The sequence below is a fragment of the Lygodium microphyllum genome, chromosome 29 (assembly GCF_053477565.2).
Source record: "Lygodium microphyllum isolate KBCC chromosome 29, Lygodium_microphyllum_v1.1.10, whole genome shotgun sequence".
In the NCBI taxonomy this organism is placed as follows: Eukaryota; Viridiplantae; Streptophyta; class Polypodiopsida; order Schizaeales; family Lygodiaceae; genus Lygodium; species Lygodium microphyllum.
Window position 1 is genome coordinate 55,709,808 of NC_141163.1, and position 144,179 is coordinate 55,853,986.

A 144,179-nucleotide genomic window follows, 5' to 3' on the forward strand; every position below is an offset into this window, starting at 1 on the left:
TGAAGTGGAAGCACAGAGGAGGAGCAAGAGCTATAGTGGAAGGAGAGAGAGAGAGAGAGAGAGAGAGAGAGAGAGAGAGAGAGAGAGAGAGAGAGAGAGAGAGAGAGAGAGAGAGAGAGAGAGAAGATGTGGGAACTCCAATAATCACAAGGTGTGACCAGCCTTATTCAGATGTCACTAAAAGAATAAAGAATGAAGTGACAATGATGGGCACCCACCACCTGTAGTGTACAGGTGTGTGGGTACTGTTAGTGTAACTAACAGACAAACGGCTAAGCACAGGTGCCTTTACCCCCAACACCAACATCCACAATGATGACAACAATAGGGAGAGGGGGAAAATGCACAACTTGGAGTGGGCACATGACTTGCCTAGAAAATTTTGTAAGCTATAAATTAGTTATATTGACTTCTTTAATTATGTATTGCTCATAGTAACAACCTAATACTAGTAATACTCATTTGTCTTTTTTGCTATAACACTCCATTACAATTTGTGATCTTATAAGGCTTGGAGACACAATACGTAGAAAGACATGGTCTAACAACACTTATTAACGAGCTATATATGCACGGCAGGTCGGTATGTCATGTCTCTCTAGTGTAGTGAATTTTTAATTATTATGATGCATTGTCTACTATGGATTGATCTTTGGCTATGTTGTAGACTCCTTTCAATGATTTGTTGTGTTGAGGTGAGCTATTGATTGGCGACCAACTTGTTTTTGTTGGGGGCTAAAAGGGACACTACATTAATGAATGTAAATGCATCTTTATGTGGTGTCAAGTCACAAAATTGGGCTATAAATATGTAAGCAAGGGAAGAGGTTATGCACATGAATAAAAGACGGTTGCATTATCTCTATCATGTCCATTCTATCTCTCATTCTCTAAATTTAGTTTCTTCTTCATTCTCTCTCGCGTCTCTTGCTCTTTCTCTTTCGGTGTATCAGTTTGAGGGTCATGAGGGAGACAAGACTGGGCCACAAGGCCCAACAATCACTTAGCGATCCTACATTCATCAATCTTCGTGAGTCTTCAGTTGCAGATTGTGAAAGTGCCATAGTGATCAACGTCATCTTCATGCTTCTTCTTTGAGCTCACCAATCCGTCGGCAACACCTTATTGGCTCCATTAGGACCATCATCCCAATGGCTTCATACCTCGTCAATTGCATCACCAGCCCATGTTTGTCCCATCAATGTCTACGCTAGCAGCCCATGTCAACCACCATTGCCCATCGAGCATCATCCATAACTTGTACATCTGTCTCACCATCCTGTCAACCAGTCATACATGTACGTTTGCCTCACTGTCCTATCAACTAATCACACCTATACATCCACCAACAATTCATTATCATCAATGTTTACATGCCCTGGTTCATCACCATCAACAACATTCAGTTGCCGGCCTCGTCAGCCACCTAACCATGTCATCGATTGTACCACTAGCAACCAATTTTCATGGAGTACCCTCCCTTTTTTGGCCTTGTGCTCCATACATACATTTTGTGTTTGATTGTATCTAGCTCTCTGTATGCACATATTTTTCATTTGTTATATGTGACTTGCATTAAGTGACTTTTATTGACAGTTTTCCCTATTATTATTATTCTTCCCTATCATATGATGTAGTACTTTGGATGTGATGTTATCATTGTCCTTATTCATACATCCAATCAATGGATTACTTATGTTTGGGGGAATCATGATTTACAATTTTTGAAACTTAGTTGTATGTTAGATTGTAAATGGAATTATGGAAGAAAATTGAGCCTTTCTGGTAGGGCACCTTTTTGTGGGGGGTTTGGGACCATCACTATTTACGTCACAATTTTACTTGCAATCGTAATTATATACATTGATATATGCATCACTATATGTATCGCTATTTGCATCACTATATAAGGATGCTATTACCGACACATATAACAATGAAAATAGTGATGATGGAGGCAGATTTTTCCATTACTAATTTCGTTGCTTTAAATGTCTGTATTGGTCTATATGCTGTAGCAGTAGTTGGTTAATTATAATCATTAATAAGTATATAAATTAATACATTTAAAACTATTAACAAGTAGAGTCATTAATAAATGGTTAGTAATAATCTTTTTTCAACTTTGTTAATTCAAAAGTTGAGTTTAGTTATGACAATCTCTCTCTCTCTCTCTCTCTCTCTCTCTCTCTCTCTCTCTTATACACGTGGAAGCAAACATAGAAAAGGTACTTTAACCTTGAGCTTGCATGGAAGCAAGAGTGAGAGAAGGAAAAGGAGAAAGAAGGAGAGAAGCCAAAGGGAAAGAAGAGGAGAGCACACTTTATTAGGTGTTTAAACAAATAAAGTTTGTTCTCATGTTGCTTGTTTAAAAAGCTAGTAAGAGGCATCTTTAATAGCCCTGCTAATTTAAATGCTAATAGTGATATCCATGCGAAGCATTGTATCATTTGGAATTGTTTTGAATTTCACAAGAAAAAACATATCACTATGTGTAGTTTACATTGCTCATTTGAACTCAATATAGAAATGCTAGTGCCCTCTTATTTTTAAAATTTTAAATCATTACATGCTTTTCATAGATGTTAGGAGAAACTTCAAAATTTTCTTGTTATATCTCTCCATCTCTAGTAATGCTAATGGTGTTTTTGATACATGATGGATCCATCAAGTAGTAGGTGTGGTGGAATGATCCATTTGTGATGTTAAATATGTGTGTAGTGTGTCTTACACTTACTAGTGCCTAGTACACATCTAAAATGTTATTCCCCATGCCCATGTACATCCAATTAGTAATGCATCAAGTTGTGAGCCCAAATGGGTAAGCTTAGGGCCAAATTTGGTGTCTTATGCATGATCATCAATTGGAAAATTATCCATTTTCCCATAACCTTAATACATTTTGTGACCAAGTTTTACCTATATACCCTAATGCCATTGATCCTTCCATATTGTCTATATCAAATATTTTGTGACTAAGTTATGCCTATAGACCTCTAGAAAAGCATCTCTAGGGAAACAATAGAATTAGCACATACCCATGGTCAAAACATAGATGAAAGCCCATGCACACCACCACACAGACTATTATTATGTCAATTCTCTCTTTTTATCCCATAATATAACATTAAAATTTCAAAGGGTAGCTTGCAAGGAAGGATTTGCACTCTACATTGCAAGATACGCCCCATAAACCATATTTATATTGGGAACCAAAAGATAGTCATTTGAATACTTTGCTCAACATTCAATGACTTGAGTTCTAAACTTCATGACTTTATTTAAATAAACTCTCCCACTTGAAGATGATGAATACATGCCTTAAGGATATCTAATTATAGAGTATGAAAGTCATTGCAGATAATAACCAAGGAAGCCAAAGTAAGCCTACAAAACAATATGAGCTAGCATTGGATGGTTGAATGAACATGACTACTTTTGAAGGATCCTAGTGTAGGATGGACAAAAGACAGGGAGTCCAATCCAAGTAGGACTTGAAGCACACGATTCTTTGCTAGATCAAACACTTTTGGTATTTGATGCAATTGGTCCCTTTCTACTTGAAATACATATTCCTTCTTGCTTTGAAGTTGGTTTTACTAGCACTAGGATGAATGATATGGAAAGTGAAAAAGTGTGAGTGACTTAGGAAGACAGGTCTAGACAAGGTGAGTCAAGACTCCCTAATGTTGTCGTAACCTTGATGTGTCCTAAGTAAATATGTGGGATGCTGGGTAAAGGGATATGGGGTTAGAGATAGAGTTGATTGACTAGGTTATTAGATGCTTGTGACTTGAGGACCCCTGGCCTTGGTGCAATGGGTGAGAGTATATATTCCTTGTTATTCTATTTTCTTTTGCATTTTTCTTTTCTTTTATATATATATATATATATATATTTCTATACATATATATATATCTCTCTCTTTCTACTTTGAAAATTTTCTTTTGTGTTTCCTTCTTTTTTCTCTCTTTTTAATTTCCTCTTATTATTAGATAATCACATTACTGTACAAATAGGCATGTTTTACAAATATAAATGGATCTATGAAAGATTTGAAGGCAAACTACAACTAGAAAGTTTGAGTCAAAGAGTGAAGTTGTGCACAAAAGTATGCATATTGAAGATTGAATAATTTAGCTTGAACATTAAAAGCACAAAACCTTTTGTTGTTGAAGTTATTGTGGAAGAAGAACATTAGATTAAAGGAGTTAAATACAAAGGCAAGCTACTACTTGGGCAAGGGTTCACAAATGACATTCTAAATTATGGTTGAGGCCAACAAGAATAAGGTTGAAAAGGCAATGCATGCACTAAGTATTGTACGAAAGGGCAGTTGCTTTTGCAATAACCTTACAAAAATAATAGATGACCACCTAATGGATTTAGGGTGGTCAAGCAAAATTATTCATAGGGGGAAAATTTGTAAATACCTTGGTTTCCTAACAAGGATAAGGGTGAATGAAAGCTTAAGGATCAACTAGGGAATGGAGAAACTAAGAAAATAAACTAAAAAGCTAAAACTTGATCTTGTAGCCCTTACATGTAAGATTGAAGATTTTGAAGGTCTTCATATTCCCGATGTTAAATTGTATATGTCAATGTTGCGATGGAGCAAAGCAAATTTGTATGTGGAAAGCTGGGCAATATCAGATACATGGACCAAATTAGTCTGGAGTGTTTGAAGAATAGCTTGAAGAATGGTGGGCTATAATTAATGAGAATTGATTTGGAAACTAATGCTTTGAGAGCTAACTTCTATAGAGGTGTTGAGGACAAGACACTCCATGAGCAGTCATGTTGGTAGGCGTTTTAAAAGTAGACAATAGCAAGTTATCCAAGAAATGGCGGCTCACAAGTAGTGAACTAATAACCACTCAAACTATTTTTGTAGTTAAAACTAGAGGCATGTTGGCCAAACTCATCACTAGATGAAGGAGAATTCGACTTAAAGTAGAAAGGGACTTCAGTTTGAGGAATTGATGGTAAGACTAGTGTCTATTGGTCACATGATTTCTAACCAACCTTAGTAAATGGGGTTGGGTAGAAGAGCTAGGATCCTTGTTAATAGAGATTGGCTAGATGGAAATGGTGTGATCATGCAAGAAGAACAAATGGCATCAAAGATGGATACTATAGAGGTGTGCTAGAATAATCTAGCTGTACATAGTAGAGAAAATAAACCGAGTTCGTAGTTTAGGAAGAGTTGATGTAGTTGAAAAGCATCCACTTGTGGTAATAGAAGGAAGGCATGTATATGGTATCTCGAGGACAATCCTCAAGGCCAAGAATAGGAGACCAATAGAATCCTCTAGTGTTAGGGAGTGATATTAGTACTAGCAAGCTGGAGAGTATCTTGAAAGGCTTATGGGAATAAAAAAATCCCCTATAAGATCGTGTTTTTGCATGGTAGACTAACATGGGTATGGTGATTATAGCCAACAAAATTCAAGAGAGAGTGTCGGGGGGTGGTACCGTGGAAAGGAGAAAACAATGCAACAAGTTTATTGGGATGGATGCATCTCAGCTTAAGCATGGAGAAAAATATTATATCATATTAGATTTGCAATTCACTAAGGAGAAGATCTAGATGCTTGGATCTTTGGTGAATGTAGACAACTTCCAAAAGAGGAGAGGATGACGTTTCACATATAGTGATAATAGCCAACAAAATTCAAGAGAGAGGGTTGGGGGTGGTGATTGCTATTGTGGAAATGAGATAACACTACAACAAGTTTTTCAGGATGGGTGCATCTCAGCTTAAGCATGGAGAAAAATATTACCTCGTATTAGATTAGTGATTCAACAAGAAGAAGATCTACATGCTTGCATCTTTGATGAATGTAGACAACTTCGAAAAGAGGAGATGATGATGTTTTACATAATCAAAATCATGACCGTGAAATAAATCCAAATATTTAGAAACAAAGCCAAATTTGGAGGTGTGACTAAAGAAGTCAAGTGGGTAAAGGCTACTGCCAAAGTTTGGTGGTTCTTTGGTATATCTAGTCTCTTTAGGAAAATATTTAAAGAATACTCGGTTAAGTTCACCGATCTACTCAAGTAGTCAACTTAAGGAATGTAATTGCACTATTTCTTCTCAAGGCTAGCCCCACTCATCCTAAGGAGTGAGTGAGTGGGGTTAACTCCCAAAAGAAATTGTAGACAAATTCCACAATAATTCCCACATTGTGGATTATGACAACGTCATAAGCTTTCATGAGGGAGGAGCCACATACTTTAAGCCGATAGCAACCTGGCGCCCAACCACACTTAGCTAGGTATGTGATGCCTCCTGATGAGCAGAAGCTCATGATGTTGAGGGGTATAAGGAGAAAACAAGGATAAAGAGCCCCTTTCCCACATAAGAAAATGCCAAAAGCTTATTGTGTGAGTGGGGTTAATTGAAGGGCCTCTTGGAGCCTTGCATATTCTATGAAATGAATTAATAGTGTAATTTGTGACATCTATTTTCCAATGCACAGTATTTTGGTGGCATTTATCATTTTGTGTGTGGGAAGTATGGCGACCAATTGGGTGCTTCACCAAGCTGTGCTACCTCCGACGGGCCATCTGATCACCTCCACCAGGGTGAGTTTCTGCACCAGATAGCCTAATTAATCATAATTAACGGCATCAAATGCGTGTTATTCATTAGCCTATTTCACATAGTGATTAATCATTACATTAGATGCTTATTATCGATCGCCTGTTTCTTGTTGCTTCTGCAAGTGCAAAAGCGTGTCAACAGCTCAAGCCCTACCACTGACCAGCAAAGAAGCTATGGCGACCAAGTGGGCTCAGCGAACAGTGGTTCTGCCTCCCAAGAGTCGGGGCTGTCATCTGATGACTTCCAAGGTCAGTTAATCTAATCCAACCTCGCATCTGACATCTGCATCATTGTTACCTTCCAGCTCGCAATGGATGTGCATGAAAACACGTTATAGCACACCAGATTGGTTGTTCGCACAACCGTTGTATTTATGATGTACTCCGATAAAATACCCTTGACAGACTTCCTTGTACTTGTAATGTACTTAGATACTCTTTACTAAGTTCCTTGTACTTTGTATTTTACCTGAGAGAGATTTTCTGCCAGGCGCTATTCGAAAAATTTTTCTTTCTCGAAAAGAAAAAGTGCATGAATGCGCGGCATGTTGCAAAGTTGTTGTAATAAGAATGGATGTATTCAAAAAGCTCACCACATCTTCACTTGTGATCAAAGATTTTCTCTGAGGTGTTATTGAAAAAAATTCATTTCCCTGAAAGAAAGAGTGCATGAACAAAATTGTTGTTCCAAAGAGTTTACTAGATTTGTACTTGTGCTTGTGAATGCCATATCTGCACTGTGGAACTGATGGTATAAGAAAACTCATCAAACATTAAGATCATCTAAATACAATTAAAGTAGATACTCCCAAATGTCATAGTGACCTTTTGACTTATCCTCATGCCTCATAGGCATGCCTCAAGTGGCGAATATTGTGTTAAATAGGGATTTAAGTTGTCTAAAGATAGCATAATGATGACAATACAGCTAGAGTGCTCCTTGCCACCATCACCCAACATCAGAATTGGAATCCCTCCCTCCCTCATCGTGGCTCGGTGGATTGATTTTGTGGGGATAGATAATACGCGACAAGGCTCTAACAAAATTGTCACGAACTATGGTGGATCATAGAATGCTCCATAGATCTTTGAGAAGTGTGCAGTTTGAGGAAAAAGACTGAAGAATTGCCACAGCTTAGGTCCAGTTTAAGAACACAATGTGAAAGCTAGAATCACATTGATACCCTTCTCTTGTCCAATTAGAAACATTGATCCTATTACTATTATAGGCAACAACTGTCACAAAATGGGGGCCCATGATTTAATTGGCTCCCTTACCCCAGCCCTTGGCCTAAATCTCAGCAATAGAAGAATTATCATCATTGTTATCATTATCAATATAAACATCACCATCATCAGCATAATCATTCTCATAAGATTACTTTCCTTCACAAGTGCACATGTTGTGCAAAACTGATCAAACTTTGAGATGGCTGATGCAGGCTCTCAGGTGTTCATAGCATTACTTGCTTTGTTCATGGCAGCTTTTGGCTTTTTTTTTTGGGCGAGAGGCTTCAAAAACAGCATGCAGGTGTTTCATTGGATGATCACATGTAAAATGTCAAATTGCAAAACATGTGTGGGGTCAAATTTGTCATTTTTTCCATATATTCTTTTTTCAAATGTTTGCTTCTTGAACCATGCACATGTGGAAAAAGCTATGAACACCACAAATGTGGTGTATTATGTAAGTGCCTTGTACAACATGGTATGCTTTACCACTTCAGACATTCGCTCATTTCTAAAATCAAAGCATTTCGAGGAAAGGTTAAACTCTCGAGGCCTAAGCTACAATTCTTGAACCATGATTACACCCATAGACACATGAAATAGATGGTGAAAAACTTAGGGTTAAGGGCTGTAATTTTGCTCAACCCAAGTCCCTCAAGGTTGAGCTCAACTACAACCCATTGATAGTGAGGAGTACTGTGCACTCTCACAAATCATGCAAAGATGTACAATTCACACATGCTCACATGCATATTATAATTGTGACAAATGACTTGATTCCGCTACAAATTAAAAAGTAGGAGATAGGTGAAATCAAACTTTCTTTATGGTTATGGATGCTTGTAGATTAGTCAGTTCATGAGTGAGTCTATGCATGTGGATTGGGCACAGTAGAGTATTTAAGGTATTTTTTTGTTGCTTATTATTTTGGTTTTTGGCATTTATTGGCTGGCCAATTGCATTTTTAGGCCATGATTATATTGGCCGACTTGATACATTATTGGCATTATTGTATGTCTATTTATGCAGGCTCCCTTTGTGAAGAAAACTGCTAGGGTATGCACTGAGGACACAGAGTGTACGACCACGAAAGAAACACAAAGAGACAGACATAGACACAGAGGGCAAAACTCAAACCCTAAATGCAAAACGCAAAACTCAAATCCTAAACGCAAAACTCAAAACTCAAACACAGAAACTCAAACACAAACAGAAGAAGGGAGAGAGAGAACACAACTCTGAAGTGAATGGATGCTGTAAATGAATGTAAGAGTGTACAGTGTGCTCAAAGGCAGAGCAATGTCGGAGTGTGACATCCACTAGAGACGGGTCCCAAGTCTGTGACCACCAGTCGGAGTGTAGGAGTGCTGAATAGTGAATGGTAGCAGGTTGCTCACTAAAACTCAGCAGTCTGGAGGTTGGAAACTGGTAAACGCAGTAGTGTACCACCGATCAAAGGTTGGAAACTGTGCACAGTCTACTGTAAATAGCAGGCTGAAACAGTGGCTGGCAATGACTGGATGATCATATCGCAGTAGATAATGATGTCGTCGGTAGCTGACGTTAGCATGGATGAAGGCGCTAGCAGCAGGAGCAAATACAGAAGGAGTGGCAGCAGTCTCAAGGGCTGGACAACCACGTGGGAGGAGGCTGATGGTTGAAATTTGCGCATGGAGTGAGAAACCTGCATAGACAGAATAAGGTTGAATGGGAGCAACCTATCTATTTATAGATGTGGAAGGGTGTCTCAAAAATTAGAGTTTCCATCATTGAACTCTCTCGAACCGCTCCTTGGTTGAGAGTTTCCACTGAACTCTCTCGAACCGCTCCCCGTTTTAGGGTTTTACTCTAAAATAGCATTTTTAGTGTGTTTTGGGGCTGTTTAAGAGGCTAATCAGCAAGTAATGCATATTTTAGCTCAACACCCTCTCTCAAGCCTAAAATTGAGCTGAAAGGTTAGGCCAATCACTGTGATGTTTATTGACCCTAAGGTATCCTATCCCAAAGCAGCCAGGGCATCGGACAAAGGGCGTTCTTTGGCTGCCCAGTGGTCTACCAAGACTAGAGAGGCGATGGTTATCTTACCAAGTGAATCTAAGTAGTCAACCCGGAGAGGACAGGGCGTTGGACAAAGGATGCACGTCAGCTGCCCAGTGGCCTACCAAGCCCTACAAAGGCAGATGGAACTACATGGAACTTTTTTTTTTGAATAAGTGAGGTAAATTTTATGGGATGCGGCCGATTGAGTAAAAGTGACCTAGAAGACGCGAGTAGGGAGGGTACACCCAACACATCACAAAACAAAACAAGCTAACTCATCCACTCAAGGTGTTGATGACGAGGAAAAATAGGTGATGAGGTATCCATGTGATGGAGGAGGATGGTGGTGTGGTAACATCTGCCGCCGGTGGAAACAGCTTAGGATCCGCTCAAGTGGTGCTCTACACAATGGGACGCAAAGTATGCTACATGTTGAAGAATGCTCATGCAGCAGGTGCCACTTGGACAGTGTCCCTTATGGGGAAATTTTCACTTGCCCAAGCGCCCTAGTACAAAGATGATGAAAGCATGCAATGCAAAGGGTAAGGTACAATAGGGGGGAGAAGCCGATGTTGAAGACAAAGTGCTGGAGCCTGTAGAATACCAAGAAGGGTAGGAATCTCCCTCTCAACCTGGATGTAGATGCCGAAGAAGAAAGAGGAGCTTGATGTCGGTCTTCATATGGTGTCGAGAACCATAAGGAATGAAAGAAGATGAAGCAGATGAAGCACCCTGCTAGAAGAGCAAGGTAGAAGTCACCACCATGATAGCATCGAGAGAGATGCTGCACAATCTGTCTCAGGAGGGGAAACCGCCATGCTGAAAGAAGAGCAAGCACTCCTAGCATGATGAAACCATGAAAGGAACGGTACGCATCCCCACGTCTCTAGCCCAGGTAGGACCAAAGCAATCTGCAAGTTAGCCCTATATTGAAAGACAAAACCCTACAAAAGAGATGAGAATCTGCAAACATAGAGGTTAATGGTGAGATGCTCCAAAGCAAAACATAACAGAAAGAAGATCTAGCTCAAAATAAATGCAATGAATGTGCATGTGTGTGATTAAATGCAACGGAAGTCAAAAGAATGGAAAAGCTAAGGACAATGAATCCTATCGGCCTGACTCTAAGTGCGAAAAATGAATACTAGACTGACCTAGGGTATCCAAAAGGACCTAGAGATGTGCTAGTCTAAGAAGGTGGCCACCATGGTGTATGTCCAGTAGCAGGGCTTTGCTAAGGGAACGCCTGACGAGGTGGGGAGGAAGGTGAGATAGATGCATGAAATGCAACGGGATCAAAATCTGTAGACCATTCAGCCAGTCCCTCAGGGGTAGTGAAAGAGATGGGTTGCTGAGGCTGTACTTGAGCCACATGTTCAACAGCAACGGGGGGTGCTGAAGGAGTAGATGAAGCAGGAGTAGAAGGTATAGCCCCACTAGACTGTGCAGTCGTAGTGGTCTGCAGAGGCTTTTTAGGTGGAAGACCTTGGGCCTTGGAGCGACACTCCTCATCCACATGGCCTACTCGCTGGCAGTGTGTGCAAAACCAGTTTAGATTCTTTGGTTCCAATCTAAGGAAGAGGAGTCACCCTTTGAGTGGCCTGCCTTCGTATCTTGCGAGTTCTTGCCACTGGTGGTTTTCCCTCCTGAAGAAGAGGCAACCAACCCCCTTTGTTCTGAATAAGGCTGTGATGAGGATTTCTTGTGGACTTGATCGTGTAGCCCTGCGTAACGCAAGAACTCGCACTCAAACTCGTAGAAGGTTGGCAATTGAGGTTGGGAGATGATGTGCTGAATGAAATTGAAGTACTTTTCGGCAACTTATTCAAGAAGAATGTAACGTGATCGTCATTTGACTTTGGAGAGCCAATAGTGGCAAACTCGATAAGTAACCGCCTATATTCAACCAGCTTGACTTTCAGATCATCCCCTTCCTTAATAGAGAACTCTTGAAGCTCAAAGTCAAGATTGATGCACTGAGTACGATCAGAGCCGTATAGCGGTCAAGAAGGTGACTCCAACGCTCTAATGCGAGCAGGAAGTGCTGCAACTGAGAGTGAAACTCAGAAAGCAACCCGTGCATGAGCTCAACATTGGCTGTAGCATTGCAGGCTCTCCATTGAGGGATGTAGTTAGGGTGAGCTAGTCGAGGGTCCGCTGGCATAGACTCTAGACCAATGACGAGGCCCCAAAGACCCTGAGACTCAAGCACTTATTGCATGAAATTAGACTAAGTGATGAAATTTGACCCGGTTAAAATGTGCCTTATCCGTGAAGGCATTCTTGGCCATTGCAACTGAAGTGGTAGTGCTCGGAGATGGATAGTGTGAAAAAGTTAGTGGGGGTAGGATGGGGGAGTGGAGTACACTTGGGAATGGGCCCAGAGTGCCCACCAGGCATGCGGGTAGTGTGTAAGGTGGATTCATAGGTAGGGATGGGTTGACTAGGCATGGGCCTGGTAGCCACATGAGGAACCTAAGGAGGTGGGATGGGAACATGGGGAATAGAAGATGGGAATCCTTGTGTAGGGGTAACCCAAGGAGAGTGTGAAGACGCATCATAAGCTGAGGATAGAAACCCTTGTGTTTGAGTGGTCATGTAAGATGTGAAGCTGGGGATAGTGAGGGGGATACCCATCACAGTCGACCCAGGAGTTATGGGTGTGTTCCTTTGCTAAAAGGTGAGAGGGACTGTGTTAAAGGGTGGCATTCCCCCTAACGAAGTACCTGGTGCGCAGATCGGACGCAGTATGCCCACGTAGTGAATCCCGGAAGGTCCCCAAGAACAATGAACTCTACCTTTTTGCACAAAAAACAATGTAAAAGCATGAACGACAAGAAGCAAGAGACCAATTGGGTTCAATCTCCCCCCATGCCTTGTGTGAGCGCTTCATAAAGCATGTATTTTATGTATATTTCCATCTTCATGCTCAATAATAGCCCAATTTACAAAAATATGACAAGCTTTTAGCTTTTGAGTTTGCTTTCTACAAAAATAAGAAAATAAAGCTAATGGACGGTGCCCATAGAGTCTGGCACGCCCAATCTCAATGTCCAAATAGAAATAACATATCCGTGCGCATAGGCGTATACAAAATAATAATCAATAATCAATGTCTCAATAGACATAACAAAATATAGGCGTAGCGCCTATCAAAATATAATCCAAAGGTCGAATACTCGCTAAACTCCAATGCTTTCCTCCGCCACTGCTGCTATCTCTACACATCAACTGAAGCATTTACAATCGTTAGTGAAATAATACAATTAAACCGACAAAAGTGAATACCTAGCAGTCTTCAGCTACATAAATAAATCAACTGGTTAGAAATAAATCCTAACCTTAATTTATTACGAGTGCGCACTCTAAACTCATAAACGTTTATCAATTTAATATGCATTTTGCGGAATCACCCGCTATGGAATCACCCATGTACACACTAAATTAATGAAACGCCCGAAAAGGACAGGCGTCCCCATCAACTTCTCGCACAAAGAATCCTCTTTGTGTATGAGCCCCGGTCATCTAAGTTTACGGAATCCATCGTAAAACCTCACGGAATCCACCGTGGAATATGCCTCCTAGCATCATACCCCGGGGTGGGATAGCAATTGACCTCAATTGCTATTAGCTCAATGTGGAGCTAACAGAGTGGGGAAAGCATTTAAGTCTCTAGCGTGCATCCATTGTGCTTCCTCTACAGGATGGTTCTTAAATTTTACTAGATATCTAGAATACCTTCGGCCAGTTTTAGTGGTCATGTAGTCAATGTCTATGATGGCTTCTGGTTCAAGTATTTCAGTCTCTTCCTCTAATAAAGGTGGGTTTTCATAAACAGGGTGGATGGGTAATTGGCCTCTAAATGGTCTCAATAAACTAATGTGAAATGTATTGTGAATTTTCCAATGAGATGGTAATTCTAACTTGAATGCATTATCATTAATCTTATGAATGATTCTAAATGGTCCATAGAATCTAGGAGCTAATTTGACAACTGGATGTCTATCTACACTTTGCAGTCTACGCTTTTCTATTCTAAGCCAAACATAATCATCAACTTTGAAATTCATGGCTTGTCTTTTCTTGTTGGCTTGTTTGGTATATGATTGTTGGGCTTTAGCAATCATATCCTTAACCTCATCAAAAATACTATTATGCATAGTAGCAATATCATCAGCACTCTGAATTCTATTAGACAAAGATGCAACAGGTGTAGATAATCTATATCCATAAATGACTTCAAAATGTGCTTTCTTTGTAGATGTGTGCGGTGTATTGTTATATGCAAACTGTAATAAATGCAAATGAGTATCCCATGTCTGAGGTTTAGAGATAGTATATGCACGTAAAAGATCTAGAATGGTGGTATTTGTGGCTTCTGTTTGTCCATTTGTTTCTGGATGAAATGCAGATGAGAAATCAATCTTTGTGCCTAGATTTGGAAACAGTGTAATCCAAAAATTGTTACATAATCTAGAATCACGATCTGAAATAATCACTTTTGGCAATCCATGGTTAGTAAAAACAGTTTTAAAAAATAACTGTGCTGCTTGTGATGCTGTTAAAGTTTTCTTACATGCAATGAAATATGCTTGCTTACTAAATCTATCTACAATTGTCCAAATCATGTCATGGTTAGATTTAGTATTTGGTAAACCAGTATTCAGGACACAGTTTGGCCATTACGAATTCTTAGTCATGCCATTCGGATTGACTAATGCACTTGCTACTTTCAGTAGAATGATGAACCGTATCTTTCTGAAATATCAGTATTGTGTGATTGTTTTCTTTGATGATATTTTGGTGTTTAGTCAAAGTGAAAAAGAGCATTATGAGCATTTATCATTAGTTTTTCAATTACTGAAAGAAAATCAATTGTTTGCAAATCCTGAAAAAAGTGAATACCTAGCAGTCTTCAGCTACATAAATAAATCAACTGGTTAGAAATAAATCCTAACCTTAATTTATTACGAGTGCGCACTCTAAACTCATAAACGTTTATTAATTTAATATGCATTTTGCGGAATCACCCGCTATGGAATTACCCATGTACACACTAAATTAATGAAACGCCCGAAAACGACAGGCGTCCCCATCAACTTCTCGCACAAAGAATCCTCTTTGTGTATGAGCCCCGGTCATCTAAGTTTACGGAATTCACCGTAAAACCTCACGGAATCCACCGTGGAATATGCCTCCTGGCATCAGTACCATGGTGCAAAGAGGTAGAGAATGGGGTGGAGAAGGAAAATGTGGTAGGAGCAGAGATGGAAGATCCAACCCCTAGGAGCAGAGATGGAAGATCCAACCCCTAGGGTGTGTGATGCAGACCTGGAGTGTAAGCCAAGGTTTTGGAAAGACAATGAGAGGTGATCAGGGTGTGATATAGAAGAGGGTGGGATGGGAGGGAAGTGAGAAGTGTGATTGATATGCTCAAATGAAACAGAAGCTGTAGATGTACGTGAATTCCGTTTGCTTTGTGAGCCCTCTCTATTGAAGTTCACATACACAAAGCCATCCGGATTGTGCACCTCAAAAGAAGAAATAGGCGAGGGTTTTGATTCACACAACACAAAAGAATTGCACAAACCTGACATTGGACCTGGGTGAGATGATGAAGATGGATCGCCAGACGTTTTGAATGCCGTATGTCCTCCATGATCGGAGAGGTGGCTAGCCTCACCAACCGGTTCCAATGTGGTAGCAAAATTGGTAGGAGGGGTGTAAACATCACGGTACTTGTTGTGATAGTACTCCTCAAAGTCCTCTGTCATGTTAGTGAAATCTAGTGAAGGTGGAGTGTCGTCCTCCTCACCGAGTCTCTAATGCCGTCTCAGGGCCTCCAATGATGGAGAAGCCTGATAAGACATCATAGGAACTGGAGAAGAAGGTGTTTGGGACATTGTGATTCGGTTATGAGTTGTATTGTGTGCCTCGCACAAAGACTAGCTCTCCACAATATCCGCAGGATACTCTTTACAAGAATACCGGCTCTGATACCATGTGAAGAAAACAGCTAGGGTTTGCACTGAGGACACACAGAGTATACGACCACAATAGAAACACAAAGAGACAGACACAGACATAGAGGGCAAAACTCAAACCCTAAACGCAAAACTCAAAACTCAAACACAGAAACTCAAACACAAACAGAAGAAGGGAGAGAGAGAACACAACTTTGAAGTGAATGAATGCTGTAAATGAATGTAAGAGTGTACAGTGTGCTCAAGGGCAGAGCGATATCGGAGTGTGACGTCCACCGGAGACGGATCCCAAGTCTGTGACCACCAGTCGGAGTGTAGGAGTGCTGAATAGTGAATGGTAGCAGGCTGGTCACCTAAACTCAGCAGTCTGGAGGCTGGCAACTAGTAAATGCAGCAGTGTACCACCGATCAAAGGTTGGAAATTGTGCACAGTCTGTTGTAAACAGCAGGCTAAAACAGTGTTGTATGTGGCTGGCGATGACTGGATGATCAGATCGCAGCAGATAATGATGTCGCCAGCAGCTGACGTCAGCATGGATGAAGGCGCTAGCAGCAGGAGCAAACATGGATGGAGTGGCAGCAGTCTCGAGGGCTGGACAGCCACGTGGGAGGAGGCTGATGGCTGAAATCTGCACATGGAGTGAGAAACTTTCACAGACGGAATAAGGCTAAATGGGGGCAGCCTGTCTATTTATAGATGTGGAAGGGCGCTCCAAAAAATAGGGTTTCCAGTGAACTCTCTCAAACCACTCCCCGTTTTAGGGTTGCCCACACAATTAGTGACTCATTGTTGTATGTGATTGTCTCATGTTTGGTATATGGATTCCATTTCCTGAGAATACCTCCGAGATCTCCCTTTTCAATGTTCTTTTGTTTCCCCTTTCTCTTGTGTTGTGCAGTCTATCATAGCAGTCTTCTACGCTTCCATTGCTGCATCCACTTCTGACATGGTATCAGATGTTCATATTTGGACCCTAGGTGCTGTTTTCTGCTGTGGACAGTCTGCCCTCACACTGTTTTACTGCTGATCTGACTTCCTCTGTTTGTTATGACAATTTTCCAGCCTGGGCGACACCTATCTGCTGCATAATGGCATGTCTTCCAGCCCCTGTTGCCTGCGTTTTGTCATCAGCTGCCTGCATTTTCATTACTTGCATTATTTTATTGCCGATTGCCTGCATGTAATGTCTGATCATTCTGCATTTTGACTTCCAGCTGCTGCATTTTCAGCATTTAATACCTTTGCAAGCTGGGCGACAATGTTCTTAGCCCTTTGCCTGTGTCTATTGGCTTTCATCAACCTGATTTTCCTTGTTTCTTAGTGATCAGCTGTCTATCCACTGTGTTTGAACTCGTTATCAGTGCAATCTATGCTGTGTCTTTGACTGCACTCTCTCTTCGTTTTCCTTATTTTCTTTATCTTTCCTCCTATCCTCTCCAAATGGCACCCTCTTGTTGTTCTATTGATGATAAGTTTCATGGCCATGACTATCTCACATGGAGTGTTGTCACGAAAGCATGGTTTGTGCAAAAGCGATTATGGTACGTGGTTTGTAGAGCTATTGAGCGACCCCAACCTCCTACTCCTATTCTAGATGATTGGGACCTTGTCAACCATGAGGAAGGTGTGCTTACATGGGATTATGACGTTGTCCATACCTATTCTGCTATTCTTTGATGTATCTTTGAGGAGGTTCTACCGGTGGTTACCTCTTGCAGGATAGCTTCAGTGGTATGGGAGAAGCTTTAGATGCTGTATGAGGCTTCCTTGACTATGTGTGTAGTGACCCTCTGTGGATAACTCTAGTAGATGAAGTTTGAGCTGAAGGATATTTTCTAGTTTTTCTTACTTCGTGTGACATAGGCTAGGATCAGCTTCGGCGCATGCAGTCCACACTTCTCGAGGCTCATCTAGTTGGGAGTGTGCTCGATAAGCACCCTTTGGATTTTGATGGAGTAGCCAATGCTTTGGCCTAGACATCATCGACACTAGTCAACTTTATACATATATCCTCGATGGTGCTTGAGCGTGAGGCATCATTGAGGTTATAGGGGAGGCTTTCATCTCGGTATGGAGGCCATGATCAGGCATTTGTAGCTTGAGAGAGGGGTGATAGGAAGGAGAAGTCAAAGGCCTAGTGCTATTATTGTGGTAAGAAGGGACATTTGTGTAATGATTGTAAGGAGTTAGTGGCTTTCAGGAAGAATGAGAAGAAGAAGAAGTGGGACACATGTCTTCTAATGAGTCATCCTCATCCTCCTTCGACTGTGACTTTGATTTGCATTCTTTGGCCAAGGTGTAGAAGGGATCATCTTCTTGAGAGAAAGGGAAGGGGCTGGCTGCCCCTCGAGTTACTGCTTTCTAGTATAACTGATGCGGTCATCCCTCGCGACTTTCCAGTGCTAAAGAGGGGGGTGCAGTGGGGCATGTGAGCCTCGTCTCTACACTTATGTAGGTGCAAAGGATCCAGAGAGGGACTTTCCTTCTGCATGGACTAAAGTTTGTTAAGTTTTGAAATCATGGACGTGAGATTTAGGTTCATGATGGGCTGTTTTTGATTGGCTCTTAGTTGGAGCTCACATGAGGGGACACTTTGTTGGTCTGGCTGAAGGTGGGGAATCCATGGTCATTTATGCACTACGGCATTGGTGACAAGATGGCCACATGTGCTATTGGGAGGCATTGTTGACAGACATAAAGAGCTGCTATGATTCTTCTCTATTTTCAAGAGTTAGTATGATCGACATTGACATCAGGTTCACTCCTAGGCACCTTGGTGGTGGCTTCATCACCCATTGCTTGGGTATCCATGGTTCTATTTTGATGGTCTTTGTTCTATGGAGTATGAGTCATTATCATCGTATCATTGTATTGTGTCAAATCAGCCATGATTTGAGAGAGGGTTTTAGTAGATTAGTTAGTTCATGAGTGAGTCTATGCATGTGGACTGGGCATAGTAGAGTATTTTAGGTATTTTTCTTGTGCTTATTGTTTTGGTCTCTAGCATTTATTGGTTGGGTGACTGCATTTTTAGGCCATTATTATGCTGGCTGACCTGATGCATTATTGCCATTATTTTATACCTATTTTTCGAGGCTTTCCTCCTCAGTCATTATCATTCACTTGTAGACTTCTAGTGTAGGTCCTGCTGGAGAGAGGGAGCTAGTGCCAGTGCCCACACAGCCAGTGATTTACTGTTGTACGCGACTTCTCATGTTTGGTATATGGATTCCATTTCTTGAGCATATCTTTGAGTTCTCCCTTTGCAATGTTATTTTGTTTCTCTTTTCTCCTGTGTTGTGTAGTCTATTGTAGCAGTCTTTTACTCTTTCATCGCTGCACCTACTTTTGACAATGAAGCCCCTTATTGCTGCCTTTTGTAGCATCCTATCCCCATGCTATTGGTGTGACAGACTTGGCATCCTCCGTCAGTCAAGAGACTTGGGGCATTTTGAGCCTACACTGATCTTTTTCAGCCTCAGGGACATCCCTTGCTCTAGAGACTGCTGTGTTCGAATATGTTTTGCTACGGTGCTGTTGCTCTAACCATTTCCTTCACCTCCAGTGTTGAGTACTTGGCTGGTTGGTTGGCTCACGATCCGTTAAGAGTATAACACACTCATTTGATATTCCTCAGTCCACTCCATTGATGGAGCATTTGTTGTATCACCCCTCATATACTTGGTTTGTTCATTGAGATTATTTATTTTTGTCCATTATTATGTTTTCCATTCTCTGAGCATTGTTTTGTTAGTCATGTTGATTTGTACACTCTGTGCACTCTAATAGCCATGGACTCCTCAAATCACACTGCTATGAGTTCCAATTCTTAGGTTTCACCACATCACCATTGTGACTGATTATAAGGTTAGTGGCTTTTTTTTTTTCCCACTACTTCTCCCCAAGCTTCTTTATTACATGGAGAACCTTGGAGGGATTCCAGGTCTCTCTAGTGAACCTAGTTAACTTCACACTTCCAAAAGTTTAGAACAACAAACTGAAAATAAAAAGAGTCTGCACTCCAGGTGACAAAATTAGTCTTGCTTCATAGTGGGCTATAATGTTGGAGCTACTAAAAGTGACAACCTCTTGATTGGCTATTGCAGACCTCCTGGTTGGCCTTTCATTGTGGCTGTGTAATAGACTTTCACTTTGTGTATTTTATTATTATTGTTATGGAAGTCCCTTACAGGGCTATTTCTGTGTTGTGCCTCGGGATACATTATCTGGAGGGGATTCATTAATAGAAAAAATAACATAGGTCCCTATCACTCGCTCATGCTGTTTGGTGGCTCATGGGCACATATGCACATAACGAGGCATACAAAAAGATGGAAGTACGCCTTCAAATCTGAAAATCTGCTCCTCTCTTGTGGGCTTTGTGCCACTGTATCCACATAACCTGATAAGTAATTCTACTTGCTGGCCATTCTCTCGGGTTAGTTGAAAAGTATCGTCTAGGAATTCATGGCCGTTCTCTTAAGCTTTTTGACCATGAAGGGTAGTAACTTCAGCTTGTTACTATGGGCTTCTATGAAGGATCAGACACTGTTCTTTCTGTTCTCTGTTTGCAAAGTCCAATCATGTTTTAGAATTCTCTTACTGACTGCTCTCTTTCAGGCTAATTGTTTCAATGGTTGATAACATTAGTGTATATAATTCTCCATTTTCTTTTCCATGTGTATGTTCAACTAATGCATCTTGCTTTTGATGTTTGCTTGCAGATAGTTCAAGGCATTGAAAATGATCTTTCGTCTTTCAAGTGTGGACTTGCTCACTTTTTCTGTGAGTAGAAATGAGCAGTTCTAGACAATTGTCTGTCTTATTGAATAGGAACTTTGAAGTTTTGTGTGGTTGTTACTTTGTTTCATGACAGAATCTTCTGACATATTGAATGGTACCATGAATGTCAGTGCAACATACGAGTGCATCTTTGACCATCAATGAGAACTATGATGCTGATGTTCAAGCTGATACTGAGACATTTTTAAACAGAATTGTGCCGGAGGTCAGTGTTTAAGTAGTTTCCTTGTTATGGGCTCTATACTAGTTTCAATAAAGTTTTTTCCATGGGACCTTTTGTGGGAGCATGTTTTCTTGCCTTTTCAGGGTAGGTCTGCTCCTTGGAGGCATACTATTGAAGGTACTCATTGCTTTCAGCTGTAAATTAGACAACGTTCTTAATTCAAAGCATAGAAGCTAGATATATTGCAGCTGTGGGGATCAGACTTTATAAGCTTGTTAAAATGACTATTCCTTTTGACAGGCCCTGATGACATGCCAGCACACATCAAGTCATCTATGTTTGGATGCTCTCTCTCGTAAGTTACCCGAATATTCTTCCTTATAAGAGGTCAAGAAGATCAATTGATCCTGTTATGTTATCGTATTTGTAGTTTTTGATTGTATGGTTTTGACAAATTACAGATTGAAATCAACTAGTCCTCCTTGTCCTTGAAGAAAAGAGAATGATAGTTTAAGGGTGCTGCGTTTTTCAAACTGGGAGCCTCTACAGTCCTGGGTAGCAGGTTTATTCAGCCAGTTGACCATTCTCTTCCAGGCTGCCCACGTGGACAGACCACTTTCTTCCTGCATTTCCAGGGCTGGGTCTATTTTGAGGCCGAAGTCATCCTTCCTGGGCAGGAACACTGCGTATTGTGAATTCTGAATGTTTTTGGGTCCCTCTGCGTCATCTACAGCCTTTTCTAGGTTGCATTTACTAACTTTCAGCTCTTCGCATCCTGCTTTGGAAGTCCAGCTTGTTCCCCTGTCATCGAGTGCTTCTTTTGCATCAGATACTCCCTGTCTACCCTGCTGACATCACCTTTTCTGCTGTACAGCAAATCGATGGCCTGATTACACGGATGACACCTCTTATTGGTGCTGACATCAGTAAAGGAAGCATTACAGCTTGATCATTGGTGAAAGGCCATGGAGTAGGAGTTGGAGTCTATTGAATGGAATGACACTTGGTATCTTGTGCCTTGGCCCACTCATCACAAGGTGATTGGAGTCAAGTGGGGTCTTTAAGACCAAGTATTTTAGTGATGGCACACTTGACAAGCACAAGGCACGGTTGGTTGCTGAGGGTTTTATGTAGAGGCTAGGTGTTGACTTCCATTGTATGTTTGCACCCATGGCTTGTATGGCCATCATTCGGACAATTTTAGCCTCTTGCCAGCCATAGGAGATGGTCAATTTACCAATTGGATGTCAAGTTTGTGTTCTTGAATGGCGACTTAAAGGAGGAGATCAATGTAGGGTAGCCTCTTGGCTTTTCTTCCTTTGATCGTAAGGTATATAGGTTAAAGCAGGCTCTCTATGGCCTCAAACAGGCTCCTTGTGCTTGGAATGAGAATATAGCCCTCGAGATAGGTTAGGGTATCAGAGATCTACATCCGATTCAAATTTGTACATCCACGTCAACCGAAGGATATGTGGTGTTTGTGCTTTATGTGGATGATCTCATCTTGATAGTTGACCATGCCTAGATGGCCAAGTAGACTAAGGAAGCACTCCATGAGAAGTTTGAGATGATGCATTTGGGGCTTCTTTATTTCTTCCTTGGTCATGAGATATGGTAGATTGAGAGGGGGATCTTTCTCTCCCAGTAGCAGTATGTGCAAGAGCTCGACTACTTTTGAGATGCAGGAGTGTCATACCATTTCTACTCGCATGGATTTGAATTGGAAGGCTATGGCTTGTGTAGATTCATAGTAGGCGGATGCTTTCCGCTCTATAGACAATTGGTTGGGTCATTAATATAGCTTTTGAATACTTGGATTGATTTGTTCTTTCGAGTTGGTTTGTATGTAGGATTTATGAGTGAACCTAAGAAGGTTCCATGACAGGCTGCATTGAGGATATTGCAATTCTTGAGGGGGACTCTTGACCTTGGCCTATTTTATCCAACAAGTGCAAATGGTTTGGCTTTGGTGTTATGAGGTTGGAATGGGGACTTAAACTAGGCTGGAGATGTTGACCACAAGAGGTTGACGACGGGTTATTGGTTCATTTTGGGTACATGTGCTATCTCGTGGAGTAGCAAGAAGCAGCCCACAATTGCCCTATTAGCTACAGGCTTGAGTATCTAGTGGCTTGTACTAGTGAGACCATTTGGCTTTGGAGGTTGTTGGAGGACCTTGGTTGTTTAAAGCCAGGAGCTACTACACGTGTGTATGACAATGAGAGTTGCATAGCTTTGGCATGGAATCCTATTTTCCATGCTTGGATGAAGCACATAGGGATACAATATCACTACGTTTGTGAGAAGCTCTTGGACGAGACCATAGATGTGGAGTATTACAAGACAGAGGATAATGTGGCAAATTTATTTACCAAAGCACTTCCTTAGGCCATTCTTCATTAGCATTCTAGAGCCAATGGATTGGGCTCTATGAAGGCCTTTATTGCAAGTACAGGAGAAGGAAACAAGAGGGGGAACGACAAGAAGCATGATAATAAGAAGGATAAGAAGAAGTCAATGCCCAAGTGTTCAACTGTGGGAAGGGCTCTTATCCAAAGGTGAAGTGTTAGCAGAAGTACGCCCATTTGAAACCAAAGGAAGATTCTAAGGATTCAAAGGCTACCCTACCTACTATAGAGTCAATCTTCGTTCATTTGTTTGAGGTCAAGGATACAGTACTCGCTTCTTTCACTAAGGAGAAGCCATGGTTTGTGAATAGTGGAGCCTCTTCATGTATGACCTGTTGATAGGATCGGCTTCACGATCTTCATTGCAAAGGAAGAACCATCACCATTGGTGGTAACTCTTCCGTTCCAGTTCTATGGTTTGGCACAACTAGGTGCACAAGTGGTCTTCACCCAAGATGCTGTGACCATTGAGAATCCTTCTACAAGTGCTATTCTTTGGACAAGTACATAGGAGGGTGGGCTCTACAAGCTCACCGCCCTTGATGCGTCAACTTCTCACACGCCTGGGCTACTTTGGCATGCCTGTTATACGTGCGTGACCTTTGACTCCATTAGTAAGCTTCTCAAAAAGAAGTGGAGGGGCTTCCAGATTTTCCACCCATCCACACATTATGCCCTAATTGCTTATAGGGCAAGCAACATATGTAGCCTCACCCACAAGTTACTTCTTGGAGGATTATCACTCCGCTAGGGTTGTTGCATATCAACTTGTGCAGATATAATGGCACAATCACCATTGGGAAAACCAAATATCTAATGCTTACTATTGACAATTTTAGCAAGGTCATGTAGCTATATTTTGGTAGAGCACAAGAGCGAGGCGTATTCCAACTTTTGTGAGGGAAAGATGTTTGCTGAAAAGCAAATTTCGTTCAAGTTTAAGGTGTGCAAGCTGGTCATGGTGGAGAGTTTTGCTCCAAGGCTTTTGACAAGTTTTGCAAGGAGCATTGCATTTGGATAGAGTATTCCCATTGGAACACACCATCTAAGAATGGTGAGCACACTAACAAGACCATGCTTGAGATAGCCCCATCAATGTTGGAGCATTGTGGTCTTCGTCATTCCCTTTGGGTGCGGCAATTGCTACAGTAGTGCATATTCGCAACAGGCCTCTTGCTTCAATATTACAGGGGCATAACTTCATGTGAGGCTTTCATTGGGAAGAAGCCTTCTGTGTCTTGCCTTTGCATATTTGGGTGCGATATTTATGTCTATGTGGACAAGAAAAAACAGGGCAAGCTCACCCAAAGTCCAAGAAGCTTATCTTTGTTGGTTATAGCATTACCACGAAGGGCTACATGCTCTATGACTAAAAGAAAAAAAAAGGATATAGGTGAGCAAGAATGTGAAATTTGATGACGACGTTGTCTCAAATGTTCCGATTGATGGTGATGCTACTACAGGTGGTTCTTCATCATCGATTAACCTCCCCCTTCCCCCTTCCCCCCAGCCATCAACCCCTCCCCTCCCTTCCAAGTTACTCATTGGCACCTCTTCTTCGTCTGCAACTCTTGCCCCTCCTCCTCCTCCTCCTACTCTTCTTCCACCCTCAATGGCTCCTCCTCCTTCCCCAAGTATTTCCACTCCTTCCCCATCCCCATAATTTTCTTCAAGGGGTATTGAGCCATCAAAGGGGGAGCCCTCATCTTCTAACGAGGGGATGCACCTTTATTGAGTGAGAGGGAGCTCCTATCCCAAACAAATGCATTTCAAGTACCAAACGCTTCTTGGTCTTCATCACAGCAAGATGAGCCCATTGCTATTTCACCATGGTATTAGCAGCTTATGTAGGATGCGGGAGTGACTCACTTTCCCCCTACACCATCCGAGTACATGCGAGGTAGGGTAGTTCACTCTATGTAAACTATGCCCTTATATCTCAAATATCTCAAATTTTACAGGATCACGAGTCTTATCAAGCATAATTAAATTTGAGAGTTGGTTCCATGTCTAAGGAAGCAGAAGATGATTGGTGTGAAGTGGGTCTATAGGACCAATTACGTGGTTGATGGCACCTTGGACAAGCACAAAGCTAGGCTTGTTGCCAAGGGTTTTGCATAGAGGGAAGGCTTGGACAACTTAGAGACATTTGAACCTACAAACCCGTATTTGGGTTGTTTTGGCTCTTGCAGCCCATCACCTAAATAGATGTAAAGTCTGCCTTCTTGAACGGCATCTTAGAGGAGGAGATTTATGTTGATTAGCCTCCTGGTTTTTGTGTGCAGGGGAAGGAGGATCATGTCTACATGTTGCAAAAGACCTCTATGACTTGAAGCTCGCTCGTAGGGCTTGGTTCCAATGGATTGATCGGTTCTTTCTACAAAGTGGCTTCTGGCAATCAGATCATGACCCCAACCTTTATTATAAGGTTGAGGAAGAGAAGTGCGCATTGGTCATCTTGATTCTTGTATGTGGATGACTTGATTATCAGAGGGAGTGACTCACAGTAGAGATATTGCGACAAGTGTTAAACATGATAGACCTTGGTATCTTTGCTTCTTCCTCGGTCTTGAGATCTATTAGTTGACATAGGGCATCTTTATATCCCAGCACGGGTATATCCCCAAGCATCTTTTAGAGTTTGTTATGGCGGAGTGTAAGCCTATTTCATGCCCCATGAACCCTAATTCCAAGTTGGTGTGACCACTAGAGATCCCCCTACCTGATGCTACATGGTTTAAGTGTCTTTTTGGCTCCTTGATCTGGCTTGTTCATACTAGGCTGAACATTTCTTTTGTGATGGCATTGTTGTCAAAGTGCATTGAATGCAGAAGCATATAACAGGACTGAAAGAAAATATGTGAACACAAGAGGGGAGGCGGGGAGAGAGAAAGAAAGAGAGAGTAGAACATTAACGACTGTAGAGTATGAATTCTGAAGACTGAAGAAGAATCTGTACAAGAAGTTGTCAGAGTATCACCAATTGAAGCTTGCTTTCTCTCACCTGCAAAAGACTGAAAACATAATATGTGCGTGATCCTTGGGCAGAGGCTAGCTACAAATAGCCTGAAATAAAATAATAAAATGCAGCAGGTCAGCCAGCTGAAAACTCTGACCGACTGCACCAAACTGATGAAATAATAATAAAATAATCATAAAATGCTATGATCACTACTTGATTATCATGTGGCACTTGTCCTTCTTGCCCTATATGCCCAAATTGCATAACAAATGCTGCTGACTGCATCAAAACTGTCCAACCTGCTCCGAACTCGGTAAATCCACCCTAAACTATCTTGACACAGCCTAAGCCCGTCCTTGGGATAACCGAATCTCTAATGCCCCCTCTCAAATCCTGGATATGACATAGAGCTCAAGGAGTAGCTTGTCATGCTCCAAGACGAGCAAATCTAGCTCTCATCAAAGAAGAGTCTCACATACCCTAAAGGTGAGTGAGTTGGTGTAGAAAACATCGCACTTTGGAGATGGCAAGTCAATAAGGAGATCATTGCCATATCCTTGGAAGATATGGTCTGCCCAAGGGATGCAAGCTCATCCCGCGTGTCCTCTAGCTTGTTGATGTGATCCTTTTTGGAAGGAGAGTCATCAATCAAGAGCATCCTAAGTTTCTTCTCTAGGGTGATGCGGTGGGCAGAGGTCTTTTGATGGGAAAGGGAAGAGAGCTTTGTCCACGTCTTTGTCGTAGTTTGCAACTTTCATACACGAACAAGAACAACATCTTGTAGACTCATAAAAAGAAAGGGACCTACCTCAAAAGTTGAGCTGGTCCCATAGAGCTGCTTGGGTCATCGTAGGGGACCAATGGCGCGATCCTCCATAGGATGAGGAATAGGGGTGGTAACAAAATCCCAAAGATCTAAGGTGTCGAGGATACACTCCATTTTGCATGACCAAAGGTAGTAGTTTGACCCGTCAAGTTGATCATCTTTGGGTAAGGAAGAAAGAACTGGCACCTATACAGAGGTTGCCATCTTTACAATGCGAGGGCCGGAAGGATGGGCCCTATGTGACACATGCAAAGAAGTGGGTGGAGGAGAATGCCGCTTTGATCTTCAAAAGACTTGTCAAAGTGATGTTCCCTTTTGGAACATGGTTGTAATCTTCCATCTTCACATTGCTCTTTGACATTTGGACCAATGAGGATGCTTGTCTTTGCAAAATAGATAGATTCCTCATTTGAGTTATCAAATGCATTGGACTGGTGGTACTCCATCACTCTTACAGACATGCAAATACACTAGAAAACTTGTGTTTTGATGTTAGGGTGCCTGAACGGAGGGAAAATCAGCTACACCGTGCAAGACAAAGTTGTAGATGTCTTGCATGTTTCGTAGAAGGCCGGAAAACAGCAGCAAGGTTGTGTTCTCATGACAAATCTGCTCCTACATATGACTATCATTTGGAGTGTCATTGCTTTGGTTGCCCATTTTGATTGGCATGTGCATCAGTTGGATGTGTAATTTTGAATGAGAATCTACATGAGGAGGTTCATGTAACTCAACCTCCTAGCTTTGTTCAGAAATGGTTGGAGGGCAAATAGTCAATTGCATAAGGCTTTGTATGGTTTGAAATAGGCACCTAGGGCATGGTATCAGAAGATATGCTCACTTAATCACCCTTGGTTTTAGTGATTCACATATTGAGAGCACCCTATATGCCCACAGCAATGGGGATAATCTCTGGATTCTCATTCTTTATGTCGATGATATGCTATTGATTGGGATCAGTGAGATGCATATTGCAACCTTGAAGGTTGGATTATATCATGCGTGCGATGTTAGAGATCTTGATAATTTGCACTATTATCTTGACATACAACTCATTATAGCTGATGGGGGTAGTGTTTTGTGACAGTCTAAATGCATTGGATAGCTTCTTGAACATTTTCAAATGTAAGAATGGAAGCCTATCTATACTCCAGCTGAGATAGGCCACAAGTTTACACTTGAGGATGCGATTTCTCATTATCATTATGTCAAGGATAGGCTCCATGTAGGGGAGATTGACTTCGTTTATGTCCCTACATAGGACAATTTGGCAAATGGATTTACTAAGGCTCTTTTGAGAGAAAAGTGTGAGGCTTTCCATAAAGCTTTAGGCTTACTACCATTTGGGGATTGATTTGCTACTCCTTGTATAGGTTCACATCATTCACTCCAAGGGGGTTGATTACACTTATCATGTTCCTTTGTTGTTTTGGTGTGAACGCTACCTTATCCATGGGTACTTTTTACCTTCTAGCTAGAGGACTTTTTTTCCCTATGTGATCACCCATCTTCGTTGTGGTAGTATATGTGGAGATATGCTAGGGTTTGCAAAAAAAAACACTAAGTTTGTGATCATGGTTGAAATATCAGAAAAATCAAACACAAACACAAAATGCAAAAACACAAAACACGAAAACACAAATACGAACATAGAAGAAAGATAACTTTGAAGTAAATGAATGAATATTGTAAATGAAGGAAAGGGGAGAGTTGTCCAACCGTTGATGACTTTGGTGGGAGTGGGTTAAGGGAGGTGGCGATGTGTGTCATCTATTGGAGATAGATCTTGAGTGCTATAACCACTAGTTAGAGTTGAGACAAGGTTGAAAGTGGAAAGGCAGGAAACTGAAAACCAAAATGTAGTAGTCTCTGGGGTTGGAATTGGTAAACCTAGGAATGTACTGCTTGAAGGAGTGCATAACCGATCACATGTAGTAAAAAGAGGCTATGCAACATCTGAAGAAGGTGAATTTGATGTAGACTGAGCTTATACTATAGTAAACGCAAGTTGTATGATGCTTAGGAAGACGTTGGAACATCAAAGTGACAGTATTGGATAGGGCGCTAGAGATTGGTGATAATGTGATAGCACAATTGGTATGCCTTGGGCAGCTAGTGGAAGGAGAGTTCATGGTTGAAAATGTGTAAGACAAGGGATGGGATTGAGTGGTGGCAGCTTGTCTATTTATAGATGAGTGGATCCTCTCAAATTAGGGTTCAGCCTATGGGATAGAGACTCTCTTTAGGACCGCACACCGTTAAATGGAACATTAGGTAATTTACATGTTTGGGGCTGTTTTAAAGAGCTAATCACTTTATAAGCAATTTGTAATGCATTTTTAAAGCTCAATACTCTCTCTTTGGCCCAAAATTGGACTAGAAAGGGACTTCAAGTGTAGCTTTAGTCCATAATCACCTCAATCGGTTGCACCGTAAAGCAGTTAGTGCGTTGGTCAAAGGGTGCATGTTTGCTGCTCAGTAGCCTACCAAAACTATAGAGGGGATGGTTATCTTACATCTTGAGCCCAAGGGTCACCCAAAGAGGCCATGCATTGAAGATTAAGAGCAGTGTTGAAGCTCTTGGATCTATGAAAGTGCATGTGGATGATGATGATATAGTGGCTGCATGTTTGGATGGTTTAGGTGAGGAGTACAAGCAGTTCCAAATCTCCATTAACACAAGGGACACCATCCTTGATTTTGCAGATCAAATATCTATGTTGATATTAGTGTTGGGTATTTCACTTACGCCTTATTAGCAGATCAGATCTTGTTCAGTCGGACTGACCAGTCGGACTGCCGCGTGGCAGGCCGACCTGGTACTGCACTAGTCGACCTGCTTGTTTTTTTGGCCAGTTTCTGGCTATTTATAGCCGAGATTTCTGCAGTCTACACATACTTTTCTGCTCGCAGATTACAGACTGGTGGCACGCGCAGATTCCGTCTCTGTTCGCAGATTTCTGACAGGAGACAGTGCAGACTGTAGCGGACTTCGAGGTGAACAGCAGGTTGCATCGTCGAGGTGGAGACACGCAGTCCAGCGCACTGCGCCCGTGTATATATCTGCATATCTTTGTATACAGCACACTTTATACAACAGATCTTCATCTTCCACTGTCTCTTTCTCTCTCTTCTCTCTCTCTGCGTTCTCTCTCTCTCAGTCCAACGCTTCTGCACCGCTGCACTCTGACATGGTATCAGGGCAATGTAGAAGGGTTGATTGAGTGCAGAACCACCTGAAGAGGAGTTTCTATCGTGACACAAGGCTGCGTTTTCAGCGTTTGAGGGCAGGCAGGAGAGCTGCGCCTCGGAACAAGGCTGAAGCGAGCGTGGGCGCGCAGGAAAGGAGTCCAGGTGGTGGATTTGTTGCTGTTTACTGCTGTTTGTCGAGGAGGAAGTTTGAGTTTTCAGCTTTCAAGTGCAGGTGTTGCTTTTTCATCGCCTTCGGCGGGTGAAGAAGTTTTGGGACGCGGAAGAGCCCTAGCAGGCCGAGTTTTCACAGTCAGAGGGGGCTGCTTTTGTGTTTGTGAAGGCATTACAGGTGAAGATGTCTACCGAGATTGACTTGGAGTTTCAGACGATTATGGACCGGAAGGTGCCTGTCTTACCGGCTCTTCCCGCAGATCAGAAGCTTGATGGCGACAACTACCGCATCTGGCGCGTCATGATGTTGGCCATCCTTGAGTCCTATGATTTGGCGGAGCTTGTACAGGAGGAAATCGACCGGCCCTCGGTGAGAGATGAGTCCAAACTCTCTTCCGATGCTCGTGCGGAATTGGCGAGGGCACATTCTCACTGGGATAAACTGAATGCCAGGATTCGTTCCTTTCTTTTTCTGTCTTGTACTACAGCCGTGATAGCTCACATCGAGCACTTGACGGTGGCTCGGGAGATATGGCTGAAGCTTGATCAGATGTATAACCAGATGACCCTTATGAAGCGGGTTTCTTTGGAGGTTCAAATGCGGACCTTGTCCGTGAACAAGTCTTCTTCGTTGCGGGAGCATATCAACAAGCTTAGACAGCTTCAGATGCAGGTTCAGAATGCGGGGAAGCCGATTTCCTCCGAAGACATGGCGATCACACTCTTGTCCCAGTTGCCGCCACGATTCGGTGCTTTCTACTCCGCCCTTATTGCTTCGGGGCGTGAGTCCACTCTTCGGTGGGAAGAGTTGGTTCCTATGGTCTTGGACTAAGAGGAACAACTAAAGGGACAGAATGCTTCCAAGTCGAAGGCACTGACAGGTCAAGTCTCTCAGAAGAAGGGGAAGGACCAAAAGAAGAAGAAGGGGGATTATAAGTCAAAGAAGGACAAGGACAAGGACAAAGAATCCACATGCCATATTTGTGGAAAGATTGGCCATTGGAAGAAGGATTGCCTTGACAAAGACAAGAAGGACACCAACAAGGACACGAAGGATTTTGGAGTGGTGGATGCACCCTCATCAGCTGCATTTCTTCATCCAGCTATCATTGAGGACTCTACACCGAATGCTTCTGATGCTGCGATGACAGCTCCCCAGGCTTGAGAGTGGATCGTTGATAGTGGTGCCTCCCGGCACATGACTCCTTCATCAGATGGTGTTGCCCAGTTGCGACCCTCGCGTGGGCAGATTCTCATTGGAGATAGCTCTTCAGTATCTATTGCAGGACAGGGTGAGATGCAGCTTATTCCAGATGAACGTGGTGGTACCCATACCTCAGAGGTCTTGCATGTACCAGGTTTAGGGTATCATCTACTGTCAATTCATAAGATTTGCTCCCTTGGACTTTTGGTGGAGTTTGACAGTGATTCGGTGCGAGTCCTTGATCGTGGGTCAAGGAAGGTTCTATCATCCGGATATGAGGAGAACGACATCTATAAATTGAAGTCTTCCACCGCCCTCTCTACTCTTCTTCTTACCTCTCAGACACAGTCAGAGTTATGGCATGCTCGGTTTGGTCACCTAAACTATGATTATCTTCGGAGGGCGTCACATGGACAGCTTGTTCGAGGGTTACCGGATATAGTGGTGAGCCAGCAGTCGTGTGTCTCCTGCATTCGTGGGAAACAACATAGGGATGCCATTCCCCACAAAGCTTCGCGGCGGTCTACTTCACCGATGGAGCTTGTATCTATGGATCTTTGTGGCCCTATGAGAAACGAGTCCTTGCGAGGGAGCTCGTACTTCATGCTGATCGTAGATGACTACAGTAGGATGACATGGGCCTATTTTTTGGCATTGAAGTCAGAAGCTTTCTCCCACTTCAAGGATTGGCTTCTCTTTGAGGAGAACCGATCAGGCCGGAGATTGAAGACCTTACGATCCGACAAGGGTGGTGAATTTGTTTCTAATGAGTTTGCTCGTTTTTGTGCAGATAAAGGTATTCACCAGGAGTTTGCTAATACCAACACTTCTCAAGAAAATGGCATTCTTGAACGGAAGAACTGAAGTGTGATCGAGATGGCGCGCACCATGATGGAGCACCGACAGATACCTTAGTTTCTGTGGGCCGAGGTTGTGGCTACTGCAGTCCACATCCTTAATCGATCCCCCACTTCGGCTGTTGATGGGATGACACCTTTTGAGGCTTACTTCGGGACTAAGCCCGATGTTTCTTATTTTAAGGTCTTTGGGTGTGATGCCTATGTTCACATTCCCAAGGCTCATCGTGATAAATTTGAAGCAGCTTTCCGAAAACAGGTATTTGTTGGCTACAGCTCCCAGTCCCAAGGCTATCGTTTGTATGATCTCGTCAAGCGGGATGTGTACACGAGTCGCGATGTGCAGTTTGTGGAGGTTCCGGCCATACCAGCGGATGAGGAGCATCCCGTTCTTGGAGATCCAGGGGAGAGTTGGGCTCCTGCTATAGTTCCTTTGGAGCTCGCGTCTTTTGATTCAGATTCTGTTTCTGATACAGAGTCTACTGTTCGACCGGTCACCCCCGAGGAGTTACCACCGGTGGATATCCTAGAGTCTTCAGCTGATGGAGAGAGACGAGGAGAGGTCCGGCCTCCTCCTCGTTGGGCCCTGACACACTCCGTGATTCAGGGATCGAGGGAGTCCTTGAGGAGTGGGGACCGCAGGATGGTCCGCGGCGGTCACGGAGGCACCAGGCACATTCTATGGAGCTTGTTTGCTCTAACTATTGTTTGATGACCCGTGTTATGCAGGATCGAGAGCCCACCTCCATGAAGGAGGCTTTACAGTCCGCACCATGGAAGAAAGCTCTGGAAGCCGAGTTGGAGGCTATTGAGAGGAATGGCACTTGGTCACTTGTGCCTCGCCTCCCGAATAAGAAAGTGATTGGCGTCAAATGGGTTTTCAAGACCAAGTACCTTAGCGATGGTTCTTTGGACAAGCACAAGGCTCGCCTTGTTGCTAGAGGTTTTGCACAACGCCCAGGGATTGATTGTCATGATACTTTTGCCCCCACTGCTCGTATGGCGACTATTCGAGCTGTTCTTGCCTTGGCTGGCCATCGGCGATGGCCTGTCTACCAGTTGGATGTGAAGTCGGCCTTCCTCAATGGTGATTTGAAGGAGGAGATCTATGTAGAGCAGCCTCTTGGCTTTGGATCTTCAGATGGGAAAGTCTACAGGTTGAAGAAGGCCTTGTATGGCCTCAAGCAGACTCCGTGTGCATGGAACGAGAAGATTGATTCATTCCTTCAGTCACAGTTGGGATATTGGCGTTCTAAGGCCGATCCGCAGCTTTATGTACACACTTCCGAGGATGGTTGTGTGCTTTTTGTGTTGTATGTTGATGATTTGATTGTCACAGGTGATCATGCACAGAAGGTCCAAGAGACGAAGGCAGCTTTACATCGGACGTTCGAGATGGCGGACTTGGGTCTACTCCATTTCTTTTTGGGCCATGAGATTTATCAGTCTCAGAGGGGAATCTTCATCTCTCAGCAGAGATATCTACAGGAGCTCTTGGTTTCTTTTGCGATGGAGGATTGTCGGACCCTTTCTACTCCTATGGATCCGAACTGGAAGGCCTCTTTCCATTCAGCTTCTCCCATGGCGGATGCTTCCCGCTATCGTCAATTGATTGGATCATTGATTTGGCTCCTCAACACTCGTGTTGATCTTTGTTTTGCTATTGGGCTCTTGGCAGGGTTCATGAGTGAACCTCAGACGGGGCATTGGCAGGCTGCTCAGAGGATACTTCGGTATTTGAGGGGGACGTCTGATTTAGGGATTCATTGCCCCGCAGGCACATGTGGTTCAGATCTTGTTCTTGCAGGTTGGAGCAACTCGGATTGGGCCGGTGATGTGGACCACAGGCGGTCTACTACAGGTTACTGTTTTACCTTGGGTGCAGGTGTTGTCTCATGGAGTAGCAAGAAGCAGCCCACGGTAGCCCTTTCGTCTACTGAGGCGAAGTATCGGGCCACGTCTTCCACCACATGTGAGGCTGTGTGGCTTCGGAGATTGTTGGAGGAGCTTGGCTGCCCCCAGACTCGTCCTACTTTGCTGCAATGCGACAATGAGAGTTGCATTGCCTTGGCACGGAATCCTGTTTTTCATGCCCGGACGAAGCACATAGAGATCCAGTACCACTTCATCAGAGAGAAGCTTCTGGATGAGACCATCACTGTGGAGTATTGCAAGACGGAGGACAATCTTGCAGATTTGTTTACGAAGGCACTTCTCGAGGCTCTACTTTGGAGACATTCCAGATCCCTCAGGCTTCTACTCCGCCCAGGCTCTGAGAGGGGGTACTGCACTAGTCGACCTGCCTGTTTTTTCGCCCAGTTTCTGGCTATTTATAGCCGAGATTCCTGCAGTCTATACATACTTTTCTGCTCGCAGATTACAGACGTGGCACGCGCAGATTCCGTCTCTGTTCGCAAATTTCTGACAGGAGACAGTGCAGACTACAGCGGACTTCGAGGTGAACAGCAGGTTGCATCGTCGAGGTGGAGACACGCAGTCCAGCGCACTGCGCCCGTGTATATATTTGCATATCTCTGTATACAGCACACTTTATACAGCAGATCTTCATCTTCCACTGTCTCTTTCTCTCTTTTCTCTCTTTCTGCGTTCTCTCTCTCTCAGTCCTACGCTTCCGCACCGCTGCACTTTGACACGCCTATGCTCACATAGGAGTGTCGGTGATCAGTAGGACACTGGGCACTTTTTACTCTCGGTAGGAGAGGTTTTTTCCCCCAGACTTATGGTATTATTTTATATGTGCTTATGACACACACTTACAGGCACTTATCGTGTTCAAGTGTGAACATCCCCTACAACCCTAAGGTTTAAGGGTTGTACCTTGTACTTTCAGCACACTCTTTAGTCTATTGCATTGGGTGTCGTGCTTCACTCTCACACTGTCTATTGTTTTTTGTGTTGAGCTTCTATCCTGTCTTCTTCTCACATTTGGTATCAGAGCAGCATTGGCTTTGTTCAGCTGAAGCTCAGGTTCTCATCAGCTCCACTCAGTCTTTGGGAGGGGGGAATACATGTCCTCTATGCTGAATTCTTTTTTGAAGCAGAAGGGCATTGTCCATCAGTACACTACTACTTATACTCCACAATAGAATGGGGTTGCAGAGAGAGGAAGAATCAGTCACTCATGGAGATGGCCAGATGCATGCTGAAAACAAAGAGCTTGCCACACAGTTTTTGGATGGAAGCTGTCATGTGTGATTGCCATGTTTTGAACAGATGCCCCACCAAAGCATTGAAGAAAATTACACCTTTTGAGGCTTGGAACAGCCGGAAACCTTTTGTTGGACACTTTCGTACCTTTAGGTGCCTTGCATATGCACACATTCCATAGGTACTCAGAAAAAAGTTGGATAACAAGGCTGCCAAACACATTTTTGTGGGATATAGCAGTGAGAGCAAAGGCTACAGACTCTATGATCCCGTTTCTAAAAAGGTGTTTGTCAGTAGGGATGTACTATTTGATGAAAAATCAGAATTGTCCATGGCTGGTTTAGACACATATCAGGCTGCCCGTGATGTATTTGAAGGGCTACTGCCCATTACATTTGGTGATTCAGTTGGAGTTTCAACAAGTGAACTCAATGTTCAGCCAGTTGCTCCTTTGGAAAATGCAGAAAATCAGCCATTGGCTTATCTGAATATTCAGCAAAGTGTTGAAACTGAAATTCAGCATGAGCTTATGCACAGTTAGGAGGCAAGAAAAATTCCTAGATGGTATTTACAGACTATGAAAGATAGTCATCTGGATGCACCCATGGCTGGTTATACTAGAAGGCAAGCTTGTATGCATGATACTGCTCATACCATGGAGTTTGTTATGGCAGCAAGCACCCTTACTAATGAGGAGCCTAAATGTTTTGAGGATGCACAACAGAGTGCATTGGATGGCAGCAATGCAAGTTGAATTGGATTCTATCGCTAAGAATCAAACATGGGATTTAGTGTCTCTGCCATTTGGAAAAAAAGCCATCGGAACAAAATGGGTCTACAAGCTGAAACGGAATGCAGATGGATCCATTGACAAATACAAGGCAAGGCTTGTAGCTAAAGGCTATGCACAAAAGAAAGGCATTGACTATGAGGAGACATTTGCATACTTCCTGCATGACGACCATTAGGTCTATGGTTGCTTTGGCTGCTCATTATGGATGGACTGTGCATCAATTGGATATTAAAATTGCATTTTTACATGGGGAACTTCATGAGGAAGTATATGTACAACAGCCCATTGGTTTTGCAGTTGAAGGATCAGAACACTTGGTTTGCAAACTGAAAAAAGCTTTATATGGTTTGAAACAAGCTCCTAGAGCTTGGTACGCAAAGATAGATGCTTTCTTGCTTAGCCAAGGGTTCATAAACAACTCATCTGAGTCTACCCTTTACGTATGTAAAGAGGGGGGATCCATATTGATCATTTGTCTATATGTTGATAATCTCTTCCTTACAGGGACACATGTTGATCAGATTTCAGTATTTAAACAAAATTTGCAGCAAACTTTTGACATGTTAGACTGGGGGTCTTTGCATTATTACTTGGGCATTTAGTTCATACATGATGCCAGAGGTATTGGGTTATCATAGTCAAGATACATTGGTAAACTTCTTGAGAAGTTTTACGTACAGGACTGCAAGCCAGTCTGTACACCGATGGAACCTGAACTAAAGATGTCATTACATGATGATAGTGATTTGTTTGATATACACGCATATGCTCTAGCAGTTGGATGTCTTATTTACCTATGAAACACTAGGCCGAACATACAGTTTGCAGTTTCAGCCTTGAGCAGATATATGCATCAGCCACGTATGTCACATTGGCAAGTTGTCAAGCATGTCTTTCGTTACTTGCAGGGTACTAGATCTCTTGGATTGCTTTATGCCAAGGGGGGACCACTGCAGCTACATGCTTACAGTGATTCTGATTGCGGTGGTGATTATGATTCACGTCACTCCACTAGTGGCAATTGTTTCTTTCTTGGCTCGTCTTGCATATCTTGGCTTAGCAAGAAACAGTCCACTGTTGCCACATCGTCATGTGAAGCTGAATACAAGGCAGCTTTCACTACCATAGTTGAATGTGTATGGATTAGACGCTTGCTAGCTGATCTGGATGTATCTGTTACAGAGCCTACTTCTTTGTTCACTGATAGTCAGAGTGCCATTGCAGTGGCACAGAACCTTGTGTTTCATGGACGTACGAAACACATTGAGATACATTATCACTTTGTTAGAGAGAGGTTACATGCAGGTGATATCAGCCTTGTCTATTGTCCTACCACCAGTAATGTGACAGTCATCTTCACCAAGGCTCTTTCTCGTGACAAATTTGAAGCATTTCGCAATGCTTTAAATTTGATCTCCTTTGGTGGCGGATGATCCTTGTACTCTTGATCTCCCTTCACTCCAAGGGGGTTTGTTGGGTATTTCACTTGCGCCTACGCTCACATAGGAGTGTCGTGATCAGTAGGACACTGGGGCACTTTTTACTCTTGGTAGGAGAGGTTGTTTTCCAAGACTTATGGTATTATTTCGTATGTGCTTATGACACACACTTACGGGCACTTGCCATGTTCGGGTGTGAATACCCCCTACAACCCTAAGGTTTAAGGGTTGTACCTTGTTCTTTCAGTATACACTCTTTAGTCTATTGCATTGGGTGTTGTGCTTCACTCTCACACTGTCTATTGTTTTGTGCTGAGCTTCGATCGTGCCTTCTTCTCACAATTAGAAGAGAGAAGCTTGGGTCTTGTTGCATCTTCATGATAAAGTAAGAACAAGGTAGCAGACAAAAGTTGCTCATTGGTTGCCCAATGGTCTACTAGGATTGGTAGAGGCGGATGGAACTGTTGAGCTAAAATATGCATTGCTTGTTGATTAGCCTCTTAAACAGCCTCAAAACACACTAAAAATGCTCTTTTAGAGTAAAACCCTAAAACGGGGAGCGGTTCGAGAGAGTTCAGTGGAAACCCTAAAACGGGGAGCAGTTCGAGAAAGTTTAGTGGAAACCCTAATTTTTGGGGCGCCCTTCCACATCTATAAATAGACAGGCTGCCCCCATTCAGCAATCATCCTTGTTTGCAAGTTACACCAGCCCACACACCCTCTGCTGCTGTTGGGGCCCAGTTTCCAGCCTAGAGCCCGCCTCCATCTGCTGTCCAGCCATCATCGACTGCAGCCACATCATCTTCAGCCTGTCCATTGCTGTAGGCGACAGCTCTTAGTTGCTGGCAACTGCTTCAAACTGTCCCAGACTGCTGTTCAGCCTGCTGTCCATCACCTCCAAGGTCAGCCAGCCTGCGTTGACACTCTTAGACACATTTTGAGCCTGCTGTTTACAGTAGACTGTGTACAGTTTCCAGCCCCCAATCGGTGGTACACTGCTATGTTTACTAGTTTCCAGCCTCCAGACTGCTGCGTTTTGGTGAAGAGCCTGCTGTCATTCACTGTTCAACACTTCTACACTCCGAATGGTGGTCATAGACTTGGGATCAGTCTTCAGTGGACGTCACACTCCAACATTGCTCTACCCTTGAGCACACTGTACACTCTTACATTCATTTAAAGCATTCATTCACTTCAGAGTTGTGTTCTCTCTCTCCCTTCTTCTGTTTGTGTTTGAGTTTTGAGTTTTGCGTTTAGGGTTTGAGTTTTGCCCTCTATGTCTGTGTCTGTGTCTTTGTGTGTTGCAGAGTAGGGTTTACAGTAGAGAAATCTGAAATTTCTTAGCCTCTGGTGATCTCAATGCTGCAATGTTTGGAGCAAGGCTGGGAGATGAGAGAGAATGCTGAGGAGAGAGAAAATTCAGACTTTCTTTGCGAATAATTGAAGAAAATCAGTCATTTACTGCTGTTGCCTTGTCTCAACAGCTTGTAGATGCAAAGAACTGAAGAAAATCAGTCATTTACTGTTGTTGCCTTGTCTCAACAGCTTGTAGATGTTGTCACTTGCTGTTGATTGGTCTTCTCTTGCCCTTGGCTGCCTCAGAAGGTCCTCCAATGGCTGCAAATTAGACTAGTAGCATTTCCTCCCCTCTCTCTTGTAGGCTGAATATACTAAAATGCCTCTCTCCAGCCTATAAAGACGTTTTTCAGTCGTGCACGGGTATTTTTGACAAGTGGCAGCCTTCCCAAATGGTTTTTCCAGCATTATCCATAATTAAATATTAATTTTCAGTTTTTAAATATTTAAAATTAATCTAATAATTATTTCGATACCTTGAAAAATAATCTGGTCGACCAATAATTAAATTGGCCAAGCAACGTCCATTCTCGAGTGTCTTTGCACCATCTTTGACCATCAGGTTGGCGTTAGGTACCATTAAACGCCACTTCTCTAGTGTCAGTAACAACTGACACTTATGGCCAAATGAATGATCTAGGCCAACAATTGGCACTAGATACCGCCAAGTACCTGTGCGGCATAACTTATAGCAACTTTTGCCTTTGATATCTTGTGATTTCCTCAAGTCGCGAGCTCGTAAATTTACTCTAATCCTAGTTACACCTCACGTGCGCAACATTTATATAACCATGCGGTTAAAAATTAGTCTACATGTTAAGTGAGGTTTCAAAAATACATGTCCTCATGACAGTACCCCAGGGGGAGAATGAAAAAGAGATGGTTAGATCCAATCACATAAAAAATAAATAAATTATCCCGACCACCCATGGTTGCCAGTGAGACGAAGGAAAAGGGTGAAGAAGTATGGAGGGGTGGTGGCAAGGTAAAAGAACCACCGGTAGTGTTGAGAAACCACTTCTTTAGTTTGCACTCTTCATTTAGGGTTTTGTATTAACAGCCTAAAAAAGGAATGGTATCCACATTTTGGTCACTTTTTTCGTGGACGCCCACACAGTGGTGCACCACCCTAGATAGCTTATGCCTATAAATAGTGAGTCCATTCATTCATTCACCACCTTCTTTGGTCACCACCATCACTCTTCAGTCATTCTTCACTCCTCTTTCTTCATCATTAAACACCCTTCCCTTCTCACTAGTTCCTTCCATTGCCCTCACACTCCTTCAGGAGGACATTGTGGTTTGTGGTTCGTGGTTGCCTTCACGCTTCCTCTTCTGCTTTAGGTGCCTTGTTCCACATTATTAGGTTTTGCGTTTTGGAGCTTTCTTCTGTTTGGTGTTAGTTCTACATAGCTTGTGACAGCATCCACCTTGCGTTTTGCATCTTCGGAGCATCTCCACCAGTAGATGTCATCTTCTTATCATCTGGCGTCACCTTGGTGTCTGCGTTTGGCAGTTTGGAGGGCTTCATACATTCTCGCATCATCATTCTCGTGCTTGGTGTCAAGTTTTTTACACATGCGTTAATCTCCACCCATTGGCACCAGCATTCATATTTGCGTCAATCTCCACTTGCTGGTGCCAGCATTCATATTTGCATTTAGCAATTAGGAGGCATTTGACATTTGTGTTTTGCATCCTGGCTCACTCCTTGGCATTCTGAGGACTGTGGTTCGCTCCCTCAAAAGGTGGTGATCGTCTTCCACATCTCTGATGGCATTAGAAGGTTGTGGTTCGCTCCCTCAACAACTATTCTTCACTTTCCAGTGATTACTTCGATATCCCACTGCCTGAAGGACTGCGTTTCACTCCCTTCACTGTGCAGGTTTCCATAGGTGCTGCCGTCTGATTCAAATAAAATAGTGTAATGATCTTCTAAGCTTCGGCTCCACTGTATCAGCTTTTCTTCTCATAGCATGATTCAATGTATCATCACCGTGGTGTTCTTGTGTTTTTGAGTTTCTCTTCTCTCTCAATGTTTGCTGTACACACTCCGGTGTTTCTCCTTGCAAACCCTACTCTCTCTCTGGTCTCTTTGTCATTTTTTTGATAGGTGGAAACAAATCGGGATCTGCTCAGGAGTGCTTTGCACAATGAGATGCAAAGAATAATGCTACATGATGAGAATGCATATACAGCAAGGTGCCACTTGGACAATCCCTCATGGAGAAAATTATTCACTTCCCCAAGTGCTCGTTTACAAAGATGATGATCATCATGCAATGCAAAGGGTAGGTTACAAGAGGGAAGGGAGGTTGATGCCATGCCGAATGCTGAAATGTATACAATACCAAGAAAGGGGTAGGAACCCCTTTCAACCATGGATGTCGATGTCGAAGAGGAAGAGGAACCTAATGCCAGTCTTCATACGGTGCTGAGAGCTAATGTTAAAGGTAGACTTGACACCTCTTAGATGGAATAGCCAAAAGGAGAATCAACCATTTGGTACATGGAACATATTGCTATCCTTCTCAATAGTTTGTTGATAAAAGCAAAATTTAGTGAAACGATAGCCCTTAATGTGGCTTGGGTGATGAAGTATGAGGAGATGGTTGCTGTCTTTTTGGTTGATGAATGACGGAGCAAAGATCAAAAGATAGCATCCACAACCTTCAACACTAAAAATCAACCATCCAAATGCCGACATTGCAAATGTGTTGGGCACGTTGTTGACCGATGCTATAAGAAAAAGGACAAAAAGTAGGACAAGCAACACACTCACTATATTGTTACTCATTTCTCATCTGAGAGTGAACTTGACAAGTCACCTACTACTTTTGATAAGGCTTTTAATGTCTTTGTACAATCATTGTCTTTAGGCAACAATGAACAAATACCATTTAGATATGCATTTGGAATTAGACACACTAGAAGAGAAGAGAATTCATAGAGAAGGATACAAGGCTACGAGCCTCATCTTTAGCTAGAAGAGCATCACGTTTATCGGTCGTTGACCCTACTGCATTTGCGACGGTATCAGCCTCTTAGGTATCTCATGCATCGTAGAGAACTGATGCTAGTCACACATCATCTATTCGATATGCATTTGGAATAGGAGCATTTGTTGGGTAAGTATCAATCGATCCTCCTAGGTGATAGTGCACTCTTGAGGTTGTTTGGGATCCACAAAAAAAAAGGGAAAGTTGATGCTACCGTTGCACGGTTCTTTTTTCACGATCACATGGCATTCAATGTTGCGAGGTTAGAATATTTTAAAGCAATGTGCAAAAAGATCGAGGAGTATGGCCCAACTTATACTCTTCCTCCATGAGGGACCTTGCATACTGCATTTCTTGAGAGGGAAAGGCAAGTGGTGGAGCAAGTAGCTAAGACAACAAGGCTTGCATGGCATTACTCATTGTAGATGGATGGAATGACTCACATAGAAGATCTATCCATGGGGTGGTTGCTTTCTCTTGAGGTGAGATGTACTTCATTTCATCTCATGATGCTTTAGGAACAGGAAAATCAGTTGATACACTTCCTATCGAGTGGGCAGATATAGTGGAGTTTATTTGCAGAGATCTTGTTGTGGGATTTGTTGTTGATGGTGAGCCCGCAAATAGGGCAACAGGTGTTGTTTTGTAGAATGTCTATTTGCATTTTACTCTCTCTTATTGCATGGCTCGCTGTTTAAACAACTTGCTAAAAGACATTGGAAGGTTGCCATGGATACAACCTATCATTGATAATGCAAATTTGATAGTGTCGTTTGTGCTGAATCATTAGTTCTTGCACCATGAGTTCAGCAAGAAGTCCAACAAAATGGTGCTAAAATATTCTAAAACTCGGTTTGCATTTAATTTTCTTATGTTGGGTCGATTGAGCACATGTAGTGGTGCTCTAAGGCAGCTCTTTATCAGTGATGAGTTTACTTCTTTGCCATTGGCTATCACTACTGCAAGGATAGAATGCAAAGTATTGGTAGAGAATCTTGTGTTTTGGGAGGATGTAAAGTGCATTGATGTTATGGTGCAGCCAATAATGCATTTGTTGAGGGTTGTGTATAGTATGCAGCCAATATGCATTTGTTGAGGATTGAAGGATTTAGAGCCTGATGTAGATAGCAGGTATGAGTCCATTCATGACTTGTGCATTGGTAGATGGAATTCCTACTATTCACCCTTACATACAATAGCGTGTGTTGGATTCAGAGTTTCAGGGTGGCAATCAGATGAAAGACGAAGAGGTGCAGGCTGGTTGGAGGACTATCCTGGAGAGAATGGTGTGTGATATTAATATGAGGGGAAAAATTAGAAATTAGCTAGTGCAGTATAGAGAGCTAGAGGGTTCTTTTGGCTGTCCAGATGCACTTGTGGACCATTTCAAGATTGGGGCAACATGATGGTGGGAGGATTTTGGTGTTGATGGGCCTGAGTTGCAGGATTTGGCCATTCACATACTTAGTCAGGCAATTTTTTCACCCAATATGTCGCCCTCAACTCCACGTTGCTTGTCGACAGCTCTTGCCAAACTTGTCACTTGCAAATGTACCTCCCTGTCCTATCAAACCTGCTGCCTATTGCCTGCTGTCAAATTGATCGCCCCCGATAGTCTAAGTTTTTTATTCCTGCTGCCCTGCCATGTCGAATTCAGCGGCCAACAATCAAACATTAAATTATTATTTCCTCCAAATGCTTATTTAACATTTAGACTTATAAATATCTTCTGTTTGTGTGCAACAGCCCTAATAAGCATTTAATTCGGGGATTTTACATCATATACAACTTTTTTCCAAATTTCTTTAAGAATTTTGGGGCTTTTGCCATAAATTCCCAAATCTCATAAACGATTTGGGGAATTTGCACACGATGCTCAGAAATTGCGTGGTTTTGTGCCAAAATTTGAGGCTTTTCACATTCAAGCTCAAATTTCACCAATTAAATTTGGGGCTTTTGTGAAATTTTCCCAAATTCATCAACGTTGAGGCCAATTACACCTTCTACATCGACATTTGCACACATAGGAGTGATTTTAGTTGTAAATTCTTCATCAACGCCATCAAAATTTCAAACTATTATGAGTTGTTGGTCTTTTCTTTGCTTCTTTTTGTGCTCCATCTACATTTGTACTTTGGATAGTAGTTGGTTACCAAAAACTAGTAATTTTAGTAAGCAATGATAGGGCAAAATGATTTGCTCAACATGCTTGGGGAGTTAGACAAATTGAATGGCACGAATTATCGCATATGAGCATACATGACGAAGCATGTTCTTGTTGCCAAGTAGCTTTGGGGTTATGTATGTGGTTTAGAAGTAAGGCCTGTAGGTTTGGCTACACAAAATGTCACAAGTTCTTCTAGGTCATCCACTATCATAGTGGATCTTCCGCTCCAGCTTCTCCTATTACTCCCATAGTAGATCAATTGAGATGGGATGAGTGTGATGCCCAAGCTCATTCTTTGATTGCACTTTCGTGCAAGAAACAGGTCACCCCACATATTTAGTTGTGTATAACGGCCAAGGATGCTTGGGATAAGCTTACTTTGTTGTATTAGGTGCGCAATGAGGCTTGTGTAGCCTATTAGGATAAGTAGTTCGAGATGGAGCACATGATAGAGGGTGATTCTATGGGTGCATACATTACACGTGTCAAAGACATTACGGAGCAGCTTGCTAATATTGATGAAATAATTCCCGATGCCTCACTTGTATCTATAGTCTTGGATGGTCTACCTGATACTTATCAAAGTTTTGTCACTACACTTTGTTTACTTGCAAAAGGAGATGCTAATACGTACACATTTGATGCGTTGGTATCACTATTGTTGCAAGAAGAGCAATCAAGGGTAAATCACTCTAATATAAGTATGGATAATCAAGCATTTGCAGCTAGCCATCGAAACAAAGGGAAGTTATGGCAGCCCTCAAGGCAAAGCAACTTCTTCTTCGGACTCTTCAAGTACCAAGAATGGCTATGCTAAGAAAAAGGGGTGCAATTATTGCAAGAAAAGGGATACTTATTGAGGAATGCAAAAAGAGGATAGTAAGTGAAAAGAAGAAGCATGAGTATTGCTGAAAATTCAGTAAATGCAAAGGATGTTGCTGCACATTTGGGAAGCTTGGACATTGGTTAGTCTTATGCTTGTGTTGTGTGTTGTTCGTATGATCCTTCTTCACATGAGTATGGTCTTTCAGTTGTTGAAAATTGCAGCACATGGTAATTGGACAACGACACTTCTAAGCACATAACGTCCTTTCGTGACTTGCTTGTATCATAGGCAAATATACAAAAGGGGGTATTTGTTATACTTGCAAACAATGCTTTGTATGTAATTCAAGGCATTGGTCAGATTCCCATTATTGTAGTGGATGGAAAAACTATCATGTTTGAAAAGGTCTTGCATATGCGAGGTATAAATAAAAATTTGCTTTTAGTTTCAGTCATTGCATGTGCTGGCTTTGTGGTTAAATTCCACATGGACCGATGTAGTGTCGATGATTGTAGAGTGATAGGGATAGTGTCCTCATTGTCATTGGTACTTTGTCCAATGGACTCTATTAGCTTGAATTATATGAGAGGAGAGCATCAAAGGATGTGTTACAGATGGATGCTTCCATTGTGAATGACAGTGAGTTATGACATGCTCAGTTTGGTCATCTTAATTATGGCAGTTTACTTTGCTAAAAAAGCAAAAATATGATGCTTGATCTCCCTCTGCTAAAAGCACATACTCACAACATATGTGAAGGTTATATGCTTGGCAAAATGCATTGTGCTTTGTTTCCCAAAGGTGGATCTATGCGTGCTGATTAGAAATTACAGCTTGTGCATAGTGATGCTTGTGGCTCCATGCGTGTCAAATCCATTGAAGGATACTTGTATGTTGTTACCTTCATTGATGATAGGACTCGTCATTGTTGGGCATATGATTTGTGCAAATCTGAAGTGTTTGCATGCTTTAGAACATTCTTGGCCTTGGCTGCAAATGGTAGTGGATGTAAGCTGATTGCACTATGTATCAATCGAGGGGGGAATATATGTCATGGGAGTTCAACTCCTTGGTTGAAAGGGGCATTATCCATTAGTGTACTACACCTTATACACCTCAACAAAATGGTGTGGCTGAAAGAAAAAATCGCACATTGATGGATATGGCATGTTATATGCTGTTGCACAATAAGATGCCCTCAAAGTTTTGGCTTGATGCTATCATGTGTGCAATGTATGTGCTGAATCGCAGCCCAACTAAAGCATTGGCTGAATATACACCTTATGAGGCTTGGAATGACTGGAAACCAGTGGTGTCACATATTTGTGTCTTTGGTTGTTTGGCATATGCTTTGGTGCCATGGCCGCAAAGGCATAAATTGGAAGACAAGCTGTCAAATGCATTTTTACTGGTTATAGTGTAAAAAGTAAAGAGCACCACTTGTACCAACCCTCCGCCAACAAGATTTTTGTTAGTAGAGATGTGGTATTAGTTGAACATGATCAATCCTTCATGGATTGCAAAAATCAGCCCATGTGGGGCCTATGGAAAAGTTTGACAGTTTGTTGCCTCTATTTCAGCAAAGTGCACCTAATTTTGGGCAATTTCAGTAACCTATTGAGGGTTTACAACAGCAAAATCAGCAGTAAACATGTGCTGAATCGCAGCTTGATTTTCAGCCCATTGATCAAGGCATTGCTGATTATGAAGTGCCTGATGAGAGGGCTGCTATTCGGGAAGCTAAAGCAGACCCTAGATGGCTGTTAGATACATTACAGGACAGCAAACAGCTTGTTCCACTTCTTGGTAGAACTAGAGTAATTGGTTGTTATGCACATGGTAACTTAGTTGCATACGCACTTGTAGCTATTGCATGCAATAAAGAACCTTTTTCTCTACAAGGTGGCACATGGGAGTTAGGTGACTTGCTTGCTGGCAAGGGTTCTATAGGCACCAAGTTGGTTTACAAATCAAAACACAGATTTGATGGTAGTATTGATCGTTACAAGGCATGTCTTGTTGCCAAAAGGTACGCCCAACAACATGGGATTGAGTATGATGTAACGTTTGCATCCACATCATGTATGACTATCATTCATAGTGCCATTGCTTTGGCTGGTCATTATGATTGGCATGTGCGTCAGTTGGATGTGAAGGTTACTTTTTTGAATGGTGATTTTCATGAGGTGGTTTATGTCACTCTTAACCTCCTAGCTTTGTTAAAAAAGGGTCAAAAAGTAAAGTGTGGCGTTTGCATAAGGTCCTCTATAGCTTAAATTAGGCACCTAGGGCATGGTATGAGAAGACACATGCATACTTGATTGCTCTTGGCTTCAGTAATTCACACACTGGAAGCACACTTTTATATTCACAAAGATGGGGATAGCCTCTTGATTCTCATTCTTTATGTGGATGACATGCTGTTGATTGGATCTCATGAGGCACATATTTCAGCCTTAAAAGCTAAATTGCAGCATGCGTTTGATTTGTTAGATCTTGATCACTTGTGCTACTATCTTGGCATATAGTTTACTGTAGTTGAGGGGGGCATTATTTTGTAGTAGTCTTACATTGGGTAGCTTCTTGAGCATTTTCAGATGCAAGACTACAAGCCTTTCTCTACTCCCGTTGAGATAGGCCACAATTTTACACTTGAGGATATAAAAGAACCTTTTGATGCTTCTCTTTATCAGCAAGCTGTTGGTTGTTTATTGTATTTGTGTAATACATGGTTGGATATTTAGTTTGGGGTTTCTCAGTTGGCACGCTTTATGCACAACCCTGCTACTACACATTGGCATGCAATTAAACATGTCTTTTGCCATTGCAAAGGCACTCGAACTCAAACATTGGGCCTTTTCTATCCTAAAGGCAGTTGTCTTTGCTAGCATGCTTTTTTAAACAGTGATTGGTTGTTTTGACACGAGTGTCCACTAGTGGTAATTGTTTCATGCTTGGTGATTCATGCATTTCTTGACTGAGCAAGAAGCAGTTTGTAGTGGCCACGTCTAGCTATGAAGCTGGATATAGGGCAGTGTTTGACGCTACATTGGAATGTGTATGTGGCTCAGACGTGTGTTGGTCGATCTTAGTGTGGGACAAAAGTCACCCACTCTTGTCTATATTGACAATTAGAGTGCCATGGTAGTTTCGAGACATCTAGTATTTCATGCTTGCACTAAGCACATTGAGGTGCATTTTCATTATGCTAGAGAGAGGCTCTATGTAGGGGAGATTGACTTCGTTTATGTCCCTACATAGGACAACTTGGGAGATGTGTTTACGAAAGCTCTCTCTAGAGAGAAGTTTGAAGCCTTTCGCAAGGCTCTAGGCTTGTTACGAGTTGGGGATTGATTTGCCTATTTCTTGAATACATTCATATCATTCACTTGAGGGGGGTTTGTTACACCTCTCATTTCTCCTACGTTCTAGTGTGAATGCTCCATTATCCACGAGCACTTTTTACCTTCTAGCTGGAGAAGGGTTTTTTTCCCCGTGTGAACATTTGTCAGTGGGTGTGGTACTTAGTACCTTAGGGATTGTACTTTCATATTCATTCTCACATAGTAGATGTGACCTTCCAACACTCTCTACTCTCTTGTTGTTCACTCGTTCACAGTGTGTGTGCGTGCGTGCACGTGTTGCTGAACCCTAACCTAACAGTGAGGCTGAGTACAGGGAAGCCTTCCACCGCAATAGTGGAATATGTATGGCTATGCACATTGTTGGCTGATCTATAGATATCTTTGGAGGGTCCTACATCCATTCTGTTTGACAGTCAGTGTGCTATTGCAATGGCATAGAATCTTGTGTTTCATGCTTGCACGAGACACATCGAGGTATATTATGTCATAGAGAGATGCTATGCAGGAGAGATCAGTTTGATGTATGTCCCTACACAAGAGAATGTTGCAGACATTTTCACCAAAGCACTTCCTCTTGAGAAGTTTGAGGCTTTTCGAAAGTCCTTGAACTTGCTACCCTTTGGTGATTGATCTCCCTATACTTCTACCACATTGGCATTGTAGGGGGGATGTTAGAATTTACCAATTCTATGGGTAGTGTCCAATGTTTTAGTTAGGTGGTTTATACTGCGAACACAACTATGTTGATAAGTTGTGTCACCATTTCTAGAGTTAACTACAATTAAGCTAGGGGTTTGGTCTACCTTACACATAAGGTTGTACTTTCACTCTTATCACTTTCAGTTCAGCAAGTACAATCTCACTTTCAGCTCACACTGTTTATTTACTGTCTACTCTCACTCTCTGTTTCTCTTTCCTCCATAGCTGGTCAGATCCAACAAGGTTGGCTAGTGGGGCTGTTGATTACTTCAGAAAACACCCTGCTTTTTGAACATTGAGAGTTGTTGATTGCCACAATGGGAATGATATGATCCCTTGGGTTTTGTTGCTCTTCCTCAGCATTTATCTCAGCATATTGTTTCTCCATTGTAGCTTGGATGGTCTTGTTTTTCTGACTCGATACACAAGTGAGCTCTGAGCACACACAACCCGTAGCAAAAAAGAGATAAGTTGGTCAAAACAGGAAAACACAAATTATTGTCCCCCAGTTGATAACCCAGATTTTGATATAGCACCTGCAGAAAAACGCACACATTGTTACACAGGAATTGCACATTGGACTGCAACAGTGTGCATGCAAAATGAGTGCAAGGGAGACAAATGCCTTGGAAAGCACACTGAGAGCTGCAGTCTGAAGAGCATATTCCTCATCCTCTTTGTAAGATAGCCACATTCCTGAAGGTCGTATAAGATCCCTGAAACAGGCCCTTGGAGGCCAAAGGGGCAATAACTGTCTCTCTCAAAGCCATTCTTTCTATATGCTTGACTGTTGTTGATAGGGCTATCCCATGATCATGGGACCCACTGTTGTCATGTGCTTGAATCCTTGAGCCTCATCTGATTTGATCTTAAAATATGAAACACAAGTGTTATTTCTGAGTTCATTCAATTTGATCTCAAATATAAACCTTGATTACCACTGGACGTTTATATATTAAGCAGAAAACAACAATTGTAATGGCTCCGATTATGCAGCAAGGCAAAAGCTGTAATAGACAGTTTTTGTTTTATTTGAAATGATTTGTAATATTAAATGATTGTGTACTTGAAGGCAATCATGCATAAGTTGATGCCTTTTCACTTCTCATGATATTCTATTAATGCAGGATTCCAATCACTAATGGGAAACTCAACCTTGGCACATGGCAGGTATGAAACTGCGATAATATGTTTTTTGAAAAGCTTTGAAAAGAAAACTAAATTCTGATGCAATCACTCACATTGTACAGTGTAGAAATTCTATTTGAAAAGTTACAAGTGGTGTGTATATGCTTGCTTAAAGTCTAAAAGTTGAACTTACAAATCAAGTAAAAGTTTTCTCTATGCTCTTCTCTGGCGTAATGTCTGTGGTTTCTCCAGTGAATGCAAGGCCTATGATAATTTTGCTACTTAAAGGTGGATATTGTAAAGACAACTATCGGGCTTAGTCATGCTTGGCTTCTATGACATTTTGTAGAACACATTCAAAGACCTATTGAGCACAGTACATTTTCCTTGGCTTCTATGGAGAAGTAATGTAATTCTCGTTATAATTGTATAATATTAAAGAAACCATTTTATAAATGCATGTGGAAACATTGGTCTGCACCATATTTTATTCCTTGTGTTACATGCACTCCTTGCAGCAGCTTTGTCACTTTTTGCCATCCATCTGAATGGATATTTAGTAGGATGTATGATTAGGCCAAATGTGTTTGATATACCAAAGAATATACTCTTAATTTCATCAACAACGAGAGTACAATTATTGATCGCAGCAGAACCTGAAAGTATTTTCATTGCTTTACATGCAGCAAAGGCACCGGATTCTCCCCTAAATATCTCCTAATTTATGGGGCACATCTAAAGATGGTGTTCTTTCCATCCACCTCCAGATTATATAATGTGCAGATCAAATGTTCTCTATGTTTCCTTGTGAGTCCTGCATCTAGCATGACTCGTTTCATTGTGCTAGTGAAGACACTTGAATTGTGGACCTTCTGAAAGCTCACATACCACAGTTGCTGAAATGAACCTGATGATTTTGAAGTGAATGAAGTGATATCTTACAGAATTGCATCATTTGTGGTGATCCCGAATATGCTCTCCATGTGTTGTGGATGTGATCTTTGTAGAATTGGAGTTTTTGGTGGTAACTTTCAAGATGCGGTTTGCATGGTGAATCTGCATAGTAAATATATGTGAATGTATTATCCTGTGGTGTTGTCCTGCTTGAATTGGAGTGGCTTGGCTGGGCTATGGTGGATAGGTGTCAAATTGTTCATCTGGTGTCCATATCTAGAGAACTGAGTAACATCCTGAACACACCATGCTTTGATATGCCCTTGGAATGCTAGGTTTCTAGAGGACTCTAGGGCCAGATGAGGACACTATGGGAGTCAAGCGTGCTGCGTGTCTAGTGTTGAAGGTAGGAATTATCAAAAGAGGGCATCAACCAAAATCAGGGCTACTACAAATTTAACATGCATGATGCATGTGGTATTGAAGGCAGGCTTCCTAACATCCTGCTGGGTAGCACTGTTATTTGGGGCTACACTTCCTTTGTGTAAGCCTTGTACTAAAAAATTAGCCCCATAGATCAAGCCTGGGGTGTTACACTATGTTTCTTTGGTTGTTCTGGTGTGGATGCTCACAATGCACACAAGCACTTTTTACTTTCTTGCTGGAGAAGGGATTTCCCCCCCTCGTGAACACTGCTTAAGGGATTAGTACTATAGTACCTTAGGATTGTACTTCCGTTCCATGATTTTCACATTGGCAGTGATGTTCCAACACACACACACACACAAACTCTCTTTTTTTTTTTCTCGTAACAGGTAATTGTATTAATTACGAAAAAGTACAAGATTACAAGATGCAGGATGGCTCTAGCCCATTGTGCAGAAACTCAGCTCTCTTTTAAGAAGGTCAGATAACTAAAAGAGTACAAAAGTCACGGCAAAGAAGCAGTAGAGATTTCCATATGCCAAGGGACCAAGTCCTCCTTGGAAAGGAGATCAATGTGCTGAGTAAGGTCCAACCACCAATGTTGGAGACCTTTCAACTTAGCAAGATGTGTCTGCATCCCAGATGTGGAATCAAAAACAAAAGCATTCCAAGGTGTCCAATTGTGCCAATAGCCCCAAAAATGGAGGAACAGAAATAGAATCTTTATATGTGGTTGTGCTGGAGTAGGGTATTTGCGCCGAGCAAAGACCCAAGCAAAGGGGTACGTCACTGCAGGGACGTGCCGACCACAGCCCACCAAATAGCAGACAACAATGACCAGATTTTCCATGCCAAAGGGCATGAAAGAAAGAGGTGGCGAGAAGATTTCGAACAAGTGAGGTAGAAACAAGGGCCATTGGAAATGCGGCGTTTTGCAAGTGCTGTAGCAAGAGCAGCCCACTGACCATGACATGCCAAGGGAAGACTTTACTTCTCTCTCACACACACACAGTGTGTGTGTGTGTTCATTGTTCACTGTTCACTATCAGTGTGTGTAGCTGAGCTGTTACCCAGCTGTGGTATTAGAGCTGGTTTGATTGGCCCTCGCTGCCATTGCTGCCATCTTCGAGTTCTCAAGCTGCCGCTGCTGCTGCCACTGTTGAGTTCTAGCTCACTTCCTCTTAGCTTGGTGGCCTTGTAGCAAAGCTGCCACTTAGCTTCAATGAGCTCAATTGGTCCCTGCGCTGGCCTCTGCTAGCCATCGTGCCACTGCTGCCCAATTAGCCACAGCTATGCCACTACCAGTCATACTTGACAGGTTGCTGCCTAGTTTGCCAGCTGTGCTAGGATTGCCGCTAGTTGGTGTTGCTCCCAGCACTAGTGCCCCCATTGAATGTGGCTCACCTTCAGCTATCATGCTGCTCCACCTCCTGTCTGTGACAGCTGCCATGTGTTGCCACTTTGATGCTGTCTTCTCAGTGCCATCCTGGCTGTTGCTCGTTGCCCAGCACTGCTTGACTTCTGTGTGCTGTCTCTGCCCAATACAGGCAACTGCCACCTCCAGCATCGTCGTTGTCTACCTCGCCAACTTCAACTGCCACGGTTGTGTATTATAGGTTGACTATCTTTTGGCTGCCACCAGCTATGGTTGCAGCTCTGCCTATCTAGCACTGCCACATGTCCTGCACCTCCCACACCATCAGGATCTGCCCAGGCCATTGCCTTTGCAACTCCATCTCCAACTGCAGACATCTGACTCCACCTCAGTCCAGTAGCTGCCATACTTCATTGCTGGCGCTCTTAGCACTGTACAGCTTTGACATTGGCAAGGTATCGCAGACAATTGGCTACATGACCAAAGAATTTGTCTTGAAATTTGGGGCTTTTCACCTTTTGCCCTCAATTTCACCACAGAAATTGGGGCTTTTTGTAGATCTATTGAAAATCACTGCATTTTAGCTTCAATTTATAAGTTTTTTAGTTTTGACAGTAGGGTTCGGGTTTCATATAACGGTTAAGCCATTTAGGGCTAGGATTTACTATAGAAAGGCACTTTGTGCAGCATTAGTACACAAGTGCAGTATTTTTCATTGTGGTCACCTTGAGTGTCATACTCTTTTTCAATCATTAAACATGGCTTCTGATTTTGTGATCGAGCTTCATTGTGCATTGATTGATTCTTGCATTGCCTTTCATTCTCTATTAATTAATGGCATAGTTACTCTCCACACCTAGGCCAACAGTTGTATTAGAGCCACTTACCTCCATCCCTATCCCTTGTGACTATCTTGCTTGTAGCCATTGCCATGGAGAGCCACACCTTGGCCAGCTGCCATATGAGCGATTGTTGCTGTGTCAGCTGAAGTCTTCTTGGCGATTGCTCTTTGTGCCACCATCTTTGTCTATACGTTGCCAATCCTCCCCAATTGCATGCCTTTAATTGTCTCTACCAACCTGCAATTGTTGCTGTTACCGATTGAAGGCTCTTGCTATAGTGCCGTTCTCTACTCAGTTTTATGCAGCCAGCAGTACCGCCCTGGTCTGTTGCTCCTGCTTCTGCAGCTACAAGTCTTGTGTGCATCGACTGTTGAGAAACATCATCAGCCTATGTAGGCCATCTAACTACTCTCCCTGTAGCACCAACGTGCATGCTGCCTCAACTCTAGTGATCTACCACACAACCTGGTTGAGACTTGCATGTTGCCCCTTGTGTGCCACGCTCATCACGCTCACAAAAAGTTTCTCTTCAAAGGTTTCAACAATCCTGTTAAAAACATTATTCTATTCCTTTTTCCTATTCTTCAAGCCCTTGGTCACATACTCTTTCCCTCCCAAGTACAAATTGAGCTAGATTTGGGGCTTTTTATAAAGTTCACCCAATCCGTTTCAGATTTCATAAAAAATTTGGGGATTTTCATCACATTTTCCGATTTCTTTATCGAATTTAAGAAATCTGACATTGCTAATCGACAAATTTGGCATTGAATTGGCCAAAATTTGCCCAAATTCATTGATAAATTTGTGGCTTTTGGAAAAATTCATCAAAATTGAGGCTTAATTCAGCTTTAGGCGTGACGTTTGGGCAAATTTCATCCAATTTCTCTTCAATTTTTGAGTAGAAATTTGGGGCTTTAGCCTCAAATCACTTTTTTTGGTTCTGATGCACAAAAAATCATCATCATGACATAGTCTAAGTATATTGGACAGCTTCTTTAGTGCTTTCAAGGATTGCAAGCTTTTATCTACTCCCTTGGAGCCTGGTTTTAGAGTCAATTTTGATGATGATAATGGATCATTTGACACTACTTAATATTAGTAGGATGTTGGATGCTTGATTTAATTATGTCACATGGGGCCTAATCTTTAGTTTGCTCTCTCCCAATTGAGTAAGTTGTGAGGTTGAGTATAGAGCAACGTTTACAGCCACAATGGAGTGTGTTTGGCTCAGTAAGTTACTTGTAGATCTTCATGTGCTCTAGATGGTGTGGATACTTATATACATTGATAGCTAGAGTTCTTTGGCCATTGTGTAGAACCCAATGTTTCATGCTTGCTCAAAGCATATAGAAGTTCATTACCATTATGTTCATTAGTAGATGTCAGTTGGAGATATACAATTGTTTTACGTATCCATTGAAGACAATTTGGTAGATCTTTTTACAATGGCTCTTCCTCGACCAAAGTTTTAGGCTTTTTAGTAAGCCTTGAGCTTGATTTCATTTGTTCCATGATCTATCATGCTTTGTATTGTCATAGGTTGCTATATCCACTTGGATGAAATTTGTGCAACCACGACCTTATATTACATTTTTAATTTCTAGGATTTTATTATAGTTCCTAGACCAGTTTGCCCATTTCATGGAGGGGGGTTTGTAGGCCATCTCATGGGCTATGCATTGATGCCCATTGATCCATGATCTGGGATTCCTGGGCGTTTAAATTGTCATTGAACACAGTTGTTGCCCATGTTGCCCTAGACCTTGAGTGGCACTAGGGTCAGGGTTTCATATAATGATTAAGCCATTTAGGGTTAGAACTAGGTGCTCCGCACCTAGTTTCCTTCAAGCGTTACGCGCCAGCTTAAATCACCAAACTTTGAAGCACCATTGTTACTATTGGTTAATACATTTCTCTTGGCACTTCGTGTTGGTGTTGTCTCAATGCTTTGCATTGAAGCTCAAACTTTGAAGCACCATTGTTACTATTGGTTAATACATTTCTCTTGGCACTTCGTGTTGGTGTTGTCTCAATGCTTTGCATTGAAGCTCAAAGCACCAATGTTTGTGTCCTAATGCATGTTTTATATACTTGTACACCATCACACACAGAGAGAGAGAGAGAGAGAGAGAGAGAGAGAGAGAGAGAGAGATTTACGAAAAAAAAAGAGAGAGAGAGAGAGAGGTGCCGTCTTTGCGTTCAGATTGTTCTTACCTATTCCATTTTCTTAGATGGACAGCCATGTGGTATATATGGCGTACTCGCAATGCCGTTATTTTTGATTCAACATCGGGCATCCATGGGCATGTGGCCCGTGTGCATGGATTAGTGTTATTGCAAATCTCTTCTATGATGTCAGCTGACTTGGTTCTTCCGGATATTGCTGCTCCTTGGCTAGCGATTGTTCGCTCTACTCCAATTGTTCCTTCTGCGTGATTTATTAGTGCTATTCATGTAATAGGTTGTTCTGAGAGCCTGTAGGCCTCATGTAAATATTAGATAAAGAGAGAATGTGAGGGACAGAGTATGTTGACCTGATGGTCTGATGTAATAGAAAGTAAGAGATACAAAGAGAATGTTGACTTGATGGTCTGATGTAAATATTTACTGCTTAATTCAATTATCTTCACGAAAAAAAAGAGAGAGAGAGGGGGGGGGGGGGGGGGTCCTATTATAAATGGATTACCCTTAGCGATGGGTTAAGAAAGAAGTTTTGTACCTTAGCTTTCTAGTATCTAAGGGATTTATCCTAAGCTCCTAAAATACTTCTAATGGGCAAAGAAGTCTATACACCTTATAGTGCATTCATCTTTAAATGAGGCTTGTCTATCACATGGAGTACATATTCCCTACTATATAAGCATATATCAATATATAATCTGTACTATATAAGCATTATTATTTCAACATATGTCGATATATAATCTCCACTATATAAGTCTTTTCTACACCATGAAGCACATTACATTTGTAAAGATTAAATAACAAACACACATGGATAAATGCCCTAGGAAAATAGCTTTATGTTGACAAATGTGCATGCTACAAAATTCATGAACCATGGTACTATCAAAATGTTGCGCTAGCATATTAGATATTTTTATATAACAACAAACATTATGTTTTACATATAATAATCAATACTTGTTTTGTTAAAATTACAATTTACTTTAACGCCATTATACATAAGGTCGGGTAGTTTTATTTTATGGCTTTCAAACTATTCTCTAACCTAGAAATATTGGAAACCCTTCATTTTGGGTTGTTTTACTATCATTAGAGTTGCTACAATTATTAAGACATAATATTAAAACCAACATAATCTTAAATTATGTTAATATAATAGTTCTACATTAACACACCTATTATATACATATTACAATATTACTCATGATGATATAATTTGTTTTATAAATATCAATAATGTAACAAAGTAACATTTATATTAATTTAATATCCTAATAAAAATTTGATGTACATTAATCCATTTTGTTATATAAAAAAACTGTTACATTTAAAAATATATGTTTAACTAACGTTTATATTAGAATGTTGTAAATGTAATAGAATAACATTTATTAATAATTAATAACATCCTTTTAATAAGAATAAACATTTAATATATTTAAATAATACATAATACAGTAAAGGTTAGTTATTAAATTGTATTGATAAAAGTTAGTAAGCATACGATAATGCATTTATCAATAATTATTATATTACATATCAATATTAATAATAATCTTTGGTAATAAAATATTAAATGGATAATATATATTTCTAATTTTGATTATGTCTTTAATCAATATATACATCGTATAATTACATTGTTGATATTTATAATCATTATTATATCACTTTTACTAAACATAGTCGTATATTTAATTGATATTCATAAAGTCTTGTTATTAAATGTTTTAACTTTATCATTAAATATGATTTGTTTTGTAATAATTATAATAAATATAATTAATAACATTTTAATTTCACCTCTCCTACCCGCCCTTGTTGCCTGGTGTGTGCCTTCTTAGCCACTCTTGCATGTTGCCTTGCCTTGCCAACTCATGAGTCATGATCACTCCACTTGCCTAAGAGCCTTAGCTACCTCGTGCATGCGTTCCTGGCCACTCTTCCCCTCCGTCTCACCTTGTCAACTCTTGACCATCCTACTTGCCTAGGAGAGCGATAGTAGTCTCATATATATAGACTCTCGCACAATGTGCTCTTCAACTTGTTGAGAAAGAAAGAATGAAAAATATATTAAAGTTTGCATAGGCGTGCACACACACACACACACACACACACACACACACACACACAGGACTATCGCACAATGTGCTGTTCAACTTGTTGAGAAAAAAAGAATGAAAAATATATTAAAGTTTGCATAGGCGTGCACACAGAGAGAGAGAGAGAGAGAGAGAGAGAGAGAGAGAGAGAGAGAGAGAGAGAGAGTGTTTTGCACCTGTTGTGGACTGGCCGCCCTGTGCCTTCTCGTCTGTCTGCCAACCCTGTTGCCTGACTGCCCTGCGTTTTATTGCTCCTGTCCATTTGTCTTCAAGCTGCTGTTGTGGATCTTGCGCCTTTTGCATGGGGTGTCACCCTGTAACCCTGCGATCTGGCAGCAGAGAGAGAAGCTGGTGGGTGCTGTTCAGGTGATGACCTGCAGATAGATTGAAGGGCAGGCCTGCACAGCTCTAAATAGGTGGATGTGACCTTGGAGCAGTCTTCTTTCATGGTGCACCTGCATTATGAGAGGACACACTCTGTGTTCTTGGCAGTAGCACTGCTATTCTCAGTTCTGGTCAGATCTGTGTGTATTACAGACTTGACCTTCAGTCCTCTGTCTGTTCTGTCCTTCAAACCCCCTGCAGTAAGATCGAAAGGCACACAGACGTGCAGGTTTCTGACACAGCAGACATAGATCTATGATACAGCAGATGTGCAACCTCAGCAGTGAGAGAGAGAAGCACACAGGTGTGCAGATTTCTAACACAGCAGACAAAGATCTGTGATACATGAGAGAGAGAGAGAGAGAGAGAGAGAGAGAGAGAGAGAGAGAGGGGGAGGGGGGGGAGGGAGGGACACAGACTGATGGAGACCTCCTGTGGCATCAATATGGATTTTCTTGATTAGCACTTGGCTAGGGTAGAAGGTAAAGAGGATTTGGATTCAGATGAGGAGTCCCAGGGTGAGGACATCCCTGAAGATGCTGAAAACGATGAAGTGGGCAAACGTTGTAAGATAGAGAATGAACCTACGAATATGATTGTTTTAGGACCCCCGCAGCAAGGCGGTTGCCCTCCTTTGCAGGAGCAAGGAGGTTGCCCTCCTTTGCAGGAGCAAGGGGACAAGTATGAGGGTGACACTTCTCAGTAGGCCGTGTGTACCTGTTCCTCGCGGACTGAGCAGACTCTTCAATATATACTTGCTAGTGCAAATAATCTCATGCATGACTATGCCCATGCAAATGATGGAAAAACAAGCTCTTTGCCAGATGGTGATCTTGTGGTAGCCGTCATGGGACAGAAATTGTATTGCAGCAGATTGCTGCCTTCCATGAGAGGGAAGCCATCTTTTATTTTACAGGAAGGGTTCCTTTGATTCCCCGCATATAGAGCGTGGCTGCAATCCATGCTTTTGACTGATGATGCAAGTCAAACTGATGCTTCGGAGCAATTGCAAGCCCCTTTTGTAGAGGAGATTTATGATGGCCTTAAGGGGTTTTTTGAGATTCTCTTTTGTTCTTCAGATACTTGAGTACACATAATGCAGGGTATCCCTCTATTTTTGGATGGTCAGTTGGTTCATGCCATCTCATGGAGTCCCATAGAGGAATTTCAGGATATCCTTAGGCAGGCATGCCCAATTTGGGTGGAAGTGTTTAATTTCCCTTCTCACCTTTGACTGCTTTTTCCTCTTGTATTGAGATCTCTAGGTCAAGTCTTAGTGGAGCCCCATTTAGCCTCCCGGAACAGAAACAAAGCTTGCTTGCTGTGGGACACATGCAAACCTTGTTGAGCTGAAACACGCTTTACAGCTGATTAGCATTTTTAAACAGCCCCAAAATATGCTTAATTAATGAAAAACACAAATATGGTGCACAGTTTGAGAGATTTTGAGTGGTCCCCCAAAACCCTAAATTTTTTGGAGCACCCTTCAGTATGTATAAATAGACAGGCTTCTCACCATTCAGCCTGATCCTTTTGTGCAGGTTTCTTACTTTGTCGTGAAAAATTCAGCCATCAGCCACCTACCATTTGCTATCCAACCATCATGGGCTGCAGCCCATCACTATCTAGCCCTAAGTGATGTGTTTTCAGCCATCGTCCTACTATTTGGAGGTCTCTATCTGTTGCATCATTAGCATCTAATTAGCCTGCGTTTTTTAGCATCTGGTACCAGGTGACATGTTGCTGCCATCTCTTCCACTGGGCGACTACTGCAGTACTGGTGTTTTTGTTGTCCAACAGGGCATCTACATCAGCAAACACCTCTCATGTTGTCTTTGCCTTGGCACTCTCTTATCTCCAACTAGTGGTTACTGCACTTGGGATATGTTCGCGATGGACGTCACTCTCGGACACTGCATTGCTCTGCCCTTGGGCATTTTGTATATTCTTACATTCATTTATAGCATTCATTCACTTCGGAGTTTCTTCTCTCTGTGTTTGTGTTTGAGTTTTGCGTTTTGCATTTAGGGTTTGAGTTTTGCTGGTCTGCGTTTGAGTCTCATGTTTTAGTCTTGGTCATACATGTTGTGTTTTCTCAGTGCAAACCCTAGCATATCTTCACATCGTATTAGAGTTGGTGCTATTCTAAAGAGTATCCCGCAATGATTATGGAAGCTAGTCTTTGTGTGAGACTCACATGCTACTCGATTCTAACTCAATAATGTCTCAGGCATCTTCTTCTTCGGATCCTATGATGCCCTATTAGGCTTCTCCATCATTGGAGGCTATAAAAAGGCATTATGGTCTTTAGGAGGAGATAGATACACCTTCATCTTTACCATCTTCTTCTTCTCGTTTTGATGATCTTACAGATGAAGAGTTTGAGGAGTACTTGTGTATCACGTACAGTTCAGTTTACACTCCTCTAATGAGTGCTACTACTCCATATGGACCGATTGGTGTGAGAATGGTCATCTCTCTGATCTTGGAGGAACTATGACATTCGACATGTTTGGCGATCCATCTCCTTTATCTCCTCTAGGCCTTGTGTGAAGTTCATATAACCCTTTTGAGTCGTATGAGCCAAAACCTTCTCTTGTTTCTTCTTTTGTTGTGCAGGATCTACATGATTTTCAGTATGCTAACTTTAATAGAGAAGGCTCTTGAAGCAGATTTCCTTCATTCGTCACGTATATTCTTACCATTTGTTTCATTTGAGCAAGTAAACTACACTTTTCAACAAACTCCCATCCCACCACTATCTTCTCCACATTCTGATCTACGCACATATTCATTTCAAAATCTTGGATTACATTTCATGTCTACTCAAAGTACACTAGGGATTGGATTTTCCATCTTAGCTCTAAGCATCTTCTCATTCAGCATCCCACTATCTACCTACCCTATATTTACTCCACCTCTTGGTACATCATTAGGGGGAATGCCACCCTTTAATACTGTATCTTCCACCTATCCCCGCTTTACCACATCCTTACACCTTGGAACGATTGTGATAGGTATCCCCCTCACTATCCCGGGATACTCACAAACCCCTTGCACGACCTTTCAGACGCAATATCTATCGTTTGCTTATGGATTGCTGTTGCACATCCCTTGGGTCACTCTTACACAGGGATTTCCATCCTTTGCTCCCTATGTTCCTATCTGTCAACCTTGGGCTTCACAGGTGGTTACCATGCCCATACCTAGTTTTCGCTTGCCCACATTTGGATCCTCTATGTACACTTCTCGTATGCATAGTGGGTACTCTGGGATTCCTTTTGAAGCGTGCTCCCCTCCCCCACCCTATCCCCCAATTTACCCTACCCCCATTACACACCTTCTCCATCTCCTAGCACTACCACTCCTATTGTAATAGCCAAAAATGCCTTCACAGATAAGACACATTTCAAGAGGTCGAATTTTACCGCTTAGTTGAACTTCATGCAACGAGTGTTTGAATCTCAAGGACTTTGGGATCTCGTCGTTGGTATTGAAGACCCTTGAGTAGCTCACCTTGATCACATCTGTTAATGGAGAGTCCACAATGCCACAGCTAATGTTGAGTTAATGTAGGGGTTGCTTCCTGAATTCCACTCTCAATTACAGCATGGGTCAACTTGTACTGTTTTGTGATATGTTTGGTGTACCATCCCTACTCCTGTCTTCTGGGTCATTGTTACTTAATTGGCCGCTACCCCTAAAATTAACTTTCCATTAAAAAGAAAGAAAGAAAGAAAAGTTCAATGTGGTTCCATCCACCTTTGTAGGGCTTGGTAGGCCATTGGGCAGCCGACGAGTACCCTTTGTTCGATGCCTTGTCCTCTCTGGGGTGATTACTTGGACTTCCTTGGTAAGATAACCATCGCGTATGTAGTCTTGGTAGGCCACATTGGGCAGCTGTTGTGCACCCTTTGTTTGATGCCTTGGTTGCTTTGGGATGGGACGCCTTGGGGTAAACATTGCAGGCTTTTCCTTTTAGGCTCAGTCTTGGGCTTGAGAGGGGAATGTTAATCTAAAACATGCTTTACAACTGATTAGCATTTTTAAACAATCCTAAAATACACTTAATTAACGAAAAACACAAAATTGGTGCGTGGTTCGAGAGAGTTTCAATGGTCCCCCAAAACCCTAATTTTTTGTGTCACCCTTCTTCAATGTCTATAAATAGGCAAGCTGCCCATCGTTTAGCTTGATCCTTTTGTGTAGGTTTCTCACTCTACTGTGCAGATTTCAACCATCAGTCACCTACCATCTATTGTCCAACCATCACCAACTGCAGCCCATCCCTATCTAGCCCTAGGCGACCTATTTTCAGCCATTCCCTTGTTGTTTGGAGGTCTCCATCTACTGTGTCGTCATCATAGCATGTGATGAGCGTGCGTTTTCAGCATCTGGTACCAAGTGACAGGTTGTTGCCATTTCTACTACCGGGCGATTGTTGCAGCACCTGTTGTTGTGGCATGACAATTCTTTGCCTCAGCACTCTCTCATCTTCGATTGGTGGTTATTGCACTTGGGATCTATCTCTAGTGGATGTCACTTGTCAACATTGCATTGCTTTGCCGTTGGGCATTCTGTACACTCTTACATTCAATTGCAGCATTCATTCACTTCAGAGTTTCTTCTCTCTATGTTTATCTCTGTGTTTGCGTTTTGCGTTTCGCGTTTAGGATCTAAGTTTTGCTTGTCTCTGTCCGAGTCTTCGTGTTTCAGTCTTTGTCGTACATGCTGTATTTCCTTAGTATAAACCCTAATATATCTTCACAAACCTCGGCCCAATAAAATTTGCATTGAGGATCCGGGATTAAATACATTGGTCTTTGAGAAAATGGGGAACTTTTGTAGGACATGGTTTTAAATGTGGCTAGTTGGGTCATATTGTCTTTGAATGTGATCATGCTCTTGAGGGTGTGCAATGTGGTTTGGATGTTGAGGTGGATATGTAGGAGTGTGAACCCCAAGTTGTGCTGCAGCACTCCACTCCTCTCCTCGCACCTTTGAGGCAACACACAAATCCTAATAGAACATGCTCAATAGGAAGCTCTTTCAGTTCCTACGCATTTGGCTTATGATAATATCACGGCTGGTAAAGGTGCTACAAACTCTACTTTGAGGTTTGATGTTCGTGAAAGGTTGTTACCCTCCCAAGATGCATTCCGTGCTCAGCAACATCAAATTTCCCCTTGTACATTGATTGCTGGATTGCAGAAGGCGGATGTTGTGTTCCATGCCTCGTCAGGGGCTTGTTATGGGTGATTTTAATGTTTATGTGGCTATGGAACAAGTGATTTCGCCTCACTCTGTTATGGATGGCCTGGAGTGTCAAGCATAGGATGCTATGGCTGCCTTGGCTTTGAAACAATATATGTGGTCGTGGTTACATCCTCACATGTCAAGTTTTACATACTGATGCCTTCAACATTCGGAGACCTGGGCCAATAGACTGGATAGAATGAACATTTGCCAGAGTGATTCCTTCCTTTCAGCAGAGATTGACATGTGGGTGGAGATGCATCACGTTCTTTCTGACCATTATACCTTGGTTTTGGACATGACTCATCGGCCGGTGCATGCCTTCAAGGCTCTTCTTGCCCGCTTGCCTTTGGAGCAGTCAAGGCTCTTCAATCAGTCTTTTCTTTTGAATGATTAGTTTTTTGAGTACATGCAGCAGTTGATTGGTGAGTTTAGCACGTAGGTTCTGTCTAGGGGCATTAATGCATGTTGTGTTTTTAGGGATAATGCACGTGCCTTGTCCAAACAATATGGTATTTAGCATGCCTTAGCTTTTCGTGCTGAATTGCAGTATTTGAACTCTTTGTTGGGACATTCGCTCAATTCGCAATAGGTTGGGAACAACTCTGATGGTTTGGCCACATTTTTCAAAGGGTTGAAAGGCAGAGTTCAAGCTCTACAAGAGGAAGAATATGCTAAGTTCAAATTGCTAGCTCGTGTGGATCCTTTGCATGATAATAATTGCCAGGCTCATCACTTTTTTGCTCTTTTGCGTTAGAAATATACCCAAGAAAATATTGTGTGATTGATAAACGAGCAAGGGGAAATGGTTGTTGAGTCCTCATCCATCATTTAGATGTGCCTTGAATACTACAAATCCTTGTTGGGTTTGTAGGAAGTTTTTTTGATTTAATTCTTTCGACTCGAAGATACATTTGTGACTTGGTTCGAAATCAAGTAAAGCTTGAATTGAGGGATTTGATGGAAGCAGATATCATATGGGAAGAAGTGGGAAAAATATTGTGCCATTTATCTCGTAGGAGAAGCCCGGGTTGGGATGGCCTCCCTAATGAGCTGTTTTCAGTTAATGTGGAACAACTTAAGGACCTGCTGACTTGTCTTTGCCAGCATGTTTGGAGATTTGGATTGATGCTTGCAAATTGGAAAATTGCAATTATTCATTTGTTGCCCAAGGTTCCTTCCCCATCCACTTTAAAGCAGTGGAGGCCTATTTCAGCAATGGGTTCATAATATAAAATCTTTTCCAAAGTCATTGCCAACAGATTGTAGAAAGTGTTTCCACAATTAATTCATCCCCATCGGTATGGGTTCATTAAAGGACAGAACATCATGCATAATATTTTGAATGTTCATATGGGGATTGATTATGCCAAAGCCTCTGGCCAATAGGTAATTATGATCTAGTTAGATATTGAAAAGTATTTCGATCATGCTAGCTAGTCCTTTGTGAGCCAAATGATGTCTACCATGGGCTTTGGTCTCTACATGAGTTCTCTTATTGACACTGTTAGTCAAGATGCAGTGGCACATGTTGCACTTAATGGGGGAGTTACATAATAGATTGCTTTATCTCGTTCTCTTTGACAAGGATGCCCTCCTAGTCCTTTATTGTTTGCATTGGTCACTTACCCCATACTTTCTTTGTTGGATCGTTCGGCCGAGGATGGGGACATTGTCGGTTTATCTCTTCCTGGTGGCTCTCAACTTTTGGGCCAATCTTTGGCAGATGATTCCTTTACGTTTCTCAAGGTTGATTGAACTAATGTCAATTGGGCAATGGTGTGAGAGTGCGCAACGGAAGAAGGAACACAAACATAGAGTTAAAGGAACAGAGAGAGACTACAAATGTGCATTGAACAAGGAAAGAATGCTAAATATAGAAGGATCGATCAGTCCTTGCATGCAGCCCACAGCGTTAGTGAGGGCACCAAATTAGGCTGATGACGATGGCAGCACCAGAGATGGAGGAAGATGATGGAGTTGGAGTGTGCACCTGTCAAGGAATGAGGAAGACGAATGAATGAATGATTTGCCAACTGAGTGGGGAGGCCATAAATAGGCAAATAGTTCAAAATTTGGTTGATCTGAAATTTGGGGCCAAAATATGGCCCTAGAGACCATTATTTAATGTTGTTAAAATGCCAGAAAACCTTAGAAAAATCTTGGAAAGGGTGGATAATGTAGGACAGATGAGGTAGATTGACGAATGCAGAAATTGCGGAGGAAATGTACACAAAATCTCGACTGGAGGAGAAAATGCACTAAAAGGCAATAAATTGAAATGCATCGTCTGACTTAGATTGAGGCTCACAGGAAGGAGATTATAAAGTATGACAATTATGATTGGTAACACCTCCTCTCAGATCCTGGATGTGGTAGAAGGCCAAGGAAGAAATGGATCCTAGGGTGGCAAGAGGAAGGCCAATGTCGATGAAGACTACCAATTAAGAAGCTCCTCACAATCCTGGGAAACCCCCTCTAAAAGACTAGGGGCTATAGAATCCACAGCTGCATCATCGAGATCGTCCCTCTCTAAAAGGGATGGGGGATACGAGGGAACCATTGGAGGAGAGGGTGGGGGATGGGAAGGAACTTGTGGAAAAGATTGTGCATAAGCGGGAATGGGTGTAGCAATAGACAAACTGCCTTTGAGGATCTTGCATAAGAGAAGGGGAATGGAGCCTATAAAGCTCGCTCTCTTTCCAACTTGTCATGATAACAACCCCTATAGAAGAATCCTCAATACAAATGGGTTGCTCGGTGAAGACAACTTGGGTACTAAGCCTAGTAAGGCAATAAGCTGAGAGGAGTGGAAAGCCCAAGTCCGGAACATAAAGGGCCTGTGAAAGGGAGTTCAAGGCACGGTTAGGAAACAAAGGCAAAGTGCCAACACCATAAAGAAGCACCGATATAATGTTACCAACAATGACAAAACCCTCAGAAGGACATAGATCTTGCAACAAATCACCTTGTGGAGTCATATGACTAGAAGCTCTGCTATCAACTAGCCAAGGCCTCTCAGAAGATGAGACACTATTGAAGAAGGCTCCTCTAAGTCAACAATATGAAGGAACATTGACTCATGGATAATTGTTGGAGTAGAGGTAGAAGGCTTGGATGATTTAGCTCCATCCTTCGCTTCTAGACGAAGGTGAGGGCACTTCTTCCAACATTTCTCTTTTGGATGCATCTCCTTCCCACAGTATGGGTATTTAGGCTTCTTGGAATTGGAGTCAAAGCTTGAAGAACTCTCCTATTGTTTAGCATGTGACTTACCTTTCTTCTTCGTCCCCCCTCCCAAACTTGCAACAAAAGCTTTGGTAGAGGTGGATCCACTTGCAACCTCTTTGGCGCGCTCGTCATACTCCAAACCAAGCGGGGCAAGCTCCTCCCATAGACACTTCCCATGGGTCCTCGATGTAAGAAGGTTGGTGTAGAAGACATCAAACCGGGGAGAGTGAGAAGAATCATAGCCATATCTTCTGAAGAGATCATCTTGCCAAGGGATGCAAGCTCATTCCTCATGTCCTCCAACTTGTTGATATGATTCTTCATGGAAGGAGAATCATCAACAACGAGCATTTGTAAGTTCTTTTCGAGAGTAATCTGGTGGGAAAATGTCTTTGATGGTACAAAGAAGCAAGCTTTGTCCACACTTTTGCTGCTTTTCGCAACCTACGCACATACACTAGAACAGAATCCTGTAAGCTCATAAAGAGGAAAGAACGGGCTCTAGAGTTGAGTCAATCCCATAAGGCCACATGATCCATCAATGATCCAACGGTGGGATCCTCAACTGGACAGGGAGTAGGGTGGGAAACAAATTGCTAAAGATCGAAGGTATCAAGGATACACTCCACTTTATATGGCCAAAGCGAGTAGTTTGAACCATCAAGCTGGTCCTCTTTGGGTAAAGAAGGGAGTATGGGTACTTGTATAGAGGGTGCCATGGATGGCATATGGAGGTCAGTAGAATGAGCCTTTTGTGAGATGTGGAGAGAACGGGGAGGAGAGGGTTCTTGAACAAATGGGCTAGGTGACCTCCGTTCTTTACGATGAGGGTGATAATCTTGCCGCCATTCAGAGAAGTGCGGAGAAGGTTCCTCATCTGTATCCTCAAGTCCACGAAACTAGTTGTAATACGTCTTCAAAATCTTGCAAGACACCCACAAGAAATTTGCGTTTTGGCGGAAGGCAGCTCCGAAACAGGATGAAATGTCTATAAGACCACAAAGAAGTCGATGTAGAGGGTTCGTTGCGCCTGGGGGACAAATACTTTCACTTGCACAAAGAAGTTGTCGCCTTTTAGAAGAAAGCTACGTTTTCAGCAAAAGGCTGATGTGGCGAGGCCGCGTGGCAATTTGAGGTGGTCTTCTCTGCAAGAAACCAACTCTCTCTCTCTTAGGCTCTGATACCGTGTGTGAGCACAACGGAAGAAGGAACATGAACACACAAACAAAGAAACATAGAGAGATTGCAAGAAGAGAAGAAAGAAATCTGCATTGAACAAGGAAAGAATGATGAATACAAAAGGAGTACTGATTAGTCCTTGCATGCAGCCCACAATGTTGGTGAGGGCACCAAATTAGGTTGATGATGACGGCAGCACCGAAGATGGAGGAAGATGACGGAGTTGGAGTGTGCATGTGCCAAGGAATGGGGAAGACGAATGCCACTGCTCTGAAATAGTTGGGCGGAGCTGCTTTATTCAATGTTAATTTTTACATGACAGTTCTGAGAATGGCATTTTTGCAAGCCCTTTGCATGTAGACTCATCAAAAGACTGAAGTTGTAAAATTTTGTATTGAGGAGACTAGTATCTCCCATGGTCGCATGGTTATTGTGAAATCTTGGTGGGACGTGTTGAATGCTGCGAGGCCTCTTAAAGTGTCACATTCTTTTCTTTTGACTCATTTGATTATCTCTTGGCAAGAGATACTTCGCCTTACAATTTGGCGTACTCCGGATCTCCAAAAGGAGGCTAATTCATTATAGGTAGAAGTGTTGGCCATATCCAGGCTGCTTCATTGGTCAGAGAAAGATTTGCATCGAGATAAATTTAATCGGAAGGCTTGACTGGAATGCAATTCAGTACAGGATCCGGTCATTCCTAGGCAGCCCCATCTTTATTCTTTCCGATGCATATGCCAGCACTTTCGGATGCCTAGAGGCTATAGCCAAATTTGGTGGACTTTGCAAGATGTGCTTTAGCAGTATATTTCATTGCCTGCTCGTCAGCTTGCTTCACTATGGTAGGATTGGTTGTTTGTGAACTAAGATGATTTTCAAAAAACATGGGCTAATCAGGTCTACCACAAGATGGTAGAGGACAAGCGATGGGTCACTGAGAAAGCAAATAAAGTTTGGCATGCCCGATAGCAGAGAAGTGGTGGGATAGACTTCTTCAATTATGGAGGTCCAAGATTCCTTATCATGAGAAGGTTTTTGTGTGGAGGTTGCTTATTGATGGTCTTTCTACTGGAAATGTCTTGTGTGCCCACAAGATCTCGCGCGGCCATTGTGTCTTTTGCACTACTTCTGATGAGACGATTCACCTCTTCATCTCTCGCCCTGTGGTGAGATAGATTTGGAGCTTTGTTTCTCGTGTGTGGACCTTAGTGACTCACCAACAGCAGATGCCCATTTGTTCTTGGGTCTTGGGCAAGATGCCTTCATTGTCTTCTTTGCATTCGGATTATGCTTGCCTTTTCCGGTTCCTTTGATGGACAGCTCTCTAGCACATCTGGCGTATTGGTAATGCCTTTATTTTCGACTCTGTCTGTGGTATTTGTGGTCATGTAGGCCATGTTTGAGGATTACTCTTATGGCAGATTTCTTCCATGATTGTAGCAAATGTTGTCCTCGATGTGGCTACTCCTTGGTTGGATATTGTTCACTCTACTCCAATTATTCCGCAACTAGCATGATATTCATGCGTGATTTTGTAGTACCCTATTGGTTTTGACTTGTGCTCGACATGATTTTCTTGGCTGGCTAGAAGGCCTGACATGTTATCACATCTTGTAGCCATCATTTTTGTTTGGATGGCATGAAGGCCTAATGTAAATATTCGAACATCAATATACACTTATTCATGAAGAGAGAGGGAGAGGGAGAGAGGTCAATTCTGCATCTTTAGATGGAGAAGAACAAGAGGTGAAGGCCCTTGCAAAAATTCAGAGAAAAGATCGATCATGTCCCAAACAAAAATGTCTCTCATTTGTCTTCCTCTTGAAGGTTTCTGGAGATTGAAAGCAAGAAGTAAACTCTCGCATGTACCACAGGCCTCTTCCACCAGTTGAGGGAGAGATTAGTTTGTTGTTGAATATGCTTCATCATTTCATAGCTTGGTATGTGAAAGAGAAAGGACCTGCATGCTAGCAATGGGATGTGTTGGCTCATTCGACAGGAAGCTTGTGGAAGGTGCACTTGCTATCATCGATTACACGCCCTCCTAGCATGTCATGAGAGAGAGAGAGAGAGAGAGAGAGAGAGAGAGAGAGAGAGAGAGAGAGAGAGAGAGAGAGAGAGAGAGAGAGAGAGAGAGTAAAGCTTTCGGTCTTCGTATCAACGCTTTGAAATCAGCCATTCTCAGCTGCACAGAGTTGGATTTGCAGTCATTGGACTGGCAGGGAATGGTTGTTCCCCGTGGCTCCATTGTCAGGCATCTTGGGTACCCTTTGGGTGTTGATGTTTCCCCAAAGCAGCTACTACAGTGGATTTCACAAAAACTGGCGGCTAAGTTTCTGTATTGGAAGTCTCAGGCCTGGCCCTTTCATGTTCGCCTCAAAGTAGCCCAGACAATTATGTTGCCAATGCTCACATATTTCTTGCCACTGCTGCCCCGGACTACTACTACATTGAATGCCCTTTCTCAGTCTATTCGTTTCATGTTATGGAAGAAGGATTCCTTGCATACAAGCATTTTCTGGATTTCTTGGTCGCATGCGTACACCCCCAAACACATGGGTGGAGGGGCTATTTTAGATACCCATACTCATATGTTGGCACTTCGTTGGTCTCTTTTTCGCGCCATGTGCTCGGATCATCATCCATGGGTCGTTATAGCCCGTTATTTTCTTGAGGATCACGGGCTTCTGCATGGTAATACTCAAATTCGGAGTTCTTGGTGGCATGTTCTTAATGCCGATTCTCGGTTCTCCAGTTCTTCTTCATCTCTGCTTGCCCATTTGGTGTGTTTCTAGAGATTGGTCCTCCGGAAGGCTCAGTGGCATCCAGCGGAGGATCGCTTAGCTACTAATTCTTTTCAATTGGAATTGTTGTCAGTCTCGCGGTTAATTTCGTGGGAAGGTAAACATGAGCTTCGACCAAAATTCAACCACATGGCATGTTTGGGCTTAACTTCGGTAGGGGATGCCACCCTTGCCGGTCACAATGTGTTGATATCGTTTCGTCTAGCCAGGAGGCTTTTCAGGATCCCTCATGGATATAGGTATTTATGGGAACAGCTTTTGATGGTGCTCCAGAGCAGACAACCCTTTCCTGCCCTTGCTACGGATTGTCCTTGGTAGGACTGGGACTTTGCAGGCCGGCTGAATTTAGAAAAGGCTTCAGCTAACCAGGTGTATCATCTTCTGATTAAAGATCATCAATGGCTGGTTACTAAAGCTAATACTCTATGGGGATTGCATAAATCCCGGTCATGGTGGAGGGTAACTGTGATGGAGGGCTGGTTGAACAAGACACCCTTCAAATATAAGGTCTTTCTTTGGAGGGTGATGATTGGTGGTCTTCCGCTTGCTTCAACTCTTTCCAAGCATCGAATCTCCAACGGCAACTGTTTCTTTTGCACCACCATTGTGGACTCCGCCCGTCATCGTTTTATTTCTTGCCCCCTCGCTTAGAAAATCTGGTCATTCTTGTCAGCCGTTTGGCGAGCGGTGGTTGGTTTCTCGCTACGCCCGTTTGATTGGGTTTTTGCGCGGCCCAAATATCCCACACCGACACAAACACATATGAAGATCTTGTTTCACTTTCTTCGATATTGGGGCTGTTGGCACAACTGGACCATTCGGAATGCTTTTCTTTTTGATTCCGCCTATAATGTTCAACGGCATATTGCTCGGCTTAAAGGTCAATTGTATTTGCAGATAGATCTTCTCCGGCACTCTGACATGCTCCCTCGGGAGGACTTACGTCCCTGGCATATGGCGATTTCAAGTGTGGCATTTTTCATTGTGCTCACCTTGAGCCTTGCATTCTCTTTTAGTCATTAATACATTGCCTCACATTTGGTTATTAAGTTCCATTGTGCATCAACTAATTCTTGCATTATCTTTTTTTCTCTATTAATTAATCCCGCAATTACTCCAAACTTGGGCCAAAAGCCATAGGACCATTGTGTCAAACCTATAAAGGGAGGGTGGGAGGGGGAAGAAGACAATGGTATTCCTTGATGCTGTAGAGGAAATAAATAATCTAGAATTTGAGAGTATTGCCACTCTCGTGACCTTTTTTTGTCTCAAGGAAAAATGAGGATCTTTAGCCCTTGGAGCACCTCTGCACTAATACCATGTCAAGAAATGGTAGGATTTGCAAGGAGAGAGACAGCTCGTGGTGTTGTAGTCAGAGAACAGAGGAATTGTAGCAGCAAACTTCATCCCATGATTCCATTCTTCAGCACATCTCCATCAGCTATGAAAAGGACACAAGCTTCAATTTGTGTTGCAGCTCTTTTTTCTCATGCTGTATTTTTTCACTCCTCTTGCATCTTCCACGTTTTTTGTCTTTTCTAAGGTTTCTCCTCCATGCCAAGTGGCAAACATGCCATTAAACCCTTGAAATTTCCACTCAGGATTCCAAATATCTCATTGGGACTGTAAATCCTGTCAGCAAAATCTTGCTGACACAATAGAGCAGAGCTCGAAGCTAACTGTACTACCTTGGCTGATCAAACGGTAGCACTTGTGAGTGGATCTTTGGTGTAAGTGGTTGTAGACACGCGATTGTTGGGCAGACCTTTGTGAAGAATAGACAAAAATCAGATATTTGGTGTAGGGTTGATAAAGAGGGCGCAACATGCGGTGGAAGACTTGAAACTGCTGCAGACACAGCCTCCATAAAGTGGATGATGGCTGGGAATTGTCTCCTGGGTGTTGGGGTGGTAGCAAGAGCTGGAAGCACACAATAATGATGAAGATGATTTGTTGTACCAATCTAAGGAGGAGTGAAACCACCAAAGACAGCAGTGGAAATGATGAAGAATAGATTGCCAGGCTGAAAACATAGGTTGGGCAGCTCTCCTTTGACAAGTCAGTAGGTGAGGTACTGAATCGAGGTGGCAGCAAATCAACTCCACGAGGCAGCACATGATCCACTCCACAGGATGCATCCACTAGGCATTGTTGAGGTGAAGGTGATTAGCACTCGGTGAAGAGGGAGTCTAATTGAAGAATGAGAGAGCGAAGGGTGGAATGATGAATGTCCATGCCCTATTTATAGGCACACGAGTCACTGAGCTGTCTAGGGTGGTGCCTTGACGCTTTTGGGTGGCATGCATACACTAATAAATGATACAAATAAAGCCATTGAGACGGTAAATGGAAATGAATGAATGATAGAGGCCCAAAGACGGTAAATGGAAATGAATGAATGATAGAGGCCCAAAGCTCCGCCAAGGTGGTATACATTGATTCAAGCATGTTCTGCTTTACCATGACAGACACATCAACTGATAAGGGAGAAAAGGTTAATATGAGTTCCAATGCAGAATTGAGTCCCTTGTGTTTGTCTCGTTTGCCAAATCACTGCACTCCAACTCTACCTTTTCACCACAAGTAGATCCAGTGTAGTGGGACTGAGTGCCTTGTCTTTATGTCTCTTTGCGAGATCACTAAGCTCCAATTCTAAGGCTGAGAAGTATAGCATGTGGTCAATCATGAGGGTTTTGCCATGCAATTGTTGGATACCATAGGTTCTTTCACTCGAGGATAGATTTGATGGTATGTTGGGTTGGCTTGACTACCCCCACCAAGAAAACCTTTGTTGCACAACCTCCACTTTTTTCACTAAGATCATGATAGTCAAGGCCATTTGCAAACTTCACAAAGAGATAGTCCTTGATCACAAGGGGCTGGTTGCACATATATCACAAGCATGTAAGTTATGTGCCCCATTGTGGCCTACTTGCTTAATTGAGCTATGAGCAAAGACTTCATATGGTGTGTTTTAAATAAAAAAGGCCTAGTTTGGTTCACTTACCAGGTTGAAATGTGGGTTAGGGACTTGGGAGTGCTTTAGGCCATTTAGCTTTTTTCATGCTCTAAGTGTAGTCACAAAACATTGTCTACCACTAGGATATGGTAGAGTGAGTGTGCATAACCCTAGCAGAGGTGAATTGGTTGGGGATGTTCTTTGATTTGTCACCATGCGTAGAAGTAATGGTGACGTGGGCCATTTGGTAAGTTGTTGTAGATTATCAGGCCACGAGCAAAACATTGTCTACCACTAGGATATGGTAGAGTGAGTGTGCATAACCCTAGCAGAGGTGAATTGGTTGGGGATGTTCTTTGATTTGTCACCATGCGTAGAAGTAATGGTGACGTGGGCCATTTGGTAAGTTGTAGATTATCAGGCCACAAGTTGTTCCAAGCTCGAAGAAGTGCCTTCTAACTTGACCATTAAGACCTTGTCACTCGATCTTGTGATACCTCAGGAGTTTGGAATTCCCTATGTTTAATATGTCCCTCTTATACTTCGATCGGGCCATATGCAGTAAGACAATGTGCTGGCTCTTTGTCCTTGCATTGATTTTTCCTAGGAGGACTTCATGGTAGTATGGGTTTATCCATATGTAGTAAGGGTGTGTGCTGACTCTATGCCCTTGTTGAGGTTCCCTAGAAGGATTACTTATCCTCTATGTGAACTTCTTGATGATCCCATATAGCTCTGTATGCTGAAATCTTGCTTATGTCTTGCTATATGGGGTAGGCCACGTTTCAAGCTTTGGTGGGTCTTGGTGAACAAGATATTCCCACTCTTTAAAGCCTCAAAATAGCCTTGGCCATAAGGTATCGTCATAGTTCTAAATTGTGACTTTTGGCTAGTTAGTCTCACACGCTTGTATTTATATTTGGCATGTGATGATGACCTTGCAAATCCCATATGTTTTGGGTTGGATATGTAGGGAGTGAGATTATTTTCAACATCAATATTAGCCAATTCTACTAGAGTTTTTCCATGGTAGAAAGGCTTATAGTCTAGGAATTTGAGAAGTAAGGATCGTTATGTTTATACGATTGCTCCTTTTTTGTACTCCATAGTGTGTTGGTTGTCATGAGGATGTGAAATTTTATTGCTTTGCTTAGCATTTGATTAAAAGTTAATCAAATGTGCTAATGTGACTTGCACATGTGAGATGCAAGTTAATTATTTCACAGTGTGGGACTTAGGACCTCAAAATATTAGTTGATGCCAAAGGTAAAAGTTGTAATAAGCCATGTTTGATAAGTACTTGGTAGTATATGATCTTAGATTTGGGTCTAGATTAATTTATTGGCCACTTATGTCAGTGGTAACATTAGAGACTAGGCATTAATTAATTAAATCATGCCGGTCTAAGGGTCAATAACTGCTTAGTGATACTTGGGAGATAGTTTGGCCTAACCAATTTAATTATTGGTTGGTGGATTTTTTTAAAAACACTAAAATAATTATTAAATTATTTTTCAAAATTAATACTATGAGAATTAATTTAATAAGTTGGATAATGTTGGAAAATGCGATTAGAAGGTTGGCACTTGGCAAAACTTATCCATGCAAATGGGAAAATCGTTTTTGGAGAATGGTGGAAGTCTATTCTAGACATTGTGAGAGAGAAGAAGGCTGTTAGAGAGCAAGCAGATGTTATTGATGTAGTTTGCAATCACCAGGGTCCAGTCCTATAGCATGCGACAGCAGTTTGGAGCCCTCTGGCTATTGCAGATGACAACCACCCAAGGTCCTTATGTAGATGACATCATATAGGAAGGGTAGCCGCCTCTTTCTAGAGGTGGTAAGTTGTAAGTGACAGCTCTCATGTTAGTTTGAGTAGGGCAACAACAGTTTTTCAGCCTTTCTTGTGGTGAAGCTCTCGAATTTCTCTCTACAACATTCTCTCTCATCCTACAGCCATCCCTCAAGTTATCTTAGCAAAATCCAACCATTTGAGTCATCAAAGGTGGAGATATTGGAAAGTCTCTATTGTAAACCTCTAATTTATTGTAGAATTTAGGGTTTTACAGCCACCTCGAGATGGTGTTAGAATTGAGGGCCTAGGACTTGAATTTTAGCAACTGAAAACAAAGAATTTCAAGGAGATTTAAGAGGCTAGCCTGCCCATATCAGATTTCATGCTTAATTTGTCTTTCAAGGAGCAGGATGAAGGGCAATCCCCAAGCAAACCAAGGGAAAATTGGTTTGAAGGCTTGTTGGTTAGTTTTGAGAGCAAGAGGTACTTGGATTAGTGGAGGAGATTAGAGAATCTTTGTTGTACTGTATCCACTTGCAATAAAAGCTAATGAAATAACACAAGGGGTGCCAATTTTGGGGCCAACAAGCTTCCATTGTGGAAGATTAAAATAGTAAAGTGTGCATTTTCAGTTTTTGTGAATTTTATGCTTGCTGTAATCGTTGATTAATTGGGTCTTATAGCAAGAGGTACTTGGATTAGCGGAGGATATTAGAGAATCTTTATTGTAATGTATCCACTTGCAATAAAAGCTAATGAAATACCGCAAGGGGTGTCAATTTTGGGGCTAACAAGCTTCCATTGTGCAAGATTAAAATAGTAAAGTGTGCATTTTCAATTTTTGTGAATTTTATGCTTGCTATAATCGTTGATTAATTGGGTCTTACCAGCTTGTCAGAGGAGGAAGGCTATATTCCTTTTTTTTTTTCCAAGAAAAGAAAATCTTGCTATTAACGTCTCAAAGAAAATCCCTAAGGTAAATACAAAGTACAGGGGACTTTGTGAAGGGTAACTTTGTACATAAAAATTACAATGATTATGTAAATAACCAATTTGGTGGATCAAAATGCGAAACCATTTGAGGGGTGGTATGAAAGAAGTCTAAATCCCAAATTTACAGGAGAGCCTCTTTTTTTTTTTCCCATCCTCTCAAAGTTGCCTTGCATTCTCTCCCATCTCCCATAGAGAGTGTGGACTATCTCTGTCCAAATCTCGATAAGGAATCCTAGTGGATAAGTCTTGAAGATCAATGACCTGGCTTCATGTTGCTGTTAGAAGTGGATGCATCAATGGAAGTGTAAACAGATGCTGTAATAAACTCCTAAATAGAAGGACAAAAGAGAAAAACACAAAGAACATTGCAAAGAAGAGAAACCAGAAGAATACTCAGGAAATGGAATCCATATACCATATAGGAGAATGACATGTACAACGAGTCATTGGCTCATAGCCACTGGCATTGGCTTTTTCTCTCCACAGAATTTGTAGGTGATGATATGATTGAATGAGGAGGGAGCTTGGTATAAATAGAAGAAAACAATGCCAAAATAACAACAGGTTGGCCGTCATTTAATGCTCATTGGCCAGCAATAAATGCCCAAATATACATCATAATGACCATAAAAAGATGCCTAAAATACCTAGCCATGTCCGGCATTGCTCAAGACTCAGACATGAGCTGTCTAGACTGCTAATAGTTGCAGTCCATATGTACCAAGCTATGATGTTGGAAATCAGCACCCATCTATGTCAATGTCCCTGACTCCATTACGTTTGCAAGTAGTCTTGGATAAGGATCCTGCTCAGATGCTGTCCAATGATGAGAAAAGAAGTGCTCCATTGAAGATCTTCATAGCTGCACGTTGGACGTGTGTTTGTGACCCAAGCTACAGCCCCCCATGTCGTCATGATGGATTCCATAGTTAATAAGTTCCTTTGTTTTCCATTTTTGAGATCTTGAAGATCAATGACCTGGCTACATCTCGCAGTCCATATGTACCAACCTATAATGCTAGAAATCAGCTCCCATCTATGGCAATGTCCTCGAGTCCACTGCATTTGTGAGTAGTCGGGGGTAAGGATCCTGCTCAGATGCCGTCTAGTGACGAGAAATGAAGTGCTCCACTGAACATCCTCATAGCCGCATGCTGGACTTATGTCTGTGATCCAAGCTACAAAGCTCCCATGTCACCACCACGGACTCTAGAGTTAATATGTCCCTTGTTTTCCTTTTTTGAGATTGGGCTCTCATGAGGTTGTGTGAAGCTCTCTTTGTATTGCATACTGCCTCCAACCCTTGCTCATCTGCATCCAATTTTACTGCATTCTACAGGTCCCTTGGATTTGCGTTTCAATGGTTTGAATATGTGTCCATTAGCTAAGTTGTCCGAGTTAACTGCTGCTGTAATTTCCTGCTTCTTGTAGTTGGTCTATTTCATTTTTGAGACCCTTGTGCATTAAAAAAAGGGGGGGCAGTTCAGCTTCTAGTTGACAATGTGCCTCTTTTGTTTGTTGTTTTTCCTTTCTTGCAAATGAATCACTTCCTGCAGGCTGGGGATCTACTTCAGCAATCTCTCTTTTTTTTCTTCCTTTTGTGAGTTTTTGTTTTTCTGTTGCTGTGGGGGGAAAGGGGGGGGGGGGATTCTTTGCTGTGGTGGTTCAGGGTTGTGTCTTCAATTTTGTTTGTTTTGTAATCTCCTTCTACTGGTTGAGGGAGCGAGGGAGGGAGGAGAAAAGGGAGGTTAACTGCTGGTATGCTATTGCAGGGTATATGGCTATGTGAACATAGGGACCATGGAGGTCCACGTACGGTGGTAGTGACCATGACTGGTGTTCAAGAGTAACTTGATATTTCCATGTAAAATATGATTCAACCGACTCCATGTAAAGTCAACAATAGAGGAGCAATTAATGATGCAAATGTACACCATCTCCAATAATGGTTTAGAACAGCTTGAAAGTTGTTATTTGACCCAGAAAACCTCATCTTAAATAAGGTTGTCTTTGGACTATGAATCAATAAAAGGTTTTAATTTGGTCCATACTGTGTTCTTGGTGCTTGTTACATGTTACTTCTGATGTATAAGATACCATAGACATACCCACACTGAATCATAAATATACCAAATATAGATGGCATATTTTCATTGACCTCTATTCCATGTTATGAATGCAGGATAATTCCTTCAAGAATTGTTTATGGCATGAGGTTTGTAGTTCACACATTTGTAAAAGTTACCTCTCAGCTTGATGCCTTCGAATTCACATCAAGACTAATGAACTAAGAGGCCATAGCATCAAATGCTTTTTCTGGAGTGTGGTGGAAGGCATTCTAGTCTGAATAGGTTTAGTATGACATACACAATTTTAACATCTCAAGAGTCTCTGCTGGAGCTTGAAATAAGTGGATCGCTTCTATATTATTATAGGCTATAAGATGTTACCCTGAGACATGTATGTAATATACCATTTTTGCATAGAAACAAGCATTGTACCAAATGTGCATGTAAGGAAGGGCTTCTCTGATCAATATAGTTGGGGCTCTATAAATATGAATCTTACCTAGTGGAAGTACTTGGTATGGAGATATAATAACATATGTAATTTCAGGTTCTTGAACATGGATCATATTCTATGATGTATAAGCATTGTATGTTAGTGTGCTACTATTATTGGTGTTTGACAGTTTAGATATTGTGATAAAAGATTATGGGTTGTTGGGTGAGTGATAACTTCTTTGACACACTAATTGTTGGGGCAGCTCATTTTGAGATGAAATTTTCCTTTTGCGTTTGTGGTTTGTGGGTCTACCACCTTTTGTGAGAACAAGGGCATGCCAAAAGCATATAGTGGCCATTGTTGTAGGGATTGGGTCAAGGTTGTCAATGTAAAGTTTTGTGTAGGTGAAGTAGCAATGATTGTGTTTGGGTTGAAAAGAATGATCTCGTCATTTTGTTGTACTCTTTCTTGATGTGCATTTTTAAGGTTATACAATAACAGGTGACTTGTTGCATTTTTGAAGTTACAAACTTGTTTTGGGTTTCTTCTTTAAAACTCCTTCACTTTATGGACTTACTCTATTCTAGTTAGATTCCCCTTATGCTGCCACTATTGTTGTCATGAGACATGCTGAATTTAGTTTGATGCTTGCAAGCATGCAGTTTGCCCATGCAAAAGTTGTAACATTTGCATGTGTTTATAGCACACACAATGGACCATTGTTTGGCATCTTCAAAATCATATACTAGTGGTGAGGCACCTTCAAAATTGTACACTAGTTGTGGCAAGGCACCTTGAGAAAACTAATGCAAAAAGTGCCTGTGTTGTTCCACTCGGTAGGTCACCAGGTGGATGTTGTTAAATAAACTATACACTCGAGTTGATTGGGGATTGATTGTTGAGGGTACTGGGTGCCTTGTGAAAACAAGTCCATTTATGAGTCCCATATGTTCTATTAATAGAATATCATGTTGCAATCTACAAATTAAACAGAATATCATTTTGTGTCTAAGAAGGATACTGAAAGCAACTAGGTATACTTTTACATGATAGGAAGGGTGATAAACGACGGGGTTATTGACAGTCTCAACCTACAAGTATACATGTTTCTCATTGTATACAATTGTTTTTGACATCAAACGATCACTTTCCTCTAATTACCATTTTATTGGCTCCTTTATCCTTTCATTTGTGGTTGGTCTTGTATCATGTATGTACTCTTCATCACATGTTCAACTTTTCTTTTGGTTGCATGTCTTTGCCATCGCTTATGGGTGGACTCGTGCCTACTGATCCTACCCCTAGCTAACACGCACTCGGTGGGTAGTCCTGAAAAGAAAGATGACGTGCTGTCTCTCTCTCCAATGTAGTGTAGACAAAGGAGGGATCAGGCAAGTACATGGTTACATGGTAGAAAACGAGTTGGGATAACATAGAATCCTTTTGGGAACTACCTTATGCCAGTTTTGGCAGACTGCCTGTACTTCTGGTGCTCCTGCATCATGGGTTACATCATTACTGGCGAGCTGCAGCACACTTTACTCCCTTACACCAGTGTGCTTGAAGACCATGCTTGCCCAGAATCCAAATAAGCCACACGTATGGTTGTTTGCAACCTGCTTGCCACAAATAGCTTGATGGACAGTGCATCAAGTGTCACGAGGACGTGAAAATTTGATGCTTTGCTTATGTTTAATTGACATTTGATTAAAGGATTAATCAAATGTGCAATTAAAAGATGCACATGTGAGGTGCAAGCTACTTTTTCACAATTGAAGGCCGAAGGACCCTGTGAAAAAGATGGGTGTCAAAGGCAAAAGTTGTAACAAGTTACACTTGTTAGATTCTAGGTGAATTTTGGTGTCAGTTTGCCCCTAGGACCATTAATTGGCCATTAAGTGTCAGTGGTGACACTAGGGACTAGGCATTAATTAATGGATTAATGCTTGTCCAAGGGTCAATTAATGCATGGGACCACTTTGGGCTGCAAATGGTCTAGCCAATCAATTTTTGGATGGTAAGGTCAATTTTTTGGGCATGGATTAAGGGCTGAATTAATTTTCAGAATTAATTAATTCTGAAAATTAATTAAATGGCTGGAAATTGCTGAAAATGGATTAAGAAAGCTGCCACTTGGCAAAACTTTTCCATGCAAGTGGGGGAAAGGTTAAATAGGGCTGAAGGGAGAGGGAAATCTCGTTTTTTCATTTTGGAGCTATTGGAAAGAGGTGTTGGATTGTTGCTGCCAGCTTTTGGGGCCATATCCCAGCCATTGGAGACCATTTTGGTGATGCACATTGCATATTCTTGACCTTGGGAAGCTGGCAATTGCTGCTAATGCACTTTCTCTTGAAGATCAGAGTCTCTGATGCTCCTATTGTTGTTGGTGCATCCGTCTGGGGCTGGTGTAGCAGGGCAGCAGCAGATTTTGATCAGTTCTTCATGACAAATCTCAGAATTTTCTCTCTTTACGGCATTCTCTCATCTCCTTCAGCCTATGCTCAGCCATTCTCAGCAATTCTCAGCCATTTGGAGGAGATTTCAGCCATTTTTGGTGGGCTGATTTGTAATTTTTGCAGTAAACCCTAAATTACAGCAGAAATTAGGGTTAAGCAGCCACCTTGGGATCGTGCCAGAGATTGAAGGCTCAACGGACTGAAATCATAGCTGATAATTGAAGATTATCAAGGGAATTCAGGAGCCAGCCTATCCCGAATTGATTTGGGGCAGCATTTGGCCAGCCAAGGGTCAAAATGAAGAAGAAGTCCTGGGTGAATCAAAGGGCAAATGACCCAAAAGGCTTGCTGGTCATTTATGACAGCAAGAGTAATTGGTTAGCAAGAGGAGATTGAAGAATCTCGAGTTGTACTCCTTCCAATTGAATGAAAGCTAAAGAAATACCGCAAGGTGCGCCAATTTTGGGGCCAACAGGGTGTCTACTGTCCAAGAATGTTATGGTAAAGTGTGTATTGCATTTTATGTGCATTTATTTATTGCTGTAATTAACTCTTAAATTAGGTTATCACCACCCATTCCAAGAAGGAAGGCTGGTTTCATCAAGTGTGGCCTTATCAGTTCTTTTTTTTTTTCACATTCATGGTTTTATTTCCTTGTCTAGGGTGTAACCTCAAGGTTGTATTTTGCAAGCAGGCATTTGCCTACTTTATGCAATCAATTTGTGCTATGCTCTGTTGTACACTGGCCTTATGTAGCAGGGAGGGAAGGCACCATATATTTGACACGTTTCCTGAGAGTCGTGTCAAGCTTGGGCTTTCTGGTGAGTTGCAGAAATGTTGCCACCAGTGGACATGTTGCTTGCATGCAGAGGCATCTGAGATGTTGGGCAGGATGCCAGAATGAGAGGTATGCTTTATTGAATACAATTTGACATGGGATGTTGCCATGGGTAGGAAGTTGTTCAGTAATTACAGAGGCCAAGTGAAATGTTAAATGTTGCAGAATTGCATGCTCACACAATGAGTCTGACAATAACTAAGAGCATGGTGGGAAATTGTTCAGCACTTACAGAAGCCAAGTGCAATGAGTATAAGGTTGCAGAATTGCATGCTCACACACATGACTCTGACAGGCAGCTGCAAGTGATTCGTGATTCTTTATCAGTTCAAGACAACACTGTACATATAAGGTTACCTTGATCATCCACGAGATAATTTGGTCACTCAGCCAGGCTATTATCTCAATTCTTTAATCCGCAGAAGCTTCCGCATCTGCATAGACTTTCTCATACAACTTCTGCTCTTCCTCCTCAACTTCCTTTTCTGTTTTCCACCCCTTTTTGGATTTGTAGTAAATGCTCATGAATGTACCCACTGCCTTGTATTTCTCCTGACATTGTGAGTATAGCCCAGCCTCAAGCATTCTCCGAAAATCCCTTTCACTGAGTTCTGTGACAGCATACAGAGCCTGGAATCCATGAATTTCAATCAACCAAGGCTCGATTCTGCGGCAAGTGTCAACTCCATCAAACTCCTCCCCGCGGAGTACAGGATTGGGTGTGTAGTACAAACCAACATCAGTATACATTTGAGCGTATGGATTATCCCCTCTGTGGCGGTGCTTCTGGAAGCCAGGCTCAGGGTATACCATTGTCTTGTATGGAAATTGATACAGCTTGTGGGGGCACAACCAAATGGGGTACAACTGTCCAAAAAATACAACAAAGGAGATCTAAGAATCAAACAGTTCCCCTGTCCAAAAAGACCCTAAATTTTCAAGAACTGCAGAGAGTATTTCGGTACAGATCAAGCATGAAATACATCGGATTCAATCAGAAATGATGTTGATTCAAAGAATGGTTCAGCACATTGAAATGAAAACTGACATTGCAGCAATCTCATCAAGCAGGTGGTTTGAAGTATAGGTGGTGAATGGAGATAAGTAAGTATCTGTCTTGTTTTACCACCACTTTCTGACAGCAGGCCCATATGCATGGTTAAACAATGTGTATACTAACTATATGGAAGCAGAGAGGGATGGCCAGAAAAGAAGTGTGGACAGAATTTATGAATTAAGCCATACATAGGATAATGAATTCAAGAGAACAAACCTGCATCTCCCTGTGAGAAAATTCTAATGCATCTGGGACCTTGTAGAGTGGAACAAGCATATCCTGAATGACATGCCTCTCATAATAATAGTTCCGAATGGCCTCTCCCTGGGTGGCTTTCAGGAATGAAACTTTAGGTGGCATCATGCAGAAATGTCAAGCTTGGGCTTTCTTGTGAGTTGCAGAAATGTTGCCACCAGTGGACATGTGGCTTGCATGCAAAGGGATGTGAGATGTTTGGCAGGATGCCAGAATGAGGGGTGATCTCATGGAATCCTTTAATTTCTGGATGTCCAGATCATGGCATCTAGTTACATCTCTTTGTAACTTGAAGGCATCCAGGACTATGGGAGCATTAGAAATATGCCATGATGTACATTCTCAGCTAGCTAAAAAGAGATTGAAAAGAGAGCTGTATGTGAGCTCTGCACCGATGGACATATATGTGAAATGCGGTTTACTCGCAGTAGTGGTGCATGCTAAATAAGCTGGCTATGCATTGTGCAATTTCATGGACTGTATTAATTGCAGGATATGCTGATTATGGGCATAACAAGGTGTCAGATTGCTTGAAAGTGGAAGGGATATGTGTGCAACTTAAAAGCTTCCTGCTTTAGAGGATCTTTACAAACTGGCCAAGAAGCACATGTTGGCATAGTAAGGAAAGGGAGAGGGCTAGAAGCGCAAAATACTCTGGTATACATGCCGAATGTGACTTTTTGGTAGAAGCATGGGATTTGTTTGACTAGTAGCCTAGTGATGAATTCCCTTAAACAGTCGCAGTGAGAAGGTTTCTCGCTTGAGGCTGACACACTGGTCTCCACCTTGAAAGATTCTGCCAGTATCAGAGATTTAGAAACAGGCTCATATATACATGCTGAAAGACATTTGCAGGCCTATTAAACGGAGCTTTATGTGGGTTACAGAATGCTAAATTTTATGTTGTGGTCCACTAGCAGAAGCATGGGGTGCTTGACTGGTTGCCAGTTAAATATTCTTAGACATGAATAGAAAGTTAAGTTCAATATTTTTAAGAGAGAAATTGAAATGCAAGAGTCACATTGTATTACCAGAAACAACCGGGATTGTGAAAATGGGTTGGCATAACTTGCTATACTCAAATATATTGAGATGCTCAAAATAATCCTACTTGAATCAACTGGTCAAATGAAGGTATCGCAATAGAGATACAGGTATGGACAAAGCATTTATGAGGATGTTTCTTCTGCAGAGATGATGAGGTGGTTGGTCATTCCTATCCGCTGGCACTTTGGTTGTCACATGATTGTGTTGTTGGAGAGTCCATTTTTTCTATCAAACAATCTTTAAGTCTCTGCTGCATTTTGTGGTAAACTTTGGCATGTTTATGCGACCTTGAGTCTGCAAGCACTTACAGGTTTGACATGTCAAGTCCTTCGGAATTTAATTATTGGGAAAGGGATTATTTTAGCTAGGCCTTCTTTCACTTATGCAATATTGGTTAGCCATACAAGGCTTCCAAAGTTCTGAAAAGGAAAACCCATCACAATGCAGTAGGAACAAAGCAATCACAAGAAAGTTGGCTGAGGAAAACCCATCACAGTGCGATAGGAATAAAGGAGTTAAGAGGGCAGTTTGACTGAGGAGTGTTACTCAGTGATCTTACCATCTGAGCATTGGTGACAGCAATATCAAGTTTTGATTTCTCAGTCAAGGTTGCTCAGGATGTGTCTGTGAGTTCCTTGTATGCATTGTGTAGTTGACTTGTGTGGTGTACTCAGCACTACGTTGGGTGGTTAGATTTATGTATTTCATGGTTGGTAATATACAAGCTTTGCTGTTTGGAAGTGCGCACAATGGTGATCTCCCCACTTGACCTCCTTCCTTGCTTTGAAAGTCTCCTTGGAGTTTGCCTCCGTTTGGTGTCACCTTGCCACAATATTGTTGGTTGGAAAATGTTGTTCATTGCATGGTCCACGAGCAAGTGGATACTATCCAATATTGGAGCCAACTGTTCGTGGTATTGGGGAGATTCAGCTCACAGCCATTGATGGCTCTATTCTCTGCCTGCAGGATGCTTTGTTTGTGCTTGGAATCAAGAAGAATTTGCTTTCTATTTTTTCTTTGGGACGTAGTGGTTTGTAGGTCACATTTGATGATGACCGTTGCATGGTTAGAGATAAAGAACGCATGACTTTGGTCTTGACAGGATCTTTGTGTCATGGTTTATATGAGTTGGATGCTCTTTCAATAGATTAGTCGGCATATTTGACATCCACTCTTACTCCTGCTATGATACAGGCGAAGTTATGGCGTGCTCGTTTGGGGCATGTAAACTTTGGCAGGTTGATGCTTTTGCAGCGTACTCAGATGTTGGATGGCTTACCTCTCTTGGAGAGACCTCCTGAGCACTTACGCGAGGGATGCTAGCAGAAGTTTTCTAAACAAGTAGCACTTGACTTATGCTTTTGGAGAGGTTGGATCAACACAGCCCTTTCCTGGACTTCAGGAAATGAAGTGCAGCAAGACCACAATTGCTTGTGACACCTGACCTCTGGAGCATGGTATTGGCTTGCCTAACATTGGGGAATCTTGCCAGAAGGTTTTATGCAACCCTCTAAATGTAGGGTTTTTTTAATAGTATACTTTCATTTTTATGTGCATATCTTGAAATGTGCCTCTTTCACATCTTTGTAAGGCTTCAAGGCTTAATACAAAACTTTGTCAAAATATTGTTTTGTTCAGCATCACTTCATGTGAGTATAACCAGTGGCATGAGATATTTGAGAGAGATTTTAAGCTATGAAGTGAAATGTAGGACCAACTGACTCGAGATTAGTTTCTGGACTTTGAATATCTTCAGACTTGTTGATGTTCAATCAATTAGGGTATGCTGTGTCACATTTTAAGGTGTAAATTGATTGGGCCCTTTAACCCAATAGGTATGTACTTTCGTATATAACTTACCACAAGGGAAAACATTTTAGGCAAGTTTTACAAAAGTCTTTTTGGTTGAGGCGATGTTCAAATTTTCTTACTAGTCAAATTTAGGTATGTAGTATAATTCTTCCACATTGGGTGGGCTTTTAAGACCCAACATGTAGTTCTACAAGTATTGATGCTTAAAAAATTAGATTGAAATGCATACTAAAAACCATTTGCTAGAGTGCATGCTCCAGGGGGGCAAAAAAGGAAAAGCTAGGGCATTTATAACTTATCTTCTTGTATGACGTTTGAACCATTTTTGTGCTTAGAACATTGCACATTAGAGAGTCCTCCAAATATGAGATACTTTGAATGCAAATTGATAATCTTCCAAAGCCATCACTTGGTCACCAAGTGATAGCTTAAGGCAGTCTTTAAAAAACCTAAAATAGCCATACCTTTTCCATTCTATGAAAAATGGATCAAATTTGTAGTTAAAATCATCAAAGTTTTGAGATAAGTCCAAATCTAAGGCAGTTGAAAGCCAACTTGATACTTCAAAAACATTGAAATTCACAATTAGTATTTTCAAAATGTATTTCTAGGAAGTGTGCTTGTAGATAGAGGTTGGTACTTTACTACATGCATTCTTGATTGTGCATGTCATATGCTCCTCTTGATACTGCTAGGTAGGAAAAGGAGCTTGCTTAATGTAGAAAAAAATATGTTTTTTTTTTTGAAGAGCTCACCCTAATTGGCACTAATTGAAAACTTGCTGAAACTTTTATCCTACAAGGTTCTCTTTGTGCTTAACTCATAATTGTGCCATGCATATCCCCAAGTGGTTGAAGATGGTGCACACATTTCAAAACAATCCTAGCAGGAAGTAACAAGTGTATGCCTTAGTGAAAAATTAAGACTACAAGAATATCATTGTGCTTCCCTTGACACAGAATTGAATACATATGCTTAAAAATGTAAATCTTAAAGCATATGATGATTTTAATCCAATACTTGTAATTATTAGCTATCTTGCTTATACATAAAGAAAACACCAATTGAAAGGACTCACAAAACCTTTGACTCCCATTTTGATTCAACAAAGAGGGCCATGATGAACCATTTAACCCTATCATAGGACAACACCATTAGAAAGTTCTTAAAAAATAGACTTTGAATTTACCTACTTTAATGATTTTGAAAATTCTATGTTCAATATAAGCCTATAGATAAAGTGGAAATGCAATTACAAAGAGGCATCTAGTTCCCACATGTTTATACATTCCAATATCATTTTCAAAATGTTGACAACACATTGATTGAGAAATCAATGATTTGATAAAAGCCTACATGGGAGAGACACATAGCAAGTGTTGGCTAATAATTCAACATATATGGCAACAAGTTCATGGAATCACAAAGACCTTCAAAAGGGGGAGTCGGCAATAGTAAGAGGAAGTTGAAGGTACAAGTAAGCTTAGGTCAAAATACAAGGCTATAATGAAGTGCTCTAACTAGGAGTAGAGATGCTATAAATGATAGCTAAATTTTGCTATTCAATGGATATGGTCAATCAGTATATTCAAGAAGATTGTGGTTTTATTGTAAATTTTAGTTACATCTATAATATATCAAGCTAGTGAAACTTGTAGTTCTTTAGAGAGGAATCTCATTGAGGCATACTTGGAATGAATTTTGGAGAAAAAGTTTGGTAAACTTGATCAATTCAATGCTTCCTTTGGTAAGTACGGGTGCGCACGCATGCGTACGCGCACACACATATGCATGCACGCACACACGCACGCACGTACACGCAAATGCACACGTGTACACGAGAGAGAGAGAGAGAGAGAGAGAGAGAGAGAGAGAGAGAGAGAGAGAGAGAGAGAGAGAGAGAGAGAGAGAGAGAGAGAGAGAGAGAGAGAGAGAGAGAGAGAGAGAGAGAGAGAGATTGTATATCTTATCTTAAAAGATAAAAGATGTGCTTAAGAGACTAGATGTTAGGTCTTTGTAAGAGTATATCAGTGGTGCAGATGTAAATGATACTACTAAGAAAGAGGAAAATAAAAAAAAAGGAAATGCTCTTTTCCTTAGTGAAGTATCTCCCTTAGGTGTAAATGTAGCTCTGTGTGCTCAAATGGAGCTACCTCAATATGTATCTTCTATGGCACTCCATGATAGCTCTAATTTGTTTATGATGAGGGTGTCTAGGCCTCCTCCTATGTGAACATTGGCATCTCGCTCGATTGAGTGCCAATGCTCTATCCAAGGAGATACCCCTTGAAGATGAAGCTCCTCTACAATGTATCCTTGTTGATTTTCTATCAATAGTGATGGATTCTACTCTGTAGATTAGTAGCTCTACACTTATGAAGCTCTAAAAGAAAAAATCCAAAACATCTCTAATCCTCAAACTACATCACCTTCTCATAGATAACCAAAACCCTCTTGGTACGCACAATGGTATCTGCCTCAAATATTGTAATATACTGTACAATGACATATGCAATGATCCTCAATCTCTGGCTCTTTGTCACAATGTTGGTACATGTGGTCCTCAGTATCCATACCCTCCCATCTACCTATCTCAATCCTTAAATGATGTGTTGAAGTTTGGATTTCCCAATAGATGCACATAACCCATGTAGCATAGTTGAGTTTCTATATAGCTTAGGTAGGTGATGATACCATCCTCAGAGAGTCGATGGAAATTGCTTTGATAGTGTGCTATACTTGTTCCCTATAGGGAAATGAGTCTAATCCAAGTTCTCTTTGTATTTAGTCTTAATATTTCTACTTTGATCACATGGTTGAGCTCTAACCAACTAAGCTCGAATCCATGCTATAATTGTGGAGGGTAATCTATCAATTTTCATGCCATGCAAACTCCTGCATGTACCCATTTGAGCATACGAGAAATCTTTGTCACCCTCTACTACTAACTATTTAGATGAAGCTAATGCTAGTTGTGGGTATCTATCTTGAGGTAGCTATGTAAGAAAGCCATTGTGCATGGAGCAAGGCCTTATCATCACGACCAATGGTCACTCCATATGCTACCATCCATCATAAAACTCCCTCTTTGGTCCATTGTAGTCTATCATTTGTTGTCTTCTCATGTGATGGAGGCTTGGGCCCCAAATGGTTACTCCATAGAGGAGTGTGGGTGTAACTAATGTATCATAGATTCACAGTTTGGTGCATGATTCTTTGATCTATATGTGTGCACATTATCTCTCAAATGCACCTAATGCTACATACACTCGTGCTAGTCAAACTTCCGACGTATCTCTTGAACAAAATTATGGTCCTTTGAAAGTCACTCTCAAGTATACGTGCTATCTAATAGACTCCATCGGTTTGCCATCAAAAGTAAATTGATGCTTAGATCTTGTCACCCAAGCAACTGAGGTCTTGAATACCATAGACTTGGTTTTCTCAATGTTCATCTTAATGTCTATGTCTCTACAAAAGACTGATAGAGCATCCAAATGTCTCTGTAGTCCCTCAAGCGAGTCAAATATAAGCACAATAATATCATTTGCATAAAAATATATTGGTACCAGCACTCTCGCTAAACTAGCTACAATGCACCTAGTGTTTCATACACTGATGCTGGTCGAGCCTCCAATGTCTCTCTCCAAAAAAATTTTGCCCTTTGAAAGTGACTCTCAAGTATATGTACTATCTAATAGACTCCATTGGCTTTCCATCAAAAGTAAATTGATGCTTAAATCTCATTACCCAAGTAGTAAATGTGTTGAATACCTTAAACTTGGTTTCCTCAATGAGCATCTTCATATCTTTATCTTTGCAAAATATCAATAGAACATCCAAATATCTTTGTAGTCCCTTGGGTGAGTGAGATAGAAGCACAATGTCATCTATGCGAGTAATATTGGTACCAACACTCCAACTAAAGTGGCTCCAACCCCTTCTTCTCTATCAATATAGTCTAAGACCTCATCTATATAGAACCCAAACAAAGTGGGTGAGAGTGGGCATCCTTGTTTCACTTTGATAGTGCTACTGACTAAATCTAAGATAGCCCCTTGTGCCTGTACCTTACCTGTCATTGTCTTGTTTAGAGAATATATACTTCATTGTATATCCTCAAGGACACCAATATCATGTTGGCACATGGCACTATATCAAATGCCTTATAAAAATCCATAAAGTACATATTTTTATTGCATGTTGGATCTTCATCAATAATATCCCTAAATAAAAATATGGTCAAGTGTGGTATATCCCTCTCTGAAACTAGCTTGACATGTTGATCTCATGGCATGCATCTCACCCATGTCATCATTGAAGGCTTTCTCCACAATAAATTCATATATCTTAGCTAGTGTGTGGCCAATCATCATTGTCTTCTTGTAATTACTAGGTATCGTATGATCTTCACTCTTGAAGAGTGATACAATCTTATGGTCTAACCAACTAGTTGGAAATCCCTCATAAACTGATCTATTGAAAACATGAGCTAACATTAGTGCCAAGACATTGCAAACATGTGCAAAGTGTTGAGCCCTAAATCACCATGATCATGAGTTGTCCCATTCTTTAAGGTTTATGTGGCATATTTCACTATTTTTTCTATGAAAAAACTCCAATATGTTGGCCTATAGACTAATGGGAGGCACACAACATCCTAACTAGGAATATTATAAGGCCACAAGCATAACCATTGCAATCCACATGTCTACTAATTTTTATTGGTGGATGACTCTCACATGAAGCTTTCTCCATGCTCTTTTTCTCTCTTGTCCCAAAAGCATAGAGTACATCTTTGTCTCCAATCTAGGCAAGTATTTTGATTTCTTTTTCCACACTAGGCATATGAAAAGTATATAAGCATGCCCATGTGCACATACACCAAGTTCCACTTCTCGATAGAGATGTGCACATGTCTCTCTACAATCATAATCATACCAACCATTTTGTGGGGTTAAGCATCTTGGTGGCATAGTGGATGGCATTGTGTGTTGGAAGGCATGGGCTATTGAAGCATGTAATGTTTTAGCCATATGTCTTGTGAACTTGTCCAAGGGAGATTGAAAGTCTGACATCCTCAACATGAGTTTCAAATTGTGGTGTCATATACATGTGAGGCTGCCTCCATATATTCATAACATGGAAACCTAGGTACACAATTGTGCCTCTTGTACATGTCCACATGCCACTGCGAAGGTTAAAATAGCTTTGATGCTAAGCCAATCCATCTACTTTAGATCTCAAAACTCTTGATATCTGGCATTAAGCTTGGTGAACCAATCGAGCAATCCAAAGTATTCATGCCCCTCTTATTATTCCATCATGTGAAACCATTTGATCCAAACCATTGTGATACTCCAATAATTCTAGATAGGTTATGTGCACTCCCCAATGCCAGTAGGCATGTTTGATATTCCGTCAACTCTCTATCTTGGGCTAATCTTAGTAAACCTATATCACCTACTCCATTCATTCTAGATAGGTTATGTGCACTCCCCAATGCCAGTAGGCATGTTTAATATTCTGTCAACTCTCTATCTTGGGCTGATCTTAGTAAACCCATATCATCCAATGCAAGTTGTTGGAACATGTCATTACTTGTGTTAAAGAAAGCAGATTGACTATCCCCTACATGGACATTGAAGTGTCTTGCTAGTAAGACATCCCTAATACTTGTGAATCTCATGATGTCCTCATGAAGTGATGCATATGAGGATCCTTCTTTATTGGCAAATCTAGGGTATGTCAAGGGGATAAGTAGCATATTGCACTATAAATGTCTCTTGTGGGTGAATCTAGATACAAACCACCACCCCTCCACCCCTCCCCCCTTCTTTCCCCTCCCTTTACAATCTTATTTTCATGTTTAAAAGGAGGTATGAGAAATGAACATTGGATATGTGCAACATAAATGTATACGCATAAGGATGGAGAGAGATACATGTATTCTTCATGCATTGGAACTACACCATTGTGCAATCAAAATAAAATAGTCCCTTTTGGCTTATTTTGGTGATCAAACAAGAGGATGTGAACAATGAAAATTATCCACATATAAGAGGCATTACAAACATATTGTTTGGGAGAGAGGTGTATTCTTCAGGCACTGATGTTGTGGCATTATGCAATCAAAGTAAAATAGCATATTTAAAGAAGGGATGTTAAAATTATGTAGATGAATAAAAATCATAAATGTGATTTTAGATATGAAAAATGGATAGACTCTTTTTACGCATTTAATTTCATGATAAGACATGAGGATATGGAAAATGAACACTAGACTTAGATATAGATAGAAAGACTAGAGTTGCACCATTGTACAATCAAAAGATATTGAACAATTCAAAATAGCTAGGAAATGTAGAAATTACATAGATGAAAATTTAATCATACATGTGGTTTTGTGACTTTTTAATCGATATCATGTCACATGTATTGGATGGAACATAGTTTTTGTAATGTTTAGAAAATTGTGAAACTTGGTTTCTACATCTATAAGTTCTCCAAACTAAGGTCAAGTCCTAGCATGAAAAGGGGCTTCAACATAGTGAGAATTACAAATGTGAGCATACTAACAATCATGTGTCGTGATTTTGAATTCTATGCATACCGTGATGTGAGTAACTGAAGAGACATTGTGAGGTGAGTAATTGAAGAGACACTTAAATAGTTATAAAGTAAGGATTTTTTATCAGTACTATGAGACCCAAAAAGCTGTAGGTACTCGAGAAGTCACAAAACCTATTGAAAAATCAAAATAAGAATTAAATACACTAGCAAGTACCTTGATTACATAATGTATACATCGGAAACCATGTGGGAGAATAGTTGAGTCAAATATAAAATATTTAAGGAGGAAAATATCTCAAGACTTTGAATCTATAGTTGAGCGTGCGATAAAGATTTTGTCCCTTGATCAATAATCAATAATTATCATTTCTCATATCCTTAAATTCAAATAATTTCCCCTCTCCAAAAACGTGGTAGGTTGCTTGAGGGATTGAATAAGAGTTATGGCTACTATCAAGACGAATTGGAAAGTGGAAGAAAAAAAGGAAGAAGAGGATAGTGAGAGGAGGAAGAAGAGATGAAAATAAACAAAAACAAGACGGAAAGGAGAGGAAGAGAAAAATGGTTCATTTTGAAAAAAAAAGATGTAAATTTCCCAAAAATACAACAAAATAAGGAAAAGTACTATTGAGATATGTACTATAACTTGCCTCTGACAAGCTACAAAAGGAAAAATTGAGATGATAATTTAAGGATATTGAGACACTTTTGATAAATTGTTTGTTTGCTACCTTGAAACATCACAATAATTCTAGATTTTATAGATTAGAGAGTCAATAGGTAGGGTATTGCAAAGGATCTGAATGATCGTAAGACCCAAGTGCTCAATAATGTTTTCATGCAATTGATTAGTAATTATCAAGAGAAGTTGAGTCATAACTAGTAGCTTATGGGCTGATTCCAAACCTCTCTATGTGTGTGTGTGCACTTAATAAAGTTGTAATTGAAGAAACAATATTTTTTTGTTTGAAGACCAAGTCTCATTAGCTCATGATCACATGATCATTTTTGTCTATTATATCTCTTGCTTAAACATTATCAAAACATAAATTCTCATTTCTATTATCCTTAGTGGGAGTTTACAAATGTTTGATGATTCATTTGCCTATGACCTTGAAACATCATAGTTATTCGAGTTTTCTAGTTGAAGGGATCTAAATGATAGGAAGGCTAGGAAGCTTAGTAAAGTTTCATGCAATTGACTAGCCCTTTTCCAAGAGAAGTATAGTTATAGCTAGTATCTCATGGGGCTTATTCCAAAGATTGATGTGTGTGTGTGTGCGCGTGCGTGTGCGCGCACGTGCGTGCGTGTGCGCGCATGTCTGTGCGTGTGTGGATGCATGCATTTGTGTGGGTGAATGTGTGTATGTGCCTACATGTGTGCATGCACATGTGTGCACACACTTGTGCATGCTCAATAAAGTTGCATTGAAAGACCAAGTCTTACTAGTTTATTTTTGTGCTTTAAACCTCTTGCTTGATTTTTCTTTTTTGGCCTACTATAGTTGATAGGAGGTGCCATCTAATGAAACATGCAAATTTGGGTAATCAACAAGGTTATCCATACAGAAGCATGCTCAAGCCCATGTGTGCACCTATCCCTTTGGGGTGATGTTTAATACTATAACTATAGAAATCAAATATCTATCTAATGGCTTTCATATGTATAACTTATTTGTTATAGTTTAACCACCCTCTTTTGAAAAATTATGAGACAAGTTTTCAAGATTCTTAATGGTTCTTACATCCCACTTGTTGGTTCATAGAGAAATCACAATGGATAGAGACACAACTTTTAGTGAATCTATATTCTTCTCTTGGCCAACTCTTCTTTGTAAGTGAATTAATTCAGCAATGCCATCGGGAAAAAGCTAAGTGATGCCATGATGGGCTTTTGTTTGATGAAATAAATATTTCCTTTTTGTGTAGTCATTGTATCAATATAGATTGTTGGGATTCGTTTCTTTCTTTGTGTTCTTTAAATTGTTGGAGAGAGAGAGAGAGAGAGAGAGAGAGAGAGAGAGAGAGAGAGAGAGAGAGAGAGAGATTTGCAAAAAATCAAGATGATCTATGAGACGTGATCACAAAGTAGCCATAAGCGTTCAAGAGCTAACTCATATTGTTGAATATTAGAAACATGAAAGAAAGGATTCGTTGATTCCATACTTTTAGTACTTTTGCTTTTATTTGGTATTTTTGCTGCTACAACTAGAGCAATATCTAGTAATAGAATATAATTAGAGTATGACTTGAGGTGAGAACTAGGATGAGATCTAGTCCTACCAATAGAAGTGGAGTTTGTGGCATATGCATTATGTAGTGCGTGGTCAACATAAGATCTCCTCATAGGGTGTTGCAACATCTCCTCCAATATAGGAAGGGTGAAGTTTCACACATAATCTCTTGTGGTGGGTGACAACTTCTCAAATCCATTGATAATGGGGTGGGTTGTCATCTTAGGTCCTCATCTCCATCATCCCAGTGTAGTGGTCCAAAGGCTTCTTGAAAAGGAATGATCTCGCCCTTCTTGGATCTTATAGTATAAATTGCAATGTGATGTAATGCTCCTTTAACTTTGCCTTCACCTGATAATTCAAAAATGTAGTCCTTTGGTGCAATACCCTTATATTTCCAAGTCTCATTCTATACTTGGTGTGATGAAGTGTGGATTTCACCAATAGCACATTGAAGACTGTGTGAGATATGTATCTAGTGTGCAACAATTGGGTGAAACTTGAATTTCATCTTGAGAGTTTGTGAGAGTGAGGGACTTGGATAGTCAAGGTTATTCCTTGCTTTGCACTTTTCTCTTCATCCCCTTCTTCTTGGGTGAGAGATAGATTGGAGGAGACATTGGGTTGCTTCTCTTCTTCATGTCTCCTCTCATAGATTGAGCACTTGCAGATTAGATCAAAGGCTATGAAGTAGTGGAAGCAGATTAAGGACCACCACATGAATCATGGAGCCACTTGTGAGCCTTTGCTTCATGACGTTAAGGAGAAGGTAAGAAGGTGAGATTGCTACACCCTCTTTGATTTGTACATTCTTGCTTTCATGGGATTTGAGAGAAGGAGGATAGATCGATGAGATTGAGAGATGTATTGACTATGTAAGAGGTGGCCATTGCCAAAATGATAGAAGCACTTCAAACAATAAGTGTTCCATGAAGTCGAACATTGAGCTTGAGAAAGCTCCTACATTTTAGTTTAGTTGTTGTTGAGACAACGACGGAATCACCTTGATGGCATACATTTGCCATCATCACCCATCGTAATATAAGCACTACTTCGAAATGGAATGAAAGCGTGTACTTTGAAATGGATTAGGAGTGGCTCCAAAACAAGTGTGAGATCGATTAGGATGGATGAAGTAGGAGAGTTTAATCAAATTTTGGATGAAAAATAAGAGTTCAAATAGGATAAGGAAAACTAAATTACCTTAGGGGATAATCTTAGTCTTAAAAATGACAAAAGAAAAACAAGGTTCTTTATCTCACATCGAGTGGGAATTGCAAGGGGCTTGCTTGGGAGATTTAATGAGGGGGTTTAAAAGAAAAAGGGGTTTGAGTTGCCCAATGGGAATTGCAAGGGGTTTCCTTACGAGATTGAATCTCATTGAAGGAAGGGGTTTGAAAAGCAAGGGGCTTGAGTTGCCTTGTAGTAGTTGTGGCTATTTGAACTGAAGGTGTATCTTTTGTGTTTTGGATTTTCTTTTTGAGTTTTGAGGGATAGAACTTCTATTTGGAAACATTGAGGACTAGGGAAGAAGCAAGGAGAAGTCATTGTTACTATTTTCTACCAACAACAAAAGAGGAGAGGAGAACAAAGAAGAGAACCTTTCAATCTCGCATCTTCTTGCTCCGTAGGTACGTTTCACTACTATCACCACTGAATTTTGAGGATGGTTTGAGAGAGAAAAGGTTGATTTGATGATTCTTTTATGGAGGTTGTTGTGCACAAAACAAGTTGTGATCTTAAGCTTAAGCAATCACTATTGGCTCTACACACCTTGTAGGGACTTAGACCCTCCCTCTAGGTCCCATATAGAGTGGAGTGTTGATTTGCCCATCCACCCCTTTGATAGCAATCCAAGACTCGTGACCCTAGGCCTCCTCTCCTACTCGGACCATAAGGCCATGAATCAACCCATCAGCCTTTGTGACCTCTCTGCCCACAACCAACAAGGCCTTCCTAATGCAGCCCTTGTGGATCCCTCGCATTCACTTGTGGAAGCTTTGTAGTTTGATCCTTATGACTCACATTACACAATGAAGAGAGAAACCCAATTAGCATGATCACTTTCGAAGCAAGGAATCTAATAAATGAGACCAAGAACATGAGTTACCTCCCAAATCACTGGTACCAAGTAATGTCAGACTTGTAGAAAACAAAAGAATATATTCAAAGCTTATGGAGGAGGACATTGATGGAGAGTTAGCATAACACAACGATAGGTTCCAAAATCCATCTTGCATGCTCAAGAGTACTACACAAGAAATTACTAGTCATGGTTGCCCAAACCACTTGTAGGACCACCTTTGTTGTACCATACAAAAGACCAAATGCCCCCTCCAAGAAGAAGAACCAAACCTAAACAACAAGCTAGACTAGAACATGAACCGATGGAGGCAGCAATGTTGATTGAAACCCTTGAGGACAAGGAAGTATTGATTAACCAAGAGACCTCCCTAGAGTCTATTGTTGGGGATAAAGGCGCCTCCGCCTAGCTGCCTGTGTATTACTACACTGACAGTCACTGCCACTGACACTACAGGTGGCGGGCGCCCGTCACTGTCACTTTATTCTTTATTCTTTTAGTGACAGTTTGAATAAAGGAAGGCCCGGTCACACATTGTGATTGTTGGAGTTCCCATTTCTTGTCTCTCTCTTTCTTGCTCTTACTCTCCCGCCATAGCTATCGAGTGTAAGCTTCAATCCTTCTCACCTTTTATCTACAACTAATCAACAACAATAATCAATAACAATTGATGAAGCTTCTAATGGAAGAGAAAAGTACGAAGAATAAGAATCTTCAAAACTAGAGGTGGTTAAACCATTGTAGCTTGACAATGTTACTCAACATGACCTAGAAAAGTCCCATGAGGAGACCAAAAAAAAAAGAGAATGCTCATAAGTGGCTCGGTGACACAAATATTAGACCAATTAAGGGCCATGAATTTTTTAAGTCCACATCTTTATCGTCTAAAAGAAAGAAGAGAAAGCAATGAAAATAACAACAGCAATTGCAAGTAGTTGTGTAGAAGTCACTAAAAGGAGCCTAAGGATAACATTGAGAAGTCGGCAAACTTGTCAAAAAACCAATCTATGTATATTTCTAGACCTACTTTTCCAAGAGTGATAAGTCTATGGATACTTCCAAGGGTTTCAAGGAACAACTACTTTCAAATATTTTTGAAAACACTTGGTCCACCAATAACAAAACACATGATGCCCAATCAAGAGTGGACACAAAGTAGTTGCAAGTGCAAGTTATGACTATAGCTTCCACATTGATGAGAACCAACTATGGTAGCTATAGTAAATCAATATAAGAATGAGAACCTCAAAAGTACAAGCAATCGAAAATTGTGCCTATCTTGACCTAAAATCTCTAACCAAACTAAAATCCAAGCCATCGATTACAACTCTAAAGGAAATGGCAACAAAGTAAGCTCGCATAGAGAATGCAAATGTCATAGAGTGCCTTACTAAATTGCATGCTAGGCTAAACTTATTCGCACATGTTTTCATCCATTTAAACATGGTCACATTGCCAAAGGAACAACTACTAGCATAGCCACTAACATGGGAGGAGAAAGCACATCTTTGTGAATACTATGGCAAGCTTTTAGATGACCTCATGCAACATATCTCAGATAAGGAAGCCAAAAAATGCTTCTTAACTTCCACTTTGAATGAAGTACTTTTGCAATAGAACCTGCTTGCATTAAAGAGTTGAAAGAACAAGCGGAGGGATGAAGCTATTTTGGGAACATTAGTTTAACAATTGAGCTTCAATGGTTGGAATCTGAGGCCAACTAATGTGACTATCTCAAAGGAGAGATGAGCCATATGGAAGTCTCAAAGAGATTTGATGCATGTAGCCCCTACTTCCTTTCATGAATTTGCTACTATTCAGGGTATGGAGGACCAATACTAGGATATCCCTTGCTTGACAAAATTCTTACAAAAAAAGATCTGCATGTTGCTAGTAGGCTAGGACAAGGAACAATACTACTTGATGTTGCACAAAATTTATTGAATTTGCCATGACTCTTTGATGCTTGTGCTACATTAGAGTATAATCTTGACTTTGATAACACCACCTTTGAGTGACATGAACCCATATATTGTAAATGTGTACATACATAAAAGGTTCTTTCAATGATTGTGTATAAATATAAAACTAAGCAAGTCAAACCTTGCACACTCCTACAAGCAATACCATCACTTACAACACCAACAAGTGAGGATCTAAGAGGCAAACCTCACTTTAAAAAAAGCTTCAAGACCACATCTATAGGTATCATTCTCCACATGCAAGAAGGCCTTGACAAGTGGAACTATCAGATACCCTTTGTTTTTTCATAGAGTATACCCAAATCTCATAGCATGAGAAACTGTACAAGGCTCCCCCTTTATATGGATAACTAAGAATGAAGTATCCTTGGCAAATGAAAAGATAACCCCTAGGGATTAAAAAAGAGATCTAAAAGACTTCGTTAGGAATGTCTCATGCAAACTAGGAAGAATCCAATGGATCTTCAAGGTATTTTGTAAGAAATTGGCACTTATGTGATGCGTAGGAACATCCCTATGATTGTATGTATTTTACATTTTGATATCACTATATTGGCTGTATTATAACTATGGATTGGTTAAGGTACTATTTATCACATCATGTGACCCTTTGGCTCACAGCTTATGCTCTCTCATGTAGACATTATTTTTTTGGTTAATAACACTCATCTCTTGCATGATTTGTTTCAATGGGAAGCACATCGTGTCTCACTACCTTCAATTAGATGATGCGACATCACTTTGTTGAGGGCATTCAATATGACATAAGAGATAATGACAAATATTTTATGGTTGGCAAAAGGCAATTGGTGCAAGAATCAAAAGCAATTTTCTTTAAGGGTTGCATTATTCTCAACAACAACATAACACTAAAAATGGATGGCTCTTAGGCTACTAAAGATAAATTGGAAACTCTTTGTGTTTAGCATTTTGCTAATATTTTTGGGGCCGCTTTTTGTGCCTATGCTTGATTTATTGGAAAGTTGGATAACATTTTTATCTTATGCATCCACTTATTGATGCATTTGATGCTTTTTCCTTGGATCCCTTCATGGAAGAAGAGTTGAGTGCTGTTTTATCTAAACTAGGGTGGAAATCTCCAAGATGGGATAGCATTATAGTACTTGGGGTTTTGGAAATATTAATAAGAAATCTTATTTTTCATCATTGATTTAGCTTGGTATTCAGGGGATTTATTTATTTCTTTTAAACATGCCTTGGTGAAGATATTCCCTAAAATGCAGTTATGCAAAACTTTGGTTGACTAGTAGGTGATTCCTCAAGGCCTATGGCCTACAAAATCATCATTGAAATGATTGCTAAATGTTTGAAAGGTGCACTTCTTATACGGGTTGCATCAAGCACAATATGGTTTTATTCAATGAATTTTTCCATTGAGTATGCTAAATACATAACTCAATATGTTTTATTACTATAGATAGATGTCTAGCTTTTAACTCTATTTATTGGGAGTTCATTCCCCAAACAATGGTTGAATTAGATTTTGGACCAAAATTGTAGCATGCCATCTATTGGTTGATCATGATAGTCATGCTTTTCACATTCTCGGAGTTGATTAGATTGGTCTTTAGGCAAGTCAATGAGACAAGGATGCCTTCTAAGTTCCATGTTGTATGCTATAGCCACTCATCCACTTTTATGTTAACTTGAATATCTCATAGCTTTGGATCAGTGTCATGCTTGAGCTTTATGATGAATCTCAATTTGTTGTGAAAGCATATGATCATGATTCTTTTTTCTTGCTAATAAAATACTTGATGAAATCTCTCTTGCATAATGGATGCATTGAGTTTATTTGCATTAGCAACATGGTTGAGGGTCAATTTTAGAAATTCACAATATCTATATTTGTCTTACAATGAAAAATTGGCATGCTTTGCTATGGCCTAGTGAAATTTGTGATTCACGTATTGTTTCTAGACACTTGATTTATTAAAGGCACCTATGCCTAACTCCCTCTATGTTCATTACACTAACAGTACTCGGACACCTGCACATTGTAGGTAGTGGGCGCCCATCACTGTCACTTCATTCTTTATTCTTTCAGTGACTTGAAGGGAGAAGCCATGAGTGGAAGCACCTGAGCAAAAGCAAAGCTACAATGAAAGAAGCAAGAGAGTAAGAGAAAGAGAGACAAGGTCTAGGAACTTCAATAGTCACAATGTGTGACTGGCCTTCCCTTATTCAAATGCTAGTGAAAGAATAAAGAATTAAGTAATAGTGATAGGTGCTCGCTACCTGCACTATACAGGTGTGTGGTTACTGCCAGTTGAATATACGGGTGATTAGGCATAGGTGCCTTTACCCCCAACACTTATCCCATTGGGTGGAGTTTGATTCTCACATATGGATGTCTTAGAAATTGAGGGCTAAATATACTTTGCCATTGGATATTTGTTTAAAGTTGTGTAATCTATCATTATGTCCTATTTTCAAATTTTGGGCTTCTTTTGATGTGGTCTAAATTTGAAATTAATTCCATCATGTTGATGTTCATGAAAATTTCCATGGGAAACTAAAAGGCACAAGAAAATAGTCCAATTATTGGACATGTAGAAGGTTTGCTCTTCAAAATCCCATGGTGACTTGATCCATCTTAGCATTCTTGGCTCATTGATTGGGTTTATTAAAAAGGTTTACCGAAGGACAATAATCATGGGCTAAAATAATAGTTACTATGTGCATTTCTCCTTGTACAAATGCATTCCAACATCAAATTATATGGCAAAGGATTGGATTTTGGGGTGTTTTGAAGGTTCCCTTTTGGCAAGCCTTTTACTAATGTATTGATTGGTTCCCAAGACAGAAATTTCCCCTTGCATTAAATGAAACTAGGCACTCTATGCCTAGATAGCATAAAATGTGACACTAGGTCGGTGCTTCACATACACACACGTGTGTGGACCTGCTCACCAGCACGCTTGTCTCCAAGTCCTTTTGGTAGGCCAAGTGAGTTGTTTTACATCAATCCAAGAGGAGCACATTATTGGAAGGGAAAATCTTGCTTCTTTGACATAAACCCACTTGTTAAAATGGCTTTACTTTATTGCAACCACTTTGCTACTTGTTAAAAAAATATATATTTCCATTTTCATTATGGAGGCTTGTTGGACACTTCGAGTTTTTTTTTTTTTTTTGGGGGGGGAGGGGGGATTTTGTGTTATGAGAGGTGTAGGAGATGGCTGTAATGTTGGCTCACATGTAGAGGAAGAGGTGGTCTAATTGGGGGTGGTTGGGGGAGGGGGAAATGAGCTAGTCGAGGGACCATGTGGGAGCAAAAGAGGTGGAGGGTTTCACTACTAATGTAAATTAAATAATCTTAAAAATGAATGTTAGACAAAACTTTAAGGGAGGTTTTGGAGGGTGATGACAAACGTCCAAAACCATTTATTTGTGAATATCTATACTACATTATTATTTGAGCTACAAGTTCAAGAGGTGTCAAAGCACCAGGGAGCTCCCGAACCTAGCTCCCAAACCAAACCAAAGTCTACATGTGCCATTAAATGCTCACGTGATTGGGGGTAGAGAGAAAAGTAAGTGGCCATTAATCTCTCACATGATTGGGGGAAGGGAGAAATGTGGTCTCTTTCCACTAGCTCCTCCTCTCACTCTCACTCGCGGGCATCAAGTAGGAGTAGAACAGGAGCAGGTAGTAGGAGTATCAACAGTGTACAGAGGGTCAGGAACAAGCACGAGCAGGCAGGTCAATCCTCTCTCTCTCTCTCACTCAGGATATATTTTTGTTTAGTCCTTTCTCTCTCTCACAAGTCGACACACAGGCACACACACACTCTCTCTCCCTTACGCACTCTCTCTCTCTCTCTCTCTTCTAGAACCAACAGTCCGTGATTGCCACGGTCTCCAGTCCAGTAGCGCTGCCACGCAGCCTCTCTCAGTCTCGGCAGCCTCTCTCAATTTGGCACTCTCTCTCTCTCTCTCTCTCTCTCTCTCTCTCTCTCTCTTAGAGTCGTAGTCCGTGGGGGAAGCAAGTGGATTATCAGGTGGCACAGGTGGCACGAAAAGTCAACAGTGGACTATCAGGGCATTGCAGACGTCAGATGAAGTCTTGCACAGAGAAAGAGAGAGAGAGAGTGTGTGTGTGTGTGGGATTGTCCCGCGGGGAGGTCAGCAGACTCTCCTCAGTCTAGAAGTCTCTCTCTCTTTCTCTCTGTCTCAGTCATAGTCCGTGGGGGGTAGCAAGTGGACTGTCAGGGCACAGCACAGGTGGCACAAAAAGGCAATGGCGTTAGGCAGCACTAAGTCCCGTGGCATGCGGACTGCCCTACAGGGAGAGAAGAGAGAGAGAGAGAGAGAGAGAGAGCTTTAATTTGTCTGTGGTGTGGATGTCTAGGCCTTCGTCCGGGTGGACGTGGGCGCCTAGACTAGCTAAGTGCCACTGCTCTATCCAAAGGGACACCTACAGAAGATGAGGTCCAATGATTATGTACTCCTGTAGGCTGTGTGGCAGTAGTAGTGGTATCTGCCATACTCTGTCGTGTATCAATGAAAAAGTCAGTGACTGCTCTCTGTCTATGTGAGCCGAGCTGTGGGGGCCTCCTACTCCGTAGAATTGTTGCTCTGCGCCTTTGGAGCTCCAAGAGGAAAAATCCCAAGCATCTCTGATCCTCATACTGCATGATCCGTCTCAGGGGTCCAAAACCCTCTCGAAACAGACAGTGGTATCTACCTCGTATGTCGTAATATACAGTGCATTGGCAGATGTAGTGTTCCTCTGTCTCTGGCTCTCTGTCGCATAGTGGGCATATGCGTTCTTCTGTCTGTATACCCTCCCATCTGCCTGTCTCAATCCTCAGGTGGTGGGATGAGGTGCGGATCTGACCAATAACTTTGCATAGTCCATGAGGCAGTTGTGTGTCCATGTAATTGGGTCAGGTGATGAAACCATCCTCAGATACCTGGAGGAAGTGGGTCTGGTAGTGTGCCATCCTCGTGCCATGGGGCGAGGGGGGTCGGATCCAGGTCTTCTCCGTATCTAACTTCAGTATGTCTGCTCTGATCACATGGTTTAGCTTTGATCTTCGGCTTAGGTCAAGTGTAGGGCAATCCAGGCTATAGTCAAAGGGGGGTAGTCTGTCAATCTGCAGACCATGTAGACGCATCCATGTACTCATCTGAGCATACCAACAGTGTCTGTCACCATCTGCTGCTAGTTGTCTAGAAGAGGCCAGGGCTAGCCGTGGGTATCTATCTTGGGGGAGCTCCCATAGTCTATGTATGAAAGTCATTGCCTGAACCAAGGCCTCAGCCACCATGGGTGATGCCCCCAACTCAGTTCTGATAATCTCATGTGGGGTCGAGCTCTTCGCTTGTATCATGCGTGAGATCATCATGACCAGTGGTCTTTCCATATGCTCCCATCCATCATAGTATTCCTTCTCTGGTCCATCCTGGTCTCCCAAAGGCTGTCTCCTCGTGTGAAACAGACTCGGACCCCAAATAGCTGCCCCATATAGGAGTGTGGGTGTAACCAAGGTGTCAAAAAGCCACAGTTTGGCGTGCAGCTCATGAAATTGTATGTGACCACATTGCCTCTCCAATGCACCTAAGGCTGCATATGCTTTTGCCAAACGAGCCTCTGATGTCTCTCTCCAAGAGAACTGTGGTCCCTTCAATGTGACCCCCAAATAAACATACTGCCTAACCATCTCCACTGGCTCTCCGTCAAAAGTAAACTGGTGCTCAGCTCTTGTCACCCAAGCAGCTGAAGTGTTAAATACCATAACTTTAGTTTTCCCAAGGTTCACGTTAAGATCTCTATCTCTGCAAAAAGCTGATAATGCATCCAAGTGTCTATTTAGTCCCTCAGGTGAGTCAAATATAAGTACAATATCATCGGCATAAAGCAGTAATGGTATTAGCACTCCAGCTAGGCTGGCTCCGGCCCCACCCGTCCTATCCACATATTCTAAAATTTCATCTATATACAGCCCAAAAAGTGTCGGTGAAAGTGGACAGCCTTGTTTCACCCCAATGGTGCTATTGACTGTATCTGAGATGCCCTCAGGTGTTCGTACTCTGCCTATCACTGTCTCATACAGGGCATAGATACTCCACTCTATCTCTACGGGCACATCAATGTTTTGCATTCTTTTCATGAGTCTAGCACGTGGCACTGTGTCAAAGGCCTTGCGAAAGTCCACAAAACAGCAATAGATCTTTTTCTTGAATGCCTTGCCTTCTTCAATGATTGCCCTCAACGTAAAGATATGGTCTAGAGTTGTATATCCCCTCCTGAAGCCAGCCTGGCCTTTTGACCTCAGGCCATGCATCTCGGCCCATTCACTCAACGCTTGTTCCACGATAGAGCCATATATCTTGGCCAGCATGTGTCCAATCATGATAGTTCGATAGTTACTAGATAGCGCGGGGTCTCCACTCTTAAAGAGCGGCACAATAATATGGTCTGACCAACAGGTTGGAAATCCCTCACAAATTGCCCTATTAAAGATGTGAACCAACGTTGGTGCCAGAATATCACAGGCATGCGTGAAGTGTTCAGCCACTAAACCCTCATGGTCTTGGGCTCTTCCATTTTTCAGCTTCCATATGGCATTCCTCACTTTTTTTTCTGTGAAAAATCTACAATTTGCTGGTCTTGAGGTTGAGGGGAGTGGCATAGGCTCTTGGCCAGGGATATCATAGAGTGTGCAAGCATATCCATGCCAATCATCCGATCTAGTAATTTGTAGGGGTGGTTGGCTCTCATGCATCTTTTTCCATGCTCTCTTGCTGTCCTGCCCCAAGAACATTGAATATATTTCTGTTTCTAGTCTGCTCAGGTATTCCCGCTTCTTTTTGCGTACCAACCGTCTGAAGAGTGTTCGAGCATGCTTATGTGTGCATATATCAAGTGCCAACTCTCGCTGAAAACGTGCTCGTGTCTCTCTGCACTCATCATCATACCAGCCATTTTGTGGAGCATTACCTCGTGGAGGTTTATCTGATGGTGTAGTGTGTGGGAAAGCGTATGCTGTTGAAGTGTGTATTATCTCAGCCAACTGTCCTGTAAACTCATCCATAGAGGCCTGTGTGTCTAGCTCCCTCAATGTATCTCGCACAGTAATGCTGTATATGTGTGAGGTCGCTTCCACAAAAACATAGCGTGGTAATTTTGGTATGTGTGACTGTGCTTCGTGTATATGCCCATATTGCATTGTGAAAGCTAGAATAGCATGGTCTGCTACTAATCCAATTGGTCTGTCTGAGATTTCAAAACTTTTTATGTCAGGTAGCAAGTTGGGTGATCCAATCAAATAGTCCACTGTGCTTGACCCTTTCTTGTTATTCCAACATGTGAAGCCATTAGATCTTGGCCACTGTGGTAGCCCGTTAAGGATGGCCAAACCATGTGCACTTCCCAGTGCCAGTAGGTGTGTTCCATATTCTGTTATCTCTCTATCTTGGGCTGATCTAACTAATCCCACTTCATCTAAAGCAATATCTCTGAACATCTCATCACTAGTGTCAAAGAAAGCAGATTGGTTGTTTCCTATGCGTGCATTAAAGTCTCCTGCTAGTAGAACATCCCCAATTCTCATGTATCCCATTATGTCCTCATATAGTGGTGTATACGGGGATGCCTCTTTAGGGGCAAACTTAGAGTACGCAGGGGGAAAATAGCATATGGCAATATACATGTCTCGAGTTCTGCTTGTACGTAACCTGATCCACATGTATCTTGCCTCTACATCTCTATGTACCACTTGGACTGTATCTCGGAGCTCTTCTCTAAATAGAATTGCCACACCTCCTGATCCCCTTGTCCCTCCAGGCCGTCTAGGCTGAGGGCGATATACACTTTCCCATCTATATCCATATACATCAGGTAAATGGCTATCTTTACATTGATGTGTCTCAGTATACATAGCAATGTCTATACCTTTGAAAGTATCCTCAAAATAACCTACATCTGTCTTAAGGGAGCCATTGCAATTCCACAGTGTGAACTTCAGGGTCTCATAGGCCGCGCACCGTCATGCCGTCCTTTTCTCTATGATGATGACTCTTCCATCTCTGTATACAGCCCATTTACCTGCTTTCCGTGTCTCTAGAACACGTGTCATATTTTCCGTCATGTGGGCTAACTTGGCTGGGGTGAGGTCTTCATCTAGGTAGATCTTTTCTCCTTTGAGAGCAATCCTCTTAGAGAGGAAGGCTCTCTTCTTTTCCAGGTCTCCAAACTTCAAGATGAGGACTTTTGTTTTTGTGTCAGCCTTCCCGACTCGCCAAGACCCAATGATGGGTACATTTGTAGCTCCAATTTTGGTGGCAAGAGCTGTAGCATCTTCAATTGGGGAGCTTTTCTCGTCTAGTCCAACCACTTTTATGTGGAGTGCGCGTACCTGTCTTTTTGCCTCTTCTTCCAAGGTGGCATTCATGGCTTCCGCTTTGTTGCCATGCATTCCTTTGTTCTTTTTTGCCACATCTATCCATTCTGCATTTTCTTTGACGGTATTCTCAACATTCTCCATTTTCTTTTGGGTGCCTTCCACCACACTTGCATAGGTGTGCATGTCCTTTTTTAAAACATCCATTTCCTTTTGTAGTTCCGGTGTGGTTTGTGGTTCCTTTTGTGTGTCCAGTTTCTTTTTGCATTCCTCTAGTTCTTCTTGTAGATTAGAGATCAATGAGTCTTTCTCTGCCATGCGTGCATCCAAAGTTTGTTGCATCTCCTTTTTTAGTTCTTCCATCATTTCAACTCGAAACTGCTCTTGTATGTCCTTTTCCATTTCCTTCCTCATGGTACGTATTTCAGCACGGAGTATGGTCAACATCTCCTCATATAGTGTTTCATTAATTTTGCGGGATGTCTTCCCATATCTACTCGACCCTGGAGAGACATTCCAATCTCGGGTTTTACACCCATAGGTTTTGTATCTCGTGTTCTTTGGCGGTGTATGAAACATGGTCTCCATGGTTGGTTTTGTGATTCCTTCATTGTCAGTTTCTTCCATCGTAATTATAGTATGCGCTATAGCATAAAACTGTTTACAGTTTGAGTAGAGTAGTAAACCAGTGACATAAACTATCACTCTAGCATGAACTAGAGACAGTATATCATAGACTGTCAATGTGATATGACTATAGCATGAAATGTTAATGTGCGTCAGTCTGAGATCACGTAGGTTTCCAGTCCACACAGCATGCAAGGTTCACATCAGTCTGAGTACATCTGCAATCTCAGTGCATTCACAGCGTCTGCATTCATGTCAGTTTGAAAGAGTGTCTGCAATCTGGGAGAGTGTATGCATACATCACTGCTGCCACGATACATTCACAGTGTCTGCATTCATGTCAGTCTGAGAGAGTGTCTGCAATCTGAGAGAGTGTCTGCATTCGTCACTGCTGCCACAGTACATTCACAATGCCTGCATTTATGTCAGTCTGAGAGAGTAAGTGCAATCTGAGAGTGTCTGCATTCGTCACTGCTGCCACAGTACATTCACCCAGGGCAAAGCAAACAGACCAGCATTCATGTCATTGTAAGTACATTCGTATCCTTGCAGGGCAGTGGTTGTCTCCCTGTGCAAAGACGTGACCTTGCAGAGCAGCTCCTTCGGGTCAGCACTCATGACAGTCCCACCAGACTATTGTCACTACCGTTGCTCCCACTAGACTGCCGCCTCTTGTAGGACAGGGACATGACATTCACGTGAGCTCTTATCACTTGCGCCAAACACATCCGTCATGCCAGCACCCCGTCGCTCACGCCAGATACACATCCATCACACCAGGTACATCTCGTCACGCCAGCATCACACTAGGTACGTCCATCACGCCAGACACGTCCGTCACGCTAGACACGTCTCTTCATGCCAGCATCCCGTCGCTCACGCCAGCATCTCGTCACGCCACAGAGAGAGAGAGAGAGAGAGAGAGAGAGAGAGAGAGAGAGAGAGAGAGAGAGAGAGAGAGAGAGAGAGAGAGAGAGAGAGAGAGAGAGAGAGAGATACAACGCAAACTCCCTCCGTCACGCCAGCATCCCATCGTCACGCCAGAGAGAGGTCGTCACACCAGCATCTAGAGAGAGAGTGAGAGAGAGAGAGTAGGTTAGTTTAATTTTTAATTGATTGTTGGTTAGTTTGTTTTAAATTGTTGATTAGTTAATTGTTTTATTACTTAGTTGTGTGTAGCTTAGTAGGTTAGCTAATTTTTAGTGGTTAGGTAGGTTAGCTTAGTGGTTAGCTAATTTTTAGTGGTTAGGTAGGTTAGCTTAGTGGTTAGCTAATTTTTAATTGTTGGTTAGTTAATTGTTTAATTAGTTAGTTGTTTTGGGGTTAGCTTAAATTGTCAGTAATTAGGTAGGTTAGTTTAGTTGAGAGAGAGAGAGAGAGAGAGAGAGAGAGAGAGAGAGAGAGAGAAGGTTAGTTGTTAGTAGCTTAGTAGATTACTGGTTAGGTAGGTTAGGTTAGTTTAGTTGTTTTGGGGTTAGCTTAAATTCTTAGTAGTTAGGTAGGTTAGTTTAGAAGAGAGAGAGAGAGAGAGAGAGAGAGAGAGAGAGAGAGAGAGAGAGAGAGAGAGAGAGAGAGAGAGTGTGTGTGTGTGTGTGTGTGTGTAGGTTAGTTTAAATTTTAATTTATTGTTGATTAGTTAATTGTTTAATTAGTTAGTTGTTAGTAGCTTAGTAGATTCATGGTTAGGTAGGTTAGGTTAGTTTAGTTAGTTGTAAGTGGTTAGAGAGAGAGAGAGAGAGAGAGCAGGTTACTTTAATTTTTAATTGATTGTTGGTTAGTTTTTTTAAAATTGTTGGTTAGTTAATTGTTTAACTGTAGAGGGAGCTCACGCTCAACCGCCAAGACCCAAGGACCGCTTATTGTTTTAAGCGTTTCAAGCGAGCTCTAATGGCTATCTCTCATCTAACCGATGCGTCGTCAATCCTACAAGTGTAGTGAGCTTACCTTGATACTGAAATGAGTTGCCTCCTCTCTCACACACGCTAGTAGCTCCATGATCCTAGATGCTAGCTCAAGCATCCTCAAGCCTCCTCCATCTCCAAGCTCCATTGACCGTAGCCATGCGTGTGAGAAAAGAGAAGAGAAGAGAAGAGAAGAAGAGAAGAGGAGATAGTGAAGAGCTTCACCCTCTTGATCCCTCACTCCCACACACTCACTCATTCACACTCTCACACTCCCTCTCTCAAGAGCACACACAAGCAAGGAGAAGAGAAGAAGAAGAGAACTCTTGTTAGCCACGCACCCAAAAGAATGAGCTTCCATTCACTTTTTGAACTTTATATACAAACCCTAAAATCCCATGGGCACCCATCCCTTTTTTACATGACCGGCCATTGTGGCAAGGTCTTTTCTCGATTTCCCTCTTCTAGCCTTATGCCTCTAGCCTACACCCATCTAATATTTTACAATTGGCACAAGAGGGAGCCTTGCACACTTTTACAAGAGTTTTTAGAGCTTTTTGAGATACCTTTCATTTAAAATTACGCTTTTTGTCCCAGCTTAGCTTTAGAGGCTGCCTGCATGTCTTTGCTCTTTTTCCATATTTTTTCCTCTTTTTCTTTCATTTCTTCGCCATCTTTCTCCGCCTTCTCGACTTGGGGTTAACATTATCCCCCTTCGAGACGAGTGCCAGTCCCATGGCACTTCTGGCTGCTATTGGGGAATGGTAGGCAGTTGGCAAATTATTCGGGTGAGGGTAGGGCCACATGTAGACTCGGGTTCTTGTGGAAGCTTGGTAATGATGTTTGTCGGAGAAGCCAATTGGATGCCAAGTGGATGATGGGGGCCTCCAAAGTTGGTGGTTTGTCACCTTTTGTAATGCCTGAAAGGAGAAGGTGTGGTGCGCTACCTAAGGGGAGTGCCTACCTTATTGTGTGGTGTATCAAGCTCATGCTAGTGGAATGGGGAGTTTGATCTAAGCATAGGCAAGCTTGGGTGACGTCCCACACTTGAGGACCCCATTCGTGCAAAGGGAGGTGCGGTGAAAGTAGCTTAGGGTGACAGGTCTAACCATAGGCGAGTGTTACCTCCCTAGGTATGTCCTGCCCTTGATGGGCCCTAAGCGTGAAGTGGAGGATCGAAAGGGCTAGGGGGTTAGGAGCGGAGCCGGCTGACCAAAGCCACCGGGCACGCCTAACTTGAGGACCCCTAGGTGCAGTGATCCTGTTTTACGTGGTGCTAAGTGCTTCTTCAAGTGAGTTGTTTTTCCCTGTCTCTTTTTCTTCTTTTGCTTCTTCTTCTTTTTTCTTTTAAAAAAAGAGAGGAAAAAGTATTACACTAGTAGGATGACAGCCAGTGCCTAATTCTCATCGTCTGAATTAGGTGAAGAAGGGGATCGGATGGATTTGCTCAAAAATTGCCAGCTCTGCATGTATCCTTTAAGATTCATGCGAACATGGAGTGAAGTGATGGAGAGGAAGGGATGATTACATCTGGTGAACTAGCTATCGTTCATGTCTTCCAGGAGAGCTAGGCAAAAAGAAGGGAGGAGGCTACCCCTCATCATCAAGCGCGCCATGGTACAGCTGTCGATGGCGTTAGGATCAAAGAAGAGGGAAGGCGGGCCACGTTCTTGTGGAGTCGGGTCCTGCTTAAGTAATAATTTAAAAAGCCTAAGATAATTACATGTAGTTATGAAAGCTGAATCAAGGCAAGAGGAGAAGTCGGCGGCAAGGAAGCGAGTCATGGAGTCATCCAAGCTTTTCGAGTTGAAGATGAGGGTGTGTTCAAAAGAGACAACATTAGAGTTGTAGATAATGGGACATCAACTTGATAATCTCTTCCTTGACTGCGTGAGCGTGTTTCGAATTCATAGGGTACGGTCGTTGCTTGACCGGTGTAGCATCTAGCGTCATGGGTATGTTATGAGTCACTACACTCGGATCTACCCCCTTAAGCTCTTATAAGGACCAAGCGAATACGTCTATGTACTCTCGCAAGAGAGCGACAAGACTCGTTTCCTCTTCCTCACTCAAGTTATCGGCAATGAAGACTGGTCAGGGTGTCTTCCCTTCCTAGGCTAGGTTCACATCCTTGAGCTTGGCTGGTCCCTCGATCGGTTCACTCGTTTGCCCTTGACGTTTGGCACCCAATAGGATCACTACCATATCCCCTTTCTTGAATTTCATAAATCTTTTAGGTATGTCCTACGGTTTTCTCTGTTCTTTTGTTCGTGTGTCCCTAGGTTGTTTTATCATTTTCTCTTTCAACTGTCTGCACCTCAAGTGGACGGGTAGGTCACCCTTGGTGCGTCTGGTCGGCCTAGGTATCTCTGGGTTGAAATCTGAACTTACCTCCGACTCAGAGTTGAACTCCCCGTCTTCGCTAGAAGAGGTGGTCTCCCCTGGTGGTCGCAACTCAGATGGTGATTCTATCCTAAGCACTGGTGTCGTACTGGACTGGGCTAGGCTTGCTTGATCAAAATCTATGGCTCCTACGTGTTTTGCTGCTGGATTGCTAGCTAGCTTGCCCGTTAAATATTCCAGAATCTCTTGGGGTTCCCTCTTGTTATTTGGCACTTGGAAGGTGACAGGTTTAGGTCTCCCATGAAGGGTTCCTGCCATCATGCAAATTGGTACGAAGGGCGCGTCTTTAGACTTACCGATTGTCTCGATGGCTTGCTCGTATGCCTCATGATCCGAGAATGACAGGTCGATTGTAGCAAGGACATGCATCCAATCTTGCTTGTCCTCTAGGCATGGAATATACTTGGTCAAGGGTCCGTATGACTTCTTGACTTGAGCATTCCCTTTAAGCATTGCGGAGATGGCATCCAAGTTGACTGGTGAGGTCTTCCAGGTGTCCATCTCTACCCTCACAGCATCCGTTCTATTGCCAAGGAAGATTAAGCCATTACCCCAATCTTCGATGACTCTGGCATTGTGCATCCAGGGTCGACCTAATAGGATATTGTAGTCCACACCCTTCATGACTATAAGGTCAACAGAGAACTGGACACCTGCGATTTTCACTCTCATACCATTTGCTAGTGTGACATTGAACTTAGCAGTCTCAACAGGTGGGTTTCCCCAAGTCTGAAGTACTGCGTGGGGCTAAGCACACTAACCCTAGCTCCCATGTCTACGATCCCCTTTCTCGTTGTGTCGCCTAGGGCTAGGATCGGTAAGACTGCATGCATCTAGGTTCCCTCCCAGAAGGCATTAACGTGTAAGGACTTTGGCACAGAGTGCAGCATCAGAGTCGGTATTTGTGTCTCTGCATCATGGTCGTGCAGATCAACATCTTGCTCTCATGATTCTTCAACCCACTATTTCAGGTCTTGCCATAGGGTGGGATGCTGCTTAAGCAGGTCTCCCACACTTAGCATCACAGGGGTGGTCACCAGTGTGGTAAGAAGGTCATCGGCTGCTCGTGTCTCTTAATCCAGATTGTCCTGGCCAATGGCCGTGGACTGATTTGCAGACATGCAGTATCAAGACTTGGCCTAAGCGGTACTACTTATGGTGCGGTCACATCCCCAACCTTGGTCGAGGGGGTGAGACTGGCATGCTTATGCTAGAGAGATCATCAATATCATCCTCTAGGATGGGTTCAGCATCCTTTAGGTGCTCTTGGGCACCTTTCACCCATTCCTTCACTTTCTCTATGGTCTCTAGTTGGCGCTTCGGATGCAAGTATTCCCCTACCTTAGCACTTCCCTTTTTGGTCGTCTTAGGGGCTGAAGTTTCTGCCTCTACATTAGTGACCTTCTTCCCAATAGGCAGAGTAGTAGCACTCTCAGTTTTCAGTGCAACCTTAGCTTCAAGCCTCTTCTTTCTCTGCCTACTATGGCTCTTCTTCCCTATTGATGCTGCATTGAGGTTGCTAGGCTTTGGCAGCGATATGCTGGCCTGCTTCATCTGGGCACGAGTCATGATCCGCAATGGGATAGGTGCGGCCTCCCCATCGAGGTTCTCGACACCAAATAGCCCCAATGGGACAGATGGCACGTTGGCTAAACTCAAAGATGGTTTTCGCTTTGGGCAGTCGACAAAGAGATGAGTGATCCCGCACTCAACGCACCTTAGGTCAACTTTGTCTCTATTCTGCTGCTCCCTCTCAGGGCAGCGTGATGAGACATGCCCTAGGTGACTACAAGTCCAACAGATAATTGGATCCTGCATCTGCCCTCCTAGGTCTCTACCTCGTCCTCTTCCTAATGCCATCATCGGTACTGGTTGATAGTCCATAAGGACTGTGTTGCCCTCGTCGTCGTGCGAGACATAAGGGTATACGTAAGTCTCTTCCTCATTCGGCTCTTCTACATAGTGGACTGGAGAGTCACTAGGTGGATGGGTCACGTAGGGACCACGCGGTCTAGGTATGCCTATAGGGTTTATGTCCATCCTAGGAATAGTCGGCTTAATGTCGTTAGGCGCAGGAAGGGCCAATGGGGCTCTCCTTCCGAAGAATGGCTGCCGCCTGTTCGCTAGGTAGGGCTAGCCATATGGTTGCGAGTACAGAAGTCTTCTTGGTAATCTACAATGCGTGACGTCGTGGCCAAACCTATTGCAATTAGTGCAAGGTCTTGACCTAGGGTCTTGACACTCGGCTGGTAAGTGGTTTCCGCCATAGTACACGCATTGGATGTGTGGGCGCATTGGTCATCTCAACATGTCTTGCAACTTGGCTATCTCCATCTTTACATCAGCCAAGTCCTGGTTTGTCTGGGTGGATTTCCCCTTATCTTGGGTGGTTGGGCCTGATCATTCGCTAGAGGTTGAAGCTCTCCCTGAGCTCCACAAGTTGGTTTCTTTTGAGTTTAAGCTCCTGGAGCTTCTCTCTTTCAGATGTTCGTCAACTCTGATGGCTTCCTCAAAAACCCTAGCTAGCGCGTCTCCCTGCAAGCTTGAGTTGCATGCCAAAGCTTTATACAGTTTCTCATTTTGAATTCCGCTGATGAATACAGTTGGCACTGCTCTTTCAGTTGGTCGTTCGCCTATAGGGATTCTCTTGAAGAGACTCCTCACGTGGGTCACGTAATCGCGAATGTCCTCCTTCTCATTTTGCTTGACATTCATCAATCACACTAGCAGATTGTCAGAGTATCTAGGCTCAGCAAATCTCTTGATGAAGAGATTCTTAAGGCTGTTGAAGTTGGTTCGCTCTGCGGCATCTAAACTCGCATACCAAGTTCTACCCTTGTCACATAAGCAGAGCCCGAACGCTTAAGAGCGCTGAGTCAGGTCTCAGTGAGGCCATTGGCTTCATAGACTTGCTCGAATTGCTCTACGAAACTATATGGATCGTCGTGGGGCTGGTACTTGTCGAGCTTCTTTGCAATGATTGGGATTTTAGAGTGGCTCTTGGAGCCTTGGTTTGCTCCTAATCTTGCTAGCAGTGATGTCACTAGTGCTGGGGCACTTTGCTTTACTGTTGTGTTGTCTAGCAGTCCCTTCATGAGAAGCTCGCTCAACGTTAAGTCTCCTTCCAAGGCTCTCTCATGATCAGTTTGGTTTCTACCGGCTAGGTTCAGCACTTATTGTACCTCGTGCAATTCTGTGCTTTGCCTTTGGCTCCTAGCCTGCTGGTCTCTGTTGTACTCTACTATGCTTTGCAGTGCCTTGTGGGCTAGCTTCCTCTCCTCTTCTAAGTTTGCAATGATGGCATCTGCTGTCCTTCTGCAGTGCTCATACCGGGGCGTGTGCATCGTAGCTACTAACCAGCTATTGAATCGCCTCTGGTAAGACTCCTAAGTCGAGTTCCTCATTCGGCCTGCAGTCTAGGTTTTCTTCTGCCATCGTCGTGTTCTCGTGCTTCACCAAGCTATCGATCAGGTTGAGTAAGTTTGTCAAATCCACCTCTTTGGCGCCGCTTGCTTGGTCCTACTCCATGTGTCAATAGTCTGTCTATGTCTTTGGGTCTTCTCCTATTGGTGGGTTCCTTGAGTTGTTTATCTGAGTGAGTTCCTTGACTTATTAAAGACAATCCTCAATTTATCTCCTCTCAGTGTGTGTGTTCCTTCCCGTGCACTTGTGCTCAATCAGGCTTTCAATTTTCCTTAAGTGTACTTCAAGTGCGGAAATTCAAGGTAAGTGTGGCAAACAATATCTAAGTGTCTTACGCACTCTCGCTTCGTTTTGGGCCTGATAGGCTTGTTGATCAATTCTCTGGCCATCTTGATAGGGTTTTAGGTTTTCTCGTTACATTGCCTTGCTCGTTATTGGTCCCATCAGGGTTTATGGCTCAACGGGTTGTGTCTAGGACTCTAGGTCTCGCGATAGCCTAAGCAAGTTGCTAAGCGGCTGCAACTTACGATTTTTCCTATTCCTTGCGCAAGAATCAAGTTCTGAGCATCAGGAGACTCGCGACAAGTTGTGCGGCTAAGCTCTAGCTAGGTCTGGTCAAATTTCTAGGAAATTTAGAAAAGTCCACACTTGACCCAACTTGTCCGAAATTGTAGGGGCCGAGTGGGTGACTCGAACGAGGGCCGAATGGACAACTTGGACAGGGTGGACTCGAATAGGCCGAGGTGCAGACTCCGACGGGCCGAGGTGCTGACTTGGACGGGCCGAAAAGATCCACTCGGACGGGCTGAGGGAGTCTACTTGGACGGGCCGAGGGCCGAATCAGGTTTATCCAAGGGCCAAGTTTTGTGCGGGCCGCCGAGGGCCGAATCGGGTCGCTCGGACGACGAAGGGCCAAGTGGGATGGTTGGTCGAGGGCCGAGTTTGTAAGTGGGGCTGAGTGATGTCACTCGAACGGGCCCAGTAGGGTTTTGGGCCGAGTCGGTCAAAAGACAAAGAGCCGAGGGCTGATTTTGGGACTCGGCCCAGAAACCGGCCGCTCGGATGGGCCGAGTTGAGTGCAACGAGGAAGCAACGAGGCGATTTTGATCAAAACTGACGATTTAGCTAATCATTTCATACACAACCTTCCAGATCACAACTAGGGTGCAAGGGGAAGTGATTGATATACCTGAAGGATCAGTAGTCTCTCCAGTGACAAGATCGAATCGATTCTCCATGGGCTCTCTGTCTCTCTCTCTACCTCTCTCTCTCTCTCCCTCTCTCTCTCTCATTGCAAGGGTTGCAAATGATCTCTCCCTTGGCCTCTTGGCTCTTAAACCCCTTCCCGAGTAAGGTTTGGACGCTCCCAATCACTTACTTGTGCCGACATTAACCATCTCAAGCAATCTTTTTGCCATTTTTTGCATTATTTGTGCCCTGCTTTGCAACGGTAAACCCTACCCTTTTCCGATTTGATTTCCTAATCCTAACCTATGATAAATGCAACAAGAATAGAAAGTAAAAAACTGAAATGATTTCTCCATGTTTTCCAATCATCAAACAAACAAAATAACCCAAAATACTTACTTTCTTCGAAGATCAAAAAACCCAACTTCCTACCTATCTCAAGCTCCGGTTCGAGGATGAATCCCTTACTTCGATGCTCGATATGAGGCGCACAAGTACTCAAACTTGAATCTGTTGGTCCCGGCAATGGAACCAAAATGTAGAGGGAGCTCATGCTCAACTTCCAAGACCTACGGACAGCTTATTGTTTTAAGCGTTTCAAGTGAGCTCTAATGGCTATCTCTCACCTAGCCAACGCGTCGTCAATCCTACAAGTGTAGTGAGCTTACCTTGATGCCAAAATGAGTTGTCTCCTCTCTCGCACACGCCGGTAGCTCCACGATCCTAGATGCTAGCTCCAAGCATCCTCAAGCCTCCTCCATCTCTAAGCTCCATCCACCATAGCCGCATGCGCGAGAAAAGAGAAGAGAAGAGGACATGGTGAAGAGCTTCACCCTCTTGATCCCTCACTCCCACGCACTCACTCCTTCACACTCTCACACTCCCTCTCTCAAGAGCACACACAAGCAAGGAGAAGAGATGAAGAGATGAAGAGAAGAAGAAGAGAACTCTTGTTAGCCACTCGCCCAAAAGAATGAGCTTCCATTCACTTTTCGTACTTTATATATAAACCCTAAAATCCCATGGGCACCCACCCCTTTTTTACATGACCAGCTATTGTGGCAAGGTCCTTTCTCTATTTCCCTCTTCTAGACTTATGCCTCTAGCCTACACCCGTCTAATATTTTACAATTGGCACAAGAGGGAGCCTAGTGCTCTTTTACAAGAGTTTTCAGAGCTTTTTGAGGCGCCTTTCATTTAAAATTGCGCTTTTTGCCCCAACTTAGCTTTAGAGGCCGCCTGCATGTCTTTGCTCTTTTTTATCTTTTTTCTGCTTTTTCCTTCATTTCTCCGCCATCTCGACTTGGGGTTAACATTAACTTTTAGTTGTTTAATTACTTAGTTATGTGTAGCTTAATAGGTTAGTTGGTTAGGTAGGTTAGGTTAGTGATTAGCTAATTTTTATTTGTTTATTAGTTAATTATTTAGTTTTTAATTGTTTAATTATTTAGTTGTTTTGGGGTTAGCTTAAATTGTTAGTAGTTAGGTAGGTTATTTTAGTTGTGAAAGAGAGAGAGAGAGAGAGAGAGAGAGAGAGAGAGAGAGAGAGAGAGAGAGAGAGAGAGAGAGAGAAGGTTAGTTGTTAGTAGCTTAGTAGGTTACTAGTTAGGTAGGTTAGGTTAGTTTAGTTGTTTTGGGGTTAGCTTAAATTGTTAGTAGTTAGGTAGGTTAGTTTAGGAGAGAGAGAGAGAGAGAGAGAGAGAGAGAAAGAAAGTTAGTTTAATTTTTAATTGATTGTTGGTTAGTTAATTGTTTAATTAGTTAGTTGTTAGTAGCTTAGTAGGTTTGTGGTTAGGTAGGTTAGGTTAGTTTAGTTAGCTTGGTTAGTTAGTGGTTAGGTAGGTTAGGTTAGGTTAATTTAGTGTGTTGTAAGTGGTTAGCGAGAGAGAGAGAGAGAGAGAGAGAGAGAGAGAGAGAGAGAGAGAGAGAGAGAGAGAGAGAGAGAGAGAGAGAGAGAGAGAGAGGGAGGGAGGGAGGGAGGGAGGGAGGGAGAGAGTAGGTTAGTTATTAGTAGCTTAGGTTTGTTGTTAGTAGCTTAGAAGCTTAGTGGTTAGGTAGGTTAGGTTAGTTTAGTTATTTTGGGGTTAGCTTAAATTGTTAGTAGTTAGGTAGGTTAGTTTAGTTGAGAGAGAGAGAGAGAGAGAGAGAGAGAGAGTAGGTTAGTTTAACTTTTAATTGATTGTTGGTTAGTTAATTTTTAATTGTTGGTTAGTTAATTATTTAATTTTTAATTGTTTAATTAGTTAGTTGCCATGTTTGTTAGTTTATCTGTTGTTTAATTTTTAATTGTTTTATTAGTTAGTTGTTAGTAGCTTTGTAGGTTAGTGGTTAGGTAGGTTAGGTTAGTGGTTAGGTTAGTTTAGTTTAGTTAGTTGTAAGTGGTTAGAGAGAGAGAGAGAGAGAGAGTAGATTAGTTTAATTTTTAATTGATTGTTGGTTGGTTAATTGTTTAATTAGTTCTTTTTTTTCTCTGTCTCTCATGTCCTTCCTCTCTCTCTTTTTCTCGCTTCTCCTTTTTCTTCTTCTCTCTCTCTCTCTCTCTCTCTCTCTCTCTCTCTCTCTCTCTCTCTCTCTCTCTCTCTCTCTCTCTCTCTCTCTCTCTCTCTCTCTCTCTCTATGTCTCTTTCTTAGTTGGTTAGTTAGTTAGTAGGTTGGTTAGTTTAGTTAGTATTATGTTAGTTGGTCAGGTAGTTACGAAGATAAATCTTCATCTTCTCTCTCTTTTTCTAGCTTCTTTTTCTTCTTCTTATTTTTTCTCTGTCTCTCCTATCCTTCTTCCTCCTTTGTCTTTCCTTCTTCTTTTTCTTTGTCTTTTTTTTCTTCATCCCCTATTCTCTCTCAACGTCTCTCTTTCTTAGTTGGTTAGTTAGTTGGTAGGTTACTTTAGTTTAGGGTTGGTTGGTTAGGTGTAGAGAGAGGGAGAGGGAGAAGCAGAGAGAGAGGGTTAGTTGAACTTTGGCGGTATTAGATATGGGAGTTTTCGTTGTTTCTAAATTTTGAGAATATTTTATATATCCCTTAAGGTTAACTCATGCTTTTTGCCTAGTATGGCGGCTTTTGCAGCAAACAAGGATATGTCTGTAGAAGATACTAAAGAGTGCACTCCTAACGTGCAAATGAATGTATGCAAAATAAAGGAGGTCACAAGGAAGAAGGCAGTTCGTCGTGCACTTAAGCATGTTGGAGGGTATGATAGTTCCATTGGTTCCTTGAGGTTTATTTGTCGCTAGGATGTGATCGAAAAGCAAGTGAAGTGAAGCCACTGTTTCAGCGTCAAAAAGCCTCGATTTCTGTTTGGTGAGAACGTTGGTGGCTGTCTATAGAGGATTGAGAGAATGCTGGAAGAGAAATACGAAGGGCGCCTTGCTGATGGAGTAACGATACAGGGTGAGTTAGAAGAGATCAAGGGTTATATAGGTGACATTTATGAATATATCCAAAAAAATTGGTGCCTGTGTGCTGGATCTTCGGACGATTAAGAAGAGAAGTTGAAAGATCTTCTTAATAGTGTAGGTTGTATAGAGGATGGAGTATGTGAGTTGATTGCTCACAAGAATGAGAGCTTGGTTGCACTGGAGAACATTGCTCTTGATGTGCAACTTACTTCTTTGAAAGTTTATCTTAATAGATTTTCAGCAATGTTAACGCAGATGAATCGGCATGCATGCTCATCTTCTGGCACTGGAGAACATTGCCCTTGATATGAACTAGAGAACATTGTTTCTTTGAGTGGTTCACAATAGGTTTTTGGCAATGTTAACCAATGCTTCTTTGCCGTGGTTTGCTCGGTATATATAATCCCTACAAGACTTCTTAAATGAATTGTTTAATGAAAATCTCCATTTTGAAACACATTGTCTGTGTCTTGCAAATTAAAAAACTACTTTTAAACCATTTTAATAGTTCCTCTTTCTCTTTGTTTTTCTCTCGATTACTATACAATTTTGCTAATGTGCTTTTGTAACTTAGATTGGACTAGATACATAGAATGATTGAAGCTTTTATATGTTGGGACATTTTGTATAGTTTGGTTTTGCAAGTAGGGTATATATATATATATATATATATATATATATATATATATATATATATATATATATATATATATATATATATATATATATATATATATATATATATATATATATATCATATTTAGGTGACTTACGTGTGGCTCCCTCACTGTTTCTCACTCTCTCTCTCATTCCTCTCTCACACACATACAAATACACTCTCTCCTCTCATTCTTCTTCATGTTTTTCATCCTCCTCTTCTTTGTCATGTTGGGATGCTTTGTATAGTTTGGTTTCAACACAATCAGGGTACATATACCTCTCTCTCTTAGTGGGTTGGTACATATGCCTCTCTCTCTTAGTTATTGTGAGTTGGTAAGTTATTGTAAGCCATCTCAAAATATATTCCTATGGGATTGGCGCCAATAAGTATTTCGAGACTCGGGACACCTTCCTGTGTGTCAAACTGTTGTTTTCTCTCAAGATTGTGCAGATGCACATGAATGAACATCCATTGGCCGGGCCTTTAGGCAATGCATGGCTAGTGCTTTCTGAGTGCCATGTGTGCATGATGGCACTCATGCGTAGCGTATATATATTCTTTAATGCATTTAGGGTTTGGGGTTGTGAATGTGTCTATCGCTTATCTCTTGAGTAGCTTTGAGATTTATTTATTGTATTACTCTTATGTTCTCTTTAAATTCTCTTTAAAGTTTGGTGTAGCCATGGAACAAAGCAAAGCCATGGGAGATATTCCTGATGTAGTGCTTTCGACTCCATTGAATGTAGTGGATTTAGTTGAATTAAACAAAGTGGCAACAACATCATCTCTTTGACACTTGCCAGCTTGGAGCCATTCGCATGGATATGGAAGATAATTGCTTTAATTGTGCTTGCATTAAAATGCCACTATATATATTTTTGGAGATGATTGTTTATATATTTCATTGCAGCCAACGTATGGGCTCTAATAGAATGAATGTGCAAAAAATGAAAGAGGTGGAAAGGGGACAAGAGACGCATGTTGCTAAATATACAAGAGCTACAAAGATTCAAAGAAACACGAGGGCTACTTCAAGTGCTTCGGACTTTAAAAAACTTGAGGCCAAGATAAATGAGTTGATGGAAATGCAGACAAGTTTATATGCACATGTTGATCGTGTATTTGCCAATGTACTCAATGGAGTTACATGAACAGGCTAAAGGTCTGTATGGTGTTGTGTGTGAGACAAAGCACACACAGGGTGTTCTCCAGCAAGTGTCGACTAATCTGGGTGGTGAAGTAAGGGCACTTTCAACAATTATTTCTGAGACAAGTAGATTAATGAATCTAGTGGTGAATGATATGTGGGCTTCAGTCTTGGGGCTTGGATATGACCACGAATGTGTGATTTGCCAAAGGGGTTGTCGGTTGCCATTCTTGCAGTTTCAAATGAATGTTAGTAGGTTTAATGCTTTGCTGCAACAATTGAGCTGTCAGATGAACTGTCGCATCTAAGGAGAAAGAAATGCTTGGGATGGGATTTATAGGTTTGGATTGACTTGCATATTTTAAAGTGCTTGGGCTAGCCCTTTTTATGATAATATATGCTTCCTTTTTGTAAAGCCTACGTGGAATGTGCTAAGATGTGTAACACTTTTAATATAACAAAGTGTATTTGAGTAAAATGTATTGAGTGTGTATAATATGATGTCTCTTTCTTGAGGTTTACCTAGAGTAGTTTTGGTAGTCCAGTGATAGTTAGTTTAGAGTTACATTCGATGTATTGCGTACAGCGAATGTATGCAATACATTTAGTTTTGAAATCAAATCATGCCTTTGATAAAGTGTGTTGATAATTGTTTCTATGGTTTCATGTTTACTTTATTTTATTAGTTAATTGAAATGGATCAATTATGCATGTGTTTATATCTAAATTCTCTATCTTAGCAACAAGGCTCTCTCTCTCTCTCTCTCTCTCTCTCTCTCTCTCTCTCTCTCTCTCTCTCTCTCTCTCTCTCTCTCTCTCTCTCTCTCTCTCTCATGGGCGGGCACAACGTCTTTGTAGACAAATACATTGACAAGGTTGCTAGTATTGACTCAAATAAATTGACTTGGTATTGTGTCTTGATATTTCACCTTAATATTTAAAAATTTAAATATTTAAATAATAAATGCATCAGTACATATATACTAATCCATGTTTTCAATGGAATTAGTTGATAACGGATTTTGTGGCCACTCAATCAATATGGGGTGTTCGCATCGAGCAACAGGCAAAGACTATGTGTTACGTGTTCGTAGGGATGTGCTTACATCCACAAGGTATGAGCGATGACAGGTTGCTAGGATCAGGGCTTGAAAAGGGATTTTAGATCATGGTAGACCCATCCCTAGGGATATTGAAAACCTGCCTCTTCATCGAGAGATTCTAAGTGGTCATCATGAACTAGGCCAACAGTTTGGTATAGACTTTGTTAATGTTTTGCCATCAGCGGATAGAACCATTAGGGGACTTCAAGTCCAGCAACAGTTTGGTGTGGATTTGATGAATGCTTTGCCATCAGTGGGGTGGGTGGTTGCAATGGTCTTAATCGTGTAATTATCGAGTCACACATTCATAATGTTTCAATGTCTAAGTGCTAGAATGGGAGAAATCTTAATGGAGTGGTTTGTGAAAGTGTGTCTCGCCATGTTGAAATTGTAAATGGGGATAATGAGCCAATTAAACAACACGTTGGTATAGATTTGGCAATGATGCATGTTGATCGAGCAGTGCCTGATATTGTTACGTCAACAGATGGTTGTGATTTTGGAAATCACCACAATGTGGAAATTTCTGTGGTGGTTAATGAGTCATGTGTTCATAATATTGTTGTTTTTTATCCCCATAGTGGTGGATTATGCTCCATTTTACATGCTTTGCCTACAACAGATGTTCACCTAGCAACAATGGTATTGCTATTTCAAGAGCCGGATGTGCATTCTATGGGAGGTCTTTCTGAAATGTGTGAGAGGTGTTTAGCTAAGTTGTGGAGATGCGAGACTCGGGTGCAAGGGTCGATTTTGTTTGGAAGGCATTGTTGTCGAAATGAAAAAGTAATGTTGCCACCATTGCAACATCCATCACAGCCATTGCATGAGTTGTTGCATGGTATGTACCCTTAGAGTAGGATATTTAAAAATAACATACAAGCATACAACAATGCTCTTGCATTTGTATCGCTCGGAGCTAATGTTGACGAGCTACATGTTATCGGGAATGGTTATACCTTTAGAGTGTATGGCTCTGTTTATCACCGTATAGGTACTTTGCTTCCTAATGTGCAACATCAAGAAAGGCCAAGATTTGCACAACTCTATGTTTATGATATCGAGCATGAGTTGCTTAATAGGCTTAGTAGGGGTTATGCATGATTTATTACCAAATTTGCTAGGGGAGCTTCAATGTATGATGCATCAATACAACATATATGCACAGGCTTTTAGGTCTGTGGGCTTGCAACTGCAAAATAATCCTGTGCAAGAACTAAGAATGAGTATTTTTGGCATTCAAAGAACCAGTAAACAATACTCTACTCCTGTAGCAACTGAGGTTGCAGCTATCATGCCAGGGCAAGGTGACGAGAATACTCTTGATCATTGAGATATTCATGTTTACACTTGGGGTGGTCGATGTGTTGCTATTTCAAACTTGCATAGAGCATATATGCCAATGACATATGTCCTCCTTTTTCCTATGGGAGATGATGGTTGGTATGTAAAGGTTCCCTACAGTAATGTTAGTGTTCATGTTAACATATATGAATTGTCCAATAAAAATTGTGTTACCCAGATGTAATTTTATGCATTTTATCTTCAAGTGCGCGAAGATACTGAGGTGTGCATATTGCATGGTGGTCGACTATTGCAACAATTTATTGTTGATGCTTATTGTAGTATAGAGTAATGTAGGTTAACTTGGTGTCGCCAGAATCAATCACTGTTGCGATGAAAGGCCTACAAAGGCCTGGCGGCAGACATGGTGGGGGAAAACAATAATGGGCCAATGCAGATTGTTGATGCCTCTATTGGCAAGAGGATAGTTTTACCATCATCATTCACAGGTGGGCCAAGGCACATGTATCAATTATATCAGGATGCCATGGCTATAGTGTGATGCAAGGGAAAACCTGACCTTTTTATAATAATGACATGCAATCCAAAGTGGTTGGAGATAACTAATGCTTTATTACTTGGGCAAAGTGCTTATGACCGTCTGAATTTGACTACTCACGTGTTTTATAAAAAGCATGTTGATTCAATATACACGTTGTTGCGGAAGGATCTCTTTGGAAAGGTTGCAAGCCATGTTACTGTGATTGAATTCTTAAAGAGGGGGCTACCACATTCTCATACTTTGCTAATTTTAGAGTCATCTTTCAAACCTTCTGAAACATGTCACTACGATAGATTGGTTTGTGCTGAGTTGCCCGATAGAGTTAAGTTTCTAGCCTTATTTGAGACAATTTCAAAGTGCAATATTCATGGCCCTTGCGAAAGATTGAACCCCAAGAGTCCTTGTATGGGTAAGGGTAGATGTACTAAAGACTACCTGCAAAAATTAGTAGGTATGACAACAATTGATAGTTCTGGCTATCCCATTTATCGAAGACGAGATGATGGAAACTCTGTGATCATAAATCGTAATGTTATTGATAATCAATGGGTTGTCCCATATAATCCTTTCTTGAGTAAGAAATACAATGCACACATAAATGTGGAAGTGTGCTCGATAGTCGCGGCTATTAAGTATTTTATAAGTATGTGTACAAGGGGCATGACCATGCAATCGTGAAATTTTCTATCGGGGTTGATTCAGCATAGAATGGTGGCGATATTCACGAGGTGGACGAGATACATGATATGTTTTTGCCTCTGAGGCATGTTGGTGGATCTACGATTATGCATTATACGATGAAAAGTCTGATATACAACGTTTGCAGGTTCACTTACCTAGTGAGAACTATGTGATGGTTCGGGATACATATAGTATATCAGATGTTGTGCAGAATGAAGGCCTCCAGAAAACTACTCTTACTAAATGGTTTGTGTGCAACTGCATTCACCGAGAGGCTAGGACTATTCGCATCAAGACTTTCCAGTGTATTGGGTGTGGAATGCATGAGATAAGATGTGGACTAGGAGAAAGCATGGGAATACATGTGGTTGGATATATTTTGTAGCGCCTACCTGTGGTGAGCTCTACTATTTGCGGATGCTTTTAACAAAGTGTCGGGATGTACCTCTTTTGAAGATTTGTGTGCTGTTGATAATGTAATCTATGATACTTTTAGGGATGCTTGCATTGCAAGGGGCATGTTAGAGAGTGATAATTAATATGTTGTGTGCCTAGAAGAAGTTACATCTGTGCAAACTAGTGTTCAACTTCGTACTTTGTTTGTTGCAATTTTGGTCTCTTGTGAGCCAGCTCGGCCTGGCTGTATATGGGAAAGATTTTTGGTGCCAATGGTAGAAGATATCATGTATAGATTGCAGCTACACCATGTGCATGCCTCTCTTGGTGTTTTGCATCATGAGGCATCTAACATAGCTTTGTTACATCTGTAAGACCTTTTGCGCCATGTAGGGTGAAGACTCTCTGATTTTTATGGGTTGCATGAACCTCATCAACCAAACTCACAACTACATGCTAACCCTCTTTTGCAAGATGAATATGCATGCAACACATTAGAATAACGTAGGGTTTCTGAATCCATGGAGGGAATGTTGAATGAGGGATAAAGAATTGCCTTTAGTGCAATTATGGATGTTGTTGACACATATACTGGGGATGTATTCTTTTCGTGGTGAGTTTGGGAAGACTTTCATGTATAAATGTTTACTTGAGAAGGTGGGCAGTGGCAGCCGTATAGCACTGGCAGCAGCATCATGTGGCATTGCTGCCTTGCTTTTACCAGGTGATCGTACGACTCACTCACGGTTCAAATTCCCAGTAGAATTAAGTAATCTATCCACTTGCAATATTCTTGTTTGAAGTGAGCTTGCTCGATTATTGAGACAGTCGAGCCTTATTTTGTGGGATAAGGCTCCTATGACCTATCGATATACCTTTGAAGCAGTTGATAGAACTCTAAGAGATGTTATGAGTTGTGATAAGCCATTTGGTGGAAAAGTTGTTTTGTTTGGAGGGGATTTTAAGTAGGTATTGCCGGTTGTGGTAAAGGGAATGCGTGAGGATATTGTTAATGTTGCATTCTATTACTCTAATTTGTGGCATTACATAAGGATACTAAGGCTATTTGGGAATATGCAAGTGTCAACTAGTAGTGTAGTGGACAATGGGTTCATCTGTTGGATTCAAGGAATAGGGGATGGAGTGGATATTACCGAAAGTTGTGATAAGTTGTATGTTCCACCTAGCATGGTATTCAAAGGGCAATCTATCGAAACCTTGATTGATAGTGTGTACAGTGATGTGTCCAATGTGGGTGAGACTACACATCATATTTTAGTGAGCAGGCTATACTTGCCTTACGGAATACAGAGGTGGCTACTTTGAATGATCATGCATTGCAACTGATGCCAGGGGAGGTCAGACTGTATTATAGTGCAGATTCGATTGCAGAGAGACTGATGACTCATTTTTGTACTCTGTTGAGTATTTAAATACATTGGACCTTGAAGGTGGATTTCCTCCTCATTTATTGTTGCTGAAGATAAATGTACCTATTATTCTTCTTAGAAACCTAAACCTAAGAAGGGGTATATGTAATGGTACATGGTTGATATGTAGAGCTTTCAATAGGAAAATGATAGATGCTGAGATAATAACAAGGACAAATGTGGGCGAACGAGTTTTTATTCCTCAGATTACTTTTATTTCGAATGCTACACAATTGCCATTTACTATGAAACGGAGACAGTTTTCCATCTGGTTGGTGTTCGCTATGACAATCAACAAGTCATAGTGACAGACTTTGTTCATTGTTGGGCTTTATCTAAAGGTGCCAATATTTACACATGGCTAGCTATATGTTGCATTTTCAAAGGTAAAATCTTCGCATAGTATGAAAGTCCTATTGGGTGAAAAGGATGGAGATATAACCACAAACATTATATACAAGGATGTTTTTTGAAATGTGTAGTAATGTGCATTGCTTTCTTTGTGAAGATGTAGTTATTGACAACCATGTAGAGACACTGGTTTTGGGTATAGGTGAATTGCTCTCTGCGCCCTGTTTGGTTGGCATGTACTCTCTTGGAAGTAAATTATTTTTCATATTTTGCTATTTATTTAACTTTTGCAGATGTCTACCCTAGAGTGGCACTATTACCCAGCTTCTGACTATCAAAAGGAGCTACAATGTACGTTGTGCATAGTAACGAGTGATAATATCATAAGAAGGACACTTGCAAGGGTCATGGAGCGTTTATATGATGATGATAATATTAATATCAAGCTCCCAGTTTTTATTGAAGTTATACATTGTGGATACACACAATGTTTTCAGGTGCATATGTACGAGGTTGACCATAATAAGATATTTCAATGCTCTCATACTGATAAGATACCAAGGCATTGGTTCAAGTATGGATTCAAGGATTTGGGTTATTTTGTGACACTACATCAACGTTTGTTAGTACCTACGGAATGGTTCATAAATGTTCAACCAAGTATTATTATTGTTGGGATGAAATGATCTTTGTTAGTTGTTCCACGTGCTTATATTATGATTTTTGTTCTAATGCAGGTGGTAAAGAGAGAGGTAGGACTATTGCATCGCCAATGCGATTACCAATGGAAACGGTGGGATCATTCCCTGCTTCACATTCGCATGTTTTACTCAAGGAGGAAGATTTTGTTAATGATTCCTCAAAGAAGAGGAAGCTTTCTTTCTATTAGGCATCTTGGAGACATTGTCTCTTTTTGTTGGCATCGGCCATTTATCTATGGTGCTTGAAAACACTTGGATGCCTTATACTTGGCCTTTGTGGTTTCATTTTGACTAAGTCTCTTATAGAAATTCTTTTTGTGGTGCATGGTCTTTTTCTCAATTATGATCCATTTTAGTATAACGTTATTCTTCCACGTACTTATATTGTGATTTTTGTTCTAATGCAGGTGGTAAAGAGAGAGGTAGGACTATTGCATCGCCCATGCGATTACCAATGGAAACTATGGGATCATTCCTTGCTTTGCCTTCACATGTTTTGCTCAAGGAGGAAGATTTTGTTAATGATTACTCAAAGAAAAGGAAGCTTTCTTTCTATTAGGCATCTTGGAGACATTGTCTTTTTTTTGTTGGCATCGGCCATTTGCCTATGGTGCTTGGAAACATTTGCATGTCATATACTTGGCCTTTGTGGCTTCATTTTTTACTAGGTCTCTAATAGAAATTATTTTCATGGTACTTGGTCTTTATGTCGATTATGACCCGTTTCGGTATAATGTTGTTGTTTTCTTTTTTTCACACAAAGCAATCACGTGATTCCTTACATTGATGTCGAGACACAAAAGTTTGTTAGTATGGTGCATGGAAGAGATTGTTTCTATGTCTGGCATTTTATGTTACAAATTATATAAACTACTTTTAGTTTTAAGTTTTGTGTATGTGTGAGAGAGACACACACAGAGAATGTGCTTTGAGAGAATTGGAGAGAGAGAAAGAGAGAGAGAGAGAGAGAGAGAGTAGGTGGGAAAAAGAGGAGAAATGAATTATTGAGCGAAGTTGTCGTGCGGCATGCCACTTCGTAGCAGCTTCGCATGCAAAGCTGCCACGAAATGGCCTAACATTCCGCGCACGCGCGAAGCGCTAGTATATATTATAAATGATAGATGATAGTATGGATTGCTAATTTAATGCGACAGGCAATTACCTTCGTTATCGAGAGAGCTTGCGTTGGAGTAAAGTATTTTAAGGCTTTTGCTGGCGCTTATTGGACCATGCGAGGCATACTGAATGGCTAGCCAAGACTCCTGCATGACGATGGCAATGCTGTGTGTTTTCGTCATGATGCTCAGCATGTGTATCTTTTCGTCTTGCAATGCTGTGTGTTTTCGTCATGATGCTCAGCATGTGTATCAGTGGGTCATCGTTGTCACTCGTCTTTGGGCCCTAATTCGTGAGATGCTTCAGCCATTTTTACTGGCACTTCAGCCGTTTTTACTGGTACTTGAGTTCCATGTCCATGTTGAAGATTAATGGAGCATTCCATGCAATGGTAATGATTCTCTCTTTCAGATGTGTGATTGGAGGTGTTGCTGCTCATTGCCTGCAGCACATGCCATCGCTCCAGCTTCTTTCACAAAAGCGGAGCTTCTCACCAATCTCTCTCTCATAGTAGCCACTAAAGGATAGATCTTTCTCTTGAGTCCTGATACTTGTTGGCTGCACTGTGTTATAGTATGTCACCCTTTGCATATTGCATTTTATATGTGTGTGTGTGAGCCTGTCGGACATTGTGTATTGAACACCACTACCTGGATCACAATCACTATAGGTAGGGTAAAATGGCCAATGAGACAACCGATTGCTTGTTGTTCAAAGTAGACTGGTGCATGTGTTGCATGTTATGTTTCGAGGTGTCAAAACACAGTAGGTTGTCCCTTTGCCCTATGTTCCAGTGCGATTGTGTTGTCAGGTCAGAACATGTACATGCCGCATGTTCAATGTCCATAGTCTATGACTGCTTACTCATAGCATCTTGAGACAATGAGGTGTACACTCTGCATGCGCTTTGCAACGTACAGATTTGTTTAACTCTGATTATTGTACTGTTTATATCTGACACTGTATGCACACTTAGCAACATATAGATTAGTTTACCTCTGATTATTGCACTGTTTAGCTGCGAAATACTTGGAATTTTGTACCTGTTCTAGCTTGAAGGTTATGTTTATGCTTGGAGAATATGGTTTTATGCTTTATTGAATACAATTTGACATGGGATGTTGCCATAGATAGGAAGTTGTTCAGTAATTACAGAGGCCAAGTGAAATGTTAAATGTTGCAGAATTGCATGCTCACACAATGAGTCTGACAAGAACTAATAGCATGGTAGGAAGTTGTTCAGCACTTACAGAAGCCAAGTGCAATGAGTATAAGGTTGCAGAATTGCATGATCACACACATGAATCTGACAGGCAGCTGCAAGTGATTCTTTATCAGTTCAAGACAACACTGTACATATAAGGTTACATTGATCATCCACGAGATAATTTGGTCACTCAGCCAGGCTAATATCTCAATTCTTTAATCCGCAGAAGCTTCCGCATCTGCATAGACATTCTCATGCAACTTCTGCTCTTCCTCCTGAACTTCCTTTTCTGTTTTCCGCCCCTTTTTGGATTTGTAGTAAATGCTCATGAATGTACCCACTGCCTTGTATTTCTCTCGACATTGTGAGTATAGCCCAGCCTCAAACATTCTCCAAAAATCCCTTTCACTGAGTTCTGTGACAGCATACAGAGCCTGGAATCCATGATTTTCAATCAACCAATGCTCGATTCTGTGGCAAGCGTCAACTCCGTCAAACTCCTCCCCGCGGAGTACAGGATTGGGTGTGTAGTACAAACCAACATCAGTATACATTTGAGCGTATGGAGTATCCCCTCTGTGGCGGTGCTTCTGGAAGCCAGGCTCAGGGTATACCATTGTCTTGTATGGAAATTGATACAGCTTGTGGGGGCACAACCAAATGGGGTACAACTGTCCAAAAAATACAACAAAGGAGATCTAAGAATCAAACACTTCCCCTGTCCAAAAAGACCCTAAATTTTCAAGAACTGCGGAGAGTATTTCTGTACAGATCAAGCATGAAATACATCAGATTCAATCAGAAATGATGTTGATTCAAAGAATGGTTCAGCATGTTGAAATGAAAACTGACATTGCAGCAATCTCATCAAGCAGGTGGTTTGAAGTATAGGTGGTGAATGGAGATAAGTAAGTATCTGTCTTGTTTTACTGCCATCTTCTGACAGCAGGCGCCCATATGCATGGTTAAACGATATGTATACTAACTATACGGAAGCAGAGAGGGATGGCCAGAAAAGAAGTGTGGACAGAATTTATGAATTAAGCCACACATAGGATAATGAATTCAAGAGAACAAACCTCTATCTCCCTGTGAGAAAATTCTAATGCATCTGGGACCTTGTAGAGTGGAACAAGCATATCCTGAATGACATGCCTCTCATGATAATAGTTCCGAATGGCCTCTCCCTGGGTGGCTTTCAGGAATGAAACTTTAGGTGGCATCATCCATCCAAATAGGAGGCGAAACCACCACTGATCACTGAAGGGTAGAATCAGCTTCCCTTCCCAGTAAAGGGATCGGGTGTGGCGATGATAATAATCTCTTGTGGGTATGTACTCCACAAATTCACCTCTTGTGAGAGCTGTTTGAGCATGTTGATAGAACCATGGTTTGAACCACCAACCGTACTGATTGATGCGGTTCCCCCGTTGCTTGGCCTCCTCTTTGGATGCATACCTTCCTGTCATGCAGACTGCTTCACTTGCACTGTACACCAAAGCCTCAACAAATTCAGGGACCTTATCACTTGAATCTTGGTTCCCATCAGGATCTGTAAAAGACTCAATGTAAACTTGACCCAAATCACGTATGGTCCCCCGGACCGGATGGTAAGTTAGCCTCATATACTCTTTGATGTGAATGAGCTTGATCTCTGCTGCAACAAGCAACCCTAGGGTGCCTTGAGACCATGGGATTGCATGGAAAAGGTCGGCATATTGATTATCAGCTTTGGCCTTCACTAGAGTCCCATCTGAAAGAATGATCTCATAAGAAATTATTGTGTCCGAGAATAGACCATAAATATGTGAGCTTCCTTCAATACCATAGCCATTGATGAGCCCTCCCACTGTTAGATCGTTCAACTCAGCAACCACTGCAAGGGCCAGATTCATGGGAACCGTTATCCTTGTTATCTGACCCATGTTAACAAGAGGCTCCACTCTTGCAATCATCCTCTCCTTATCTATGTCCAGTATGTTGTTGAAAGCTGATAGATCAACCTCAAAATGGCGTGCCCTCTTGTAGTCGACATTCCGCATGCCGACCGATATGTAGGGCTTCCTGGCAGTGCATACCAAGCCATCCTTTGCAGGGTCTCGTTCTTTGAGCCTTTGGATGACCTTCCGTACATTCCTTTCATGATCTCTCTGCCGCCTTCGGAATGATTTGGTCTCACTCCACTTCTCTTTGAGGTAGCTTGTGAAGTCAAAGGCGAAAGATATTGGGAGGATCACCAGAATAACAAAGATCCATCTGAACTTAATGAGGAAATCGACAAAGGTACGCTTTCTCTTCGGGCGGATAAGCGGGTAACGAAGCTCAGAGGTCATGGCTGCAATGCATATGGACAAAAAATTGGAATCAGCTACTTGCAAGAAGCATCAAGATCTTTAGCAAGCGGATAGCTACTTTACATTCACTGAGCTTATCAAGTGGAAATAAGTTTACAACAAGTACTACTGCAAAGCAGCCAATGGCAAAATCAAAGCCTAGTATCAAGAAGATAATCTGGGGAGATCAAAGCTTGTGCCAAGAGGATAATCCATTTATCTGGCCAAGAAGTTCCTCTGAAGAAGAATTTTGTGTTGCAAAATGTGCACTGATCTTTGGATTCAGAAAAAGCTGATGGATTATTCCAGAAATCTTAATGGATGATCTTCCAATGCAAGAAGTTTTAGACCTAGCTAGGGAGGGACTGCATACCTAGCTAGGTGTGCTCCCAACCGCACCTAGCTAGGTATGCGGTGCCCCCTGAGCAGAAGCTCATGATTTTGAACACTGCAGGGAATAACAACGGAAAAGAGCTCCTTTCCCCACACGAAAATTGTCGAAAACTTCTTGAATGCAATGTTGCACAATATAGGTACTGAGATGTACTCAGAAAGCAAATAAATTATGTCCCTCTCTCCCATCAGAGCCTGCTGGAGAACACAAACCTTTTGTATATATACTCCAGCTGGTGTTTTTTTGCCTCTCTTGTAAGTGCAGAGGAGAAGCTGCGTTGAAATATTCTGTCTGATTCCTCACAAATATGCAGATGAATTAGGGTTGTAAGAGTTCTGATCACCTTCTGGAAGCTTTCAGAAAAGCATGAAGGATTAGGTGGATGTCCAGAGCTGCTGTTCCATGGAGGGCTCTCACCAAACCCTAACAAAAGGCAGGGCTGAGGGAAAGCACGGGGCAGCTGGTCTGTGCTGTGGGGCGACTGTCTGCTTCTGCTTCTGCATCGTCTTCGTCTTCACAAAGTCACGAAGACCTTACGGTTAATAACGGTCATATTTGTCTTAAACTAACCAAGTTAAGTAATAATACCCTGCACTCACGCCTTTTTCATTTCTTCCGAAATTAATAAACTACATTTGCCACAAAAACATGATGATTAATATACCCTAAGGCCTTACGTGATGTACTATGTGACACTAATAGAAAAACTAGCATACAAGGCATCCAAATTCAATTCCAAGAAAGAAAATAAAATATTTATCGATGGGATATTTATCGATTGAGCCAACATCCGGCTTTAAGGGTAAGCCAATCAAAAAGGGACTTGTGGGTGCACCATGGACTCGTAGAGAGGGGAGCTTACTGGGATGGCTTGGTAAGTGTCTCTTACAAGGCTATATGACCAAAGCGGCAGGTTATTACATGGTAACGTAGATATAGTAAATATAGGGGTATAAGCCCCACAAATTAACCATACATGGTTAGTAGCATCCAATTGCATCTCGAATATGGTACCAGGCTCTTGTTCAGCATCAAGGGCATCCAGATGCATCCCCAATATGATACCAGGCTCTTGTTCAGCATCAAGGGCATCAAGCTTGGCTTTCTTGGAAGCCTCCAGCTTCTCCTATTGTTTCACACAATGCTTAATCAGTTGTTCTAATTTAATGATGAGCCCGCGATGATTCACTCAAACTTGCAATAGAAAATTCGATTTTAGGTGGTGAATACTAAGGCCAAAGGACCCTTTATACAGAGCGTAATTCCACTGACCCCATATGAACTACAGAAAGTGAACTCTAATAAAGTTCCAAATATTAGTGGGGAGTCCATTGGATTCCCTTAACAAAATTTCTTTCTAGGAGATTGGTTGTGGGTGGTACTGCATAATAATTCCATGCAAAAAAGAGAGGGCCTCTCTATTGTACTTGCATAAGAAAAATAGATGACTTATAAATTCCAATTCAACCTTCACACTAGTATATCGTTAGAATTTAATCACTTAACCCACGATACAACTACCATGTTGTGGGTTGAAACTAATCATATAGCTCTATCACAAGTTGTTTATATAGATTTTCATAAGATTAATATGTTACAACATGATAAATTTCAAATGGTGGTTTGCAATAAGGATTTTTAAGGGTTCCCTTTGAGTATGTACACTTTTTTTTTTTTGGATTTGTAGCTTCAAGTTTGCAGGTTTTCACTCAAACACAACTTGTGGTCTATCAAGTCTTTTAAAAAAAGCACATCTAATACAAAAGAATTGGAAAGATGCATTCCAAATTGAGATAGGGTGGCTAATAGATAATAAAAATACTTTAAGAAAGATCCATCATGGAGTAAATCAACATATCTATTGAGTTTTGTCAAAACTTCCAAGGGCTTGTCATTATTAGTCTCTATACCTAATAAACTCATAATCATAGTCCATTTGGAGGGAGTTGAATCAACCACTCAAGGCTCATTTTTTCATAGAATAACAACTTAGTCTTATACATCTATACTATTAGTTAACGAGAGGTGGGGGACGGGTGCCACGTGGCAGTCCCCCACCTCCCCCACACAAAAAAAGAGAACGCGGGGGAGTGGGCCAGGTGTCCAGCACCCGCCCCCTCCCACAAAAATCGCGCCCGTCCCAGCGCGAAGCGCCGGGGCGAGTCTAGGCGTGGAGCGCCTAGTTCACACTTACAAGACTAGTACAATCATTAAATCATTGGGCATACTTCTTTAGAACCATATAGCACACTACCAATTTTTATGTCTCATGTATTCTATTCTCCTTATTGTTTCTTTACTTAGTCTCATCTAAAGATTGCCAATGGATTCTAACGACCAAATGGAAATAGTAAATATTGCAAGCAACTTAAATGTTCCTTAAGCTCTTCATTTGTTTTAAATGAGTCTAATTCTTTTATTGGCATCACTTCAAAAGTTTCTTAAGTATGAGAAACCACAAATATTTAAAGGCAATGCCATATCATGTGTCATAAAGAGAAGCACTAAGCTTCTTGAAGGGTTTTTCTAAAACAAAATTTAAATTAAAGCCCACACAAAAAAAGGACATGAAAGAAGGAAAACAATGCCATATAATTGGCTATGAGATTTGCTAGATGTACAAAACATATTCACCTACATTGAGTCTTTCTTAAACATATTTCACACTTGATTATATATACTCATGTATGCTACAACTAGAAACCAACAAAGAGAAAGAAACTTTAAATGTGCATCTTGGATCATCAAGTAAGTGCAACCACTTGGTGGGATTTTAAAACATCAAATTCAAATGCAACCCACTCCAATGTTTGGTGAAAAGCCTTCTAATCTACCAAAAAGCAAAATAGTTGCCCTACCCCTTGTGAACATTGAGAAAATTGTATTGCAAGGGAAGGTTCTCTCAAAACATGGAACATATTGTGTTGAGAATAAGTTAATAGAAAATTTTTTATTTACCCTTGTAATTGTTGAACCTTTCGTACATCACTTTAAAGAACTCATTCAAGTTTATACTTGCGTATCAATTTAGAGTTGCTATAATAACATCTAAAGTAGCTTGTGTGGGTGGCAACTCATAGCTCAACCTTTGTATTGATGCAACTACATCTATTGTTAGCATAGACCCCTTCTTTGGCAATGTACAATCTTATTTGGAATGCAATATCCATCACTATTTTGAAAGTTTTCACCTTTTGGAGTTCCAAACTTGATGGAAAAGGCCATCTACTAGCACCCACACTTGCATTTTGTGTCATCTTCACTTACCACATACAAAAAGCTAGAGGTTGGAACATCCTTAAACAATTAACTATCAGCATATGGTCCAATAGCTAAGGATTGTAAATAGTAAGCGTGACATCTCTATGGACAACATAGTGGGATGTTCTTGAACACTTAACTATTACACATGGTCCATTGTAGGAAAAAAATGGACTAAAAATGAGCACTTAAAACTATTATAGTTTAAGAGGTAGGCATTTTGGGTTGTCTGATAGGGTAAGGAGGCCAATATAATGGCAACTACCGGACCCCTCTTTGAAAATTCAACATGCTCAAAATTTCAAGAAATCCTTTAGCGCTAAGATTCTCCTACGTGAGGCAAAATTTTAAACTTTTTTGGCCCTTGATATGTTGTGTATACAAAGATTGAAGCTCTCTACCTCTTGCAATGGAGTAAAACTTAGAAATTAATGTTGCAAATAGGTGCCCATAGAAGGACAGGCCACATGGCTGATGGAGGTGAACGACCACTTCCTTTCCTCTGATAGCGTCATCAACAATTTGTTTCTTAACTAGCACCATGTTGCTCTTTTTTTTGGGAGGGGAGTAGTGGATTTGTACTAGCCCCCTTACCCTAGAGGCAAGATGTTGATGACTATGGAGGATGAATCTTCTCTCTCCAAGTATTGGATTTTGATTTAGGAAAAAAATAGTGGGAAATTTAAAAGAGGGGGGAATGAATAGTGCAGAAATTTTAAAATTTCCCCTTTTTTATGAGTTTCTCAATATTTCTCTTTTTCCTTGTTACAAACTCAGTTTAACCTGAAAAGTGAGATGTAGACTCCTTTCCTTTTCTTCTCTATCCTAGTATATTGTCATCTCTGTAACATCCCTGCCCCTCTCCATATGAATGGGGACTTGAGGGGGGAATAAAGCAAACCATTGCCCTAAAATTGTTATAGTCATTGTGAGGTGAATCATCATCGTTGTCATCATGATTATAGTCATCAACAAACACCACAAAGATTGTCACTCCTCTGCATGGCAATTAGAGCAATAAGTCAAGATCATCAGCCATATGATTAAGCATCATACAACAACTCAGAGGAATGAACTCATAGTGGTAGAAGGAGAAAAGAAGAAGGCATAATAAAATGATGAGTACTCTAATGCTATATAATAGCCTTAGATCCATGGCTATGGGGTTTTTGTTATTACACTTTTACAATCCAATAATCATCCAACACTACAAATTGAGAGAGAGAGAGAGAGAGAGAGAGAGAGAGAGAGAGAGAGAGAGAGAAGAAAAGGAAGAAAAATTGAAGGGAAAAATGAGGTTTTTCAAGTGCAGCAACATTGTGTATCCTTCATCTTCCCTCCCTTATTCCCCATACTCTTCATCGGCATTGAACCCATCATCATCTCATCTACCATTACTCTCTCCAAATCCTCCCCCCAGCTCCCTATCCATTTTTGTACAAATATCATACCCTAACCAAGGTCATAAATTAATCTAGCCACACCATCTATCAGCCTTGTTTTCATCTCCTTGGAGCCCTTGGATTTGAAGGATTTGAGCATCAAGATTGACAAAGGCTGAAAGGAGTAAGACAAGTGGCATAAGTAGAGAGTTTATGCATTTGATACGAGTCCAAAATGTTGCAATGTTGAAGTAAGATAAAAAGTAGCACACACAAGTGACATTGTACTATGTAAACAATACCCCTAGTTTCGTTGAAGATGATAACATCTTGATTCCTTTAAGGGGGAGATGATGTAATATCCTTGCCCCTCCCCACATGAATGAGGGCTTGTGGGGGACTAATGCAATGGATTATTAGGCCTGATATTTGAACATGACTAATATTTTATTATAAGCATACTATAGTTGTCTATTTTCTTATGTAGCTTTCACCTTAAACTTGCAATTGTCATTGTGAAGTGAATCATTGTCATCGTCATCATCATGACCACACTCATAATGGCCTTTGTTGACCCTCTCGACAACCTCAAAAGTAGACCCTTGGGAACATCACTAAGGTCTTTGAATTGATAAATTGTAGCCACCATTACTTAGACTGCTACACACCAAGAAAAACCATTGAGATCATCACCTCATTGCATGAAAATTAGAGCAATAAGTCAAGATAATTAGCCATGCATTAAGCATCATTTGACAATTGAGATACTCACGATGGCAATTCTGATAGAAGGAGAAAGGAAGAAGGCATAAAAGATGATGAGTATCTAAGGCTATATAATTGATTGTTCATCCACACTACTATATATGTATATGTATGCATATATATATATATATATATATATGTATATATGTATATATATATATGTGTATATATATATGTATATATATATATATATATATATATATATATATATGTATATATATATATATATATACACACACACACACACACACACACATACATATATATATAGAGAGAGAGAGAAAAAAAATTAAGTTCCTATTAGGCTAGGTAACTCAAAAGTTGTTTATAAACCTGCCTATTTCATTCAATATTCTGAGGATAGGATATTAGACCAAGTATTATATGATTTTATCTAGGAATAAGAAGCCATATAGTTAATTTCAAATTAGGCTAGATAACTCAAAAGTGTTTATAAACCCACATATGTCATTCAAGATTAGTCATAAAAATATTAATAGGAGAAAATTAATACATCCAAATAGAAGGGATGTCATTTCCTCATTCTAATGGGGTGTAACCTTGTTATGAAATCCAAGAAAGCCGGAGATGTAATTAGTATAATTATTTTCATACCTTAAAGCAACCACAATTAGTTTCTAATTTTTCCTACCAACCATTCCTTTCAAAACAATTTTTAAGTAAATAAAAATATCAATAAATAGAACCTTTCTATGTTTTCTCAATCAAATGAGTTCATCTCCTTTTACATTCATACATATTTTACTTTTTGTGTGTGTTAATGCATCTTATTTTGTATTTTTTTGTTCATGAAAGTAAACCAAGTATTTCAATGCATCTAAACACGCTTTAGCAACATAATGGAAACTACATTAACTTTTCTTTGCCAAAAAAAATCCATTTATAATCATTTGAGTTTTTATCATAATTTATGCAAAAAATTAAATAATATAAAAATAATATTTCTTAAGTTATAAGAAAAAAATAAATTTATGATTTAGTAATTCAGTAAATCGACTATCTTGGATGCTAAATAAGATTTTTCCATGAATTTACATCAATTGTAAGTAGTTATAAGAAGTTTTAACTAATTTATTAATTAAAGACTTCTCAAAAGTAGTAATTTTTGTCATAATTAATTTTAATCTATTGAATTTAATTTATTTTTAGTTTTATCCCTTTTTAAAGAATTTTGATATTATTTTGACTATATTTTACTTTTTAAAAGATAAAAACACTAAAAAATAAGATAAAAATAAATTTATTATTTTGAAAGGAGTTTCTATACTTAAAGTTAATAAAAACCTAATTTTTAAGAGGAGGGGGGATTTTGTTATAAAAGGATGGGGGGTTTTTGTTTTATTAGGGGGGAGGGCGACATATGCAACTAATAATCATATCAATATAGTAAGGATATGAAGGATCGTTTATACTAAAAGGGGAGTCCTTCCAAGATCCCTATTCAAAGAGACTTCCATTATCCTTACAAGTTATGAAGTTAAGTTCTTTATACCAAAAAAGGGGAACTATGGTTCGAGGGAGCCATAAAGGTCCTTAAGCCCCAAATACTTGAATTAGGAGAGCAAAGATTCTCAATGAGGGAAGTTAGACCCTATTTAAAGGCACTAAAAATAATCAAAGTATTGCATTCTCTCCAAGGGGCTAGGTTAATGCCTTTCTCAAGTTCATGGCAACTTAATAAGACCAATAGAACCTCAAGTTGGAAGGATGACACTTAGAATCAATTTCTAATTATGTATCTCAAGGATTGTTTTGATACATTACAAAGGATTGTTTGTGATTGTGTATTTTCATTTAATTTTATACCAATCAGATTAAGCTTGGATGCATGCTTCCTTTCTCACGGCCTTCCTTTCTCAAGGCTAGTCACAAGGGGCCTTCACCAAGGGGATGCTCTTGTGAGCTCTAGATATTAGGAATGGCACCGTATATGGAAGGTCTCTCTATAGGGATTAGATGTTAGTTAGGAGACAATGAGGGTGTCAAGGAAGCTCTGGCCATAAATCCCTTGGGCTTTTAGGATTTGGTCCAACCCCTTGTGAGCCCAATATAGTTCTCTCAAAAGCTCCTAATACTAGTTGAGGGTGGATTGATGATATCTTGCCTTTAGGCAAAGTCCTATACAGCCCGTTAAGTTGATGTAATAAAATAAAATAACCTAGTTTGCGCATAATGCATTAATTAATGAGCTTGTTTTTATGTGTCAAATGAAACATGGTAGATAATTAAACAATTGAGCAAACCCATCACAAAAAGTGAAGTGAGAGGACAAATCCTTGATGAATTTGTCCTATGGTAGGTTGTTGTCTGTGAGCCAAGAGGTTTTTCCCAAAAGTGATAGACTAAGACAAATTAGAAAGGGCTGAACATTGACTATCATAGGATATGAAACAATCATAGATCCTGACCTTGTGTCATTTTAGGGGACTAGGGTGAGAATTTGCCACCTTATGGGCAAACAGGTCAACACGTTAGCTCCTTCTCATTTCTTACTCTTTGAACCAAGTGCGACACAAGTTTGCTTCAATTTGAGTTAATTTGCATAAGTTTGATGACCTCCAAAATTAATTAAGAACCTTGTTTTCAAGTCGATCCTTGTGGGTATCAAGTGGAATTTCTTGTATGAGGTAGACTCAAGTTATCCTAGGTAATAACATCCATGATATTCCAAAGGAGCCCGAGACGATATCACCTAGATCTATTTCTTAATGGGTAATTGAAACTATGTCATTAAGGATTGGTTAAATAGGCATATTGTGGTTTGCATTAGAGCTTTTTACTAAGGGTAGTTAGGGTTTTGATCACTTCACTTCTTCTATTTCTTCTACTTGTAGTAGCAAATTTTGGGTAAAACATAAGTGCTCATTTCTCTCTCTATGTGTTTTCTCTTTTATGATATTCTTCGATAGGGTTTGACATATGTTCTAATTCTTACTTTTGTCTTCTTGCAATAATCAAGCTTTGTGCAAATCATCCATCTTATATTCAACATATATATATATATATATATATATATATATATATATATATATATATATATATATATATGTTTTTAGTTAATAATGATAAAGCTTTAAGATTGAATCTCCATTTTTGGGCTTTTACTAATATATTCACTTACATGATGTGATATTTTTTGAGATAAGAGAAAAAACATCTTCCTCGTGTTATTATCCTGGCAATCCTTTAGTTTAAATAAATATTTGCATTAATAGAAATTAATGTTTTGAACATATCAATCTGTGTGTATGGTGCGTGTTTGGTGGTGGAGCAACTCAAGCAAGTCCCTTCACTATGCAATTCTTGACACTAACCTTGAAGACCACATGGCCCTAAGTCTAATCAAAGTTGATAGGTAGCCTTCAACTTGAGTCGTGACACGTGAATTAGCACATGTGCCAAGGGTTAACTAAGAGAAATAAGGTTTTTCAGCAATGATCATAACTTTGGAAATTTATTCTTCTTGTAGAAATCAATATGGGCAAAGAAAAGATTCCATCTTCTCTTTTATAAATATTCTTGTATGTAATTGTTCTGTTATTTTACCAATGTGTTCATACAATGTACTAAGTCAAAATTTAAAAATATTGAATATAATTATTTTTTCCTACACCATTATCTTTTCGAGTATTTTTATATTGCTATTTTTCCTCTTTTGTGTATAAACATGATGATCAATGTGATGCTTTTAGATTCTATTCGCAATTTATGTCAGTGTAGATATCTATGTGTTTCGATTTTGATGTTTATGTTTGATTACAAAAATGCTTATCTTGATTCTGTAATCGATTTGTAAGGTATATGTGTGATTGGGTATTAAAATGCATATCGTTAATTGATAACACATGATTCTTTACATCTATTTCCTAGGTCATAATGCTAAAGAGAAGAATGAGCATTGTTTCAATACGAAAGATAAGGAAGGAAATTTGATCATTGATACTTGTCATTATTCATCTTGAGTGTAGATATGTCCAAGTATGAAGGGAGATTTGAAGGTGCAAGCATTTGAAATTTGAGGTGTGTCAAGGCACTAAAGGGTAGGATTTCAGCTCTTAGATGAAGAAACGTTGATTCTCACCTTGTGTGATAGAGACATTGGTGCAACACATGTTATGCAATTAACAAATACATATCACATCCATGAAAATCTTTCAACAAAACATTACCAATAGCAATTCTTTGCAATGCATCAAGGATTAGCAATTTTATGTTATCTATGTGACTAATTTTCTGATGTTTACAAAAGTATACCCTTCATATTCTACTTGTGGCAAAATATTGAGAGCTTTATAGGTGCTTTCGAGTACTACTACATAGAAATTAGTCAACTACTCTCTAAGGGGCATGCAACCAAGTAGCTTGCACATAATATCTTTTTTTTCTATGATTCTGAGTATAAATTGTTCAAGTGTC

The 144,179-nt window shown here is 41.2% G+C and overlaps 3 protein-coding genes across 7 annotated transcripts; 1 reads left to right on the plus strand and 2 right to left on the minus strand.

The window, feature by feature from the left end:
• Positions 1-6,434: 6,434 nt before the first annotated feature.
• On the plus strand, positions 6,435-79,481 carry LOC148010656 (secondary thiamine-phosphate synthase enzyme). 4 transcript variants are annotated; one of them, XR_015689459.1, is made up of 9 exons: positions 6,435-6,591; positions 6,733-6,858; positions 20,589-20,649; positions 20,778-20,872; positions 20,974-21,007; positions 21,131-21,185; positions 50,390-50,432; positions 78,590-78,820; positions 79,000-79,481. XR_015689459.1 is itself a non-coding variant. In XM_087671335.1 (9 exons), exons 1-8 carry the CDS (start codon positions 6,478-6,480, stop codon positions 78,665-78,667), a joined length of 606 nt encoding a protein of 201 aa, XP_087527461.1. In that variant the 5' UTR covers positions 6,435-6,477; the 3' UTR covers positions 78,668-78,681; positions 79,000-79,481. The 4 variants fall into 4 exon arrangements, 3 of the variants coding, with proteins under 3 accessions (XP_087527461.1, XP_087527460.1, XP_087527462.1); XM_087671335.1 differs by having other exon boundaries at positions 78,590-78,681; XM_087671334.1 differs by lacking the exon at positions 79,000-79,481 and having other exon boundaries at positions 78,590-78,863.
• A 3,546-nt stretch (positions 79,482-83,027) lies between these two features.
• On the minus strand, positions 83,028-108,445 carry LOC148010657 (uncharacterized). Its single transcript, XM_087671563.1, has 4 exons — positions 108,202-108,445; positions 105,173-107,673; positions 83,890-83,997; positions 83,028-83,483 (listed from the first exon to the last, which is right to left on the minus strand). Exons 1-4 carry the CDS (start codon positions 108,443-108,445, stop codon positions 83,028-83,030), a joined length of 3,309 nt encoding a protein of 1,102 aa, XP_087527689.1.
• Positions 108,446-131,433: 22,988 nt separating this feature from the next.
• Positions 131,434-134,863, minus strand: LOC148010658 (delta(24)-sterol reductase-like). 2 transcript variants are annotated; one of them, XM_087671953.1, is made up of 3 exons: positions 134,678-134,863; positions 132,687-133,942; positions 131,434-132,278 (listed from the first exon to the last, which is right to left on the minus strand). In XM_087671953.1, exons 2-3 carry the CDS (start codon positions 133,938-133,940, stop codon positions 131,823-131,825), a joined length of 1,710 nt encoding a protein of 569 aa, XP_087528079.1. In that variant the 5' UTR covers positions 133,941-133,942; positions 134,678-134,863; the 3' UTR covers positions 131,434-131,822. The 2 variants fall into 2 exon arrangements, with proteins under 2 accessions (XP_087528079.1, XP_087528078.1); XM_087671952.1 differs by having other exon boundaries at positions 134,547-134,863.
• Positions 134,864-144,179: the final 9,316 nt, after the last annotated feature.

Excerpts from the sequence above, each read along its gene's own strand:
- LOC148010658 (XM_087671953.1), bottom strand. The coding sequence starts at position 133,940 with ATGACCTCTGAGCTTCGTTACCCGCTTATCCGCCCGAAGAGAAAGCGT. Across the intron at positions 132,279-132,686 it reads TTTCTCACAGGGAGATAGAG|TTGTACCCCATTTGGTTGTG; the intron begins GTTTGTTCTCTT and ends TTTTTTGGACAG.
- LOC148010656 (XM_087671335.1), top strand. The coding sequence starts at position 6,478 with ATGCACAGTATTTTGGTGGCATTTATCATTTTGTGTGTGGGAAGTATG. Across the intron at positions 6,592-6,732 it reads ATCTGATCACCTCCACCAGG|TGCAAAAGCGTGTCAACAGC; the intron begins GTGAGTTTCTGC and ends TGCTTCTGCAAG. Across the intron at positions 21,008-21,130 it reads TTGGAGGCATACTATTGAAG|GCCCTGATGACATGCCAGCA; the intron begins GTACTCATTGCT and ends TCCTTTTGACAG.
- LOC148010657 (XM_087671563.1), bottom strand. The coding sequence starts at position 108,445 with ATGAGGAAGGAAATGGAAAAGGACATACAAGAGCAGTTTCGAGTTGAA. Across the intron at positions 107,674-108,201 it reads GGACATGCACACCTATGCAA|GCGCGGCCTATGAGACCCTG; the intron begins GTGTGGTGGAAG and ends CGGCATGACGGT. Across the intron at positions 83,998-105,172 it reads TGTGGCTTTTTGACACCTTG|GGAGAGGCCATTCGGAACTA; the intron begins GTTACACCCACA and ends AAAGCCACCCAG.